Source organism: Bos grunniens, chromosome 3 (assembly GCF_055505025.1).
Source record: "Bos grunniens cultivar Pamir isolate PY7600 chromosome 3, Bosgru_T2T1.0, whole genome shotgun sequence".
In the NCBI taxonomy this organism is placed as follows: domain Eukaryota; kingdom Metazoa; phylum Chordata; class Mammalia; order Artiodactyla; family Bovidae; genus Bos; species Bos grunniens.
Genome location: NC_141167.1, coordinates 72,253,593 through 72,383,128, shown reverse-complemented (window position 1 = coordinate 72,383,128; position 129,536 = coordinate 72,253,593). Strand labels below are relative to the sequence as shown.

Genomic DNA, 129,536 nt, shown 5'->3' with positions numbered 1-129,536 from the left:
AATTAAGGGAATCAGACCCGTGGTTGGTTCATTGGGCTGGTTTGGTTGGGTTGTTTGCCATAGTCAATCTGTGTCAGTGCTGAAGTGGCATTCACACCAGAGAAGGAGGGTGTGCATTTGCAGCAGAGAGAGGTTGGCATGGGGGCATGTCCCGAAAGAAGTGTGTGCTGGCTGTTATCTTGAATTCCTGCTCCCATGGGGCTAACTGGGACAAAGAGCTTAGCGCACGAGGGTAGAACAAGCTCCCAGAGAGGGCATCTGGCTACTCTCTCCCTGCCAGGAATTAGCACCGCGTTATGCAATCCCGTGGCCTCATAATCTAAGGAATGTGAGTGGTCCCACTAAAGTAAGTACTGGTAGACTGAAAGCTGGTTTGGGTAGAAATGAGATGTCTGGCTGTTCACAGGGAAGGAATTCATTATAGACCCAAACAAGGCTACAGTGCAATGACTGGGAAGCTTCAACACTGCAGATTCTAACCACGACTCGGGTTTCCACACCCGTCCCTACTGCTGAGACTAAAGAGCTACTCCGAACATCATCAACATCATAGTTAGTGCTGGGGCAGAAAAATAAACTTTTGACTGTTCTCCAGGATCTGCTGCCCTCCAGTGGGCCAAATCATACTTCGTTATTTATTCTGGCCCCTTAAAGTGTCCTGAAAAGCTAACTGCTAGTAAACTAAACCTTTGTGCTTTGAAGACAGGTTTTTACGATCTTAAATCATTAACCAAGTTTGACTTACATATAAGAGACTAATATTTGTGAAATCCAAAGATATTTTACCTTAGTTACAGCTGACAGGCAGTAACCTAAGGACTTGTCTCAAATAAACAAAGGAAAAACTTCAACCACATAGTAAATAAACTCATTTCCAAATGCAGTTTTCACCTGTTCTGATGTGGTAGCATGTGTGATTTTTCTCCAGTAGTTACCTGAGAAGCATTGTGACAGTTACAGTGTTCATACCACACGCATTCAAGGGACTCTAGTTCTTTCCCATACCCCTGCTTTTCAGCTGCAGACAGAGGTGATTCTGGCTTTGCTATTCAGCACATACCTTCCTCGTGGCTGCAGAAATTGGCACATGTGCTAACCTGGTCTAGGAAGGGTGGCTCTCGGGGCTCTTTCTGAGAATGTCAGGATGCTCTCTCTCTTGCTGAACATAATGAAAAAATGTGTTAGCCACAATTTAATCCAATGGTCCTCAAAGTGTGGTCCCATATTGCAGGTGATGGAATAAGAATGAGCATCATTTGAGAACTTATTAGCAAAGTAAATTCATAACCCTGACCTCAGACTTACTTAGAAATTTATATTTTAATAAGAAGTCTTTCAAGTGATCTAATGCTCAGTAAAGTTTCAGAACCATTGGCTTAATCTCTAATATACTGCCATGAGAGACTAGGAATAGTTTTATTTTCAAACGGGACATTTCTGAGCCCTGAGAGATGTCAGAACTCAGTCTGCTGTGAAGCCTAAATCAAAAGAAGAATACATAGAGCCTAGATAAGATCCTCCGGAGAAGGCAATGGCACCCCACTCCAGTACTCTTGCCTGGAAAATTCCATGGACGGAGGAGCCTGGTAGGCTGCAGTCCATGGGATGACTGAGAGTCGGACACGACTGAGCGACTTCACTTTCACTTTTCACTTTCATACATTGGAGAAGGAAATGGCAACCCACTCCAGGGTTCTTGCCTGGAGAATCCCAGGGACGGGAAGCCTGGTGGGCTGCCGTCTCTGGGGTCGCACAGAGTCGGACACAACTAGAGTGACTTAGCAGCAGCAGCAGCAAAGATCCTCAGTCTGCGAGGTCTATCACACATGGTCTGTTAGGACTTTTCCTGTTGTAAGGTGCCGAAACTCAGGAGAACTTAAGCAAAATTGGGAGGACTATTCTCTCTTTTTGTCAAGTGCGCTAGTTGTTCGAAAGTTCTTCAATAGTTTTTAGCTTAAATTCTGTGATTATGTGTTATTAGATACAGCACAAATAATTACCAACTGAAAGATAACAGTACCTCTGGCAGAAATGGAAATACTTTATAACAATCCAGGAGTTTTGTAACAGAAATTGCAATTCACCTTGAACGCACAAAATCCAACAAACATTTAGAACGGGGTTCTAAAAAAGCTTTAAGAAAGGTTTTTGACATAATGTAGCCTGAATTTCAAAAATCACTGGAAATCTATGCTCCATCTGCGAAGCAACACGTCTTCTTTAAGTTTATAAGGTCAGAGAACAAGAAACTTTCAGAGGGGCTGGAAGATGCTTTTCCTTTGCATAACAGCATCTGGGTGGGAAGTACCCTTTAAGACCAAGATTGTGGCGCCATCTTCGGTTCCTGAGAAAGATTGCAACTTGACTAGAATTCATGAACTGGGCTTCCCTGGTGACTAAGCTGGTAAAGTGTCTGCCTGCAGTGTGGGAGACGTGGGTTCAATCCCTAGGATGGGAAGATCCCCTGGAGAAGGGAACAGCTACCCACTCCAGTATTCCGGCCTGGAGAATTCCATGGACTGTATAGTCCATGGGGTTGCAAAGAATCGGATACAACTGAGTGACTTTCACACATACATAGTAAATAAAGCACCTATAAATGATTAAGAATGAAGGAGCATGGGGGTTGGAGTGGTCAGAATCACTGGACCAGAGAACCTTCTCCAAGGTGCTACAAGTCTACCTGTGACGGTCTCTTTAGTCTAAAGCTAGACAGCTCCACTCCAGAATCTGCTTTCAATACTTAAAAGTGTGGCCTTGGGACATCATTTGAGAGGCACAGATAGAAATTTTCGGATCCTACCCCCGTCCTACCAGAATCTGCATTTTCCAGGCACTTTGTATGCACACTGATGTCTGGGAAGCTCTGTGCTTTCCCCAATCATTTAGCTCACTCTTCTGATTTCACAAAGGCAGGGTAGGGGAAGTAAGGTGGAGAAGGGAGACAGACACTTAAGCAATGGACAGAAGTGCACAGCCCTGACAAGAAGATGCCATTTAGTAACCTTAAATATCAGCAAGTTATTAATCCATGCCAAAACTAAAAGCAGAGACATGATAATACTCAAATACTACACATTTCACTAGGATAGTATTTTGAGGACCTCTGCTTTAATTCACAAGTTTCTTAAGACCAAAAGCTTTCCTGCCTCGATTTCACAGATTCATGCGCCCTGCTTCTATCTACCCAGCCTCCAAGACTGTGGATAATAATTCCTGATCTCACTCAGGTGCCTTCCTCTCCCAGATGCCCCTGTACTCTTCCTATCTCCTTCCTGCACTCTCACAGGTCTTTCTTCCCACCCTTAATGTTGTACAGAATAGATATTTACTTGCCATGGACCCTTTCCAGATGGTAATTTTTTCTGGCAAGAACCATGCTTATGCATTTGAATTCATTAATTTATTCTAATATTGTGTGTACTCAGTCGTGTCTGACTCTTTTGCAGCCCCATGGACTGTAGCCCACCAGGCTCCTCTGTCCATAGGATTTTCCAGGCAAGAATACTGGAGTGGGTTGCCATTTACTTTTCCAGGGGATCTTCCTGACCCAGGATCAAACCCATATCTCTTACATCTCCTGTGTTCTAATATTAAGACCTACTATTTGATAAAATATAAACAGTATAATCTCAGCTCTTGTGGAGCTTGTGTATTTGTGGGGTAAAATGACAAACAGGTAATGACAACAGAACATAAACATGATAAGGGAAGTCTAGGGCACTTTGGGGAACTCAGGTGGTGCCCTCTAACCTGGACTTGGAAGGGCTATCTAAAAATATCAGCTGAAGGACAGAGTTAACCAAGTGGATGGAGGAAAGGGAGAGGAGGAAGCATGAGAAGGGTTCCAGAAGAGGGAAGGCTTGATCACAAACAGTAACTTGAACATAGGAAAATGCCAAAAATAAATGCGTGTTTGACAAAATCTGGAGTTTTATATTGCCTTCAGCATCCCAAAGTCAAAGCCATTTGGCTAAATATCTTTGGCTAAATTAAGAGTTGGGCCAATTAATTTATGTTTAACATTTATCTTTCTAGGGGATATATGTATAACAGATTCACTTTGCTGCATAGCAAAAACTAACACAATATTGTAAAGCAACTATACTCCAATAAAAAAAAAGAATACACAGCCTCTGTCCTCTAGAACTTCATAGTCTGACATGGGAGACAGATATGATGGTAAATAATTGTCATGCAGTACACAGAAGTGATTTCTTCAACGGGGCAGGTGCAGAAGTAGCACTGATTAGGAGTTTCCTCCCCTTTAGAAGAGCATCATTACACGGTGTGGTCAATTCTTAGTTACTTAGCTGCAACAGAGCTTCCCCATTTCCCCACACAACCTCCAATTAGAAGACTATTATCTAGGTTTAAAACAACAAAGAGACCTTTATCAATTAAAAAATAAAAATATATCTTTCTTTAAAAAAGTTTTAGAAAGTACTAGCTCTATTTTTTTTAATTTAGGATGATCATTAATATTTTAAGAAGCATTTTCAAAGAACCAGAATGACCAGGTCACAGAGCTTGCTCTTTCATTCGAAGAACTAGCAAAAAGAGCTTTACCTGAGTCAGCAGAACATTCTAAAAAAGTTATATCATGGGTCTCTCTACATAATCACTGGAAATATGATACTCTAAAGAACACCTCAGAATCACGGCCCGATTTTTCATTTTGAGTTTTCTTAAATGTATTATCCTCTTTACTGCTAAAATAAGCAAACTTTTGTGGAAAAAAAATGAATATAATGACTTTTAAAAGTCTTTATGGACTTCCAAAGATGAAACATGCTTCTCTTCTCCTTCCTAAGACCCCACTACCATGATACTAAGTAATCTTAAAAGGTTATAATCTATAGGGACAAAGAAAAAAAGAGAGAGGAAATTAATGCACTCAGTTAATAATGCACTGAGGCACAGAAAAAGCTTATACGCAGAAAGGGGAGTCATACCCTATTGTGTGCAGAGGAGGAAAGGAGGAGAGGAAAATTAATTTGTCTTCACAGAGCTCTCAAGAGGCTCAGACACTCCGACTTGCCAGATATGGCAGAGGATATTCTTGAGACTATATTCAGTGACTATAAATGGAAGGACAGTGGCTATAAAAAATATTTAGGGGAAAATGATCTTAAGCTTAAGTTCAGTTATTATAGCTGAACTTCCCACCAAGTGTAACAGAACAGGATATTTTCACACATAAGGGACTTTACAGAATTTTCCTTCCATGCTTTCTTTCCCAGGATGCTGCTGTAGGACACATTCCACTAAGTAAGTGAGTAAATCCCAAACAGAGGAAGATGTGGGATGCAATGCAAGAGAGCTCAGTGTCAGGCTGACAGCTCGGTGGGCCTACAGAACCACAGTGAAGAGGGACAGAGGAGCCCAGGAAGACTATCTCTGGCAAGTAATAGAAACATTGACATGGTGCACAGCTGGGAATAATTGAAGATTGTTATCTGACAATTAAAGCAAATGGGGCAAAATTTTTTTTTTAAAGGAAGGCAATCAGAACCTAGAGGGGAAAGACAGGAAGAAAGGGACACAGTTTTCTGCAGTAAACAGTATTACAGATTCATTACAGAAAAACACTGGAAAAAAAGAAACAAATGCTGATCATTAATTTAAAATGATTTAACTGGAACTTCTGCTGTATTCTATCAATTGCAGAAGTATTCTATAAATGAGCCAGAGACAGCTCTTCAGTAATCATCTATAATGGCTCCTGTGTTGCTTATTTCTTCACAGGAAGTTAGGATGATAAGCTAAAAGCCCACCTGTGACAAAGTCAAACCCTCACACATCGACTGCTTTAAATATAGTCCCAAACCATGGTTTTAGCTGATCAGAGCCTACCTACTTTACATATCCCATGAAATTGTACTGAACATCTGCTAACCATAGGTAAGATAACCCTGTTGTCAAACCACTGTTGTCACAGAGCAATTGCTGCTGAGGGACATCACCTAGACATGTGAACCCTTCTCTGATTTCCACGACCCCCCTGGGAGTCCCCTTATCCTACTGCCTTATAGGCGGTGGTCTCACACCACCACCACTGGAACTAATTTTTTCTTAGTTCTGTCAGTTTTCACATGTTGAAGGGCTTCCTCTCATGCAATCCTGTCCAAGTGCTGCCAAATAAAGTTTATGTGTTACTGCCTCCCATGATCTTGTCTCCTTGATCAACTCCCAAGCCCCCGAGCTTACCACCAGAAGTTACAAAGGTTTACAGGCACAAGGGGAGGGAATAGAGACCTCACTTCCCGATGCAGTATGTTGATCCCACACTGCAAAGAACATGTGGGGTGGGACCATCCTTGGAAGACACTATCTGTCACAAAGGCACATTTATAAAAAGTAACAACTAGGAAATAAGACAGATACAAGAATCAGAAAATAAAATAGGATCAACAAATATCAAATGCCTAGCAATAAATCTAATGAAAATATGTAATACCTCTACACTGAAAACAACAAAACATTCAGTTCAGTTGCTCAGTCGTGTCCAACTCTTTGAGACCCCATGGACTGCAGCCTGCCAGGGTTCTCTGTCCATTACCAACTCCCAGAACTTGCCCAAACACATGTCCATCGAGTCAGTGATGCCATCCACCATTTCATCCTCTGTCGTCCCCTTCTCCTCCTGCCCTCGATCTTTCCCAGCATCAGGGTCTTTTCCAATGAGTCAGTTCTTCACATGAGGTGGCCAAAGTATTGGAGCTCAAGGTTCAGCATCAGTCCTTCCAATGAATTTTCAGGACTGATTTCCTTTAGGTTTGACTGGTTGGATCTCCTTGCAGTCCAAGGGACTCTCAAGAGTCTTCTCCAACACCACAATTCAAAAGCATCAATTCTTCGGTGCTCAGCTTTCTTTATAGTCCAACTCTCACATCCATACACAACATAGAAAAAACTATTTGACTAAATGAAACTTTGTTGGCAAAGTAGTATTTCTGTTTTTTAATATGCTGTCTAGGTTAATCATAGCTTTCCTTCCAAGGAGCATCTTTTTAATTTCATGGCTTCAGTCACCATCTGCAGTGATTTGGAGCCCAAGAAAATAAGTCTGTCATTGTTTCCATTGTTTCCCCATCTATTTGCCATGAAGTGATGGGACCAGATGCCATGATCTTAGTTTTCTGAATGTTGAGTTTTAAGCCAGCTTTTTCACTCTCTTCTCTCACTTTCATCAAGAGGCTCTTTAGTTCCTCTTCACTTTCTGCCATAAGGGTGGTGTCATCTGCATATCTGAGGTTATTGATATTTCTCCCAGGAATCTTGATTCCAGCTTGTGCTTATCCAGCTCGGCATTTTGCATGATGTACTCTGCATATAAGTAAAAGAAGCAGGGTGACAATATACAGCCTTGACGTACTCCTTTCCCAATTTGGAACCAGTTTGTTGTTATATGCCCAGTTCTAACTGTTGCTTTTTGACCTGCATACAGATTTCTCAGGAGGCAGGTCTGGTATTCTCATCTCTTGAAGAATTTTCCACAGTTTGTTGTGATCCACACAGTCAAAGGTTTTGGAGTACTCAATAAAGCAGAAGTAGATATTTTTCTGGAATTCTCTTGCGTTTTCTATGATCCAACGGATGTTGGCAATTTGATCTCTGGTTCCTCTGCCTTTTCTAAATCCAGCTTGAACATCTGGAAATTCTCAATTCACATACTGTTGAAGCCTAGCTTGGAGAATTTTGAGCCTTCCTTTGATAGTATGTGAGATGAATTGAAAAAGTCTTAAATAAACGAGGAATCTATCATGTTCAGGAATTTTGCAGTTGTTGGGTGCACACATTAATTAGGTCAAGGTGGTTAGCTGTGTTCAATATTTATGTGAGGTTTTGTTTTGTTATTGGTTGATGAAGCCTTTATCATTACACAACATCCTTTTTAATGTTTAGAAATGCTTGCTGCCTTAAAAGTATACTTTGGGTTCTGAGACAAGATGATGGAGTAGAAGGATTTGAGCTTACCTCCTCTCACAAAAACACCAAAATCACAATTATCTGCTGAAGAACCATTGACAAAAAAGATTGGAACCTACCAAAAAAAAGATATTTTACATCTAAAGACAAAGAAGCAGCCACAATGAGATAGTAGGAGAGATTTGTGATATAATCAAATCCCATATCTTCCAGGTGGGTGACCCACAAACTGGAAAATAATTTTATCACAGAGGTTCTCTCACAGGAGTTAGAGTTCTGAGCCCCCATCAGGCTTCCCAGGCTGGGGGTCTGACATCAGGTAGAGGAGCCCTCAGAGCATCTGGTTTTGAAGGCCAGTGGGGCTTGATCAAAGGAAGTTTACAGGACAAGGGGAAACAGAAACTCTACTCTTGGAGGGTACACACAAATCTCATGTGCACAGGACCCAGGGGGAAAGCAGTGATTTCCTAGGAGCCTGGGCCAGAAGCACCTCGTGGTCCTGGAGGGACTCTGGGAGATGTAGGGGCAGGGTGTGGCTATGGCTCATTGTGGGGACAGGGACATCAGTGGCAGAGGCACCCCCAACAGCCCTTAGGTGCCAGTGCTGGGATGCCTCAGGCAGACGACAAATAGGGTGACACAGGGCACAGGCTGCCTAGTCTTCCTGAGCCCACAGCCACCTGCAAACACACCTGTTGACACAGCTCTGCCCACTAGACAGACAGACAAGACTGAGCTCCACCCACCGGTGGGCAGGCACCAGGCCTTCCTACTAAGAAGCCTACACAAGTTTCTAGATCAGCCTCACCCACCAAGAGGCAGACACCAGAAGCAAAAGGACCTACAACCCTGCATTCCAAGCATCGGAGGTCACACACACAGAAAGTTAGACAAAATGAGACAGCAGAGGAATATGTTCCAGATGAAGGAACAAGAGAAAACCCCAGAAGAATAACTAAGTGAAGCAGAGATAAGTAATTACCTGAAAGAGAACTCAGAGTAATGAGTGTAAAGATGATCCAAGATTTTGGAGAAAGAAGATAGAAGAAATGCTTAACAAAGAGCTAGAAGATATAAAGAACAGTTGAACAATACAATAGTTGAAATGAAAAATACACAAAAAGGAATCAATAGCAGAATAAATGAGGCAGAAGCATGGATAAGTGAGCTGGAAGACAGAATGATGGAAATTACTGCTGTGGAACAGAATACAGAAAACAGAATGAAAACCAATGAGGACAGTTTAAGAGACCTGTGGGACACAATTAAATGCACCAACATTCACATAATAGAGGTTCCAAAGGAGAAGAGAGAAAGAGCCTGAAAAAAATACCCAAAGACACAGTAGCTGAAAACTTCCCTAGCGTGGGAAAGGAAACAGCCACCCAAGTCCAAGAAGCACCGAGAGCCCCACACACAATAAATCCAAAAAAGAACAAGCCAAGACACATAATAATCAACTTGACAAAAATCAAAGACAACATTAAAGAAATTAAACAACAAAAATTAAAGAAAAAACATCAAAAGCAACAGGCAAAAGCAACAAATAATATATAAGGGAATCCCCATAAGGTCATCAGCTGATTTTGCAGCAGAAACTCTGCAGGCTACCAGGAAGCAGCACAATATTTATTATAGTGACAAAAGGAGAAAACCTACAACCAAGAATACTCTACCCAGCAAGGTTCTCATTCAGATTCAACAGAGAAATTGAAAGCTTTACAAACAGGAAAAATCTAAGAGAATTCAGCACCACCAAACCAGCTTCCCAACAAATGCTACAAGAACTGTTCTAAGTAGAAAAGAAAAGACCACAGCTACAAACAAGAAAATTATGAGCGGGAAAGCTCACTAGTAAAGGCAAACATACAGTAAAAGTAGGAATCATCCACACACAAGTATGGTATCAAAACTAATAATTGCGTTCAGTTCAGTTGCTCAGTTGTGTCCGACTCTTTGTGACCCCATGAATCGCAGCACACCAAGCCTCCCTGTCCATCACCAACTCCCAGAGTTCACTCAGACTCACGTCCATCGAGTCAGTGATGCCATCCAGCCATCTCATCCTCTGTCGTCCCCTTCTCCTCCTGCCCCCAATCCCTCCCAGCATCAGGGTCTTTTCCAATGAGTCAACTCTTCGCATGAGGTGGCCAAAGTATTGGAGTTTCAGCTTTAGCATCAGTCTTTCCAATGAACACCGAGGACTGATCTCCTTTAGAATGGACTGGTTAGATCTTCTTGCAGTCCAAGGGACTCTCAAGAGTCTTCTCCAACACCACAGTTCAAAAGCATCAATTCTTTGGCACTGTGAGGAGAGTACAAATGCAGGATACTGGAAATGCCTTTGAAATTAAGACACTAGCAACTTAAAACAATCATAAACCTAAGCACCTATGGTCAATTAATCTAAAACAAAGGAGGCAGGAATGTACAGTGGAGAAAAGGTATTCTCTTCAATAAGTGGTACTGGAAAAACTGGACAACTATATGTAAAAGAATGAAATCAGAACATTCTCTAAAACCATATACAAAAATAAACTCAGAATGGATTAAAGACCAAAATGTAAGACTGGATACTATAAAATACTTAGAGGAAACATAGGCAGGACACTCTGACATAAAGTGCAGAAATATCTTTTTGGATCCACTTCTAAGAGTAAAGAAAATAAAAACAAACATAAACAAATGGGTCCTAATTCAACTTAAAAGTTTTTACAAAGCAAAGGAAACCACACACAAAATGAAAAGATAAACTATAGAATGGGAGAAAATATGTGCAAGCCATGTGACCAAAAAGGGATTAATCTCCAAAATATACAAACAGTTCATGCAGCTCAGTATTAAAACAAACAATCCAAAAAATGGGCAGAAGATCCAAACAGACTTTTTTCCAAAGAATATATACCATAATTTGAAAATATACATGCACCTCAATGTTCACTGCAGCATTATTTACAATAGCCAAGACAGGGAAGCAACCTAAATGCCCATGGACAGATGAAAGGATAAATAAAATGTGGTACATCTATACCACGGAATATTACTCAGACATAAAGAATTGAAATAACACTATTTGTTACAACACAGAGATTATCAAACTAAGTGAAGTAAGTCAGAGAAAGACAAATATATATCATTAATATGTGAAATCTAAAAAAATGATACAAATGAAATTATTTACAAAACCTAGACAGACTCACAGACATAGAAAACAAACTTATGGTTACCCAAAAGGGCAGGTTGGGGGGAGAAGAATAAATCAGGAATTTGGGATTAACATATACACACTACTATATGTAAAATAGATGATTAAGAAGGACCAGCTGGTCTAGGTTTTGTAATCAGACAATTTAGAACTCAAATTGTTGGTCTACCATTTATTTTTTCTATAAGCCCAATAATTTACTTTGTGCTATGAGTCTTAACTTACCTTTCTGGGGATCATTTTAACCATCTTATAGTATACTTGTCAAATAAACAATAAACATGAGGATCTGGCAAGTTTTAAGAGTCTACTTTGATATTTAAACATTCATCTAACAAAGGACTCATATTCAGAATATATATAAATCTCTAACATCAATAGGACAATTCATAAAAGGAGGCCCAAAGATTTAAATGGCCCCTTCAAAAAGGAGGCTATCCAAATGGAAACATGAAATGAGCTCAGTTGTTACTGGTCAGGGAAATGCAAAATGAAACCACGATGATTTACTGTTGATGGCTAAAAATACATAAATAAAAGAGAAAAAACATTCATAATACCAAGGACTGGGAAAACAGATTCTCATACACTTACAGTGGGAGTGTCAAAATGGCACTTCAGTGAACAGTCTGGTGGCGGTGTATGTATCAAAGTTGAATACATTACATTCCAAAAATGAACACGTATGTGCACCAAAAGACATGCATAAGGTTTATAGGAACTATCTGTAATAGCGCCAAAGAGAAAGCACAATGCCCATTGGTGGTAAGATTAATGAAGTGTCATCTATTCATATAATTAAATATTATACAGCAAATAAAAGTGAAGGCACTTTTGCCACATCTAAAATGTATCAGTCATTTTCATAAGGTTGACGGAAAGCAAACACACACAAAGGGTATTTAATTACATATGAAGCTCGAAAACAGGTAACCAAATTTCTAAGTCTAAATAAAATGGTTTTTACAGTCATGATTGAACGAAGACATGAAGGTGGCCTTGAAGTGGGACAATGTCCTATTTCTTGATCTGGGCGGGGATGGTAATGAGCACGAACACTTTCTAAAAATTCAATGAGCCTAAGATTTATGGGCTTTTCTGTTTACATATTATATTGCAATAAAGTGTTTACAAATTTTTTAAAATGATTTAACTATATGCGGTGGGTGTGACAGGAATACAGGCAGTAGGGAATGCCTAAAACTGATAAATTAAGAAACAGTTATGTAACCCACTATCTAAAAAATAAAAACCACCACAAAACAATTAGAAGTTAAAAATGGTTGCCCTCAGGGCATGGGGAGGGGCTGTTATTCATTAATTTCTGGTACTAGAATTTATTAAGTGACATGCTTGTTTACAGGTTAGAGCATTTCAATTCTTCACAAAGGAAAAATAACTGACGTAGGGAAAAATGTAAACCATTTCCTACAGTTAACAATGCTGAAGTCCATCTACTAGAAGAAAATTCATTCTGCTTTTAGGCAAATTATGGTTTTAAACATCAAATTTAAAAGTTAAAAAATTATATAAGGAAATGACAGATGTTATAACATCACCACAGTTTTAAGTCAAATGCTAATCATTAAGTAGGGTGGAGGTGAAGGGTGGCAGGATTTGTCATCCCAAAATACCCACTTTGCAATAAGGACTAGTTGAGTTAAAGGCACTTAAAACAGCAGGTGCAGGAACGTCACTCTGACTCTTCCCCCTTTCTTCCTAAAAACAGGAAGTAAAACCTCCGTAGACAAGATGTCCTTCCTACACCAGAAGGAAAATAACACTCTTACCAAGGACAGGATGTTGAGGCTGACAGAATTCTATACAAACCTTATTAAATAATGCTTACCTTCCCCTAGGCTCTCCACAGTTACTTTTCCACAGTCACCTCTCTTTGCAGCACCATCGGCTTTAGTTTTGCCACTTCTTTGGGGCTTCCCTTCCTTATAAGGGCTCCTGTAAAACTTAAATAAATGTGTCTGTTTTTCATCTGTTAATCTGTTTTATGCCAACTTAATTCTTAGGCTGGGCCTAAGAGGGTAGAGATAAAATTTTACCTCCCCTATAGAGGCAAACCCCAGGTACCTGCTATTCTGTTAGTGCACAGCATACAATGCTAGTTGTTTACATCCCTGTTTTCTCATATAAAAGTAGAAGCTCGCTACGAGAACCAAGTGATAAACTTGATATGCAGTGTTGCTCACGGATGAAAGCCCTTATCCTTAGCTTCAGTTAGTTCAGTTCAGTCACTCAGTTATGTCCAACTCCTTGCAACCCCATGGACTTCAGCACGCCAGGCCTCCCTGTCCATCACCAACTCCCGGAGTTTACCAAACTCATGTCCACTGAGTTGGTGATGCCATCCATCCTGCCTTCAATCTTTCCCAGCATCAAGGTCTTTTCAAATGAGTCAGCTCTTTGCATCAGGTGGCCAAAGTATTGGAGTTTCAGCTTCAGCATCAGTCCTTCCAATGAATATTCAGGACCAATTTCCTTTAGGATGGACTGGATGGATCTCCTTGCAGTCCAAGGGACTCTCAAGAGTCTTCTCCAACACCACAGTTCAAAAGCATCAATTCTTTGGCATTCAGCTTTCTTTATAGTCCCAATATGACTACTGGAAAAACCATAGCTTTGACTAGACGGACCTTTGTTGGCAAAGTAATGGCTCTGCTTTTTAATATGCTGTCTAGGTTGGTTGTAACTTTTCTTCCAGGGAGTAAGTGTCTTTTAATTTCATGGCTGCAGTCACCATCTGCAGTGATTTTGGAGCCTCAAAAAATAAAGTCTTTCACTGTTTCCCCATCTATTTGCAGATTAAACAGCCATTTATTTCCCACTGCAGTCTATGGATGATGCTAACAGGAATTATGTGGAAAAGGATGTCCCATGGTCAATCACATCTTGGAAACACTGGATTCCTTTATTGTAAGCCTTCCTAGAACTATCAAGTTAATGTACACGGTGATTCTCCAGGGAAGGGATCTTCTTTCACACCTCAAATGGTGAGGCAATTTTTAATTTACAGGGAAGGAAAAATCAAGGAGAAACATTTTTTTTTTGATCACAAGAGGCATAACGGGGCAGTTAGGAAAATACTTCTATTAGTAGGCTTAGGGTATCTTAGCAATCTGATAATTTGAAACTTCCCCCATGTCATAAAATCTTCCCTAGGACTGATACGATCTTTCAAGGTCCCCTGACTATTTGGTAGCATTTGTGAAGTACACCTAAGGTTTTTTCATGATTTTTCTAAAAAAGAAATTTATTTCAATAAAACCACATTTGACAAAACTTTTTAAAATTGAGACACTGGGTGCCAAAAAGGCCTTCTGAATTTTTATTTTTGTATTTTTCAAGTCAAGACTGTATGAACTCTGTATGAACTATCTAGGATTTATATACCAGAATAAAAAGAACGAGCAAAGATTGTATAGGATATCTGATTCTTTTTTAATCTGAACAGAAAATAAGTAAGTATACAAGTTTGCTAAACAGAAGTTGTAAAAACTGAATGTTATGTATTATGGAATCAGTACAAGTTTTACTTCGGTAGTTGGTGATTCTTAGAGTTAATTTTGCAAAAAAAACAAAACCAGTTATGCAAAAACAAGAATATAAAAAGCCCCTTTCTGAATCCCAGTTTGATAAAACTGATTTCATATCTAGCTTATTGATAATACTCAATTGCAGTTTTCCCTGTGCAAATAATACACATAGTCATTAATGGTGGTTTGGTGAGATAAAATTGATTTCTCTTAGGATATAGTTCAATATAATAACCCAAATGTAAAAAAGTTATTCAAGATTCACAGAGATAAACCAGTGCCTCAGGAAACATAATTCACTCACGTGCATAATTTTATAACACACTTCTTAAACATACAATCACGGTCAAAGACAGTGATAACATTGCATACTCAGTGCTTCACATGATGTAGTGCACTCTTAAGGCTCATCTGGAGTTTAACACCGTGTAACCACCATGCATTTAATGAATGGGCTTCTAACATACACAAATCCACTCAATTCATTAGAAATTCTAAAAATATTAGAAGACTTTGAGCTTGACATGTAAGGACTTTGTGTTCTAATATCCCAATCACTGAAAAGATTAGGTGGAAACACAGTAACCCTCCCCTGTAAGCAAGACTGCACATGTACTTTCGTTGCATCATCACAAAGAACCCCAAAACAACTCAATACTGAAGACTGTGAGGGGCATATTTATTACTTAGGCAAAGAAAATTCAAATGGCTTTCTTGGAGTCCAGTGTGCCCCAAGACATATGCAAGGAATGAGGATAACTGTGGCAGCCCAAGAACTCTGCCACGGTGTCATAAATGCCATTATGCCAAGATACACATTTTGATAAAACACTGTGATTTGTTTCCCGCTATCATGGGACACAAGAAAATGAAACTCAAGACTCTTGTTAGAACAGGACAAGTGATGACCCCAGTTTTAAATAGGGTTCTTCATTGAAGGAAAAGATAGAGCCATAAAAGTCAAAGTAGCTGACTTCAAATGGTTTACATCCCAGGATGAATCAGGTTACACTGATTTAAGCCCAATTTAATTTAGGCAGGTTTTTAACCACAAGAATAAGGACATTCTTAGTACATATTAATAATTAAACCAACATATACACAATTAGCAATATCCTATATAATATTAAATGTTTCAATAACTTGTTCTCGATTATTTGGTACCTAATTTGTTGCTTTGTTTTAAAAAACAAGCTCAACTTTATTTTACAATGTACTTTGTATTTCTAATTGTATTGTGTAATTATTTCATTGAAGCTGGTACAATACAGTTCTCCGGATTCTAGGAGCCAAATTCAACTGTATCTTCTGTTATCTGTTTGAATTCATAATTGCCTCTGCCATCCATATGCAGGTAGTACTAGGGGAAAGAAGGGAGAAAGAAATCAATAACTGAGAATCTTCTTTCAGTCAGGAATTTATGTAGAGGTCATCAGACAAGAAAATGACTGGAAACAATCATTGTAAGCCACTAAAATTTTCAAAAGTTTATACTCAGAAATGCATACCATTTTCCAAGGAAAGACTAAATGACGAAGTTTGCTCTTTTTAAAAATAGTCACAAAATACCTCTGCTTGTAGCGGATATAGCACTTTCCATTATGAGAACTAAAACACCAGACCTCCTCATTCATTTTAAAGGAACCAAATCTGTAAGCATCCCACAGAGTAGAATGCTTCTGTCACTCCACAACTGATCTGGTCAGCAGAGGTGCAGCTGTACTGTGTGCAAGCCTATCAGGCAGGACAGCCTCTGAAACATTCACTTTAGCTGGTTTCCCAGATTGGTTCCGAACCTCTAACTTAAGGCTTTTTGTTCAATTGTTGACTTGGCAAAGGAGGAAAAGAGCCCATATAATTCCATCCTACAAAGATGCTTAGGATAGCAGCTACAAAGCCTTCTGTTTTATTTAGTGGTTTTTTTGTTTACTGAAAAGATCTTCTTTTTTCCAGTTTTCTATATTGTTATTTTAAGCTATTTTGGACTCAACACTGCAGTTCTTTGTGTCTCCCCCTCCATCACATGGTCACTGATCCGATGGTTACTTTGCTACTTGTCTACACCTCCAGGAGAAGAGGAAAGGGGAAAGCCAAGTCCTTGCACTGTCCTATGGTTGTAATGTTTATGAACTTCTGTGAAAACACAAAGGCTTGGGTATATTTTAAACTGCCTTGATATCCAGTTAGTCTTCCATTCAATTAACAAAAGTGGGAAAATCATAATGTGCCATTATAAAACTATCTTTAAAAGTCAACAGCTATACACAATTTCATTAAAGTTTATTAAGAGCTTTCATACAGACTACATCTGATCCTCATGGTAACCTAGGAGACAGCTGGGCAAGATCAGTAACTCTATTATACAAAGGAAACAATGTCAGAAACAGTGTTGCCTAAACCCAGGTATTCTGACTTCAAATTCCATGATCTTCATTTAACCATCTGTACACTACCATTTGGACCATAATATTCCTGAGAGCAAAGACAGTACTCTGTATCCCGCATAACACTTAACCCAGTATTTGGCTTTTTTTTAAAAAAGGAGCTCAGTCAGGTGTATTTTATGGGACAAGATAGCCTTACCATATTACAATTTTTCTCAAACCCTTTCTTTCACCTGAAATTTCTGTATCATTTAGGAAGGAAAGGAGGAAGGAAAGAAAGAGAGAAAAAAAGAGGGAGGTAGGAAGAAAGAAAAAGAGAGAGCAAGAGAAAGCAAGCAGGGAGAAAGAAAGAAAAAAGAAAGGAAAGAAAGAAGAAATGAACTAAGCTGGGTTTATTCTTCGGGGTTGATCATTTTACACTAGGAGAGGAAAAGAACTGCTATGGTGAGAAGGGCTCTGTGATACTGCCGGAGAACCTGAACTGCTGCAAAGCTCACTGTAGTATCTTTGTAAATTAGAGGGACCACTTAATGAATTCTATTTTATTATAGTGTGTGATGATAAACAGCTTACATTATAGTTTCCTCCTTGTAGTCCTGATTTCTACTAAAGCTGTCCCTAAACTTTTTGCCATCTGATCCTTCTTAAGACTCTCTTTCCTTTTGGTCAGTAGAGAATGGTTAGAAAAGGCTGTGATCAGATTATGTACATTTTAGTCAGTTCATTATGTAATAGTGATTTATAAAACTGGAGAATCATTAACTGGTTCTCTAATACCTTTCCTATACAACTAGAGACTATCCATATTAATATATATTATATGGCCCTCAAAATTGACAACTACAATAATATTTATAAAAATGCTATTTTATAACAATGAATTAGAATCACCTTTTCCCCTGAAATTATATATCTATGATGGAACACACACCAAGAAATCTAAAGTCATAATCACCTAAATTCATATTATGAAAATAAAACAAACTTTCACTATACCATTCAATATAAGAAATACAAACCTCATGGTGTTTCCAAAGAGACTTTCTATGTGACACAGTGAAGAGGGTAATGCCAACCTAATACAAGGAAAACGATTTAGGTTTACATCAATAACACAGTTACAAAGTAAATTAGTTTATATAATTTAAGCTGTTAAGATGACTGGCTTCAGTAGCTATAGTTAAAAATCAACTGATACCAAATGTTTAAAGTAACAGAAAGTATAGGCCATCAACTACATAATAAAAACTAACAAGTATCAATAGAGTCTAAGAAAGAAAAAAAACTAAACTAACAGTTACTAGCTTAATTAACTGTATTGTTTTGTTTTGGGCACAAAATATATATCCTAGCATATTTTCTATTTTATTGTGAAAAATATATGAAAAGAGCATAAGGATGGTAAAAATGACAAAAGGTCAAAATCAGGAAAATTAAATCAATATAGTATTGCCTACAATAAATCTGTTTTTCAAATACAGTACAATCTTTACTAGAACCCCTTAATTTGGAACATGTCTTAGAATTCAGATTTTGGAAAAGCAGCATTTACCACTCCCAGAGGGTTCTGAGGTAGAATTCTGAAATTAACACATCAATGTTTCTGCAGCAACACATATGGACATGGACATTCAGGAAGATAAATATCAATAAAAGGGCTTAAAAATCTATTAGTTCAGGCCAGCTCTGGCTACCCAGTAAACTTGCCACAAAACAATGAAAAATCTTTTTCAGTTTTAAAAGCTCACTGGATTTTAGACTGTGAATTAGGGTTTATGGACCATTCTTCAGATTTTCAAAACAACATCAAGAGATGTAGCTAGCTGCTCTGGATCAGTGATTCTCAACCGGGAAGAAGAGGCAGGACATTTTGCCCCGTAGGGGACACATTTCAAGGTCTTCTGATTGTCAAAACTAACAGTGCTAGAGACATCTAATGAGTTGAGATCAAAAATGTTCCAAACATCCCACAAAGCAGAGGACAGCCTCCCACAACTAAGAATAATCCACCCAAAACGTCAACAGTGCTGAGCCTGAGCAACCCTGCTCTAGGATCACGGTTTCTCAACATGGGTCTCTCGAGGCTGAGAAACAGGCTAGGGTAACCAGGAAAAAATCTCCACCATGAGTTCCAAATCTTACTTTCATTTTGAGAATTAAAAAGAATTTGGGTAAGTATATTCTTCTTATCACTTCCATCATGAGATTTAAGTGCCTAGGTTCGTGCATACACTTCTGCTGGTACCATGTGATGACTTAAGCTGGTATTGTTTAAAATTTTTAATGTGTAATAAGTTCAGGTGCCAAAGGAAAGGTTATCAGACAGGTCAGAAACTGCATGACAAATATACTATCAGTTATTAACAAAATATATATTTCAATGGTGCAACACATGTGATTTTTGAAAGCTTACTTCAGATATTATTTCTCTTATAATTCTAAAATAATTAGATCAGATCTCAACTGAATGAAGGCATTCTTTATTACAGAATTATTTAAGTCAAAATACATAGGCAAAATTCAAAACATAAGATCTGGACTTCATATTATATTTGGACCTCACATTTCAAACTAGTAGTTTAGTTTCAGCAAAACAGTATCAAATGTCTTTCTAATGCTGCAATTTTGAAACTGTGTTTTAAAATTTCTTCTGTACTTAATTTGTAAGTTTATACCGGTTTTGTAGCTGTAAAGGAGTTTCAAGTTTAAGTTCATACCTCATATCATGTTTATCCATTTTTAAGTGCCATTAAAGTAATACAATTTATCAACCGGGGGCCCCACAGGAATTTTTTTCTTTTAAATGGAATCTATACACAGGAGAATTGCATATTTTATGCGGACTTGCAGCCTACAGCTAGATATAAGAGGAAATTGCATGGAGCGTCTAAGTCACTAATCAAATACAGACTACATTGTTTTATGTATAAGAGAATTCCACAAACACCTCTTAATACCTTCAAATCTGAAAATCTATATAGATAAATGGATTTAAAAAAAAAAAAAAAGGCTACTATACTAAAAGAAGCCTTGGTAAAATATTGACCAGGCCAGACAAAAAAAACAGATATATTAAAAGTTGCCAAATAATTTGCCAATTTTTTTAATTAAAATTTTTTTAAAATTTTCTTTATAAAAAAACAAATGATATTTAGGTAAAGCTAATGGAACAAATTAAGAAAATATCAGTTTATTAACAATGAGGATAGGGAATGAGATAAAAGGGGAAATTTTTAAATATTTATTTTATATCTAACACATGGCTAGAAAGAATTATACACAGAACTCACTGACAATTTTCTCTTTTAGTCGTATCTATTTTATCAGTTTAAAATCTTTATTAAAGCAAGATACCTTCCTTTGATAGTAATTTTGTCACTTCATAACTTGGAATCTTCTCTTGGATAGATATTTGGTTGGACACAGTAAAGTGGGAGCAGGGACAGAATATCACACTCACCTCTCGACAATGACTGTAAATGTAGTCTTCCACATCCACACTAACTGCACTTGTACATTCATCCAAAATAGCAAACTGGGGCTTGTGATAAAATAGTCTTGCCATCTGAAGCACGAAAGGAAATACTCTGTATAATCATATGTCACACTACTGAATAACATTAGTAAGCTAAAACAGATTTTCTTTCAATTAAATATATATTTATATTCTTGTAAACAAAGAAGGAAATGTATTCTAACTCAAAAAATTTACTTCTCAGAAACAAAAACAACATAAAGAAACTTGATTGCTTTCATTGCCTTCCCAAGCAAAGAGAAAAATGTAACACATGAGAAACACTGTTATGAGTAAAGCAAAAGCTCTTGACTGATATGAGATGAAGTTGAGCTTTAAATTAATATTAAAAAATTCTCTAAACAAGATTAGAGGATACACATTTTCATGAAATCTTAGAATTCAGACTATAGATAACTCAATGCAAAAACTATTTTTAAACAGTCTGTTGCTTAAGTAATGCCAACTAATATTAAGTTGCGAATTTATATTCCTACCAATAATGTCTGAGTGCACATGTTGTATATATCACTGTGGTCAATATTGGGCATGCTCATTTTTAAAAGTCTATGTGAATTTCGTAAGTGAAAATTAACATCAAGACTGTTATAGCTTAACATTTCTTTGATTAGCAGGAATGCTGAAGATGTTGCTATTTATTTTCCATATGTATTTTATTTTCCAGGAATTATTTATCCTGACCCTTTGTCTAACAGATATTCCAAATGTCATCTGCCTCCTAACACCAATCTCGATGATATAAAGTGGGCACTTTCTATCCTTGCCCAATTTATCTTCTCTGCAACACTGAACTCAGGTGACCATTTCCCTTCTTGAGAAAGTGAGAGTGAGACCATGGGGTTTCAAGTATCTTAAGCTGTTTTCTCAAGTTTCTTTTCCAGCATTTTCTCTTTTGCTGAACCATTAAATGTTGGGGTCCCTGAGGGTTAATTTCTAGGCCCTCTTCTGTTTTTCCTATTTTGTTTCTCTGAGTGATCTTTTCAAGTCTCATGATTTCAAATATTATTTACATTTACTCCCCCAAATCTCTCTCCCACCCATACTTCTGTTCTAATTTCCAGGCTGATACATAAAAATTCCTATTTAATCTTTCTATTTGGATATCTTACAGGACTCACAGACTTTAAACATAAATCCATTCATCCATTTCCTCCACCCCATATTGAACACTTCAAAGCAGCTGCTCAAGCTAGAAAGCTGTCAGTCCTCCCTGGTCTTCTCTTCCTCCCCTACCCCCATCTTTAGTCCAAGTCAGCCCTGTGACGTCTACTCACTTTCCCCCAGCTTCCAATCATGCCCTCAGCCCAGAGCACAACCTTCTCCTGCCTGGATAACCACAAACAGCCTCCTGCTTCCTCCTCTGTGCCTCTTTAATTCTCCATGTAATCAGAGAGGATCTTCCAGAAATGTGAGAATTTCATTCTTCTACTTAAAACCCTTCAATGACTTCCCATTTCACTCAGAATAAAATCCAAACTCCTTACCATGACCTACAAGACACTGCACAACCTTATTCCTACTCACTCTCTAACCTCAACATTCCACGCCATCACCTCCTCTCAACGATCAGGAGACAAGGTGTCATAGGCCTTAGAGGCTTAGTACATGTCACGTTCCTCACGTCTCAAACGCCTCACTCTGCTCCTTGCATCATTCAAATTTCTGCTTAACGTCACCTTCTCAGACAAACCTACCTGATCCCTCCCAACCCAAGCGGGTCCCTTTTGTAACATCTCTGTAGCTCTTCACACAGCATAAACTACGTTGTCTGTTTCTTTGTCTATCCCTTAGGCTGTAATACTCACAAAAGCCAAGACACCATTTTAATCACTACTGCGTACCTAACGCCTGTATAGAATAGCAGACATTCAAATATTTGATCAATGGATAACCGAATCAGCTTTCTTGGAGTTTACACTTTATTTATAAGGGTGAGGAAGGGGAAACAGCAGGGACAGACTATCGAGAAGCTCGTTCAGCTGTGCAGAGAATGAAAGGCGTGGACAACCTGGGACCTTCGGTTATGGGAGAGTTTGGTCTCTAGATCACAGCGACCTGAAAATATCTTTCTGAAAGAGGGCTGCTGCTGCTGCTGCTAAGTCGCTTCAGTCGTGTCCGACTCTGTGCGACCCCACAGACGGCAGCCCACCAGGCTCCCCCGTCCCTGGGATTCTCCAGGCAAGAACACTGGAGTGGGTTGCCATTTCCTTCTCCAATGATGGAAGTGAAAAGTGAAAGTGAAGTCACTCAGTCGTGTCCGACTCTTAGCGACCCCATGGACTGCTGTCCACCAGGCTCCTCCGTCCATGGGATCTTCCAGGCAAGAGTACTGGAGTGTGGTGCCACTGCCTTCTCTGGAAAGTGGACTATAAGAAATTAAATATAGGTGTGTGTGTGTCAGGGTGGTGCAGAACTGAAGGAAAGGGATGTGATACAGTTAGAGGAGGGAGGGTCCAAAAACACAGATGGAAACAGTTAGCCTAATTAGGCTTTCTCAAGAGGAAGGATGATATATCATCCACAAACAGAGGAAACAGGAGTTCAGGACAGGCCAGTGCAAGGTTATTAAGAGGGGTGGTTATTTGAAAGCATTCAAATGCCCGTCCTCTGCGTTCCCAGGGAATGCTTTGCATTCCTTGTCTCCACACTTACCACGCTGTAAGGAAGTTTTCTCATCACATGTCTTTCTCTCTCCTACTATGTGGTTAGCCACTTGGTATTGCAATACAAAGAGATTTTGAAGAATATGAACACTGCAGTCATACTGCTGCCTGAGCTTGAAAAGCCACCCACAGCCTTCTACCAGCTTTAACATTTACTAGATATCTTCGCCTGGCAAGCCACTTAACTGTTCTACAGTTCTATTCCCTCTGCGGAATGGGATTCTCGTAGCTCTCATCTCACAGGACTGCTGAGAGAATGAAGTGAGATAACTGTGTAAAGTGCTTGGCATATTGCCTATATCACCTATTAAGCACTCAATAAAAATTAGCTGTCATTTAACTGAAATAACAGCTTCTCTTTTTTCTTTAAGGGATAGGAGGTGAGTTATTCTGCTGAGAGTGGTGGAGTAATAATGGGGTAGAAGGCCTGAAACTGGTAGTTTTCATATGATTATCATGAAAAATGAGACAGAGGGACAAAAATCAGTAAAATGACTGCCAAGACATGCTGTGAGGGCCTGAAAGACTGGAAACCATGGAAGTGTGGTGGCAGCAATCCATCTCTTTCTCTGACTTTTTTCCAGCGGTGCTCAGAAGCCCATGTACAGAAATGCTAAGGCAAACAAATGCTCTTGGGTCGGTATTTAAATAATATGAGAAAACAAAAAGTGAAAAAGGAAGTTAAGGGGAAGAGATCATTTGTTCATGTAAGAAATACCTCCTCTGTACCTCCTATGTGCCAGGGCCCAGATTAGTAAGTCTGTGCTGCATAGGAAAGAAGGCAGAGTCAAAAGGGAACTGATCAGCTGTAGAAAAGGAAAGGGTCAATATTAGAGAGATCTCAGTGACTTTGAGGAACGGGAACAACTGCCAATAAGGTAAAAGAAATAATTACAAAACGGACTTAAAAAAACACTAAAAATCTTATGACACTGGAATCTCTGGTAAGAGGCTTTGTGCCTTTCTTCATACTTTTGTAAGTATTTCAACTTTTCCATCATATATATTTTTTCATTAAAAAAAAAAAAAATCACTAAAGACGAATAGGAAGTGGAGCAGAGGCACTTCCCTGGTGTTCAGTGGCTAAGACTTCACGTTCCCAAATGCAGGGGGCTCGAGTTCTATCCCTGAGCAGGAAACTAGACCCCAGACACCACAACCAAGAGTTGGCATGCTGCAACTTAAAAAAAAGATCCTTCATGCTGTGACTAAAGATTCTGTTTGCTGCAACTCAGACCTCATGTAGCCAAATAAATATTAAAGAAAGAACAGTGGAGCAGAAAAGATGACTATGAGTCAAAGAAATAAAGCAGACCAATCTATAATATTATCTGGAGCAACCCTGGCTGATGGTGCTGGACCCAAATGAGTGTAACGAAGGAAAGAGACATGTCACCCAATCACTCAATGCCCAGTCACTTCAAATTCTCACTCCTCCAGCCCAATATCCACTTTGAGAATGGCTGATCTCTCTCTTCTGTTTATGATGTATTCATCAGTCTAGATTAATTTCACCTTATAGCACTAGCCAAATGAATCACAATATTAGGTTGATATTAAGTTCATAAAGAATGGGTATGAACTGGGGGAAAACAACAGGCAAAACATGTTCCTCACAGAGTGGGAGGCAACCATGAGGCTGGATACAACCTGAAGACACAGAGTGAGCAGTTCAGGATACGTCAACTCGTGCTATGCTTCCTTGGCTACGTTTTCTCTCATTTACACAAAGTTTACACTCCCTCCCTCCAAAATCCTCTGGATCTGCTCAAATGATGGTACTAGTTAGAAAATGACTCTTTAAAAAGTTATCCCTCTTTACAGAGTACTCCACGAATCACTCTTAATATGCTGTGTTTTATAGCCATGTTGGATTGGGATAAGTTTAGCCAATTATAGAAACATTAAAACAATTCCTTTCAAATGTTTCTTTATATTATGAAATTTTGAAATTCTAACTTTAAGTAGTAAATATTGAGCTCTGAAACAAGAATACATATAATGATAGAGGGAAAGGGCAAGAACAGAACAAAGAATAAAAATAAAATAAAATTAACATCTCTAACACCTTCAGCTACTTTAGAGAGAATAGCCTGAGTAAGACAGAGAGATGTTTACAGGGAAAAAAGTACTAAAAGGGATCTCAAACCCAATCAGGACCAATGTGCTACAAAGTTCCCCTAACTTTTAGAAAAACAGATTAATGGTATATAATTGGATCTGCATCTTTTCCTTTCAAGGGAATATTTATGAATTTTTCAGAATTCTAAATTTACATGCAAATTATTCTTTTATTATCATATAAACAACTATACTATAATCATTGATAAATAAAAAGATTAATAAAACTGTATGCCTTGATTATCAAAATGCTGGAGTCTAAGAGTGGACTTCATGCAACCAGCTGCATTGCTGTGCAGTGTCTTCAGAGCACACTTACCGCCATTCTTTGCTTCTCTCCACCACTTAGCACATCCATCCAGTCCTGAACACTGTCCCAGCCACCTTCACGTTCAAGGATATGACTCAACTGGACATTATCTAAGTACTCCTTCAGCACCTTTCAGCAAAATGATTAAAGATGAAATCGTGTTTAACATAAACCAACATTATCTGTCTTGCTTTATTTTTGAAACTAGAATTGCTAAAATTCTATTGCCAATATCACTAAAAAAAGCTACATTCACCAAAGAATGTGAAAGGTAAACCAAAAACTCTTTTACTTCCTATTTATAGTAATTTTGACAAAATAAATCTAGCAGCTTAAAAAGAATAACATTATTCTGCACAATTAAGGGATGAGGACAATGAGGAAACAAATAATAGTGTAAAGATGACACTAAACATTCAACAGTCATATTTAAGCAAAATGGTTAACATCTTACCACAGCCTGAAAAGTTATAATTAATGATAAGGTTTTAGAATTCTTTACAAAAGGTTAGGATTAACCACTTGGCATCTAAAATACTTAATTGATTAAGATACAGACTCTGAAATGGAGTGTTTTCAGTAAGGCTAGTATATAAACATTTCCTTACGAGGTCAGAAATCCCCTTCTTTTTCTGATCTTCCTTTCCATCTGGATATATCACTTGGTCTCGAAGTGTTCCAAGGGTCATATAAGGTCTCTGATAGTAAAAGGGAAAAAAGCATTAGCAGTAAATTTATTAAAAACAAAAGATCTTTAAACCAAAGATTATAAAATAGCTCAAGCGAGGCCTTACCTGCGGAACATAAAATAACTTTCCTCTCTCAGGTTTAGTTAGACGTCCTCCAAAAAGAGGCCATAACTATAAAAGCAAAGGAGGAAGGGGAACAGTTGTAAATTTCATAGCGTGGTATAGATGACAGGCCAAAGTAGGACTGCAACATCCTAAGGCCAGGCTTTACTTACTTCACCAAGAACACGGAAAAGTGAACTCTTTCCACAGCCATTTGGACCACAGATTAGAACATTGGCCCCAGATCGAACCTGAAAAGAAATCAGTCTATGAATTAATTAAATAGAACATACACACAATCAACATTTCCTTGGAGTCAAATAAGCTAATGATAAGCTTTCCATTTTGTCTACAGATGTGATTAGATAGAGGCTGCGGACGGTATAATGAAGAGGCCTTTTATTTTTGTTTACTTTCCATTTTTACTCAGTCACTTTTTTCCTTACTTAAAAACCACTATTGATATCAACTTAAATCTCCATCATAATACAAAGAGCTAAAGCTTGAATTCTTGAAAAACAGCAATTATGTATATACACAATCTTTTTTTTTTTTAATGCAGTTGTTCTATATATATTACTCTGTAACTTGTTATTATTTAACAATATATCACAGATGTTCTTTTACATCAGTATATTCAGATTCTCCCCATTCTTTTCTTAATGCCTGTACTGTATTCCATAGTAAGGATGTATCAAAATTTATCTAAATACTCTCCTTTTGTTAAGTATTTAGGTCATCTGTATTTTGTTTGCTTTTTAATAATACTGCAATGAAACTCCAAGTCAGCTAGCAAATTGACACATGAGTGAGAAGTATTTCTATAGATCAGATTCTTAGAAATTATAAGTTGCATTGAAGTATATGTATATTATAAATATTTATAAGTTCACCAAATTGTTCTGCAAGAATGTAAGGATGGAAGTTAAATGCAAAAATGTCAAAAGGGATTGAGTTCTAAGTTTATATAATGTGAGTTAATCAAACCTGTGATGAATCAAAAACCCTGGGTCATAATTCTAGCCTTCCCAGCAATGCAGCACAGCAGGAAACACATCAGAGAGAGATGAGTTACCCTAGCTGCAGAACCTGCCTTTTTAAAAACTGTTGAGTCTTAGGTTCCTGTTACTTAACTCAATGAATATGTATTGAATACTAAGTGTCAGGCTCTGTTCTAAGGCAATACAGATAAATTAGTGAGTAAAAGAGACCAAAAAACCCCCCAAACAACAACACACCAAAATCCTAACCCTTACCAGTATACATTCTAGTGGGAGACAAATACGATGAGGAACATGCATAATAAATAAGTAAATTAAACAGTACGTTAGAAAATAAGTACAATGGGGAAAAAAATCAGAGATCAGATCAGATTAGTCGCTCAGTCGTGTCCGACTCTTTGCGACCCCATGAATCGCAGCACGCCAGGCCTTCCTGTCCATCACCAACTCCCGGAGTTCACTCAGACTCACGTCCATCGAGTCAGTGATGCCATCCAGCCATCTCATCCTCTGTCGTCCCCTTCTCCTCTTGCCCCCAATCCCTCCCAGCATCAGGGTCTTTTCCAATGAGTCAACTCTTCGCATGAGGTGGCCAAAGTACTGGAGTTTCAGCTTTAGCATCATTCCTTCCAAAGAAATCCCAGGGCTGATCTCCTTCAGAATGGACTGGTTGGATCTCCTTGCAGTCCAAGGGACTCTCAAGAGTCTTCTCCAACACCACAGTTCAAAAGCATCAATTCTTCGGCACTCACCCTTCTTTACAGTCCAACTCTCACATCCATACATGACCACAGGAAAAACCACAGCCTTGACTAGACGAACCTTTGTTGGCAAAGTAATGTCTCTGCTTTTGAATATGCTATCTAGATTGGTCATAACTTTCCTTCCAAGGAGTAAGCGTCTTTTAATTTCATGGCTGCAGTCACCATCTGTAGTGATTTTGGAGCCCAGAAAAATAAAGTCTGACACTGTTTCCACTGTTTCCCCATCTATTTCCCATGAAGTGGTGGGACCAGATGCCATGATCTTCGTTTTCTGAATGTTGAGCTTTAAGCCAACTTTTTCACTCTCCACTTTCACTTTCATCAAGAGGATTTTTAGTTCCTCTTCACTTTCTGCCATAAGGGTGGTATCATCTGCATATTTGAGGTTATTGATATTTCTCCCGGCAATCTTGATTCCAGTTTGTGTTTCTTCCAGTCCAGCGTTTCTCATGATGTACTCTGCATATAAGTTAAATAAACACGGTGACAATATACAGCCTTGACGAACTCCTTTTCCTATTTGGAACCAGTCTGTTGTTCCATGTCCAGTTCTAACTGTTGCTTCCTGACCTGCATACAAATTTATCAAGAGGCAGATCAGGTGGTCTGGTATTCCCATCTCTTAAAGAATTTTCCACAGCTGATTGTGATCCACACAGTCAAAGGCTTTGGCATAGTCAATAAAGCAGAAATAGATGTTTTTCTGGAGCTCTCTTGCTTTTTCCATGATCCAGTGGATGTTGGCAATTTGATCTCTGGTTCCTCTGCCTTTTCTAAAACCAGCTTGAACATCTGGAAGTTCACGGTTCACATATTGCCGAAGCCTGGCTTGGAGAATTTTGAGCATTACTTTACTAGCGTGTGAGATGAGTGCAATTGTGGGGTAGTTTGAGCATTCTTTGGCATTGCCTTTCTTTTGGATTGGAATGAAAACTGACCTTTTCCAGTCCTGTGGCCACTGCTGAGTTTTCCAAATTTGCTGGCATACTGAGTGCAGCACTTTCACAGCATCATCTTTCAGGATTTGGAATAGCTCAACTGGAATTCCATCACCTCCACTAGCTTTGTTTGTAGTGATGCTTTCTAAGGCCCACTTGACTTCACATTCCAGGATGTCTGGCTCTAGGTCAGTGATCACACCATCGTGATTATCTGGGTCGTGAAGATCTTTTTTGTACGGTTCTTCTGTGTATTCTTGCCATCTCTTCTTAATATCTTCTGCTTCTGTTAGGTCCATACCATTTCTGTCCTTTATCGAGCCCATCTTTGCATGAAATGTTCCTTTGGTATCTCTGATTTTCTTGAAGAGATCTCTAGTTTTTCCCATTCTGTTGTTTTCCTCTATTTCTTTGCATTGATCGCTGAAGAAGGCTTTCTTATCTCTTCTTGCTATTCTTTGGAACTCTGAATTCAGATGCTTCTGTCTTTCTTTTTCTCCTTTGCTTTTCGCTTCTCTTCTTTTCACAGCTATTTGTAAGGCCTCCCCAGACAGCCATTTTATAGATCAAGGTAAAAAAAAAAAAAAAAAAAAAAGTAGGGGTAGGGGGGTGGGTGCTGCATTTTTAAGCTGGTCAGGCCAGGCCTCACTGAAAATGACAACTGGGCAAAACTTTTGAAAGAAGTAAACTAGTTTACCTGGAGGAAGATCATTATAGTTTCCACCCACAAAGAGGAGCTACAAAAGCTGAGCAGGAATGCACCTGTCCTGTTAAAAAATCAGAGAGGATTCTACTAGAGAAGTAAGAGCAGGAGAGAAGAACGGGAGAACTGAGCTCAGAGGAGTAGACGGGGTGGCAGGCAGTAGCGGGCAAATGCTACAGGGCACTGTAAGCCACTGAAGGCGCTTCTCCTGATGTAACACACCCAGCCACTTGCATTATTCACACCAGTCAAAAGGTGGAAGCAACAAAATGTGGCATATATATACAATGGAATATTACCATTCAGCCTTAAAAGGAATGAGATTCTGTGTGTGCCACAACATGAATGAACCTGAAGACATGATGTTATGCAAAAAATGCAAGACACAAAAGGACAAACATGATGACTCCACTCACGAGGTCCTCAGAATAGGCAAATTCATTGAGACGCAAAGTAGAACAGAGGTTACACGGGACTGAGGGTGGGGAGAAAAAGGAGCTACTGTGTAATGGGTGGTTTGTTTGCTGCGAAGACAGTGGTGACGGCTGGACCATACACTACATGTACTTAATGTCACTAAACTGTACACTTAAAAATAGTTAAAATGGTAAATTTTATGTTGTGTGCATTTTACCACAGTTGATCTCTAACAAAATGCCACAACTTATGCATGTCAATATTAGAGAAGGAGCTATTGTGAATGAGTTTTCCAAATGATGAGCAGTCTCTTTTTCCGAGAAATTAGAGAGTCATTTTGATGGACTTCTAAATACATACTTCTTGCTTCTATATAATTGAAAATAGTGACTATTCCTAAGAATACATTATATATAATAACTGTACTCTATTATAATAGTGATGCCTTGAGAAGTGCCTGAAGTTCAGAGAACTATTAATTAAATGGATCCCTATCACCCTGATTTATCTAGATAATGTTAGCCATAAGTATTTTTTTCCTGCACCTAACTACTTATTGTGGTTTTCACTGCCATCCTATAGCTCTCCACATTATTTGGTGCAACATGCCAGGAAACCTAGAAACCAAGTTTGTAATGACGTGTATAAATAATAACTAGAGTTACTGAAATCCTTAGATACTCTTATGCACAAATGTCTTGAGACTCAGCATTAACTTTTCTTTACTCCACGGTAATAATAATGTTGGACAAAACTTCCAATTATGCCATCAGCCATGGTAAGCCAGTGATAATTTTTCCAAATTAAAGAGTTATAGGACCGTATTTCCCCGCCCCCGCCCCAGAATGAATTACGACTAAAAGCCAAGGATAACTTTCACTGAAAACCAAGTTCTTAAGAACACTCTATTACTGAGGATCCTGGATTGCTTTACTAGGGCAACAAATGCTTTGAACCACATTATGTTTCTTTATTTTCAAGCAAGCCAGATGGGGAGAAAACAATCAGATGCTTAAAAAAAAAAAAAAAAAAAAGGATGTTTGAATTAAAAAAAAAAAAATTACGTTAAACAAATGTTGGAAAAGACAAAATAAATGAGAAAAAGGCAAATCTAACTTAAAATATCTTAAGTCAGAAACAGACAGAAGAAAAGCTTTTAACAGTGGACCAAAAGGACAGATGTCAAAGAAAGGTCTCAGTGGAGAAGAATGCAATACAAGAATCATAGAACAGGTCAGAGTGGTATAGAATATGATCACAGAGTTAAAAAACTTAAACAAGCAGGATTGTAAAATAAGACTTTCCAAAGTGAAACCAAAATAAAAGCAAAAAAGTAAGGGCCTCTCTCAGGCTAAAAAAGTGAAGTTACCAGGACTGGCCAGAAGTATACTAAAATTCAAATATAAAGGTTTTAAAGGGAAGGGCTTTGGACTAGAATGAAAAGGACAGCAGTAGTGTGGTCACCTTATGACAAAGTGAGCAGACCAAAATCATGATCTACTTTCTCCTTGTATCTGTACACACAGATCGCAAATCTCTCCCCACTAGGCACAAGACATGTGTGCATCTGTGCTGCTGGTGTATTCTCTGCTGCATAAAGACAGAAGTAAGGGAAATAGGAGAAAGGGCCCAGAGGATTCTTCAATGGAGAAAATCTCATGGCTCTTTCTATGCTTGGGTGATAACAATAAAGGGGCTACTGGAAATCTATCAAAGATGGGGTTTTGAGCTCTGTTTATTCCTGATACCAAGCCCTGTAGGTGGCCACATACTCTGCCAACGGAGCCTATTTGACTACAGCACCCAGGGCTAAATGAAAAACACACTTCTGTAATACTTGCGCCATTAAACATTTATCAACCATATTCACATTTTCGGTACTTCCCTTTGTGTTTCCTGGCTTTAAAACAAACATGACAGTATATAATATTCAATACTGAGTAAGTCCCCATACTTTACAAAACTAACACTTTACAGTTTTACAGTTTTTTTTTAAAAAAGTGGAGATGTATGTAATAAATATACATGCTAAAAGTAGAAAAACTGAAGACTTACCTAATAACACTTTGAAAACAAATCTAATAACTCTACTTCTATTTTATAAACTATCAGACAACATTCTTCAACGCAAGCAGTTGGAAATAATCTCCATATACAACACAAATTACAGAGGGCCATGAACATAGAGCATGTGGAGAATTCTGGAGTTGTGCTTTCCAATACAATAGCCACTAGTCACATGTGGCTATTTAAGGGCAAATTTATTAAGTAAAATTTAAAATTCAGTTCCTCAACTGTACTAACCACATTTCAAAAGTGCAATAGCCACATGTGGCTACAATACTGGACAATGCAGATACAGACCATTTCCATATCACAGAAAGTTCTATTGGATAGTGTTATTCTAGAGTAATGGTATCTGGAACTAGAGAGACAGCACGTGTAATAGACATTGATTACTATCTTCAAGATTTTCAGATGTGAACTAGTTATAAAGTCACAATAGATACAAACAAAATAATAACCCCTAGGTCTGTGAGAATCGTATAAAATCATACAATAATTCTCATGTTTTGCTTTGCTTTTTAATTTGGCCTGCTCTTTTGGTTAACAGACTCTTCTGCATCAGCATCACAGTCCACCTGGCTCGAGCTGTCTCGTGTCTTGGGTGAGGGGCAATCTGCAGTGGTATTGCGCTGGTCTCATATGGTTTTCATCAGTAATATAAAAAACTGTATTTTGTTTTTATAGGTACAGATCTTCCTGTACCATCAAAACAATACCAACTCATAAATTATTTTAATTTAAAGAGACTAATGTTATATATGCAAGTTTAAATATTCATCTTACAGTGAAGATTCCAATTATCTATATCTTCTATGGCTTTCTTGAAAGGGACTTTATTTGCAAAAAGGTTTTTTGATAGCAGTATTTGAAACTTTAAAGTTCTGTCAAATAAAAATAGATTTCTGTTTCAAAGACTTATTTTTTACTTTTTATTCCAATTATACTGAGATCTCACTGACATGCAGTACAGTTTAAGGTATACAGCACAGTGATTTGACTCCCATTCACCATGAAATGATTATCATAGTAAGTTCAGTGAACATCTCATACGGATGTCAGATTAAAGAAACAGAAAAAAAAAGTGTGTGTGTGATGAGAACTCTTAGGGTTTCCGCTCTTAACAACTTTCACATATAACATCCAGTATTATTTTTATATTTATCATGTTGTATATTACATCCCTAGTACTGATTTATTCTGTAACTGGAGATTTACAATACCTTACTCCAAGGCAGTCCTCCTTTACAAAGGCTTACTTTTTAAAGCAATTTTGTGGATTCAGAGACTAAGTGAAGCCTTAAAATTCTTTTAAACATTCAGATGACAGTTTCTCAGTTCACGTTTTGAAGATGATTTAAGCTTTTATATAACCGTGTAAAAACTTACTTCAAAATTAAGGTCTCGAATCAAGATATCTCCATTTGGCGTTGCTAAAGGAACATGATCAAATCTATAGAGGAAATTAATAAAAAGAGAATAGTTTGACGTTAAACACTAAGTAGATGTAGCTGAAAGAGAAAGGCTACTGTGTAGTTTAGCAAATGTTTATGGAGCTAAAGAACCCTTTTCTGTACATACTTTATAATGTTATCTGCATTGATGATTTCTCCAATTCCAGGTATCAAGGGAATGTCTTGTGCTCCTTCAACACATTAAATGGAAAACTAAGTATTAAAGCATCAAGCCATGTCAGCAAAAACTTATATGACTGAGTGCATTCATATTTACCCTTTTCCTGTTGTGAGACCATAGTGCGTTCATATTTGCCCTGATTTAAATCCTTTAGTACTTGCATTAATTCTGTAATCCGAGCAGTAAAGCTGGAATTAAAAAAAGAAAAAGAAACAAAGAAAGCCATAAGCAAAACTCCAAAGGCTATCGTATCTTTTATTTTTATTAATTTGAATATAATTGACATGTAACATCAAGTTCTTTTCTTTTATTTTATACAAACCTGACTTAAGTTTCTAAACTTATTATGTAGTTTCAATGAAATCACGTAAAAGAATTCTCACCAACATTAGTGACATTATACAAGTATTAGTGATACTATACACATTTTACTATTATGGTTTAGTGGGAGAGCAGGAAGATGGGGCTAAAAAAGAGGTCTCATAGGATCCCACCTCAACAGATACTGACTTTATTAATAGGCAAGTCAAGAAGGTTGTCTGCCACTAGGACTTTAAGGAATTTTCCAGTAAATACTAAAAAAGGACACATGCTAGTGGCATTTCAGGGTTCGTGAAGCACGAACCCTGAGTTCCTGCTGGGGTGAGCTACGCAGCCTTGGATAAAGCTGGCCTTTCTCTCTGAGGACATCATTTATTTTAAGTATGCCATATGCACACTACTTTCCTGCAAACAGGGAAGAACTGGGGAGATCCTTCTCCTTCTTCCTCTGAAGAGGGGAAAAGATGAAGTGTTCTTAACATTAGAGAGAAATCACTGTGGTGATAAGAGAGAAAGCACAACTACTGACAACAAGTTGAAAAGTATGAATGGCATGACGGCCAAGGAGAAAGCATTCTAACCAGAGAAGCAAACAGAGTTGTCCTGTGAATAACAAGCAGAAACCTCCTAAAGGAATGGAAGCATCCTCTACGCCAGGAAATGTAAAGGCATGAGGAAGTTATTAACAAGTTGGAAGAAATTCAGCATTCTCAAGAACGATTCCGCACAATAGTCACAGCTTCTTCTATCCTGTCATGAAGACCTTAACTGCTAAAGGAGTAGAGAAGAAGGAATAGAGGAAATAACGCAAATTAATCACAGGCCTGGAAAAGATCCAAAGTCATTCAACTTCTTCAGATAACCTGAAACTTAAGGCTTTTTTACATTATGTGCTGTCTTAAATATCATACCAAGCCCTTTATACTAAACTTTGAAATTCTGAAATATTTAATTCCATTTGATGGTCTAAGAATAATTTTACCAGACACCTTGACCGGTTTACAACTGGACTTAGAGCTACCACAAGGTAACTTTTCTTTTTTTTTTCCATTAAAATAAATTTCATCCTTGCTTATGCATTACCAGTACCAAAGACCTAAGGGGAAGAAATCTCTGGTAGGGGACAAAAAAGTCCAAATGAAAAAATTTTATTCACTAACAATTTTCTGTAAACTACGGAAAGACTGCCATGATTCAACATTTCCCATCTTACTGAATACCAGTATTCACAGAGCAGACAGCTTGAGAACAACTAACCTAGTTTAAGGCTCAAAACAGCTATCTTAAGGAAACATGAAAAGCACACTATCAGAAAAAAATCTTCCTAATTTTCTATCAAAACCAGCTTCCAAGAGTAGGAAATATGGGGATTCAGGTGCTCCTTATCTCAACCTCAACTGGTCACAATCATTAAGGATAACATCTTAAAAAAAAAAAAAAAAAGATTCTCTGAGTTGCTCAGTATTACAAATCTTAACTCACCCAGCCAATCGAGTCATTTCACGGCCAGCCAAAACTATTCGACCCAGAGCCTGAGACATTCGCAAAAGCATTCTTCCACTTTGGTAGTAATCCTGAAATAGAAAGAAATATTAGTTTTCACTTGTATTTCGAAGATTACAACTAGCTGTTTAAAATTTTTGTTTTTAAGATTTCAGTTGAGTCTGACTACCATTACCACTTTACCTCCAGAAGCTCCGAGTGTGAGCTCTTAAGGTGTCGAGGGTGAGCCAAGTCTAAGAAAGGACGACTGACCACTAGGTACCCGACCACAGTGGCGAGGTCTGAAACCAAACAGTTAAGACTGAAAAACATCAACACCACCTCACTTGCCCCACAAATTCCATTCTACTATCTCTTTTAAAGCATACTTACATTTGGCAATTATGCTGTCAATGAAGCCCATAGAAAACCGAAACAAAATGAAATTATGTAGGTGCTCCACCTGACAGAAAGCAAAAACAAAATATATATATATACTTCCAATGTATTAGGAAAAATTAACCCACCATGAGGACACAAGAAACTGTATAATTTATGCATTCAACAAATATTTACTGAGTACCTATAATTTCTGATTACATTATACATCACATTTCATTGAGCACAATGCTGATCACAGAACAGGTGCCAAACAAAGCCTTCATGAAACCATTTTTATGCAAACAGAGTGGAAAACATAAAGAATATGTGTGTGGCGTCCCTTGCATGAACTAGTACAATGATACTGTATTCATAATACTGTCGGATACATATAGGCAAAAATTGATAATCAAGACAAACAAAAAACAGAAACAGATAATTTAGGTGAAACCAGCTGTCTGGAAATAGCATTCAATGCTTTACTTTAGTTGGAAACACCTGGTCTTTCGCTAAGACTTGTACTACATTCAATTTGAGCCAAGTGCTAATGTAACACCTCATAACTTGAATCTGTAGTTTTAATCTCAGCATGCATTACCCCAAAATTGCAAATCTAAAAATGTATTTTATTCTGCATTTTAAATGTTCTTGACTTTTTCATCTATCAGATTACTCAGGCCCTGCATGATCTGCCACTGGGCTCTATCTTCAACCTCATCTGCTTCTACTTTGCTCTTTCTCACTGAGCTCCAGAAATACTGGTTCCTCAAACATGCTTCTGCCTCAGGCCTTTGCTCGCCTTGTTTCCTCTGTCAGGATTACTGATTTCCAGATATAAATGCCACCTTCAAGAGAGACTTTCTTGTCATCCTAAATTGCTTGGCAACAGCCCCCATCACACTCTACCACTTTATCCCATTTTATTTCTGGTCACAGAATTCACTATGACCTGAAAGCATATAAAATATGTTTACTTGTTTATATCCCCCCCACTAAAATGTGGGTTTCCTGAGTACAAGGTAGCTTGCACTTAATATCTTCTGCAAAAGAGCAATGGCTGGAACATTTATTCAGTGAATGCCAGATGTTACATATTGAGCTCAGCGATGAAGACGCAACAGTGAATAAAAAGACAAGGTTCCTGAGCTCATGGAATTTACATTCTAATGAAGAAGACAACCAGTAAAAAACCAAAATAATTAGAAATTGTAATGAATGCTTTTAAGAAAAACAGATCATTAAAATGGGAAGTAACTGGTGAAGGTCACTTTAGATGGATTAATCAAAGAAGACATGGCCTCAAAAGGTGTTAACTTTGGGGCTGAACTCTAATGCAAAAGCATGGGCAAGCCACGTGAAGAGTGAACTAGTTAACAGCAGTCCCTTAGACAATTACCGTAAATGCATTTTATCAGTGAACGCTATCAAATTTCAGTCATGTTAAACATAAAACAGACAAAAATTCTATTTCTTTAACCTTAATTTAAATAATTTAAAATAACAACTTCTTTAACCTTTAAAAATCACCTCAAATATGTATTTGATTTCAAAACTTTCCACTAAAATGTAAGCTCCTTAAAGGCAGGATTTGGTCCATTACACACCACTGTCACCTGGACACGCAAGACCCCTTTAGATGGTGCTCCGTATCTTCTGAATGAATAATCAACAAAATTAACTAAATTCAAATCTTCCCCGTGGCAAGTAGATAAAAACCCAAGCATAGTTTGCATACTGTTTACATAAGAAACAATGTTTATATTCTAAGTAAAAGGCCAGCAAACTATGATCCACAGTTCATATCCAGCCTGCCACTTACTTCAGTAAATAAAGTTTTATTAGAACATACCACATCCATTCATTTACATATGGCTACTTTGAAGGAGAGAGTTGAATAGTTGCAAGAGAGACCATAGGGCCTGAAAAGCCTAAACCATACATGGTACTTATCGTGCCCACTACAGAAAATGTTTGCTGAACTGTGCTCACAGTATTCCCAGAAATACTACAGAACAAATCCTTTCTGTAATTATCACTAAGTTTACCATTAAATAAGACTCCTAAGTAACCACTTCAAAAATACATGATAATTATTTTAATAAATCTACCCATTTTTATAACTGGGCAACTTAACGTATTGGTTTGATAGTTTTTAGGAAAACACAGCATAAAAATTCTTTATAGCTATTTAAAAATAAATCTTTTAAAGATTAAAGGTATATATGTATCCTGGCACAGGTCAAGATTTTTTTTTTCCATACATACATGAGCCTCCAACATGTTTATCTTACCAGTTTTTGGAAGACTGAGTGGATTGTCTGCTTTTCTCTTTTATTTCCATTGTAAAAGGCAACTTCTTCACTATTAAGGAAAATAATTTAGCAATTAGTTTTAATGCTACTTAAGCCTAGAAAATAACTTAAAATACCATATTTATTGACTAAATATTTGTATATAAACGAACACTCTGTGACTAACAGTTTATTGGGTACTTCTCAAGCCATGATCTATACATAGCTCAACTGATCAGAGCACAGTTACACCTGTACTGATACACCTGACTGCATCACAGGCTGCACTTTGGACACGAGTTGCATATCCCACATGTAGCCTGGCTGGAAAAGATGTGCTGAGCTAGTTCTCAGAAAAGTGAATAAAGAAACAAGAAGGAAGATACCATGACATATAGGAAGGCAGGACTGGGACAGCCATCTCAGATTACAAACTGAGCCAGAAGGGAAAGGAGACAACAAGAGTTAGGAAAAAAACAGGTAGTGATGCATGACATATAGCCTTTAAAGGACAGAAAAACAAATTAATTCCTCCCCGCCTGACAGTTGCCAGCTCCCAGGAGGCCTAGCTGCACAGTTGTCCTTATTCTTGGAACCCCACCATATCCTCACAACAATTCCTCTTTCCCTGAGCTGATCTGAACGGGTACACAGGGGCCACAACAATCTTAACTAGGAAAAAAGGGCATTTTATGAGTGAAGAAAGGTTTAGTGTAGTTAATGTGCAGAAGTCATGCAGCTGACAAGTTAAACAGCTGAGATTATAACTTGTATCTGACCCTAACATCTAGTTTTCTACTCTACCCAGATTGATGCAAACTGTCTCAGCAAAGTACCTCTTACAGCAGAGGAAAGGAAAGATTTACATGCGAGTCTAGAAGGCAAAGTTAAAACACAATATTTCTTAAAAGTCTCTTCCCCTGCCTCAAAAATTTATGTGAACATTATATTCTAGTCTAAAATGTACCTGTATTTTTTTTGCATCATAAAAACAAGGTAGCCCTTACCTCAATACCTTTAAGTAAATTAACTTTCCATATAGTTGCATCATGTTTGACTAGCCTTTCCCAGTTTCCTTTACACAATAATAGCCCCAAGGAGAAGGCAATGGCATCCCACTGCAGTTCTCTTGCCTGGAAAATCCCATGGATGGAGGAGTCTGGTAGGCTGCAGTCCATGGGGTCGCTAAGAGTCAGACATGACTGAGCGACTTCACTTTCACTTTTCACTTTCATGCATTGGAGAAGGAAATGGCAACCCACTCCAGTGTTCTTGCCTGGAGAATCCCAGGGACGGGGAAGCCTGGTGGGCTGCCGTCTATGGGGTTGCACAGAGTCGGACACGACTGACACGACTTAGCAGCAGCAGCAGAGAGCCCCAGGGTATCAGAATCCTAGTTTAACACAATTCTGTACCTAAAATTTCTTAATTCCTTCTACCTCCTCCACACATTTAAGTCCATTGAGAAAGACAAGGTGAGAACCCTACTTCTCCTGAACATTTTATCCTAAACTTAAAACCTGAAAGCTCAGAACTTCCACAATACTAACAACTGCCTATTCAGCATCTTTTCTCTTCCATATCCTTCCTCCTAAGAGAACCCCAATTTTCTTAAAGTTTTGTATCCTTTTCTAGGCACCCAAGTGGTTGAGGAACAGCCTCAAGCCCCAATCCAAAGGGGAAAGAGTTCCACCTGATCTAAGCCAGTGACTTCGCTGTAACTGCTTTAGTGATAATTCTGGCCAATGAGATGTGAAAAGAAAGTTGTTGTGGGGGCTTCCCACTCTCTTAAAGAGACGGCAAAAGTGGCTGCTTTTGTTTCTGGGCTTTTTGCAGGAGACGAGGGCTGGTGGATCTAGATCTAGAACTGCTTTTGCCATCCTATGATCAGAAAAATAATTAGCCAGAGGAAAGGGGGAACATATAGAGGAGGACAGAGTCAGGAGAAGAGTCAGACACCCTGAGCATGCTGTGCCTGGAGCTGGTCCATCTTAAGAGTTTTTATGTGAAGTAGTAAATGTCCTTATTGTTGGAGCCACCCGAGTCAGGGTTTTCCGTTTCTTGCATTGGAAAACATCCTAGCTAATAGCTCTTTCATTCACTTGGCAAATCACCTCTGTACAAAACCTTTTATTCTTCTGCCTCCCTACAACACAAAAAGCCTATTTAAAACCAGTAAGTACTGTTTTATCAATCCAAGGAAATAAAGGAAGAAGGAACTTTTAAAAGACCATTTCCTAAATAATTCTGTAATGCCAACAGGGTAGTAAATAAATATGACTCAAAATGACTTAAGGTTGACAGATCATCAATACATGAGAAAATTTATTGAGTACCTGCTACACATTAAAAACAGTGCTGGAAGTTTTATATATATCATATTAGTCCTCATGACAACCCTGAATTAGCTACCTAGTATAAATAAGAAAAATGAAACTATAAATAACTTTCCAGAAGTCATATATTATATAATTGATAGGTGGAGAAGGTAGATTTGGAAACTAGGCAGGCTGGCTCTAAAGCCCAATACTTCTCCCTACTTTGGATTTTCAAACTATCTGGAAAATAGACAGAGACACATGCAACGAGACTGCATTAACTTTGAGTGCTCCAAATATAGACTCAAACAAAAAATACTTGTGGATAAACTGAGATAAAATTTTCTCTGAAGAAGTAAGTAAATTTGAATTAAAATTTCTGACTTTGCTTTATGTGAAATTAACAGAAAATTAGCCAACAGAAGACACGAAGAGGTCAATCAGGGATACTAAATAGTTATTAAGAAAAAGGGTTAGAAATGTAGTTATTAAGATTACTTAATAAAACCAATATCCTTCATAATGTATATTTTCAAAAGAAGTAAATACACAGAGACATAATTTCAGTAACAGCGTTACTAGATTTTTTGGAGTTGGCTTACATGACTTCAATATCCACACAAAGGAATTTTTAGTACAGTTAAATACATTTAATACATTTGTCCTTACCTGTTTGTGATGAGCCGAGAATTAACGTATCTATACTCTCCTTCAAGTTTTTGCTCAGTTATTGTCATCTTACCAATGGGTCGTCTAATTCGAGTTAGGAATAGCCCAGAAACAAGCAAGTAGGCCATCATGCTTGCTGGGCCCTGATATTATTAGGAGAGAAAGATATACAAAGATCAAGGATATCATAAATTCACTGAATGCAACATGCACAATTTATAATTAACTCCAGTTACCTTGAAAGAAATCACTCTTTTGACTTTTTCCCTTGTTTCTTTTCTAAGAAGATACCCACTGGGCCTCTTTGTTTTCACTACTCATTTACTTCTCCTCCCACCATACATCTCTCCCCCAGCTCTCCCAAATTTGCTCACTTAAAAACTCCTAATTGCAGTCCTCACTCTTTCTACAGCATCTAAAAACTCTTCTGACGGAGCTCTTCTTGATATTCTTGATTCCACAATAATGTGCAGAACTCTCTTTCACCTTCTCACTAGTTAGTATTGCCTGAGGTTTCCTTTTCTTGCTCCCTTTGCCTCCCAAATTTATATCTCTAATCCCATCAGTCCTAGATACTGTTTCCAAATATTTACTGTACATCTTTTGTTTACTTCTCTGTAACCTCAAGCTCAGTTCCCGCAAATGAGCTCAATTTGCCTTTCCCTTCTCCGGCGTCTTGCTTCTAGCTGCCATAATGTGGTAAAGTATCTCCATATGCATTGACCCTTCCAAGAGAGAAGCTTCAAGCTTGCCTTTTCAAACTCTTCATTCCCATATATATCCTTATGTTCTGCCATACTGAAATAATTGTTTCCTGAACATGCTACTCAGTGAAGTTGTTCTTCTGTCTAGCAAGCCTGACATATCTAAAAAAGTCTGACTTATCCTCAAAGCAGCTCCAGTATCACCTCCAATTCTTCTGGACACTAAAGACATTATTCACTTCCACTACTGGGCTTATCACTCTCCATTACAACTGTTTGACTATCTATTCTTTCACCAGATCATAACTCCTCTTCAGTAGGAACTGTGTCTTACTCATCTTTTTATTCAGACAGTGTATATGGAATATAGCATATATTAAATTGGAATATGGTGTGTATTATTTTTAAATTCAATGTGACTGATTCAATGCTTTTCAATAATTACTAGAGGTACGGATAAAAGAGATAACTAAAGCATAGTCTCTACCTCTAAGAAATACAAAATCAGAAAATAAGAATATATGGAGACATTTTTAAATATAAATATAATACTTAAGTGTTATAAACATGTAATAAGTACCATAAAAAGTTATACCAATAAGAGGCATTAAGACTATTTACTTATTTATAGTAAAAACAAGTTATAAAAATGATTTAACCCAACTTATGAGGTATCAAAAGGTTAGGAAGACAGACAAGAACATTAAAATAAAAAACTATTTTCCCCAATGTTTTGAAATGGAACAAAAGTCACTATATAAATTATTTATTAATAACCACAAAAATATATACATAAATATGTGTATATATATACATAAAACAACCAAATTATTATATGATTGTGTTATAAATATATAACAATAATCTTACATATTAAATGACTAAAGTTAGACTTCAATAAGAATACTCAGAACATTCAAAGATCTTATCAACACAAATGTCAAAGAGACCTAATAAGATGACCTCATGGGACAGTCAACAATTTATATTATTATAAAATACTATTAAAACTGTTATAGTCATTCTAAATGTAATTAAACATTCATATTTCATATTAAAATAGCTGTCTCCAAATCTCTTTTTAGGCACTGAAATAAAAAAGAAAGTGAAAGTCGCTCAGTCGTGTCTGACTCTTTGCGACCCCATTGACTATACATACAGTCCATGCAATTCTTCAGGCCAGAATACTGGAGAGGGTAGCCTTTCCCTTCTCCAGGGGAGCTTCCCAACCCAGCAGTCGAACCCAGGTCTCCCACATTGCAGGCGGATTCTTTATCAGCTGAGCCACCAGGTAAGCCCAGGAATACTGGTGTGGGTAGCCTATCCTTTCTCCAGGGGATCTTCCCAACCCAGGAATCAAACCGGGGTCTACTGCATTACAGATGGATTCTTTACCAGCTGAGCTACCAGTGAAGCCCCTTTTAGGCATTACCTTGCAACAATAAATACAGGTGTGTTCAATGTTTAAGCATTTCTGGTTATTAAAACCACAAAAATTTTCCAAGTGTCTGGCTTAAGAAAAACTGAAAAGCTGAATCAGAAAACTTTAAAAATCTCTAGTAGAGTATTATTTTATAACCAGACTTTATTAGCTACACTTGTAAAATCACACTCTTTGAGATACATAAAAATTCCAACAAACCATCCAGCTATTCACAGCACAGTATTAAAGCAATTTAAAAGACAGAAAAAGTAAACTCACCTGAGCTCCTATTGCACTGGTTAACCTGAAGATATACAAAACTATGTCTAAAAATGGCTGTAAAATAAACATCAGAAGGCACAGAATTAAAAAGAACAAAACTGCCTACACTGATAGCTAATAAGCATGTTAAATACACAATGCTAGTCAACATTTAACACATAATTGTCAACACGTAGAGTTCTCACTATGTACAAGGTACTGTACAGTACGTAGCTCGATGAATACATAAAAGACACAATTCTTATTCTCAAGAAGCTCAAAATGGAGACAGCCTGACCAATGTCTACTGACCATCAATTAGGGAAAATATTTACCACTTTCCATCAACTAAGATAGCTCTACTGTGACAACTAACCATTACTTACTTAGCAATTTCTTAATGTACTATAAAGATGCAAGAAAATGATCTGAGTTATAACCCCAAATCTACTATCTGTTTTTCTGGTTTCTATATATCTTCATCTGAAAAATGAGAGACTCTTTCTGCTCTTGATGTTAGACTTTACCACAACATCTATATGTTGAAATACATTGAGTAAGTTTATAAATCTTAATTTTATGATCTAAAACTCAAGCTCCTAAAACTAAAATAACATTAATTTACTGCTCTTCACATAGAGACAATTTAATTGACATACCAAAAGTTGTACATGTTTTGAAGTGTTTTTCAAGAAACCCAAATCGTGTTCATTTAAGTCCATAGCCACCTTTTCTAATATCTATATCATTACTAGGATAGGTGGGTTGGCTCATAATTGGCTTGTACTAAGATGAACCTTTTCTTTCCTGTCTTATGAACTATCAAGAAGTTAGGCATACTTACGTATACATATAAAGTTCAAGTGCACTTAAATTACTGACAAAAATAATGATTCAGTTTAAGTCAGAGTTCAAACAATTACATATTTTATAAAGTAAATATACTATAGTATATAGCACCACTACAATTAGTTAATATGCTAACATTTTTCTTTATTGCAGATGTGATAAGTCCTGAGCTATGGACTAACTCAAGTGCCAAGATGTAATAAAGAATACACAACAAGGTCTACAAAATTACCAGAATAATATATACAGCATCTCTCCTTCCCGACCCCAACCACCACACACACATGGAGAACAAACTTTAAAATGTGGTAAAAGGCAGAGGAAAAAGGCAGCTGGATTACCGAGCAATTTGTTGCTACCTCAGTTTCTAGAGTTTGGATCAGTAAAGACTTAAAGAAAGAGCTAAATAAAGGACAAAGTTTGGCATGAAGTGAAAAAGGCATCTTAGTAGTAGGCCTATCAAGAGGGGTAAAGTTCTTGTGAATACACATTACTTTTCTAACACCTGCCTGTACTTCTTCGTCCACATGGCTGAAGAGGAAGTATTCCTAGTCTTCCATTGTGACCCAGCGCCTTGTATACAGTTTTCTGTCTCAAGACTGGATACGTGGATTAACTGTGGCCCAAGGCAAGATACTATAAGTGGTCCTCTTGGAGACAAGTTCCGACCACAGATCAAGAGCAGTCGTGTGGATCAGATGGGAAATGGGGCATCTGAGAGGAAGAGGGGGAGGCGGTAATGCTAAGCAGAAATCTTCAAGATGACCACTGCATTTCCCAGCTAATGCAGGAAGTAAAGGCAAAGAAAATGGCTTCACGAGAAAATCACAGCAAAAACTGTAAGGATGGTGAGATAAGAAGAATAAGTAAGAGCTGATATAACCATCATGAAGAACACTGGTTAAGGTCAGAGTCAAAAGCTCTGGCAATATTCTGGAAAGGGGGAAAAACAGTAATTAGAAAAATTGAAATATACTAATATCTTGTGAAAATTTTTTGACTATTAATTAAATGAGCTATTAGAATTAGAAATACTGAAGTGGAGAAATGGGTAGGAAGACATCCACTGTGTATATGTACCACTGCTTTCTTATCCATTCATCTGCTGATGGGCATCTAGGTTGCTTCCATGTCCTGGCTATTATAAACAGTGCTGTGATGAACATTGGGGTACACGTGTCTCTTTCCCTTCTGGTTTCCTCAGTGTGTATGCCCAGCAGTGGGATTGCTGGATCATAAGGCAGTTCTATTTCCAGTTTTTTAAGGAATCTCCACACTGTTCTCCATAGTGGCTGTACTAGTTTGCATTCCCACCAACAGTGCAAGAGAGTTCCCTTCTCTCCACACCCTCTCCAGCATTTATTGCTTGTAGACATGGATTGCAGCCATTCTGACTGGCGTGAAATGGTACCTCATAGTGGTTTTGATTTGCATTTCTCTGATAATGAGTGATGTTGAGCATCTTTTCATGTGTTTGTTAGCCATCTGTATGTCTTCTTTGGAGAAATGTCTATTTAGTTCTTTGGCCCATTTTTTGATTGGGTCGTTTATTTTTCTGGAGTTGAGCTGTAGGAGTTGCTTGTATATTTTTGAGATTAGTTGTTTGTCCGTTGCTTCATTTGCTATTATTTTCTCCCATTCTGAAGGCTGCCTTTTCACCTTGCTAATAGTTTCCTTTGTTGTGCAGAAGCTTTTAAGTTTAATTTTTTTAATAAAAGCATTAAATACTTATAGGCTGCTGTCATGTTCATCATATACATTTGCTTAGATTCAAAATTTAGCAAATTAACAACAAAAACAGACACACTTACCTTACTAAGATTTGAATACAGATCAACTACACTGTTACAAAACTTTTCCACATCTTGTGTAAGTAGCTGGTCTGGATTAGCTATTCTGTTGTCCAGATTTCCCATTTTATAATATGTGAAAGCTCTAAAATAACAAGAAGATGATTTTAAAACAAATGATTCTAAAAAACAACAACAAAAATATCATGTTATACTATGTAGTACAAATTTGTAGAAACAGAAAACTTTGGAGCTAGAAGAGGACCTAAAGATTGCCCTAATTTATTTTAGAGATGAAGATCCCAGTCTAGAGAAGGATGATTTGCCAGTTAATGGAAGTCAGGATTAGATTCCAAATAGTTGAGATCTTTCCATATATGCTTCTGGTTCAAGAGCAATTCACTTGAAAAACATATCTAATAAAAAAGAAAGACTTCTATATCTCATTATCATAAGTATTATTTTTATTTTTAGTATAAAATTAGGTTATCACTTACTGGAGATATTCCTCATAGAGGTACTTGGTTAATCTTACTCGGAAGCACAGTTTGAGCTCATTTAACCCAAACTTCAAGAAGTTATTAACCAGAGAAATCTAAAACAAACAAACACACATTATTAGTTTTGCTTCATTTCTGCTTACGAAATCATAATTTATTTTCCTATCATTGGCTTTGTCCCCAAATCCTATAATTTTTTAATAACTGATAGTTTGAATTGATATAATTCAGTTTTTACTTAACAGTCCCAAACACACAAAGAGAATATGCTACATCAAATGCAATTAGCTATTACCCTTTACTTGAAAATTAATTTTAAAATATATTAGTATTAATTATGAAAAGAATCTTGCAACTATTTGCGGTGGGGAAGGTGTGTATAAACAAACAAAAGGCCAAATTTGTCACCTGTTTATTCAATGTAAAGAACTTGCTTCAGGAGTACTGACATTTATGCTTAGTATATCTTTTCTTTGCTACTACCAGCACTACAACCCTAGCTAATGGGATTCTATACACACCACATTTGCATCTGTTAAAAAAAATACCACAAGTTTTACACCAATTAACGCCATTTTCTAGATTATTTCTGGAGTCACCTTTACTCTTTTCCACCACTATATTAAAATTAATTTTTCCATAGTTCTAAAGTCACATTTACATAAAAATTTTGTGAAGAAAACACTGGTCTGCTGAATCTTAATCTTTGATTGACACCAATGCTGCTTAATTTTCTCTTTTAGAAGGATTTCCATGTATGACTATCCTCAAGCTTTATTAAATCTGACATATTTTCTAATAATTAGATTTTACAATCAAGTAAATTTTACAATCAAGTTCCTCCCTATTACTCTCACATAAAAAATACTAAAATTCTTATTGTGCCAATAAAATACTCAAGCTAAGAAAATTACTTATGATTTGGACCACTTATCTTTATTTTTAGTAAATCCACGCAATAAATTCCAATTCAACTTAAATCACGTTAGTGGTTCAAGTAACAGTGTATAGCCCACATCAATGACTCTCAACCAGGATTTCTGCCCTCAGCTCACTGCCTCCACAACCTCACCTTAGCCCTCACAGGACATCTGGCAATGTTTGGAGACACTGAAGACATTTTTTGTTGTCACAGCTTGGGGAGGGATACTATTTCCATCCTGTTTACTATGTTACTATGAGAAACTCTGGCCTAACGGTCAGAAAACATCATCTCCAGTTGTACATACCCACATATGATGCAAAGAAATTGATCCAAGCATAATTCCTTTAAGTTTTTCCATCTAGTATAAAGGTTTGCATTGATACATTTCCTATAAGTTACAAAACTAAACTTGAAAAAATTTAGCATATAAATCTTTAAAGAACTTAATAAGTAAAAATCCTTAAAAGATTTTAGTCAGATGCAATTTTTTTCTATGTAAAAATTTTTAAAGATATAACACTTACGAGAGGCATAGCAGCGATGAAGTTGAATAAGTATTTCTTGAAATCTTTTCTGCTACGACCAATGATACCACTGCAAACCACCACATGCAATGCATTAGTTGCAAAAGAAGCAATATTTGTCACACACAAAAAAACTCTGTAAATCTCTAAAATTATTTTTGGAAAAGTTTATTGAATCAAATGAATCAATAAAAAAAAAAGATGCTAAAGTCATTTTCTAACAAAAGCTTGAACTTTTGAAATTTTACCATTTTAAACAGCTTGCCTGGAAATCACTCTATAAATGGCAAAATTAAGTAAGAATGACAGCTAGTTCTTTCCCTCATAAAAATGATAATTAAACAGCAGGCTTAATTAAGCAGTCACAAAAGGGGTTTTATATGGTGAAACAATTAACTTTACAGACCCAGGAATGGATTACTGTGGATAAAACAAACTAGTATTTGTTTGTTTTAAATATTTTAACATACTGATTGTCATTTGTATGAACTAATGGCAGAGAGACAGACTAATGAGAGATCAGTAAACCCTTCTTAGCTTTGCAGGCCGTAAGGTCTCTGCTGCAACTACTCAATTCTGCTATTGGAGAGCAAAAACAACTAAGAAAGTAATAGTTGTAAGAAAATTTTATCAAAACAGATGATAGTGGGATTTCAATGAAACAAGATCTTCTATCTGTTTTTAATTTATTTAAAATATTTACTGTTTTTAAAATATCCACTAAGAATTTATTTAAAGGATTCTGCTACTTTTAACCTAGAAAGCCATGATGTCATTATAAGTAAAGGATCTTTGACTACCAAATGCGCTAGTGCAAAAATAGAATTTGATCATGTACTCTTCTTCCAAATAATACTAATATTCCCCAAAGCAAATTAAATATATTTTTAAAAACAATTGTGCTAAATGATTCAAACCTAGCTACACACACACACACACACACACACACACACACAAATGACTGGGATACACACTGACAGAGAAATAATTTGCTTTTTATGAGGGAGTAGGTGAATAATGCCAAGTAACATCAACTGATCTTTTAGGGCAAAAAAAATCCACGGTCAAAGAAATTTGGGAAAACCTGAGTTAAAGCTAACAAATTTCTTTACCAAAGAGCCTCTCAAAGCTCTCAAGTATACTATACACTATAAAACTCTCTGAGATAGTTTTGTAGCACTGTAGCATTTCCTTCGCCATAGCTAAGATTCCCAAGAACATATTTTGGGAAATGTTACTCTAGACCAATAGAAAAATTAATGATCCAATCTTGACATAGCTGCTAAAAATTTAAAAAGAAAAAAAATTTAAGCTGAACTAGAAAGAAGTTACAATAGAACCACACAAAAATGTTGTCTACAGCAATAAGAATATTAGAGATGAGAAGCAATTAAGACAGTACAAAAGTTTAGAGGTTTAAATTAAAACTGAACCAAATTTCACATAAAATCAAAGTGCTTTAGTGCTGCCCAAGCTGTGAAACACACAAGATTATCAAACACTGGTAAAGCACATGCCATCATTCAGCAATGGTTTACCATTGGAGTAGCAGCTATAAATTTAAAAAATGGTTTCTTGAATAAAGCTTTATTTCTGCTTATTATTCCGCTGCAAAAGAAAAATAATCATCAATAAAGAGTAATTTTACAGTAGTCCCAATCATAACTACTTCTAAAACATATAGGAATTAAGATAGTTTGGTAATTTTAAAATGTTACTTACAGCCAAGTGGGTGTAAATAAAATATACATTTATGATTGCATATGGCAGTATAGAGGAACACAATTTGCCAAAATGCACCTCTTTGGCCTCAGGCTAGTTTTAGGCTGATTATTTTTAAGAAACAGAAGTGTCAGGAAGCCTTTCTTGTTTGCCTTCCCCTTAGCTACCTAAAGAATTTACAAAAAAGGGCCTGCTCCCAGGACAGAGCTCTGACCACATATATCTGCAAAGCACATGGGCCAAATGTGCTGAGCGAATCAGATATCAGAGTCCACTCTGAGTCCACTCTAAGTCTGGGCCACAAGGCCCAACAAACATTTGTTTACCAAACATTTACTTTTCCGTCTTCATGTAAATTGCTTGTCTCCCCTGTAAAGCCCCAAACCACTACCCCTAACACCCTCTTCTGTTTTTAGCTGAAGATGGTCTTTAAGATGAGGGCTTTGGCCATTTTGGAGAGTTACTAAGTTCTCCAGGGTCTCTCCCATGTATATATGTTATTAAAATTTTGTTTCATTTTCTCCTGTTAATCTGTCTCATGTCAATTTAATTCTTAGATCAGCCAGAAAAACCCAGGAGAGTACAGGAAAATTTCTTCCTCTCTAGCAACAGCAACAAGATATGAAGGATTACCTTCCATATCATAGAACTGTCAATCTCTACCTATGCTATTAAAATTTGCCCCGTTCCAAAGACATCAGTTATAAAGGATACTAAAATTAAGCACATCAAGGATCATAACAAGTCTCTTTGAGACTCTATTTTAGCAGAAGTGTACATGAATCTAAACACACTTTGGAAGAGTCAAAATGGAAAAGACAAACTTACAATGTAGCTTTAGTAGCAGGTTAAAGAAACGTGTTACTTTTTCAAATCAAATTGTTTTATATTACGAATTCACAGTATCTTAGAACTTTAAGTTTGACCAAATATCAAATATCTCATGCACAGCAGAAGCTCAAAAACATTCAGGAGAAAGTTAACAATTAACTTTTTTTAATTTTTAGAGCAGAGAAAGGTTTATTGCAAGGTCAAGCAAGGAGAATGGGTGGCTCGTGCTCAAAACCCCTGACCTCAACAATTAACTTTAAAACAACTGCTTTAGAACCCATGAGTGTTACGTTAAGAATATAACGAGAAATGGAATATTTCCTGTCATATCAGTAAACAAAGGATGTCACAGTCATCAGCAACTGAAGCCACCACAGATGGTTAAGCTGCTGAGCCCTGAGGGTACTCAGGAAGGAAAGAATACCTGCCATCTAGCAGCCATCAGACTGCAGCTGCTCCCTCAATGAGCTCTGAGGAAAGGAGGCTCAGGATGTGAAAGCAGAACACTGGCCCCAGATAGATGAGGTGCATGTTAAAGGAATGATGAATTTCTGTGAGCCCAGACTCTTGCATTTTCCCATACATAGAAAAGAGCTAAATTCCTTAACTTGGGAATATTTGGTTTTCTTTAAGTAACAATAACCTCTTGATGTTCAGACTACCTGCCCTTTGCTGTAAAACTTCTCTAGAACCTGGCTCCTCCCCTCGCCTCCTTGGAGCAGTTCTCTCTGGGCCACTGGAGATGCTGTCTCCCAGGTTTGAAGTCCTAAAAATTCCCACTGAATAAAACATTACTCTCAGCTTTTAGGTTAGGAGTAATTTTTTAAGTCCACAATAAGGAGATCCTTGTACTATTCTTGCAACACCTCTGCAAGTTTAAATTACAGGAAAATAATATGCTTCTTAAAACTCTTAAAATTTTTTGTTTCTTACTTTTTCTACATCTCGTAACTAAATTTTAAAACTGAATACCTAACAAGTTGATTACTCTGGCAGAATTATAAGCTGGCTCATGCTACACAATAATTTCCTCTTATCTATCATCACCAATTAATGCACCACCTACTCTTAGTCTAGTCAAGGCTATGATTTTTCCAGTAGTCATGTATGGATGTCAGAGTTGGACTATAAAGAAAGCTGAGTGCTGAAGAATTGATGCTTCTGAACTGTGGTGTTGGAGAAGACTCTTCAGAGTCCCTTGGACTGCAAGGAGATCCAACCAGTCCATCCTAAAGGAGATCAGTCCTGGTGTTCATTGGAAGGACTGATGTTAAGGCTGAAACTCCAATACTTTGGCCATCGCATGCGAAGAGCTGACTCATTGGAAAAGACCCTGATGCTGGGAAAGATTGAGGGCAGGAGGAGAAGGGGATGACAGAGGATGAGATGGTTGGATGGCATCACCGATTCAATGGACATGAGTTTGAGTAAACTCTGGGAGTTGGTGATGGACAGGGAGGCCTGGTGTGTTGCAGTTCATGGGGTCGCAAAGAGTCGGACACGACTGAGTGACTGAACTGAACTACTCTTAGTAATGCATTTTCTCTAGAGCATTCAGTCTTTGAGAAAATTAAAATAAGCATCTATTTAATTAAAGTTGGAAATCCCTAGTTTAGAAAATTAAAAATTATTCTTTTAGGTTACAAAAACATGAAATCACAAAATCTGAATAAAAGGGAAAAACCTTTTAAAAATAATCTTCTATACTATACCATGATTGTGCAGGGTTCTTTATATGTATCATGTGACATATTCTACATACATATCTAATATAATGTTCACAGTGGATGTAACCTGTTATTTTTGCCACAGGTAATTAATAACACTATAGTTAGGAAGCCTATTTTTATTAATAGATATGGCAGTTAAATAATAAGTAAAGCCAAAGGAAAAATATATAAAATTCTATAGTTTGTAAAAGGACATATAAGTCTTCTCTATATTAATTATACAAAGGACTCAAATTACTTGTGCACAAAGCTCACAGAAAGAGAAATTAGCAATGAAACTGATCTAGCTAAAGTTGATGTGCTAGCAGCAATAAACAAATACTTCAATTATATTAATGCTTTACTTCTCAGGATTCTTTAGATTTCTTAGGATTCTTTAGAAGATTTCTCACTGGGACACACACACACAAACTGGCCAGACTCTCCCTACAAATCCCCTTCAGGGACACCAGACAATCAACAATCCCACAACTTGGCTTCTGACAAGTTAAATATGAACACATAGCCAAGAGTGACTGCTTGAGGAAAGCTCTAACATGAATGACAAAGATCAGAATAACAAAGGACAGTGAAAGTCAAAGACTTGAAAGAATGACTACCACCAAAAATGAACATTCATACAAAAAGACAATACTTGGAAATAAAACAAAAATTCACTGGATGATAAAAGAAATCTCCTCGAATATACAATAAAATGTCAGAGATGTATATAGAAGAGAAATTACAGTCAGATGATCAGTCCAGGAAGTCCAACACTCAACTAGTAAGAATTCCAGAAAAAGTAAAGAAAAAAAAAATGGAGAGGAAGAACTTTTTTAAAAACACAAGAAATTACTTTGGAATGAAGAATGAGACTGAAAGGGTCACAAAGACAAGGAATGCAAAAAAAAATTCACACTAACATTCAGTGAAATGCCTAAACCCTAGCAATACAGAATCAATAATAAAGAAATAATAAAGCTTCCAAAGGGGGTAAAAGCAGATCTGCTACTAAGGGTGGGCAACCAGCACAGGAATGGGCCTAACATCCAATGTGGAAACTGGATCAGTAGTTTCTAACCTTGGCTACACAGTAGGATCACCTGGGATGCTTCAAAAAAGGAATAACTAATTGAATCAGAATCCCGAGGGGTAGGCCCAGGCATTAGTAGTTCTCAAAATTCCCCAGATGAGTCTAATTATTCTGCAGCCAGGGTTGAGAACCACAGAGCCCTATAGAAGACAATAGGGTGATGCTTTCCACATTCTGACAAAAAGTGATTTCTAATTTAGAATGCATAAATAAAGCTAAATTACCAATCAAGTGTGAGAACAGAAGACTTTATCAGACCTACAAGGTCCCAAAATTTTACTTCCCTTGTAACCTATTCTCAGAAGAAGATTGCATCTGCCAAAAAGACAAAGTAAACTGAGGAAGAGGAAAACCAAAGATCCAGAAGACACGAGTTATTCAATGCAGGAGAGGAAGATGAAAAAAATTCCTAAGATCATGATAAAAGTAAATTCAAACATGACTGCTATTCAGTGGAGCTAAAGCACAATCAATCCTGATGAGAGCAGGAAGACAGAAAACTAACAAGAGGTATGGGGAGGGATGGTAATAGAAATAAAAATCAGTAAGTTATCTGATGTGTTTGGCATATTACAAAATTGAGATTTTAAAGTGTTGACAATATGCTTGAGCTGAATTAGTAAGTAGGCAAAAAATTAATGTACACAAAAACCTGCAGTTTATAAATGGCAGGAAAAACAAAACGTTGTATGTAAAAGAAACTACCAAAGAAGAGCATGTGGCTCAGCTGTAAATAATAATCAAAATTATGTAAACAATAAATTTTGATTGAACAAAAAACTGTGGTACAACATTGAGAGAATGAGCATGGACACACGTAGGACTGTAAGAGAGCTAACTCTCCTCTTCTAAGAGATAAAGAAATACACACATAGTGTCTAAAACTGAAAATCTAGAGACAGCAATGTAAGTATGTTACAAAGAAATGCAGACAAAGTAAGAGATGAAACAGTAAAAACAGAAGGCAGGTGGCTCCAGGAATCACAGAGGATCGATGGCTTTGTGATTAAGTTCTGTAAGGTTATTTGATATTAAACTATATTCATGTTTTACTTCTTAAGCTATCCATACATTATCTTGATTAAAATAAAAAGCCATGGGGCTAACCAAAGGATTCAGGGAATCCTGAATTGAATACTGGCATCTATACCCCATTGACTACCCTGCCAGGCTCCTCTGTTCACGGAATTCTCCAGGCAAAAATACTGGAATAGGTAGCCCATTCCCTTTTCCAGGAGATCTTCGCAACCCAGGGATTGAACCCAAGTCTCCTTCACTGCAGGTGGATTCTTTACCATCTGAGCCACTAGGAAAGCCCCGGGACACCCATACACGTATTCTAAGGCATGTGGAATTTACACATTCAGAGATCTGTGGTTGGGGCCTTACTCCCATGCAGACAACCTTCTTAGTTTTCCTAGAGACAGGAGTCAGAAAATATCTGCATAAAACATTCTTCCTCTCCTACAAATCCTCTTAAATCAGGAATCAAGGATGTCAAAGAAAAAAAAAACCTTCAAAATTTGGGAGCATTTAAAAATTTTAAGTACTGTCATTTAAAAAGTTATCTTAAATGTTTTAAGAAATTTTCTGATAAAATACTACATGCCAAGAAACAAAATTTCAAGAAAAAATTTTTTACTGACATTCAAATTGGTATTATCACAAGGAATAAACCCTTCATTTACAGATAAAAGTTAATATCACAACTGTTATTTTTGTTTTTAAATTCAAAGTCATCTATTACAGCAATTAATAATATAATATGTACGAAGACTATAAAAAATATACACAAAGCACTAACTTCAGAAACTGAAGGAAATGCCTTATAATTTTTGTTTAATAAACATTCACAACATTATTCCCTGAAATGCTTTGATATTTTCCTCACATTATCTCATTAATATCAGACATCCAATTTGGTGACTTAAGTTTCCATTACAGAATTTAATATACAGCACATCCCTTTTTTTTTTTTTTCTTTTTGGCCATGTCACACAGCACGTAGGATCTTAGTTCCCAACCAGGAACCAGATCACTGGCCCTGCAGTGGAATCACAGAGTCTTAACCACTGGACCACCAGGGTGTCCCATAATTTTCCATTTACTTGTCTCTGACCCTCTATAAACTGCCAGCTCTGCTAGGGTCTCTCCTGTTCACTAACAGGTACATCCTTATCTCTGCCTATGGCACAAGGGAGACAATCAATCAATATCTACTAAATAAATGAACAAAGACATAATCTGACTTATGTTATTTATACCTAATTAGAATCTATTTCTTGCTTAAGATAATGCTTAAATATGACACAAGTTAGTATTTCATACAAAAAAGGAGGAAGATGAAAAGTACCTTTCAATGAGCGTCCCATTTTGAATCATCCAAACGTCACAGAATGTTCGAGACACCAGCATAACAGCAATAAGTATCAAGTAACCTGTCTAAAATAAACCAGGTAGAGTAAATTAATTAAGTGCATTTTAGAAAGTTAAAAGAAACATTACTTTGATAAAGATTTTTGGTTTCTAAATTCAAAGCTTTACTCTACCTTTACTGTAGTTGGCTGACATTTTACTGATAGGTAATTTTTTTTAATATAAATTTATTTAATTGGAGGTTAATTACAGTATTGTATTGGTTCTGCCATACATCAATATAATTTTGAAAGAAGTTTAAATATATATTACAAATGGAAAAGGCCTTGTAGATCAGTTAATCTTTTTCATCCAGAATTAAAAAGTGCTTCCAGCTCAAGATGGTGGAGTAGAAGGATGTGCCCTCATCTCCTCCTGCGAGAACACCAAAATCACAAGTAGCTGTTGAACAACCATCGGCAGGAGGATGATAGAACCTACCAAAAAAAGGCACCCCACGTCCAAAGACAAAGGAGAAACTGTAGCAAGATGGTAGGAGGGGCACCACAATCGTGATAAAATCAAAGCCCATACCCGCCAAGTGGGTGATCCATAAACTGGAGAAAAATACCAAAAGAAGTTCTCCCACTGTTGTGAAGGTTCTGAACCCCACGTCAGGCTTCCCAGCCTGGGGATCTAACAAAGGGATTAGGAATCCCCAGGGTATCTGACCTTGATGGCCAGTGGTATTTGATCACAAGACTTCCACAGGACTGCGGGAAACAGAGATTCCAGTCTTGGGAACGTGAACGTGAAGTCGCTCAGTCATGTCCGACTCTCTGCGACCACATGGACTGTAGCCTACCCGGCTCCTCTGTCCATGGGATTTTCCAGGCAATAGTACTGGAGTGGATTGCCATTTCCTTCTCCAAGGGATCTTCCCAACCCAGGGATCGAACCCGGGTCTCCCGCATCGTAGACAGGCGCTTTACCGTCTGAGCCACCAGGGAAGTCTAGGGAGGGCACAAACAAAACTTTGCACACACCAAGACTTATATGCAGAGTACATCATGAGAAACGCTGGACTGGATGCAGCACAAGCTGGAACCAAGATTGCCAGGAGAAATATCAATAACCTCAGATATGCAGATGACACCACCCTTATGGCAGAAAGCAAAGAACTAAAGAGCCTTTTGATGAAAGTGAAAGGGGAGAGTGAAAAAGTTGGCTTAAAGTTCCAAATTCAGAAAACAAAGATCATGGTATCCAGTCCCATCACTTCATGGGAAATACATGGGGAAACAGTGTAAATAGTGGCAGACTTTATTTTCTTGGGCTCCAAAATCACTGCAGATGGTGACTGCAGCCATGAAATTAAAAGACGCTTACTCCTTGGAAGGAAAGTTATGACCAACCTAGACAGCATATTAAAAAGCAGAGACATTACTTTGCCAGCAAAGGTCCGTCTAGTCAAGGCTGTGGTTTTTCCTGTGGTCATGTATGGATGTGAGAGTTGAACTATAAAGAAAGCTGAGCACTGAAGAATTGATGCTTTTGAACTGTGGTGTTGGAGAAGACTCTCGAGAGTTCCTTGGACAGCAAGGAGATCAAATCAGTCCATCCTAAAGGAAAATCAGTCCTGAATGTTCATTGGAAGGACTGATGCTGAAGCTGAAACTCCAGTACTTTGGACACCTGATGCGAAGAGCTGGCTCATTTGAAAAGACCCTGATGCTGGGAAAGACTGAAGGCGAGAGGAGAAGGGGACAACAGAGGATGAGATGGCTGGATGGCATCACCAACTCAATGGACAGGACTTTGAGTAAATTCCGGGAGTTGGTGATGGACAGGGAGGCCTGGTGTGCTGCAGTCCATGGGGTCGCAAAGAGTCAGACGCGACTGAACTGAACTGAACTGAAGACTCAGAGGAAAGGAGTAGCGATCCCACAGGAGACTGAAACACAAGTCCCTGCTAGTGTTGGGAGGGCTTCCTGCAGAGGCGTGGGTCAGAGGGGTCCCTACAGGGATGGGGGCACTAGGAGGGGACGGTCCCTTTGGTGTAAACCCTCTTGAAGGTCACCGTTAACCAGAATTACATTAAAAAGTGAATCCTAGGCAGGTCAATGATTTGCCTTCACATAATCAATGACAGAAACCAGCAGTATAACCTAGACTACCTAGATTACATTGTACTGTGATTGTCCTATGTTTTGAATATGCGACTCTAATAAAGAAAAATGACAACTACCAACATACAGTTATCAACAAATACTGAAGACTAAAATTTTGCTTAAGTAGAATAAATTTGGTTCAATTTGTTAGGAAAACCTTTAATAGGCAGTGCCCCTGCCCCAGCAGGGCTTTCAATTTAGTTATTAAGGCAAGATTTACACACAACAAGAAAACAGACCAATGTAAGTAAGTATATTTGCATCGCTTCTTGCAGTAAGTGGCAAATTGGAAGGTGTGAAGTAACAAAAGAGGGTTATGACATTAGAAATACATCAAATAAACCAAGTAAACCAAAAAGAGAATGAGGATTATGAGTTAAAAAAAAAACGATTTAATGGAGAATAAAAAATAGATTAAAACCACATGAATTATCATATCCAGCAGAGCTTAAAAAACTACTGCAAGCTTTCAGCTTGAACAAAATATTAAAAACTGTTGTTTAAAGAACATTACTTAAGCAATGCTGGGAGAGATAGATTACTGAGGAGAGATGAGAGACTGAGGTGCTGGTGAGGAGTAACTGTCTTGTGTGCGGGGCAAGAATCTACACTCCAGTCTCTAATTCCCACACACACCCACTCAAAGCCGACCTTAATCTTTCTAAATTGGAAGAATATATACAGCAACAAAGATGCTAACGTCAGAGAGGAGGGGTATGGCAGGGGAAATGTTTGCTGGATAAAGTGTTTGATTTTGAATTTACAGAATTGAGGGGCAAATGCTTCTACGACTTCTGCAATTTTTGCAAACAAATCTTGTTTTCAAAAAAGGTGAAGGTACTAAAAATGTCAAAGACAAGGCAGGGAGTCAAAAACACAGAAGTAACAAATGAATCCATAAGAAAGAAAACAACGTCAAAAAAGAGTCTATGGGACTGAGTTGTGACAGCTGCTCCCCCAACGTTTCCCAGAGTTGGCTGGCAGGAAGGGTACCATCTTCCTACCTGGTCCCACCACCTCAAAGTTAGGTATTAAACTGACAACAGAAGAACCCATTGATTTTTAATAAATGCTCTCGGTAGATGACACTCTAACTATAATGCTAACTTTTAGTTCAGACCTTAAATACAGTCTCACTCCTAAATTAATCATTTGAGGAATAAAGGTAACATTAGACAAAGACAGTTTATATATTCCTTTATTTTATGTACTTTTGCTTAATTTATTCTCAAAATAACTACCAAGTTTATTTGGCTCACTTTAGCAAAATCTAGTAAACTTTTGACTACTGACCATCCAGAAATGTATTTTTGTGCAAAAGATGTCCTTAGAATCACCATAATTCCATTCCTGGGTTTGTAGAATATGTCAGAAACTAAAGATCAACCTGATCTAGGCAGTCCCTCACCTCATGATATAGATGAACTTCCATATATTCATATGCAGTATTTTTATTTATTCCATAATCTCGATCTCTACGTCTAATTATCTGTGATTTCTACTGGAGTTTACTTCACTTTCTTGAACTGGGGTTAAGCTTGGATTTTTCTGTCTCTCAAAGATGATTCATAAAATGGCTCTGTGGCATGGATACACCTTGACAGAACTGGAAGGTTGGCCAAGTTAGGCTGATCTATCCAAAGTCTCACATTCATTTTATATTCAGCAAACCCCTGCTAAAAGGTTAAATGAACGTTAAGCTATAAAGTGATGGAGGGGGAGGGGGACATGTAACACAAATCCTTCCAGTGAAGCTTATATTTTAAATAAAGATTCTTCAAAGTCAGGTAGGTTGTGGAATGAGGAAACAATTAACTATCCCTGAAGATACATGGGGCGCCTTCACAAAGAAGATAGTGAGCATTAAGCTATTTTCAAAACATATTTTTTGTTGTGGGTGTTGTCATAAACATGGTGTCATTAAAAACTGAGAACACAGGGCCTGGCTATAAAACAGCGAAGAATCTTATAAGTAGATAATATTGAAAAGCAAAGCAAAGTCAGGTGGTGATTTACAAGATAAAAGAACCCAAATGTCCTTGTAAGTGTTTCAGAAGGAAAGACTAGTTAGAAAAGAAGACCGATTAAGAGATTACAACAATCTAAGTAATGGAGAACAGTATAAAAGGAAAGTAAGGGACTAATCAAAGAGAAACTCAAGGATACTTGGGGAAAAAAAAAATTTAAAATATAAGGGATGAAGCAGATTTAAAAAGTGCATATCCAACTTTCCTCCACAAAACACATACTGTCGTTCAGTCACTAAGGCGTGTCTATCTCTTTGTGATCCCTGGACTGCAGCACACCAACTTCCCTGCCCTTCACCATCTTCTGGAATTTGCTCAAATGCATGTCCGCTGAATTGGTGATACTATCTAAACACACATTATCTCTATCTAATCAGGAAAAAAACAAATGTTATTACATTACTTTTTAGAGTTTCTTATGGGTAGAGTCAACAAGACACGATGCTAAGTGAGGGGAAGGAGAGCAAGCCCAGTGTACGGAGGAATGTGTCTTTTCTCTGAGAATTACAGTGCTTTAATGTCTTACCCCTTTCTTGATGTCACTAGATTATAAGGCTAATGATTTTTAAAATGTGAAGAGTAGGAAACAATTATGTTTGAAGAAGACAAATTTGGCAGAAAAGATTTTAAAAGGAGAGATTCTTTGAAATGAGGCTAATTGAAAAATACTGTAGTATCTAGGTAAGAATATTCAGAAAGAAAAATTAGCAGACACCAGTGACTAAAAGGATGACAGGTATGTATGGAGAGGAGAAAGAGTCAAAGGTGATAATATTTCCAGTTGTACAAAAGGAGAATAGTAAGGTAATTAAAGATGGAGAACACAGTATTATTTTATTTTTTAATAATTAAAAATAATAAATAGTGACAAAGATAATCTTGATAGAAGGGCAAAGGAAAGAATAATAAAACTTTATTCTGACAACCAGTTCACTTCCTAAAAATAAAGAATTCAGGTATCTTAAAAACATTAAATCAAATATGAAAAAGCAACCTTCAAACATATTTCATATCAATGTTACTTGTTAACATCTTAATGTAATAAAAATATCTTTCTAAATTTAATCTTGTCTTCAATATAATAAAGCAACACCATTTAGGATAGCTGTACTGAAGTACTCCAGTATTTCACATAAAATATAATAAAATAATATTTCACAAGCAATAGAAAATCATTTAAAAACTGGCACTGAACAATAGTGATATTTGACCTGTAGCAGAACAAAGGCTTTATAACTCTGTTGTTCTGACCTCATGTAACCATTAAAGGTGAACAGTGAACAGTTTCATAAAGCAATAATTTCATAAGACTTACCTCTTTACAAAATGTTTTAGGTACCATGATTTTCAGAATTCGCATGAGCCTTGAAAAAAACACCCTGTCCACCACAGCTCGCTCTTTTTTCCCCTCTTTCTACGTTAAAAAAGAAAGAAAGAAAGAAAGCTTTTTAAATAGCTATAACAAATAAGATTTTAAAACCATGTTTCATCTAAGTCAATATAAACAACTATCAAGATGGATACAGTATTTGAAGAATATAGTCCTATACTGTTCTTCATATTCAAACATGCTTTCAAGAAAATAAGATATTACCAAAAACTGAAAAAGGAGGTGATAAGTTCTGAAACTTCAGAAAATATATGGAAAAAGAACACTGCAAACAGAAGAAACAGTACGGGCCATATACCAAGGTGAAAGCCCGTTTAACAACAAAATGGCCAATCTGGCTGGACCTGTGAGCAAGAGACAGCAGTAGAAGATGAGGTCAGAGGACAACTAAGAAATGGTCAGGTACTTACTGTTTGTTCATTATCCACTTCCTGATTAACAACAGAATTTTTAAAAAATCTTGAGCAGGAATTTTCCTTCTATCAAGTACAGGAAACGTTTGGATTCCTAGATTTATCATTTAGCATTTCTAATGTGCACTCTCTTCCTTAAGAATTCAAAGACAGACAAGGTTCCCTTACTCATTCAGTTCACATTCTAGCAGGGGAAACACAGATAAAAATAAACCAATAACCAAGTTATTACAGATAGTCCAGGCAGGGTCAAGACAAAAAGAATGACTTCAGAAAAGTATGAGAAGAAAGATCCCTTTGGGTAAGGGCAGTAAAGCATGGGCAACACCAGGCACAAAACCCAGTTCAGGAATAAAGCTGGTGTGCATGCTGAAGCACGAGATGACAGAGCACAGGAAACAAGGGGAGAGAAGAAGGGGTGGGCAGGGCCCCGAAGAACAGAGCTCTGAAGCCACAGGCAGGATTCAGAGTTCACTGTCAGTGCGGAGGGGAACCACTGAAGACAGTTAAGAGCAGTAAGCCATCCTACTAGTAGTGTTAGTCACGCGGTCGTGTCCAACTCTCTGCGACTCCACGGACTGTAGTCTGCCAGGCTCCTCTCTCCATGGGATTCTCCAGGCAATACTGGAGTGGATTGCCATTCCCTTCTCCAGAGGATCCCCCCAAACTAGGGACTGAACCCAGGTCTCCCGCATTGCAAGCAGATTCTTAACCATCTGAGCTACAGAGACTACTCTCAGACATTTCTTCATTGCCACTGGTCCATGAAAACCTAGATACAAACCACTTGCAAGGATAAGAAAAAAGTGATGTGCACTGGGTATAGTGGACATTATTTACCTTATTAGTTTTGGGCTGTCTGGAAGAACGGGCAGAAGAAACTTATCAGAACTGGCAAGACTCTCCAGAATGACCTCATCCTCAATTTAGCTCTTTTCCCCAACTCCCATAATCTCTGCTCACTTATTTACTAACTACTATGCTCTTGATACTATGCCCATGATAAACAAATAGCCATGGTATAGTAAATTCTATTAAACAAACTTTGCTGTAAATGTGCTTTAATTAAATTAATATCTTATTAAACCTTGTGAGTAGTCTGTAAACTGAATTAAAATAATAAGCTACCATCCACATGTTAGACACTGTACTAAGTGCTTTATATATATAATCCTAATAAACAGTCACTGCATAGCTTACAGAATTGTAGACTAAAACATGAAGGCACTGAATGTGCGGAGTTAGGTCAGAAAGACTAAGACAGAAATAACTGGATAAGAATCAACTTATCATGTACCTTTGATTCCTGCTGGAACAAAGTTCAGGTCTTTCAAAACTTCTAACGGTTATAAACCTCATCCTACTGAGTCACAGGCAAAAGTACACTCCATTCACATGTATATGCATTCATTCATTCAATATTTACCTGGTCCCAGGCGTTGTTCTAAATCATAGGGATACACTAGTGAGCAAAACTTAAAATGCCCTATTCACAGTTGATTCACTCTAGCTAGTCTATTCTCCTCAAGCCAAACTTTACAACTTCAACCTAAATCTCTCCTTTCACACCCCCCTCACAAACTAAGTATAGGAAGAATAAAGAGAAAGCAATATAACATCAACTGCCTTAAAAAGAAAAAGTTAAACTGCCTCCCAACCTCACTTCATCCCACCTGTAGTCAATACCGTCTCCATTTCTAGCTTGAGCCTTAGAATAATTTCAAGATAAAAGGACCACCTCTGATTTAAACAAAGGACTACTATTTCTAGCTGCTCTAAAGAAAGGATCTAGGGCAAACCATGAGGAAGGTTTAAAAAAAAAAGTTATAAGAAAGTAACAATGAAGCACCTGGTATATAATTAGCACTTTACCTGGTGTATAACTTCCCCTCCTCTTTTTCTCCTGTTCCTATTGTCACTGCTCCTATTTCTTATGCTGTCTGAAAGCTGACTTTATTATTCTTGTTAAATTTGAATCCATGAAGGCAACTATATACTTCCTAAAATGAGGAAACACCAGACACCTGGACTGGAGGGCTGACTCAGAAAGGCTGAAGAAATATCAAGGTGCTCTACCATTCCTGACACATAATAAAATTCATGCCTGAAACCCATCTAAATACAAATAACTACAGAGACAGTACAGCTCATAAACACTACAAGTCTCTTCTAAGAATTCATTTTAAATTCACAATTGACTTCCCCCACCTATAAACTTCCCAGTAATTTTTTAAAATATTAAAAAACACTTTGATGATATAAATCTTACATGCAAATCATAGGGGGAAAAAAACATTAAAGACCATTTAAGAAGCTAAAGTAATAAGGTGTTCAGAAAAAAAAAAAAAAAAAATATATATATATATATATGTCCCTGACATTCAGGAGGCAACAATGCCAAAGGGCAATGAGATTCTATTGATGTGTCAACCAACTTAGAAAGGTGACATGAACTAGAGTTGACAAAAAAGACAGATGCTTGAAATAGCAAATAAAAGGTCATAGGGTACTGACAAAGTGTAAGCACCTCTGTATATTGTTAGAGAAACTGTAAATCAACTATTATGTTGTATCCATCAAAATGTACAATGTATACTCACTGTCATAGGTAAAACAATCCAGCAAATTTAGTTTCAGAAACTTATCCTAGAGGTATTCCTGCACATGTGCTTAAATACATAAAAAATGAAAAAACTCATATACTGTTTTATAATATTATAAAATTAAAAACCTAAATGTGCATCAATTATGAGATACTATATAAATCATGGCAAATTTATGCAGTGAAGATTCTATACAATTGCAGAAAAGGAAGCAGCTCATATTTATACAAGACAATACTACAGAGTGGTTAAATTAACTAGGTCTATATGGATCTTAAAAAAACAATATGCTGAAAAAAAGTAGAACAATAAATACAATGATTTGATTTATAAAAGTTTCCAATAAGCAAAATAATTCTACCCATAGTGTTTATGGAGCTATACACATACCTCAAAAGGATAAAAATATGCATGGGAATGCTAAATGCCAAACCCAGCACAGAGTTACCTTTACATATTTTGAATTTTATATCCTGTGTATTACATCAAAATTAAAAGAATTAATATTTTAAAGTCAACACTTTTTATACTCTTCTCTAAAATTTTTTCTCCTTAAATCTCATGTCTTATGAAAATTATCTCATCTCAACCCATCCTACCAAAGACTAAAATTTTCAATGAAAAAAATTCTAATTGCTTCCCCTCATAAGAGACACATTCACTGTAGAAAAGCTAGAAAACTCTGACATGCAAAAACAGAGCCTATACCTACCATTTAGAGAAGTCAACTATTAACATTTGGCACGTATCTTACCATTATGTCCGTGTGTGCACTTCTTATAAATTTTACAAATGTGGTACCAATATGTACACTGTCTTAAACCTTTTTTTGCCAACCATTTGTTCTAAAACTAAATTTATCTTGCTTATACTATACAAGTAGCAAACAAGTAGATGTTTTTTAGAATATACAAAAAATAGGAAGAATTCTAAAATGTGTGAACAAATACTGATGTACTGAATAGTTTCAGTCATGTCCTAAAACTTGCAGATATGGTGGTATACAGAGAGTGATATAACTAAGATAACTAAGCTTTGAAGACTCAGGTATAACTTACATATGAGAGACTATGAAGATGGAAATAACAAGATAAGCATAAAATGTCCCATTTTTTAGACTATGGAAACTAAAGAGCAGCAATTTGATATCAATATCCAGGATATGCAGAGAACAGATATTAATATGAGGGCTCAGGAAGACCCAAGAGACTCTAATCACAAGAAGCCAGCAGAAGTTTACTAGGAATGAGTCACATCAAACCCTTCTAATTTTGTTGTTTGACAAGAATATCGTACTAGTATATTAGCTGACATAAGCTCCATGATGGTAGGAACTTTTCTAACTGCTATACACACAAAACCAGACCAATGCCAATCAATACATGGTGACAGAATGACTCAATAAAAGGAATTTGATATTTCTTATAAAACTATCGTGGCCTTAATGGAGAAATACAGACCAGATTTTGTGACAGTTGGATATAGTCACAGCTAAATAAACTGTAACCAAAAAAACAAAAGATTAAGAGATGCCACAGAGGAATTTTCTTGTCCTAACCTAGACAATACTATCAGCAACTGTGAGAAAGAGAAGACAAATTAAATTTGTACATAATACCTTCCACCTAACACATTAGGTGTTAGAATTATATTCAAAATTACACTAGGAGTTCCCTGGTGGCCTCGTGGTTAGGATTCCGGGCTTTCATTACCATGGCCCTGGTTTATATCCTGATCAGGCAACTGAGATCCTGAAGGCCGTGTAGTGTGGCCAAAAAGAAAAAAAAATTACAGCAACAGAATACATATATTATAGAATAGACTAGTAGTATAGACCCTACCCACTCCAGTACTCTTGCCTGGAAAATCCCATGGACGGAGGAGCCTGGTAGGCTGCAGTCCATGGGGTCGCTAAGAGTCGGGCACGACTGAGTGACTTCACTTTCACTTTTCACTGTCATGCATTGGAGAAGGAAATGGCAACCCGCTCCAGTGTTCTTGCCTGGAGAATCCCAGGGACGGGGGAGCCTGGTGGGCTGCCGTCTATGGGGTCGCACAGAGTCAGACACGACTGAAGCGACTTAGCAGCAGCAGCAGCATAGACCCTGCAGGTTGACTTAATGTTTATCTAAAAGCAACAACCTGAGTTCCCAAATGACCTAGAAATTTTACTCCTAGGTATATACCCAAGAGAAATGAAAACATATGTCCACATGTCCATATGAAAACCTGTTCATGAATGCATGAAAGTTCATAGCAGCATAATTCATAATGATCAAAAAGGAGGAAACCACTTAAATTTCCCACAACTAATGGTTAAACAAATGCGGTATATCTAAACAATGAAATGAAGTGAAGTAAAGTGAAGTCGTTCAGTTGTATCCAACTCTTTATGACCCCATGGACTATAGCCTGCCATGCTCCTCCGTCCACGGGATTTTCCAGGCAAGAATACTGGAATGGGTTGCCATTTCCTTCACCAGGGGATTACAATTCAGCAATTTAAAAAAAAAAAAATGAAGTACTGATGCATTCAACAACACATATGAACCCTAAAAACATGTTAAATAAAAGAAACCAGTCACAAAATGCCAAATATTACCACATGATTCTATTTATATGAAATGTCCAAAATAGGGAAATCAACAGAGACCAGTGGCTCAGTGGTTACCAAGGGACAGGAGGAGAGGGTAATGAGGAATGATTACTAATGGGTGTGGAATTTCTTCATAAGGAATTGAAATTTTTTTAAAATTAGATAGTGGTGATGGCTGTATACCTCTGTAAACATACTAAAACCACTAAATTGTACACTTAAATGGATGGATTTTATGGTATATGAATTACATCTCAATAAAACTGTTACCCAAAAAAAGAAATAACTGATGAATACAGGTGTCTGTTAAAAGAGCTGTTCATCAGAAAGATACCTCAAGCTTACAATTTACCATAAACTCTACTTAATGTAAACAGAAGTAATGGCTAAAAAAGTAAAAGCAACTTCAGGCTGAATTTTAGCAATATGGTATTCATATCAAGAGATGTAATAGTGCAGATGCATTCCATGCTAGTCAGACCATTTCTGGACAACTACATTTTATCCTAAACATAGTGTCTGGAGGAAGTAACTAGTACAGATCCAGAGGAATGTATACATAATTAAGAACAATCAGAAACCATGTTACCTGAGAAACACTTGAAAGAATGAGAACTGCTTAGCATGGGGGGGAAAAAAAGATTCAGAAAATACAACTATCTTCACACAACGTCAGAGTCTGTTAGAGAAAGCAGAGTAAACTTGTTTTGTGTCTCTACAGAAGACAAAATAGAATCTTAGAGAAAGAAGATTACTTGCACCTTGGATTTGAACTAACAAAGTTACAGCTGTCTCCTAGGTAGTACTTTCCACCAAATGAACAGATTCAAGTAAATACTGGAAGTTACCTATCAAGGCTTTCTATCTTAGGATATGTAGTGGGTTTGGGATGATACTTAAGTTCCCTTCTAATCCTAAAATTCCATGACTTTATCCTAGTTCAAAAATATATAATGAAACAAATGAAGTAAATGCATGAAATCCCAAAGAGTAAATGATATAAATTTTACCTCATTGTTCTGTAATGGTGGTTTTCCATTTTTCTTACTGCAGAGAAAAAGAAAAAAGAGCAAGAGAGCTTTATTTGCAAATTGTTTCCATCATAAAAAAATTATTTTAAGAAATAAAAAGAATATACCAAATTCTCCAAATGAGTCTCTTCTTTTACATGTCATACTGAGACAGAATATATTAAATACAATAGTCCAACTGCCTCTTACTAACTATAATTCACAGAAAATGCTCAATAAATGTTAACTACCACTATCATGTGTCAGGCATTACATTGTAATTTTTTCATACACACACAAATATGATTTCTATGAATTCTATGATTTCTCCCATGAAGATACGGAATCTATCTTTCCATCCTTGAATCAAGGCTTGGCCATGACATTAGCAAACTGATACAAACAAGGGCTAGGCTAGTGTGTACTAGGCTTGTGTACTAGGCTCACTCTCTTGCTGCTGGGAATCCTTTCCCAGCCCTGTGAGCGATCCCAGTTAGTAGCCTAAAAGATGGGAGACTATGTGTATGAATGAAAAAACCGGCTTGGAAGAGTCAGTAGCACCACCAAGGTTCATGCAACTCAAAGTAGTTAATCTACCACTTGTACCCAGATCTGACTACTAACCCAGGCTTCCTCCCCTAAACAATCTAATAACCAAACTTGGCTTCTGTTTATATACACTACCACCTCACCCTATGCTTCTATATAATATTGATCACAGTTAAAATCTCTTGTTTAATGTACGTTTCCTCCCAGTAAATTAGTTCCATGAAATCAGGAGCTACTGCAGGTTGGTCTCTCCAAAGTAGAGTACAAAAGGTCTATTAGATATCAGCATCTGTGAAAGAAAGGCAAAGAAGGAAGCTAGGCAGAACTCAAAACTGAGATACACACCAACAAAATTTCAGCCAACCAGGTGGGAAGCCCTGAAGCAAGAAATGTTCATCCTAGTGCTCTGAGCCGGGATGAAATGGTAGGGTTTTTTAAACCTCTTCCTAACTCAATAAGCAAATCTACCCCGCTCGAGCAAGACCATGACCTTGGAGAAGGTAGCCCTGCAGCTGAGGCAGACCCTAAGATGTGTGCAGAAGGGGTTACCTGGTGATTCGCACTGCTCATAGCTGGACAATAAGCCCTTCTTTGAAGGGGAATCTGGATAGCACATCTCCTTTTCTATTACAAGGGTCATATATTACCCAATCCTCTATGTTCAATACCTAGTTGAGCCCCAGCGTTTTGCAGATTGAACATTTTCATTACAGGACACCATGTCACTGAGTAAGGCAAGAAGACACACAACTACAACGCAGTAAATGCTATCATTTTTAAAGTGCTTAGGCATATTATTACTGTTTCTAATTTCAACTATACTGCAGGATTGCTCATTTGTTTTTAAATTTTCATGAGACTACAAAACCATTTCAGAAGATGCCTTTTATATATATATATATATATATATACACACACACACACACACACACACATGTTCAAGCATGCACAGTTAATTATAAGCCCCTTTTATAAGGCTTTCTAAATTCCTATTTTTAAAGAATTTTTTAAAGTTTCCTCAGTTTTGAAGATACCAGCTATATGTGATTTAGTCACTAAGTCATCTCCAACTCTTGCAACCCCATGGACTATAGCCTGCCAGGCTCCTCTGTCCATGGGATTCTCCAGGCAAGAATACTAGAGTGGGTTGCCATTTCCTTCTCCAGAGGATCTTCCTGACGCAGGAATCGAACCTGGGTCTCCTGCATTGCAGGCAGATTCTTTAGACTGAGCTACCAGGGAAGCCCTTACCAGCTATATAAACACATAAAAATTGCTTAGGATATATGAGAGCAGTATATTAGAATTCTGTTTAATAGATTACATTTTTTTTTTACTTCATATGTCATAAAGATTATTTTTCTTTTTTTACTTCATATGTCTGAAGTGTAGAGAGAAGTTAATGTACTTCCAAAAATAAGATCTACTAGTAGGCAGATTCAAGTCTAACAAAAATTCAGTATTTTCCTTTTTTTTATTTTTATCCTATGAAACTAGAAAGGCTCTACAACAGACATGTCTTCTACTCGTCTATGTTTCTTTTGACTACCAAAAAAAATCAACTTAGCAGCTAAATTAAATTCATTAAATAAAAGCATTCAACGTGTTCAAAATATATTACCAGTATGAACACAAATGGTGAAAGTGAAAGTCACTCAGTCATGTCCGACTCTTTGCGACCCCATGGATAATACAGTCCACGGAATTCTCCAGGGCAGAATACTGGAGTGGGTAGCCATTCCCTTCTTCAGGGGATCTTCCAAGCCCAGGGATCAAACTCAGGTCTCCTGCATTGCGGCTGAATTCTTTACCAGCTGAGCCACCAGGTGAGGTATCTATAATCTGATTTGGAGCAGTCACTAAACATCAGCTGTTTTGTTACATCTCAGGGTATAACCGAATTAAATTATTTTTAATCTAATTTTGTGACTATGTGAATGATGACCTTAAACCAGTCTATTATATCAAAATCGATGTTATGTTCAGACAGGAGCTGCTCATCTATTTTCTTCTTGCTCAATAAATCAGCACACTGGATGGCAGTCCTACATCAATTCTTTTCATTGCCTTCCCAATAGCTCAGCCTGGGCAGAGGGAAGGAAAAGAGAATCACAGTACCAGGATAAGATGTATAAAAACAGTTTGGTTGCTAGAGTAAGAAACAGAGGCACACAGAATAGATACATTATCAAATGCACATGTTACTGAAAAGACAGGTAAATTATAAAGTAATGAGAGGGTAACAGGCAGGAAGGCCAGGGGTCTCCAAATGGAGGAAATAGCCTGCAAGTGTCAGACATTTTTATCTCTCTCAAGCGGCAGGAGGAAACAAACTAGTAATATTTTTTTCCTTCTCTATACAAATTTAAAGGGAGGTTTCTCTTAAAATACTGTGTTGCCATAATGACACCTGGTTTCACCTGAAGTTAGCTATTCTCGAGCCTAGAGATAATCAATGCCTTTTTCTTATGGAAATGTTCATCTTAAGCTATGCTAATGTACTATGCCTTTACCCCAAACTCTGTCTCCAAGTTGGTTCCCCTCTTGGCCCAGAACCTACTTGACAAACCAGTATGGATATTGTTCCCCTAATCTATGTAAATGAAACTATTTGTATGGTGATCTGCCCTTCTTCAAGATTCAAGTTAATCATTTTATGGCCCAGGATAAACCGTTTGGCACCAAGACTATCCCAAAATGCATCTTATGGGTGAGGGGCCTAGTGCCATTCTGAATTTTAAGACATTCCTTTCTTTCATTAACAGACTGCTAGTGACTATATAACACCCAGCTGAAGACTAGCAGGCGGGTACTCTTTCTACCCCCTTCTGATGCCTATGTCAGAAGCTTTCTCTATCTCCTTTATACTTTAATAAAACTTTATTACACAAAAGCTCTGAGCGATCAAGCCTCATCTCTGGCCCCGGATTGAATTCTTCTCCTCCGGGGGCCAAGAATCCCAGTGTATTCGCGTGATTCAACAACAACCTTTCAGTAACATGGTCAAGAATCATTCAGACATCTACTAATTGCTTACTGCATGCTAAGGACTGTTCTAGATCAGCACTTCTCGAACCTTCTGGTCTCAGGATTCTCAAGAACTTTTATTTATTTGTGTTACATGAATACTTATCACACAGAATTTCAATCTCAGAAATTTTTTAAAAATACTTATTTACTCATTTAAAGATAATAAACACATTACACATTAAATAAAATTTTATTTAAAAAAAGCTGTATTTTCCTAGAAAAAACAATTTAGTAAGAAAAGTGGCATTGTTTCATATTTTGACAAATCTCCTTAACGACTGGCTTAACAGAGAACAAGTGGATTCTCATATCTGAGTCTGTATTTATTCTATCTACGGCAATACAGATCTGTTGCTGTTTAGTCGATAAAGTCGCGTCTACTCCTTGCGACTCCATGGACTGTAGCCCACCATGTTCCTCTGTCCATGGGATTTCCCAGGCACGAATACTAGGTAGCTGTAAAACAGGAGTATTCTAGTAAGTGTGGATATTCTTCTGTGATACTATAATGTGGCGATGCAGTCTGAAAATTGTATCAATAAACTTATACTCTGATATAATAAAATTCACTAATCTACATTATATTCCACTTTCAATGGCTCTGTTTACCCATTCTAGATTTTTTAAGATCATGTATTAGTCATTTGGACAACAATGCTTCACTGAGTTCAACTGCAGGCCTTCCAATTGCAACACACTATACAATATTTTTCAAAATTACACTTGTTAATATTGCCACCCATCTTACCAGAAAGGCCTTAAGCACTGGGAAGCTAGCAAGCTCATGGTAGCAAACAACTTTTTCAAATTCCGATTTTTCACTTGAAAGCCTAAATTATAACATTAGCAACAAATACTGCCAGGTGTTTTTCCTTGAAGGCAATACAAGAAAACATCTGCAATATTCAAGGCTGAATAAACACAGTTATTCAGTCTTTCTTCCAAGTAAAAATGATGTCACACACACACACACAAAGTAGCTACTTCAGTTCACAACTCAAATAATTGAACAGTGCTTTCTCTGAAGACAACCTCTATACTTAGTACACTGCATGAAGCACTTTTGCAGATTTCTCATTTTTCTCTGCCAAAAACATTACAAAAAAGAAAGACAATAGTAACTAACTATTTATAAAAACGTTTATGAGGGTTTTATCCAAGAAATGCAAGATCGGGTTCAGTTCAGTTGCTCAGTCATGTCCGTCTCTTTGTGACCCCATCAACAGCAGCATGCCAGGCCTCCCTGTCCATCACCAACTCCCGGAGTTCCCCCAAACCCATGTCCATCGAGTCACTGATGCCATCCAACCATCTCATCCTCTGTCATCCCCTTCTCCTCCTGCCCTTCAATCTTTCCCAGCATCAGGGTCTTTTCAAAAGAGTCAGCTCTTCACTTTAAGTGGCCAAAGTATTGGAGTTTCAGCCTCAACATCAGTCCTTCCAATGAATATTCAGAACTGATTTCCTTTAGGATGGACTGGTTGGATCTCCTTGCTGTCTAAGGGACTCTCAAGAGTCTTCTCCAACACCACAGTTCAAAAGCATCAATTCTTCGGCGCTCACCTTTCTTCACAGTCCAACTCTCACATCCATACATGACCACTGGAAAAACCATAGCCTTGACTAGACGGACCTTTGTTGACAAAGTAATGTCTCTGCTTTTCAATATGCTGTCTAGGTTGGTCATAACTTTCCAAGATCATGTTAACATTTGAAATATCAATGCAATTCATCCTATTAACAGCTTTTAAAGAATAAACATATGATCATATCAATAGATACAGAAAGACCTTATGACAAAACCCAACACCTGCTCATCCTAAAAAACTCTCAGACTATAAATAAAAGAAACTTCCTCAATATAACAAAGGACATCAAGACATCAACAAACACCTACAACTATCACCGTACCAAAAAACAAAAGACTTAATCTCTCTGTAAGATCTGGAACGTGCCAAAGATGCCAACTCTCAGCACTTTTATTCAATATCATTACTGAAGTACACACTACAATAAGGCAAGGAGAAGAAACAAAAGGCACATAGAATGAAAATGGATAAGTATAACTACCTTTATCACAGACTCTATTAATATCTATATAGAAAACCCTAAAGAATCTACAAAAAAGCTAAGGGAGTTCAACTAGTTTCTAGGATATAACATCTATACATAAACATCAACTGCATTTTAAATATGAGTGTAGAACAACTGGAAATTGAAATTTTAAACATACCATTTTCAAAAGCATCAAAATATTAAATATTTAGTATTAAAATGAAAACAAAAGATGCACAAGACTTGCGTGCTGAAAAATACAACACCCTGCAAAGAAATGTTCAAAGAAGACTAGAGAGATCTATCATGCTCAAGGATAAGAAGAGTCAATATTATTAAAATGTCAATTCTTCCCTAATTGATTTAGAAATTCAATGAAATCCCAATCAAAATCCTACCAGACTTTTCTGTAAAGATAACAAATTGAATCTAAACTCCATTTGTAAACGTGGAGGACTTAGAATAACCAATAAATTCTGACAAAGAACAAAGTTAGAGGAACTGCACCTGACGTCAAGGCTTATCATAAAGCTATGCTAATTAAGAGAGTTTGATATTGGAGTATAAATAGAAGTCAAGAAATAAAAAAGTCCAAAGTAGACCTATACATATGTGGTGCAAAGGCAACTCATTAAGGAAAGAATAATCTTTTAACCAATGGTCTTGGATCAACTATTCCAAATCCTGAAAGATGATGCTGTGAAAGTGCTGCACTCAATATGCCAGCGAGTTTGGAAAACTCAGCAGTGACCACAAGACTGGAAAAGGTCAGTTTTCATTCCAATCCCAAAGAAAGGCAATGCCAAAGAATGCTCAAACTACCGCACAATTGCACTCATCTCACATGCTAGTAAAGTAATGCTTAAAATGCTCCAAGCCAGGCTTCAGCAATATGTGAACCGTGAACTTCCTGATGTTCAAGCTGGTTTTAGAAAAGGCAGAGGAACCAGAGATCAAATTGCCAACATCCGCTGGATCATGGAAAAAGCAAGAGAGCTCCAGAAAAACATCTATTTCTGCTTTATTGACTACATCAAAGCCTTTGACTGTGTGGATCACAATAAACTGTGGAAAATTCTGAAAGAGATGGGAATACCAGACCGCCTGATCTGCCTCTTGAGAAATCTGTATGCAGGTCAGGAAGCAACACTTAGAACTGGCCATGGAACAACAGACTGGTTCCAAATAGGAAAAGGAGTACGTCAAGGCTGTATATTGTCACCCTGTTTATTTGACTTCCATGCAGAGTACATCATGAGAAACGCTGGACTGGAAAAAACACAAGCTGGAATCAAGATTGTGGGGAGAAATATCAATAACCTCAGATATGCAGATGACACCACCCTTATGGCAGAAAGTGAAGAGGAACTCAAAAGCCTCTTGATGAAGGTGAAAGTGGAGAGTGAAAAAGTTGGCTTAAAGCTCAACATTCAGAAAACGAAGATCATGGCATGTGGTCCCACCACTTCATGGGAAATAGATGGGGCAACAGTGGAAACAGTTTATTTTTCAGACTTTATTTTTTTGGGCTCCAAAATCACTGCAGATGGTGACTGCAGCCATGAAATTAAAAGATGCTTACTCCTTGGAAGGAAAGTTATGACCAACCTAGATTGCATATTCAAAAGCAGAGACATTACTTTGCCAACAAAGGTTCATCTAGTCAAGGCTATGGTTTTTCCTGTGGTCATGTATGGATGTGAGAGTTGGACTGTGAAGAAGGCTGAGTGCCGAAGAATTGATGCTTTTGAACTGTGGTGTTGGAGAAGACTCTTGAGAGTCCCTTGGACTGCCAGGAGATCCAAGCAGTCTGTTCTAAAGGAGATCAGCCCTGGGATTTCTTTGGAAGGAATGATGCTAAAGCTGAAACTCCAGTACTTTGGCCACCTCATGCGAAGAGTTGACTCATTGGAAAAGAGTCTGATGCTGGGAGGGATTGGGGGCAAGAGGAGAAGGGGATGACAGAGGATGAGATGGCTGGATGGCATCACCGACTCGATGGACATGACTCTGAGTGAACTCTGGGAGTTGGTGATAGACAGGGAGGCCTGGCGTGCTGCGATTCATGGGGTCGCAAAGAGTCGGACACGACTGAGCGACTGATCTGATCTGATTGGATCAACTGGGCTTCACAGGTGGCCCTAGTGGTAAAGAACCTTACTGCCAATGCAGGAGACATAAGAGACTCAGGTTTGATCCCTGGGTTGGGAAGATGCCCTGGAAAAGAGAATGGCAACCCAATCTAGCATTCTTGCCTAGAGGATCCCATGGACAGAGGAGCCTGGCGAGCTACAGTTCATGGGGTTGCAAAGAGTCAGACACGACTTAAGTGACTTAGCACGCATGCATGCACTAGATCAACTGGACAGACATATGCGAGGGAAAAAAAAGGAATCTCAAACATTATTGCATACCATATACAAAAATTAACCTGAAGTGAAACAGAGACCTAAATGTAAGAGCTAAAACTACAAAATTTCTAGAAGAGAACAGAAGATCTCAGTAATCTTGAGCTAAATAAGTAAAGTGAAGTGAAGTCGCTCAGTCGTGTCCAACTCTTCACGACCCTATGGACTGTAGCCTGCCAGGCTCCTCCATCCATGGGATTTTCCAGACAAGAATACTGGATGGGGTTGCCATTTCCTTCTCCAAAGAGTTAAATAAAGATTCATTAAATAGGATAAACTGCACAGTAAAAAAAAAATCAATAAATTAGAATTCATCAAAATCCTAAATGTTTGTTTCTCAAAAGATACTGCTAAGAAAAGTAAAAGACAAGCCACCAAGTGGGAGAAAACATATGTAAAATACACACCCAAGAAAAAAACTGTATTCAGAATAAATGACAGACTCTCACAATCAAGTAAGAAGCAATTCATTTAAAGATTTAAACAGATATATTGCCACATAAAATGTACGGATGAAAAATAAACAGGAAACATGCCCCATATCATTGGTTCTAAGGGAAATTCAAATTAAAACCACAGTGAGAAACCACTACATACATCCACTAGAATGGCTAAGATTAAAAAGACCGATCCTAGCAAGTGTTATCAATATGTGGAGCAACTGGAATTTTTTTATACTGCTGATGGGAGTATGACATGGAACACTCACTTTGGAAAAGTTTCTTAAAAAGTTAAACATAACACCTACCATATAACCCAGCCATTCCACTACTAAGCATTTGCTCAAGGAAAATAAAAGTGTGTTTCCAGACATAGACCTTACACAAATGTTCACAGTAGCTTTATTTTTAATAGCCAAAACCTTGAAACATCCAAATGTTCAACAAGCAAGTGGATTTTAAAAATCAAAGTATTTCCATAAAATGTATTCAACAATTTAAAAAAATGATGCATGCAATATGAATATATCTCGAAATCATGATGCTGACTGAAAGTAGCTAGACAAAAAATGTGCATAGTTAGATTCCACTTATATGAAATTCCAGAGCAGCCAAATATCATCTACAGTTTTATGCAGTAGGTCAGTGGTGCCTTTAGGCTGGTGGAGGGGAGAAGACTGACCACAGAGGGGCAAGGGGGACCTTTGGAGTGATGGAGATGTTTGTTATCTTAATTGGAGTGATGGTTTCACTGATGCTTACATGTGAAAACTTACTAAGTTGTGTTTTAAATATAAGCAGTTCATTATGCATCAATAAAGCTTTAATAAAACTCTAAAAGAAAAGATGACCCACTCCAGTACTCTTGCCTGGAAAATCCCATGGACGGAGGAGCCTGGTGGGCTGCAGTCCATGGGGCCGCTAAGAGTCGGACACGACTGAGCGACTTCACTTTCACTTTTCACTTTCATCATTGGAGAAGGAAATGGCAACCTACTCCAGTGTTCTTGCCTGGAGAATCCCAGGGACAGGGGAGCCTGGTGGGCTGCCACCTATGGGTTCACGAAGAGTCGGACACGACTGAAGCGACTCAGCAGCAGCAGCAGCAGCAGCAAAGGAAGATGACCAAAATTTAGGAGAGACATTTTCCTAAGAATACAATATAAAAGTAAATTTTGTTTGTTCTTTATTGGAAAGGCGAGGGAGAAGGAGTTAACTGTTCTTTAATAAAGTCAACAAAATATGTAAAATTAATAAGCAGAAACTTCCCCCAACAAACTATGAGACTACGAAAAAGAAACTGACAAAAACTGAAGAGAAGCTTTCAGACAATTTCTAGACTAAGCAAAAAAAGAACACAATTCTGAAAACTTTAATCAGAGTTTAGTTATCCAGAACAATAATTCTGATCCTAGAATTTCTCACTTAGTTCATTTTCCTAGACCAGTGTTTTCTAGACTTGGGGTAATGGATTAACCTCTCCTGAAGGAAAAAAAATTCTTACAGACTCCAGCATTGCCTTAAATTGGTTCTTTCTTAAATATGTATAAGAATACAGTTAAGTACAACTGACCCTTGACATGAGGTTTAGGGGCACTGATCCTCCACGAAGCTGAAAATTCACTTAAAACTCTACAGCAGGCCCTCCATATCTGAGGTTCCAGATCCTTGGATTCAACCAAGGATTGTGTAGTACTGAAGTGAGTATTTAGTGAAAAAAAATCCACACGTATGCACACTCTCACAGTTCAAAGCCATGCTGTTCAAGAGTCAGCTGAATATATTCTTTTCCTTTACAGCTCCTCTACATTCACAAAATACAGTGTATCACTTAAAAACAAGCAAAAACGTTAAAGCCAATAAAAATGGAATCAATGTTCATTTAAAGTGATAGGTGAAACAGCACTGCTACAACTAATCACCAGTGCCAGGGTGAAAAAGTAGAAGCAACTATTTATGTGTTACATATGCCAGTTAATAGCTGAGAGTTTTTAATAATACTATTTTTCCTTTGTAAACAATGAACTGGTTTTAAATCACTGCTTTATTAATGCTGATGAGATAATGAATTTATTACTATATCCCCAAAGAAAATTCTAAAAAATCAAAATACTCAGAGAAAATATCATAAGCCTTATTGCAAATAAATATTACAAATTGGTATTTATAGAGATAAACAGGGATTCATGTAATATAACTGCTCACAAAAAGAGAACTCTGCATAAATAAAACATACATACACACATATATACACACATATATCCACCCACACAAGCATATACATACACACACCCACAACAGGCCACACGATCAGTCAGTCAACTCTGCCATCACTTTCTCCCTCCAAGCTTTCATAAAATATCTTATTCAGTGTGTACCATGACATTTATGTCATGTACTTATGTACTTCACTTGCCCTCAACACATCATCCACATGAAAGCCCTACGTTCTTTTATCAGTTTGTGACAATTACAGTAATACACTGCTCAGTTGCTCTATGTCTTTTTCATTATTTAAACCCAAAGCTTCGTTATAATAAGAGTTCAGTTACTTAGAAATTCTATGAAGACAAGTTTCACCTGTAATTATCACTACAAAAGAAACTTTTAACAGCAAAAAAATTCAGTACAAATATAAAGACTTGATGGTTTCGAAATGTGGTGCTAGAGAGGATTTGTGAGTCCCTTGGACTGCAAGGAGATCAAACCAGTCAATCCTAAAGGAAATCAACCCTGAATAGTCAATGGAAGGGCTGACACTGAAGTTCCAACACTTGGGCCACCTGCTGCAAAGAGCCAACTCATTGGAAAAACCCTGATGCTGAGAAAGATTGAGGGCAGGAGGAGAAGGAGGCAACAGAGGATGAAATGGTTAGATAGCATCACTGACTCAATGGACATGAATTTGAGCAAAGTCCAGGCGAGAGTGGAGGACAAGGGAGTCTAATGTGCTACAGGCCATGGGTTGGCAAAGTCGGACACAACTTAGCAACTGAACAACATGAATGTAAAAGCTTAAAATGATTTTCTTAGTTTTACATTACTACATGTCAACCTAATACAGGTTCTAATGCAGCAGGTCTGTTTACTGTTTACATGTAGTCTCTTTGGAGACAATTAAACAACCATTCAAACACAAACAGAAACACAAATCTGCAATAGTCATTCAGATGACCCAGAAGGCGCATATATTCTTTTATTTATAACATCACTAAGATGAAAAATTTAACAAAGGTAAAAAATTATCAGAATCATTAGATCCATTAGAGTCTAGAGATACCGCTCTAGAACACCTCAGTCAAAACCATGATAACAGCTATCACCTGTACTCAAAAGACTCCCCAAACCTCTAGTACCCTCATCTGTCCTGAACTCCTGACTTGAATATCCATTTTTTAAAATAAGATATTTGTACTTGTATCTACTGAAACCACTTTAAACTTTCCATGTACTTTTAGGTCTGAACTTACTGTTCCACCCCAAACCTACTCTTCCATTTTCTCATACTGAAATGGATCCTCACTCAGTGAATGTACCTTTTTCTACCCAACCCCAGCCACAAACTTGAATAATCTCCCTTTCGCATACTCTTTTTATCCAATCTCTCTCCATGCTCTCCTCTTCCTCTATTGCCCCGATTTCAATTCAGGCTATCAAAATTTCTCATGTACTAACGATTTTCCCACCTACTTTCTAAGAAGGATTTTCCTGTCATTTCTATTCTCTGCCACTTCACTTCCATAGCCACATCAAACAGTGAGTGTATTTAAGGCAGGGGAAGGGTGGTGGGGGGTGGGGGTGGGGGAAGCACACAGGCACACACACAGCCAAGGTCAATCAGGGACCAGAAATAATGAAGAGCTGAGCAAAGGTGGTAGCTAAGAAAATGGAAAGAAAGATGCAAAAAAATATTTGCTAGAAGTAACAGGATGACGGAACAGATAAGAGCTACTGCTGCTACTGCTGCTAAGTCGCTTCAGTCGTGTCCGACTCTGTGCAACCCCATAGATGGCAGCCCACCAGGCTCCGCCATCCCTGGGATTCTCCAGGCAAGAGTACTGGAGTGGGGTGCCATAAAGGCCTAACTAAATATGGAAATGAAAGAAGAACAAAGATTTAAAGAACCACGTAAAGATACTGGAAGTATTAGCTCCAAATTTATGCCCTGAAAGGTAAAGATCATTTTAACTCTTGCCTCACAAATAGTTTACACCTTGAGTGACCTGAGGACAGTGATTCTATTTACCATAATAATCACAGAAGCATTCAGGGAAATAATAATGTGAATGTGCTAATTTTCAGGTTCCAATAAGATAACTATATGGGATTGTCCAGAATATAATTTTTTTTAAGCTGAGATTTGAAGTTCAAAAGTAGAGATGTTAATTTCAAAGGAATTAACCTGACAATGGACTCGACTTAGCCACTAAACAACAACATGACAATAATGTGAATATATAATGATATAACTCCTTTGGGAAACAAAACTATGAAACCTGAAATGTGAGTCTTGCGTCTGCTTATTAAGATACTGTATTAAAAATTTTAGTATGTTCTCTTAAGAAATTTGGTTTAAGTTGTTCCCTAACTAACACTGCTCCTAGGCACTTTAAGAAGTAAACGTTCCTCTTAAAATGAAAGTATTGTTTACTATAAACCTCAAAATTATTCCTACAAATGATTTTAAATAACATGTCCAGATCATAATCAAAAATAACCAAGCACATGGGAAACTAAACTCCATAAGCAAGAACTAGCAGAAATCAGAGAAAACAGAAGCAGACCTAAAAAGATTTCAGATACTTGAATTTCCAAACATATCCTATAAGACAACACAGACTGTACTTAAGGAAATAAAATAAAATAAAGATATCTACCAAGACAAGGAAATAATAAAAAGCTACAGAGACTTAAAACCAAATGGAATTCTTAAAAATAAAAATAAAAAATACAACAATTAAAATTAAATATCTAATCAATTGGTTCAACAGATCTCAGATAAAGGCTGAGAATATTCCAAAATGGAAGAAAGACATCAATCCACAAAAGTTAAAAGGCCTGTGAATCCTAAGCAAGATAAAAAATAAATCCACACTTAACCAAATTATAGTGAGCTTCAGAAAACCAAAGACAAATATAAATTCTTAAAAACTGCTACGGGAGAAAAAAAGAATAATTACCTTCAAAGGAGCAACAGTTACAAACTGACTTCTCAACATTAATAAAGGAAACCAGAAGATAATGGAATCAAATCTTCAATGTACAAAAAGAAAATTACTGCCAATCTACACTTAAACATTTATGGAAAAAAGACACTTACACGAATGAAGGCAAATAAAGAAATTACCTGACAACATGGAGAGGGTTCATCAGGAGCAGACTTGTACTAAAGAAATTTCTAAAGGACATATTATGGGGAAGAGGATGGTTGATTCCAGCTGGAAGGCACAGGTTGCAAGATGGAATGGAAAGCAAATATGGCAAATATATAATTACCTCTAAGTGAATATTATATAAAACAACAACATAATGACTTACAGTACTAAAAAAACCAACAACAGCAACAAATGGCATCTAAATCAGGGGTAAAGTTAATGGGGTCACTGCTCTGAAGTCCTTTTACTGCCTGGGAGGATGATGAAGCATTCTTATTGATTAATGGTTTAGACTTGAAAAGGCAAGCAGATGTCAAAATTTCTAGGGTAATCAGTAAAAAAATTTTTTTAATTTAAATAGAGAATAACTTCCAAACAACTAAAAGAGATTAAAAACAAAATGATGAAAAAACAAATCAATACTCTAACCACAAAGCAATTTTGCTGGTAATTAACAGCAAAAAGAAAAATACAAGAAAAACCCCTAAATGTTTGGAAATTGTGGTAGATTAAATACTGAGACAAATTCCTAAAATGGAGGAAATCTTCTCCCATCCTTGAATCTGGGCCAGGCTTGTGACTTGCTCCAGTCAACAGAATGTGTGGAAGTCTTTCTGCTTTCACCTTGACTTCTTGGAATGCTCACCCGAGACTACCATTTGAGCAACTGTTGAGCCTACTGAAAGATACAAAGTCACTAAAATGAAAACCAGGGCATCCCAGCCACCAGCCAGCACCAACTACCAGATACGAACCACAAAGCACAGCCAGTCCTCTACTGAATACAGCTCATAAGGGAAGCTAGACAAACCTGGCAAAGGAACTACTCAGAAATAACTGCTGGGATGGTGTGTTACAATTGACAGAAAGAGATTCACTTTTTCTTGTGAAAAGCCATGGGTCTAAGAAATTTTTCTAAATATTTGAAATGAATGACATATACATCAAATTATATGTTTACAAAATAAGAGTTTACATATCAAAAAAACCTGTGGGATGCAACAAAACAGTGCTTAGAGAACTTTATAACCTAAAATGCATACATTAGAAAAGAAGACTGAAAATTCATTATCTATCTGAACATTTGAAAAAGAACAAAATTAATTGAAGAAAATATAAATAAATGAAACAAAAGACAATAGAGGTAAAGCAAAACTAAGAGTCAATTTTTTTTAAAAAACTGACACATTTTACAATCATAGCAAGATTGATCAAAAAAAAGGGCAAGGGCAATATAACCAGTATTAAAAATTAATCTATAAATGAGACGAAATTCTCATCAATATCCCAACATGCTGATTCTAAAATTTAAATAGAAATGGTGCCAATGCAAGAGTTGATAACTGAGGCACATTTCATATATGTATAAGATTCACTGCATTCATAAAGGTTCCTCCAAAGCATCTAAAAGAGTAGTAAATTCTTTTCAAGGAGTAAATCAATAAGTTCATAATGACACTTAAGAAAAACTCATTGATCACCTTTGGAGAATAATAAGAAACTAATACATTATTGTTTTTTTTAATTGGAGGAAAATTGCTTTATCATGTTGTGTTGGTTTCTGCCATATAAACTGTATTATTTTAAAAACTAATATAGAAAAAAATATCTATCCTGCCTTTCCTAACTGAACTGTGTCACTGGATAACCAAACAGATGAAGAAAAGTTTCTTTTTATGGAAGCATTCCACCTTACAAAGGAAATAAGAACAGAATTCAAATATCACCATTTTGTAAGCCCTAATAAATTCATTGTTCTAGGTATCAAATATCAATGGCTGCTCAAATTACAAAAAGAGAAACAACCAGACATTATATACCTTGCAACAGAGTATACCACATCAACACCTAGGAAGCATTCTTGTCCAAAAACCAAAATCTAAACTTGATCAATTGAAACTTCGATTCAACTACCAATTTAGAGGAAATACAGAGAATGAGAAAAAATGACACAAGAGGCATAAGCCAGATTAGCAAACCTGTATAGGTGGAAATACCTGGTTGCTTCACCAAATAAACTATAATAAAGAAAAGGGAAAGAGAAAGGGCATGGGGACACAGAAATTAAGACACACTTGAACAAAAAAAAAACCCCACAAACACAATTAAATTACAGTGCTCAGGAGTGTAGCTTTGGATGATAAAAATTATAAAGAAATACAAAGATGCCATTACCAGAGAAGTCAGGACTATAGAGGGAAGGGGCTGTGATTAGGAAGGGCCAAGTGGAAGGCTTCTGGGTGGATGGCAAAGATATTTCTTGACTTGGGTGCTAGTTATACAAAAAAAAAGACATTAATTCATATATGTATTTCACGCACTTTTCTACATTTTGTTGCATGCTGCTGCTGCTGCTGCTAAGTAGCTTCAGTCGTGTCCGACTCTGTGCGACCCCATAGACGGCAGCCCACCAGGCTCCCCCATTCCTGGGATTCTCCAGGCAAGAACACTGGACTGGGTTGCCATTTCCTTCTCCAATGCATCAAAGTGAAAAGTGAAAGTGAAGTCGCTCAGTCGTGTCGGACTCTTAGCGACCCCATGGACTGCAGCCTACCAGGCTCCTCCGTCCATGGGACTTTCCAGGCAAGAGTACTGGAGTTGGGTGCCATCGCCTTCTCTGACTTGATGTCATAAGTAACATTTAAAGTGAGTTTTCAATTGCTGTTTTTTATAGTGTCACTCAAGAAACCTTAACTTAAGGCCTAACAGCAAAGTGAAGTCCTCAAAACCTCAGTTCTCTAAGAGAACAAAGTGATGTAGTTCAAATATGCTGCTGCTAAGTTGCAGTCAGTCGCGTCCGACTCTGTGCGACCCCATAGACGGCAGCCCACCAGGCTCCCCCATCCCTGGGATTCTCCAGGCAAGAGTACTGGAGTGGGTTGCCATTGCCTTCTCCGACATTTTGTTGTATAATGTACAATAAAAAAGCTTTCAAGATCTTAAACAGTATTTCACCATGACTATAATGTGCTCAGTGCCCAGTTGCTCAGTTGTGTCCACTCTTTTGCGACCCCATGGACTATAGCTCACCAGGCTCCTCTGTCCATGGGATTTTCCTGGAAAAATACTGGAGTGGGTTACCAATACCTCCTCCAATGATTATAATACTTCAATACTAATGTACTATGACAAAACTGTTAATGTAACAATTAACTTCACTTTGAATTCAACATAAGACTTCTTTCTAACCTCTGAATAATTCTTTCCTCTCCCTACCCCACCCCCAGTGATTCTTGGCTGTTCTTTTGAATCTAAGCTCCCTTACTGAGTTTATGATTAATCTCTCTATCCAATTCTTTACTCCTTTTTTGTCCCCTCTGACCTCAATCCTGTGCTAACTGAACACTAATCAACCAGTCAGATGACTAAAATTGCTGGTGTCGATAACATCGTTAATGTACTAAAATCGCTAGTCTGTGTATCATCATTAACATACTAACCCAGGTTGTTTCTCCAGGGCAAGATCAGATAACAGACCCCCAAGCCACGGACCACCTGGTCTGAGACTCCTAAGCTAGAACATCCTGACTCCCAAAACTATGATTAAGAAACGTCACAGATGATGATTAGGCCCATCCTCTTTGTTCTTCCCCTTTAAGACAATCTCCAACTCAAAAAACAAGATGGATCTGAGGACAGGCTCTCACTCCCCGGCCTGGCCACTTGCAACAAACCCTTACTTGGCTGAAAACACCTGCTGTCAAGAGTCTGGCTTTCTGTGTCAATGGACGCATGAGGCCTTGCTTGGTTACAAATCTAAGTCAATCTGAAGGACTGATATAAATGTTTTACTCCGTCCTTTACCCTCTACATGGCTAATTCAACCATAAGAACTCTTATCATCAGGGGTCATTTTTACCTTTCTGATTACTCCCCAATAAAATAAAGATAATAAAACAACTATCTCAAAAGACTGTTGTAAGGAATAAATGCAAAATATTTAAACCTATAATACACGTGCTCAATAAACAGTTAATAGTAATGTTACCAGCTTCATGTCTTGAAAGTCCTTCTTCTCGAATCATAATTCCACCCACACCATGCCTTTGCTCATGCTACCTTCCCTACCTGGAATGCCTTTTACTCCTTATCTCTTAAGATCAGGCACAAGACTGAAACCTCCCCAGGTAACAACCAAAACAATCAAACATTCTCAGCTCAGAGCTCTCTCCCACAGAATTATTATTAGACCAAACGTCTAATGATATTGATTTGTACAATACAACTTTTCTATGTATTTGCATTTCCATAAGACTGAGGTTAGAAATAACGTTCATCAATTTTGTATCTCAGTACTTACCTAGCCTAGTGACACATAACAAGCATTCAGTAGAATGTACTGGATCAATGTTTTATTTCCTCCAACACTGAAACTTTCTTCAGTGATGGGGAAGTAGCTATTTTGTTGAGCCAGTGATAAAATACACAGAGAAATGTATTCACCCATCAATAGTTAAACTGTTAATTATCCGATCTATTAAAAATGGGGATCATTTCATTGATTCTCTGACACCTGCTTCCTAAACACCACATCTTGGGCATTACTGCAGGGGAAAGCAAATGTTTAAAATGTTGAATTAAATCTCATTTCCTGATACAACAAAACTGTATTCACAGGTAAATGGAGAAATAATATTTTAAATAAAATATACCAGATGTTTTAAACTAGAAATTCAGTGTGAAATGTTAAGACACAGGATTCTTTCAATAGTTGTGAGTTTCTTAAGAGCAAGAATTCTAACTCAATGTTTAATCTTCCCAAGTGCCCAATACAAAAGTAAAATGAAATAGGTCTTCTCCCACTATGGGATCCATCTGGGAAACAGGCCTATCTCACTCACTACTGTGTGTCCTCAGGAGCCACCACTGGGTGTTGAATGAAGGTACAGACTTGGATCATACCCCAGCTCTTGACAACAGGAGCTTTTGTTCATCTCTATGGACCCAGGACGACAGAGGATGAGGTGGTTGGATGGCATCACCGACTCGACGGACATGAGTTTGAGTAAGCTGTAGGAGCTGGTGATGGACAGGGAGGCCTGGCGTGCTGCACTCCATGCGGTCACAGAGAGTCGAACACAACTGAGCGACTGAACTGATAAACCCAGCATCTAACATGTAGCAGGCATGCAACATCTTATGAGTTAGTGCATGATCTTTGGGTTTCTTTCTTTGAGTGGTTCACTGATTCCCACGCCAACCTACGCCTCCAGTCCTTGTTCTGAAATGAGGAAAACATCTGACCGTACCTCAGTTCCTTCTTCTGCTATAACCTAAGTTCACTTCTAAGATACAATGAAGAGAGAATGATAGTGACACTGAATTTAGAGCCAGAAGACTGAGTTTGATGCAAATTATTATGAAGCATTTTTTACAAGCAAGTTGAAGATATGCAAAACACATGCATTTCACATAATTCATTTATTTTTAATGCCAATAGATAACTTCTTAAGCAGAGAATAAATCATATAACCCACGTTTATTTCTATTATTACAGTATCATTATAGCAGTGATTCACAGATATCAATATAGCTGAATGCTTTGATGAGCTTTATTTTCAATTTTATACTTTATTAATCTAACTGCATTCATTTAGGACTGCTAATTATCCAAAGGACAACAAATGAATTAAAAAAAACAAACACCTTTAAGCACACTCACTAGTTTCACCTAGCAGGGCTTCAAACTATCTTAAATATGTGTAATAGTCCCCACAACTATTGGGAACAACCGATCAATTATCCAGAGCATTTTATCCTAATGCTATGGAAGGTTACATTCCTGACAAGATGCCTAAAACAAAAGTTATTTCCTCATAAAAAAAAGTTATGATAAAAGCCATATTCTTAACCAAGGGCCTTATGCCTAATTTTTTCTAGAAATGACTACACATGTCATTTTTAAACATCTCTAACATTCTGTAAAGAATCATTCCAAAAAAATAACAATAGAGAAATACACTACCCATTTTGAATAAAACTTAATTTGGTATATGTAACTCTATAAAGAAAATTACAAAGAGTGCCTATCTCTTCTTCACAATTCCAATTCAGTGAATTCCCTGGTGGTCCAGCGGTTAGGATTCTGCCTTTCCACTTCGGGGGGCACAGGTCTGATCCCTAGTCAGGAGACTAAGATCCTGCAGGCCATGTGATGTGGCCAAAAATTGTAATTTCAGTTTCTATTCATTGCAGCAGAGTGGAAGGTGGTGATATTCATCATCCATGATGAAAAAAGAAAAGACCCCTCACCACTGACTCCAGCAGAAACATCACAGAGCAGGAAGGACTCTGGCCCTGATGCCTAGCCCTGTTGTCAGAAGGCCAAATCATCACTAGAAGAAAACATGTGAAAAGGAACCAGGTTAAAGATGAGAACCAATATAACACCCAAAGGGCATCATTTAAAAGAAAGGTTATAGTGCTACAAATATATTGTTCTATACTTAGTCCTATCCAATAACTTAATTTACTGACTAAATATACAGAAAGAATACTAATGTGCAGGATAAAAAAAATTTAGCAGGAAGTAACATGCCCAAAGATAACTTGTAAATACCCATACCTAGGTTTTAAAAAAAAAAAAAAATCAAACCAGCAAGTTGAGAAGGGGAAAGGAGGGAAACAATTGTGAAGGCTAAAATATGAGTAAAGAATACTTACTGCCACAATAATGAATGCAACTTCCCCTATTTTAACAAAAGCTTTGGATCTACAAAGCAGGTAACAACCTATTCCACCCGATCAGACCACACTTAGAATAATGAATTCAGTTTCAGACCTCCTCTTTAAGGGGCTGGGAAAAAGAGTATCGTATTCAGGAAGCAACAACTGAAAAACACTAAGGCCTGAAACCATGTCACATAAAAAGTAACTTAAATACTTTCCAACTCTGATTCAAAAGGTTTCTTTAGGGAAATTTTTGTGGGCATATTTTTTTTGTGAGGAAAATTTTTAGGAAGGCTCAATAATTACTGAGAACCTCACAATGGGACTTTTGCTGTCTGTTAGCAAGCAAAGGGAAAGTTAAAGTTATCTTTTATCCCTGGTGGCTCAGATAGTAAGAGCGTCTGCCTACAATGCGGGAGACCTGGGTTCAATCCCTGGGTTGGGAAGATCCCCTGGAGAAGGAAATGGCAACCCACTCCAGTACTCTTGCCTTGAAAATCCCATGGACGGAGGAGCTACGGACGGATGCTACAGTCCACAGGGTTGCAAAGAGTCAGACACCACTGAGCCACTTCACTTTATCTTCTGAGCTTTGTTCCAGCTACTGAGTTAGGACATTTCCTCATTTAATCCTCACAACTACTCAGTTAAGTAAATACTATTATTCACGTTCTACAGATAAGAAAACTGAGGCTCAAAGAAGTTGAGTAATTGACCAAGATCACAGGTCTAGCAGACAGTTGAATAAAACCCTGAACCTGTATCTAACATCAATGACTATGTTTTATACTATACCAAGTGTCTCCATAACAAAGGTAAGTTTCACATGTAAAAATATGCATTCGTGCCAATTAAAATAAGTCTGCAACATTACTTTACCCCTCTAAAATAATCCCCCTATCAAAAAAATTCTAATATCCCTTAATGATGATTCAGTTCAGTTCAGTCGCTCAGTCGTGTCCAACTCTTTGCGACCCCATGAATCACCACACACCAGGCCTCCCTGTCCATCACCAACTCCCAGAGTTCACTCAGACTCACGTCCATCGAGTCAGTGATGCCATCCAGCCATCTCATCCTCTGTCATCCCCTTCTCCTGCCCCCAATCCTTCCCAGCATCAGAGTCTTTTCCAATGAGTCAACTCTTCGCATGAGGTGGCCAAAGTACTGCAGTTTCAACTTTAGCATCATTCCTTCCAAAGAAATCCCAGGGCTGATCTCCTTTAGAATGGACTGGTTGGATCTCCTTGCAGTCCAAGGGACTCTCAAGAGTCTTCTCCAACACCACAGTTCAAAAGCATCAATTCTTCGGCGCTCAGCCTTCTTCACAGTCCAACTCTCGCATCCATACATGACCACAGGAAAAACCATAGCCTTGACTAGAAGGACCTTTGTTGGCAAAGTAATGTCTCTGCTTTTCAATATGCTATCTAGGTTGGTCATAACTTTTCTTCCAAGGAGTAAGAGTTTTTTAATTTCATGGCTGCAATCACCATCTGCAGTGATTTTGGAGCCCCCAAAAATAAAGTCTGACACTGTTTCCACTATTTCCCCATCTATTTCCCATGAAGTGATGGGACCAGATACCATGATCTTCTAACGATGATTAGAGAATTAAATTAGCACTCATTCATAGTATTCTATGGCACAATTCTTAAAAAGTAATATGTAGAACTTGTGTAGCTCCAGGATGTTTACACCTTTTCTGGAAAAGGAAAGGTATAAACTAAGGTATAAACTACACTAAGGAAAGCTTGTAACTTTCCTTCATTAATCCTATTTCTGGCAATTATTCCAAGGAAATAATTCAGCAGAGAGAGAAATGTTCACTCACAAATATATACAGTATTGTCCATAAAAATTACAGAAGCAATCTAGATATCCAATATTTAAGGGTAAAATAAATTATGATATAGTCACACAAAGGAGTGTTTATAGATTTCTTTTAAAATATAGTAGAGGTTCATGTAAAAACACAAGAATGATGTCTATGCTTTAAAATGAAAATAGCAAAGCATGCATACAGCTATGTAAAAATCTATGCATATAAATAATAAAGGTAATAAAAATAAAACAATATGTATATTATGGTGATGACATTATACATGATTTTCAATTTTTTATAACTGTTTTTAATGTTTTCACTCTACTGCTAACTATCAAAAGCAGGTTATAAAATATAATAATAATGATATTATTTTTATAAATTTCTAAGATATGCTTTACGCATGCATACAGAAGCAGCCCAGCTCCTAAAGAGTTCATAATATACTTAAGGAGACAACATTTACATTTGTAGCAAGAAAAAAACTGTTATTTAAAACAATAGTAACTAAAGCTCTAAGAAATAAGCATTTCAGAGGTAGTCATTTAACAAACTTTTTTGAGTGCCTACTATATGCCAGCCACAGCTCTAGCCACTGGACTTATAACAATGAACAAAACAAACAAAAATTTCTTGCCCTCATGGAACTTACATTCCAGCAGCAGAGATACAATAAGTAAGTTAATATGTGAATTAAATAAGCAATTGATAGTGCTAAGTGCTACGGAGAAAAATAGAGCCAAGAAAGCAGGCAGTGAGTGTGTATGTGAAGGATGCAATTTTACACTAAGTGCCAGTGGAGGGTCTCACTGAGAAGACACCTGCTAAAAGACTGAAAAATGGGAGAGAAAACAGTAGTGATAAATGAGGAAAGAGAATTACAGGCAGGGGAATGGCAATAGCAAAAGCCCTAAAATAGACTGCCTGGCCAATGATGCTAATGTGCCAAAAACTGAGACATGTATTTATTAAGCAGTCTGTACCCAGTTACCTGAAGCATACCACAGACAGCTACACAGTTCTGAGAAAACGAACTGCATCAGTTGGTTTCTGTACGTAGCTGCTTTTCCTGGCAAATCCTTTGAGATCTTCTTCACCTATAATTACTTAAGCATCTCCTTTTTATTCTGAGGATCCATATGGGGCCAACCCCTATAGAATCCAACAAAGCTAACAAATTTCTAACAGGGGGAATGAGACCCTCAGGGTGAACCATGAGAGTGGATGTTATAGGGGTGGCCCCCATATGGAAATGTCCAAGAAACTTGTAAATAAAAGAACTTCATTTTAAGCTGTTCTCTGTGTCGTGATATGGTGCTTCCCCAATGGCTCAGAAGTAAAGAATCCTCCTGCAATGCAGGTGACCTGGGTTCGATCCCTGGGTTGGGAAGATCCCCTGGAGAAGAGCACTCCAGTATTCTTTCCTGGGAAATTCCATGGACAGAGGAGCCTAGTGGGCTAGAGTGCATGGGGTTGCAAAAGAGTCGGACACAACTGAGTGATTAAACAACAACAACATGTTGTGATATAATCCCTGCCACTACTTCCAAAATTTCAAAAACCTCTACAACAAAACCTGATTTGTGAATTTAGAGGAATCAAGGCAGATACCAAAATGACAGGCTCAAGAGACAAGATATAAGTGGAAGCTAAAATAGAGCAGAAACATAGAAGTGAAGCAAGGCATGACTAAGAAAAACACAACTTTCTGAAACTCTTCAGAAACATTTGGCTATTCCTACCATCTACAGACTGGGGCTTTGAAAAAGACAAAGGACCACCCCATAAGCTGGTGGACATGGCTACACTTTGATGGCCAACAACTAGATCACACTCAAACAATTAATAGATGAAACAAAAAAAGTACCTAAACACACGGTTCATAAGACTAAAGGGGAATGCTTATCATTCAGATTAAAAGTTGTTTAAAAACACTTCATGGAAAAGGTGACCTTGGCCTAACCTTTAAAGGATAAGAGTTGAAGAACAGAGAATATAGGAAGAGATATTCCAGGTACGGCTAAACCATGAATAAGGCTCCAAAGCCAAGAAGCAGTGTGGCCTGTTCAGAAAACAGTGCAGAAACTGGTCTATTTGGAACAGGTAACGGAATAAAAGATTAGCCAGGTAAGGTGAGAACAGATAAAGGCAGATTCTGAAACCCAGGATGAGAAATCTGAACTCTGACAAGCATTCATGAGAAGAGAAAGAAAACTGCTTTGTTCTGCTTCTGCTCTTTGTTTTTTTTTAAGATCATAAAATAGTTTGGCAATGTTGACTGGTCCCTGCCTTGCCTTCTAAAACTGGCCCACTGATTTCCTACCCTCCCCTACCCCCAGTTCCTGTTATATAATCTCAGGCACACAACTATCACCTCTCTGAAGATAATGCCTTTAACTCATGTTTGTGCTAGTACCCCATCTCCAACTGCCTGTCAATTATCCTTAAAAAGTCTTCAACTATCCTGTATCATTTGTCCACCCTATAAATGCTTCTGAATGTCTATCCTGTGACATATGCAAACTAGGAATGTAAAGATAACTCAGTCCATAGCCTCCAGAAACTCACAGTCTGATGCAGACAGAAGCCAAGAAAATAAACTGGTACAATACAGAGCAGAGGAATGCTTAGCGCAGCATGAGAGCAGAGGACAACAACATCAGTTTGGAGATCAGGAAAAGACAGACAACATTTAAAAGAAAGTGCTAACTGAACTGAGTCATGAAGGAAAATACACATCAAAGGGTGGGAAGAAGTGGAGGGGATGAGAATGATTACAATTAGACGGCAACGGCTGGGCAGAGCTCATCCTGCTCAGAGACTATTAATTTCATATGGCTGGCTAAGTAGTAAAGGACCAGATCACGAACACCGTTCTCTCATGCTAAGAATTTTGTATTTTAGAATAGCTGAAGGAGTTGAATGATGAAATAACATGACCATATTTGTGTTTCTTAAAAAGAGCTCTTGTGGCAGTGGACACTGGACTGAAAGAGCACGACCATGCCTCATAAAATGCAACAAAAATCTGTTAAAGGCTTCTGTTAACATTCAATTTATCTCCAGTCATTCATTCCTACCCTCATTCTAGGCTTAGCTCATATCCTTCATAAAACCTTCGTTAACTCTTCCCAACCACATTAATCTCTTCTTTCAGAAATTTCTAAGGCCTGGCTGTCTGTACACTGCACTGTCATCATCTTACATTTTTAACTAATTCACACTTAAAGATGTCATATATTTTCTGAATGTACGTGTGACACATGCATACAAACACCTCCATCTCACAGCACCTAGTGTGGTAATACATTATGAAACAGATAATTCCTTTGAACTGAATACATGAGTCTCCTTTATCCATGAATAAAATGATTCCACTATTCTCCATATAAATAATAAACACATAAGATGTATGACTAATCAAAACTAGGGTGAAAAAGTTAGTACAGTGGTCATATAGAACAAATACAAGGGAACTTTCTGGGGAGATGAAAACGTTCTAATTTTGCAAAAGGAATGTGTCAAACTGTTGCATCTATTTATTTTAAAAATACACAGGATGTGTACAGCTCAATATATACAAATTTTACCTAAAAATCTTTAAAAAACAAGGGGTAGGGAGCAAGGAGCTATAGATGAAACAAGAATGGTAGAATGTTGACGGTACTTTTTGTGTAGAGTGTATGGGGGTCCACAAAATTATTCTGCTTACTTTGAATGCGTGTGAGATTTTCTGTAATAAAAAGTACATTTCTCCCAGTCAAATCATATATAACTAAAAAACTACTCAGAAGATTAAATTACTCATTCTCCCAATGTCTGGAATAATGTAACATTGTATCTTTTAAAGTGATTTCACTATCTTTATTACCTATCTGGTTCTAAGGAATATCTTCTAAGACAAATTTGTCAATAGCACAGACAAGCTATAAAGGTCAAGCAGTCACAATTTCCTTAATTAGGTGCTAGATAGTAAAGTTAATTAGCCCTGTTACCAAAGACACCCAAAAAGCCAGTAAAATATAAAGTTAGAATTTTCTAATCTTCAAACTATTGAAGGAGGAAACAGACAGAACAAGCTCCATCTTGAAAGCAGCACCCCATCTTGGGCCGGACTGTGGACTTTGAGCTATATGCCCAGTATCTATGGAAACGACATACCAACTGGAAAACCAGACGCCCAGAATGTAAGAGCCCCAGGGCTCGTACCTAGACTCTCAGTAGCCTAAAAGAATATCCTAATCATCTGTGTAACCAAATAGAATCATAAATTTTATTATGCTTATTGGGGTATAGCCACAGGCCTATTGATAACTGTCCACTGTTAATTACCTAGGCTTAAGGCATATGAATCACGGATTAACTTTGACTGTATCTTTCTTTTCCTTTGTTCAGACTAGTTTCAGGGAATTTGGGGAGGTGGGTTTGGGCACGTACACTTAAGAGTATATAAGGTTTTCACAAAAACTTGTCAGGGTTCTTGGCTAAGAGGAGACTCTGCCTTGGGCCTGCCAGTGTAATAACTGCACTCCACCATCTGCATTGTCCTTCTGAGTGAGTTTGTTTGCCGGAATGAGTGGCTACAACACTATGATGCCAAAGACGGCAACTGAAAGATATCCAAATGATTCTGGAAGTATATTATCCACAAAGATAGATTTGACACCATTCTTCATGACTTTAAAATAATTCAACCACTTTATCTCTGTAATTTAAAATTCAAGCTTATCTGCTCATAATTTGCATTCGCCTCCCACAAACTATTTAATGTGTAAAATAAAGATTTTCCTTAGTACTGTACTGCCAGCGCAAAAGATTAACAAGAATCTTTTATTTAGTAAATTAACTGCTGCATAGTTTAATCCCCTCCAAAGTTCACAAAATTTCTCAAAAAGAGATCTATAGAGCCTTTTACATTAATAATGAATAAACACCCAAAATTACTTACTAAGCCAGATTATATTGTTTTGCTATTATTGCTACTATTTCCCATCAGATTATGCTTAAACTTTCCCTTACTCAATTATCTATGGCCTTATTAATCAGGAACTACTTTAGCTGTGACTGGAAGGGACCTGAAGGACTTGGAGAGTGTTTTCTGGGATGCTGACAATGTTCTTAATTGGGTGCAGATCTGAGTGATGATTACATGAGTGAGTTTCATTTGTGAAAATTCTTCAAGCCCTACACTTACATGTATTTTTCTACAAGTATGTAATTCTACAATAAAACGAAGTTTTTATTTTAAAGAAATCATAAAAGCAAGCCAGAGCTGTTAGGGCAGTCCTCAAATCCCCCTCTCCCATAATAAAACACCTGTTCCATGCCCTGAAGTACTTCTCCGCAAAAGTGTAATTCAAAGTTATTTTACAACATTCAACATTTTCTACTGGCATATTCCCAGATAATGCATAACTTCCATTTGCAACTGGGAGCTCAGAAAACATACAATCTCATCTAAAATTTTGTTTATATTTTCCAGAATAAGTAATTTTAAAAGCAAACTGGATAGAAGAAAAAGCTCTGTATTGTTCCGACGAAGATGCCAATCATTTTCAACTTTGTTAAGCAGATTTACGAAGGAAAAGAAAGGCCACTACTTCAAACTTTAATAAGATAAAGAAATCAGGGACAGGGGAAGGTTTAGGAAGAACTTCATGGGAAGGAAGCCCACTTGTCAATGTTTTAAATCAACGTTTACTACTAATCAGATACAATAGGCAAACCAAAAGAGAAGGCAACAATACCTGCCCAAAGAAATGAATGAGATAAAATGTATGAAAACACTATGCCAAGATTCCATATGAAATACCTAATACTTTCCAGGCAAGCATGCTTGACATAGCCTTTTCTCATTCATTTGCTGAAGCAAATAAATTATATCTATAACCCCACAACAAGTAACTCAATTCTCTATTCCTTCTCTAATCTTATAATCTCCCAAAGTTAAATTTAAACATTAAAATTCTCGAGGGAGAAGCAACGGAGTATAATCAAAAGATCTCCTAACCCTTATCTAAAGCACACTTGCACCTTCCACCTGCGAATCAGGAAAGGGAACCTTGCCCTCCAAATACCTCAGAACCCATTCAGCCTTTTCGGCTGAAATGCCAGGGCGTCCACTGACCAACTCCAACGGACACCACTTTAGAAAGCAACTTTGCAAGTGGATCCGGGATAGTTCACGTGAACCATCCTAGCGACTTTCAATGGCAACTACTAAGGATTCATGCCAAACCTCACCCACTGCCTTAAACAACAGCCTCCAGCCTGTGCGTCCAATCCCCATCCTCAAATCACACATAAACGTCCACAAAGCAAATCCACTGACAGTCAGATGAGATGGCAAAACTACAACACACCCAGAAAGTTGATGCAAAAAAGGAGGTGGTGGAGTTGATGTAAAAAGGGGAGGATATGGGGGACGACTCCTCGGGTCAGAGGCACAGGTTTGCTACCGGGTGCAAGAAAAAGATTCACACCCCCGGAGGCAGAGTGAGCAGCTGGACAGGCAGGCGGAGCGCAGGGAACACGGAGAACTCCCGCGTCGCGGGACACCCGGACACCCTGACATTGGAGCCCGGCAGCGCCCGCGGCCAGCCCCGGCTCCACTCGACCCCGCGGGGCAAAGGGGATCGTCCGCCGGGCGAAGAAGAGCGCCCGGGGAGCTCCAGCTCGGGCCCGGGAAGGCGGCGCGGCCACGGGCCTTCTTACCTGTGCAGGCCGAGGGCGCGGCGCCGCTTGTGGAGCAGGCAAAGCAGCAGGAACGTGGCCCCCGCCAGCGAGGAGTTTCGCACGGTCAGGTACTTGCTGAAGGCCGCCATGGCACAGCCAGCACGAGCGAGACAGGGAAGGGATCGGGGACGCGGACGCGGCGGCGACTGCCGTAGTGCAGGAAGCGCGAGGGAGACTGGGAGGAGAGGAGCGCGCGGAGGGAGGGCGGTGCCGACCTGTCAGGGCCGCCCCCTGGCGCGCGCCGCCGCGCCGGCCGCGCGCCGGAGCCCACCTTGGACTTTGGCTCGGCGGGAGCGCGCGCGGGCGCCTCTGGGCCGGAACAGACTAGCTCTGCGCACGCGCCTACCCTCCTGGGTTCGCCGAGCACGCGAGCGGAGAGACGCCCCTGAGGCTCTGTTTGCCGCTGCTCGCTCTTATCCCGCGGTCTCAGCCTTACCCCACCTCCGCGCGCGCACACGCACATGCACATGCACAAGGCTTTCACAAGTACTGGAAAAGCGGCCCTGGGCTGTGTCAGCGGCTTGGTGAGACTTGCCACTCCGCCTCCACTGTTGGGCAGTTACCAGCCTCTTAAAGGAGCCAGGAAGAAGGGGACCGGCCCCATCACAGATCCTTTACACAAAACTGAGGGCGCAGGAATCCTTTAGAGGAAAACAACTGTAGGAAACTCTCAGAGGTGTACGGAAACGTGGAAAGACTGACTACAAATCAAAAGTCTTTTTCCAAGCCAGTGTTTTCTAAACCATAAATTATCACCTCTAGGGGATTATATATCGGTTTGGTAGATGGAGACCATCACTTTTTTTTTTTTTTTTAATGAAATATAGAAGAATAGAACAATCTCAGCGTGCTTTACGTGTAATGGAGTTGTTCTGAGAAATTTTTATACCAATCTTTTGGATCTATGTGCCCCGAGAAGTGAAACAAAATGTATTTCTTAATGTGGCTCTGATCAAACACATTTGAGAAACACTATTCTCTGCAGAGGGACATTCAGCCATAACAAGAGTGCATTGTGATCATGCTGGCCTTACTCCCGAAATCAGAAGGGCATTAGAGATTACAGCATTCTTCAGCTAGGGCCTGTGATACTGAAATCCTTAGCATTTAGACGGCTTTGTACAGTGACTAGTGAGCCCCTGTCTTTAGTTGAGGAAAGGAGAAAAAAGCAGGTGTGTCAATCAGAAAACAAGTTTGTATATTAAAGTAGCCCATTTGAAGTAGCCCATAAAACACTGGTTTCCTAAGGTGTTTTCTCAATTTAAATTGACAATTTCTTGATACAGATGACAAGAATCACTCAAGAAGGCGAAAGGGAAAATTACTAGTTCATTTAAAAATTGCATAGCACTGTGAAAGTGTTAGGAACAAGTGGAGAAAGTTTATCATCTTGGAGTTTCTAGCAGTGAAGAAAGGGCATGCAAGGTTAGTCCAAAATATGTCTATTTAGTAAATAGATTTTATTTCAAAAAAAAGATACATTTAGGAAGTAGACTATAGATCAGAGAAAAGACAAGAATGATTCATTGGGCAAGATACTCTAAAAATATCCTTGTTCAAGACGCATCAGTGGACTTCCCTGGTGGCCCAGTGGATGAGAGTCTGCCTGCCAATGCAGGAAAAATGGGTTAGATCTCTGGTCTGGGAAGATTCCATATACCTCAGAGCAACTAAGTCCATGAGCCACAACTTCTGAGCCCAGATGCTCCAACTACTGAAGCCCACGTGCCTAGAACCCGGGCTCCTCAACAAGAGAAGCCAGGGCAATGAGAAGCCCATGCACTGCAATCAAGAGTAGCCCCCGCTGGCGGAAGGGATTGTTAGGGACTTTGGGAAGGTCATGTACACACTGCTATATTTAAAATGGACAACCAACAAAGACTTACTGTATAGCCATGAAATTAAAAGACGCTTACTCCTTCGAAGGAAAGCTATGACCAACCTAGACAGCATATTAAAAAGCAGAGACATTACTTTGTCAACAAAGGTCCATCTAGTCAAGGCTACGCTTTTTCCAGTAGTCATGTACGGATGTGAGAGTTGGACTGTGAAGAAAGCTGAGCACCGAAGAATTGATGCTTTTGAACTGTGGTGTTGGAGAAGACTCTTGAGAGTCCCTTAGACTGCAGGGAGATCCAACCAGTCCATCCTAAAGGAGATCAGTCCTGGGTGTTCATTGGAAGGACTGAAGCTGAAGCTGAAACTCCAATACTTTGGCCACCTGATGTGAAGAGCTGACTCATTTGAAAAGCCCCTGATGCTGGGAAAGATTGAGGGCAGGAGGAGAAGGGGATGACAGAGGATGAGATGGTTGGATGGCATCACCGACTCAATGGACATGAGTTTGGATGAACTCTGGGAGCTGGTGATGGACAGGGAGGCCTGGCCTGCTGCGGTTCACGAGCTTGCAAAGAGTCAGACACGACTGAGTGACTGGACTGAACTGAACTGATAGCACATGGAACTCTGCTCAAAGTTGTGTGCCAGCCTGGATGGGAGAGGGTTTGGGGGAGAATGGATACATGTATATGTATGGCTGAGTACCTTCCCTACATACTTAAAACTACAGCAACATTGTTAATCAGTTATACCCCAGCAGAAAATGTTTTTGGTGTTAAAAAAATAATTTTTGTTTAAAACTCAAAAAAAAAGAGTAGCCCCCACACTGCAACTAGAGAAAGCAAAGATGATCCAATGCAGCCAAAAATAAAATAAATAAGTAATTTTAAAAAGAAGCATAACTGATTCTTAATAATGAAATTAGTTAAATATGAGCTCAAATAATTTTATTCCATCATATAAATACCACCAGGGACAAATCTGTAACCCAACAAAGTTACATTTACTAATTTGCTGCAGCGGAGGAAACCACAGAGCAGAGGAAACCGAGGAATTATGGGTATGTCTCCAAAAAAGGGAGGAAAAGTGGATGATTATCATATTAGGGGAAAGAAAGAATTTAGGTAGACTAAATGAAACAGTACTTAATAGATTCAGAGCAAATCAGATCTATATGTAAAGGAATTAATATCAGACCTGCATCGAGAAGCAGACTAGGGGATCTGATTCTTGAAAGATAAGATTAATGTAGAATATGCGTGTGTGTGCTAAGTTCACTTCAGTCGTGTTTAACTCTTTGCACTCTATGGATTGTAGCGCACCAGGCTCCTCTGTCTATGGGATTTCCCAGGCAAGAATACTGGAGTGGGTTGCCTTTTCTTCCTCCAAGGAATCTTCCTGACCCAGGGATCAAACCCAAGTCTCTTTTGTCTCCTGCATTGGCAGGCAGGTTCTTTACCAGTAGTGCCACCTGGGAAGCCCCTCACTAATAGGAGTTCCAAACAATTAATTTTCTGTCAACCTAGGATTTTAGAGAAGGTTCCTTAGTACTGTATCCTTCAATAATTAACCAAAGCAATTTTTTAGATTCATACTTTTAATTTTTTTTAATGTGATTTTATTGGGCAATCTCCAGGAGCTCTGATTTTTAAAGAATTTGAACTATTGAGAATAGGGAAGAGAGGGGTATATGGAGCTAAGGAATCTAGAAAACCTCTTGAATAGCCTCCAGCACTGTCCCAGGTGATTCTTGCTTCCTGGTATTCATACCTTTGGGTAATCTCCCACATACAAGGGCTGATGTGTGTGAACAAAAGATGGCAAAGGTGATACACGACTTCTGAGATTAGATCATGAACGGTGTTGTAGTTCCTGCCTTGGTCTCTCAGATTGCTGCTGCTGGAGAAGCCAACTGCTGCAAGGAACAAACAGCCCTGGGGAAGAATTGAGGACTTATGGCACCCCACTCCAGCACTCTTGCCTGGAAAATCCCATGGACGGAGGAGCCTGGTGGACTGCAGTCCATGGGGTCGCTAAGAGTCGAACACGACTGAGCGACTTCACTTTCACTTTTCACTTTCATGCATTGGAGAAGGAAATGGCAACCCACTCCAGTGTTCTTGCCTGGAGAATCCCAGGGACGGGGGAGCCTCATGGGCTGCCGTCTATGGGGTCACACAGAGTCAGACACGACTGAAGCGACTTAACAGCAGCAGCAGCCAAGAGCCAGCACCAGGTCACTGAGCCCTGGAAGCAGATCTTTCATTTCCAGTCAAGTCTCAGATGACTGCAGCCTCATGAGCCATCACCAGCTGGAACACTAAACCCAGATACCCCTGAATTCCTAGCTGACACAAGCTATGAGAATACATACTGATCGCTGTTTTAAACTACTGAATTTTGAAGTAATGTATTATGCAGCTGATGTGATTAGGGCTAACCCTTGTAAAATGGGTAGAGGAAAAGGACTTTAGGAGAAGATATAATAGGAGGAAAAAGACACAAAGACAAAAAGATACAGAACAGGAAGATGATTAAGTCTGGTGTGGATGGAGGTTCAAGAAGGGGTGTGAAATGACAGACGAGGATGCAATGTTTAATGGAAGGTCTAAAACACCAAGATAACCAGTTGGGACTTTATTCTATGTATAAAAGGGAGTATTGCAGGTTTAGGGGCCTCAGCTATCATTTAAGAAATGTAGTGTGTAGGATGGATTGAAGGAGAGTAGAGAGACCAGTTTGAACACTTTTGAAATAATCTAGATAAAAGGTCGTGGGCATCCGAGTGAGAGCAGCACAGAGCAAACAGGAAGGAAAGCACTTTGTGGATTCAGATTGGATGGAGATGGGTGAGATTGTTGTTTAGTAGGATCATTATTTAGTTATTTTTTAATTAACTCTGAAATTTCCAGGTTGAGTGCCTGAGAGGACCATAATATTTACCAAAAGGCAGAGGCGCAGAAATGGCACCTGCTTGTCAGGAAAGATAATGAGATGCAGATAAATGAATTCCTCACTAGTTCCTCATCACCAAGATAAACCCCAAGATTCTTAGCATCCTATTCAAAGGCAATTATATAAGCTCTGTCTACCTCTCTGAAGGGAATTCCCTGGTAGCTCAGTTGGTAAAGAATCTGCCTGCACTGTAGGAGACTGGAGTTCAGTCCCTGGATTGGGAAGATCCCCTGGAGAAGAAAATGGCAACCCACTACAGTAATCTTGCCTGGGAAATCCCATGGACAGAGGAGCCTGGCAGGCTACAGTCCATGAGGTTGCAAGAGTTGGACACAACTTAGCAATTAAACCACCACCTCTCTGAATTCCTAACTTTGCACTCTTCCCCAGCCCCGGCAGCTATATTCTACCCCTGACCCAGGAGACAAATGCACATTCCTATTCCCCTCTGTGGTTTTCCCTTGAGTATGTTATTCCTTCTACTTGAAATACCAATCCCGTTTTGTCCTAACATACTTTAAAATGAAGCTTTGATGGTCTCCTACCCCAAACTATCTTTTCTGAAACCACTTCCCCAACACCATCCACCCCCACTCCCAGCAAAGTTAACCACTCCCTCCTTTGTACTACTTCTGTTTCATATGTAATTCTATTAATGTATAGCAGGTTAATGTATAGTAGTCATGAAATCAAAAGACACTTGCTCCTTGGCAAAAAAGTTATGACCAACCTAGACAGCACATTCAAAACCAGAGACATTACTTTGCCAACAAAGGCCAGTCTAGTCAAAGCTATGGTTTTTCCAGTAGTCATGTATGGATGTGAGAGTTGGACTATAAAGAAAGCTGAGCACCAAAGAATTGATGCTTTTGAACTGTGGTGTTGGAGAAGACTCTTGAGAGTCCCTTGGACTGCAAGGAGATCCAACCAGTCCATCCTAAAGGAAATCAGTCCTAAATATCCATTGGAAGGACTGATGCTGAAGCTGAAACTCCAATACTTTGGCCACCTGATGTGAAGAGCTGACTCATTTGAAAAGCCCCTGATGCTGGGAAAGATTGAGGGCAGGAGGAGAAGAGGATGACAGAGGATGAGATGGTTAGATGGCATCACCAACTCAATGGACATGAGTTTGAGTAAATTCCGGGAGTTGGCAATGGACAGGGAGGCCTGGCGTGCTGCTGCAGTCCATGCGGTTGGAAAGAGATGGACACAACTGAGCGACTAAACTGAACTGAACTGATAGTAGGTTATCAAGGAGGCAGATCTTAAAACTTTCTTTTAAGACAAACTGCTAGTCATTTCTCTGACAAAGTAAACTTCAAGTCACCAGGAACAGTTCATCTTTGCTTAGAAAAGAAACACTTGAAAGGCCCTTCTTACTGACACATTTATAGGAGTGTTTTATACCCATTGGATTGGGGAAAGTATGTAACAGGACATCTGGACAAGACCATTCCTCCAAATAATCCTAGTTAGCCCAAGTTGGTAATGGGAAAGTTTGCCTGGGATTGCCTCTTGGGAAGAAACATTGAGATGTCAACCTCTTTGCTTTCCAGGTTCAACATTATTACAATCTTTTGATAGATTTAGATAGACTGAGATAGTCCTATCTCACAGCTCAGGATCCTAAAGAGAAACTCCCAGGTGAAAAAGGAAGCCTGGGCTGGTGAACCAGTTCAACAACAGAGTCTCATGGGCGCAAGAGCTGTTTCCAGCACAGTCCTTGGCAAAGCCACGCATGGCCCATGTGCTCCATTGTGTCTGACTCTTTGCAGTCCCATGGACTGCAGCCTGCCAGGCTCTTCTGTCCATGGAGTTTTTCCAAGCAAGAATTTTCCATTTCCTACTCCAGGGGATCTTCCTGACTCAGGGATTGAACCTGCATCTCCTGCATTGGAGGCAGATTCTCTACCGCTGAGCCACCTGGGAAGCCCAGCTAAGCCATGAAAGCCATCTGAATTTAAATATATATATATATATAATATAAATAAATCCAGTCATCTAGGAATACCCACATTCTTTGGGAACAGTATCCAAACATAGAAACACCTTGGGGATCCATGCTTCAGCTGCTCTACAAGCTGTGCACCCAGGATGTCATGACAGAGGAGCAAGGATGGTGAGGAAAGCCAACTCGCAATGGCAACACCAGCTAGTAGCCACAGATTTTTGGCAACAGTTTCCTGTCTTGTGTGGAGACAGAGAACTAACTTCTGTGAGCTGAATTAGCACGTGAAGTGAATTGGCTGAGAAAGGCAGTCTCAAAGATCAGGTACTGGGTTTCCTAATAAGGACCTAAACTGGTCAATTAACTGAAAAAATAAATGATGTGAAGTGATATGTGAGTATTACCGCAAACTGATGAAGCAGGTCATACTGATTACAAGCATACACACGTGTGCATACTCAGTTGTGTCAGACTCCATGACCCCGTGGACCGTAACCTGCCAAATTCCTCTGTCCACGGGATTCTCCAGGCAAGAATACTGCAGTGGGTCGCCATGTCCTGTTCCTGGGAATCTTCCCGACCCGGGGATCGAACCTACATCTCTTATGTCTCCTGAATTGGCAGATGGGTTCTTTACCACTAGTGCCACCTGGGAAGCACCCCCTACATACACAGTTGTGCTTTTTGTTTTCTGTAGAGTAGGTACATTCCTAAGCCCTGTATACTGTTGACACATAGCATACACATAGCAAATGTTTGTTAAATTGAGCAAATATTTTCTAGTGTTAACAGGAATACCCTGTGGAAAATGCCCAGCCAGTGATTACAAAATTAAGATCTAGTTCATAGGAGAAAAGATTAGTACTAAACATTTTCTCATTTGAAAATTTTTATTAATGACTGACCATGGGTCAAGAACTGAGGCCAATGGTGAGAAAAACAGAATAGTCCTCACCCTGAACAGATATTAAGCAAAAAATAAAATAATTATAAAATCCAAATACAGTAAGAGTTTCAAGTATACATTTAGAAAACATATACGGTAGAGCTAGTGGTAAAGAACCTGCATGCAAATGCAGGAGATGTAAGGAGACATGGGTTCGATTCCTGGGTCAGGAAGATCCCCTGGAGGAGGGCATGGCAACCCACTCCAGTATTCTTGCCTGGAGAACCCCTGGTGGAATATGGTCCACAAGGTCGCAAAGAACTGGACACAACTGAGCGACTAAGCACACACACAGACATGGATTTAGAAGTCTTCTGTTTACAAACAGACGAATTCTTGGAATGGAATAAGAATTAAAAAGAAAAAGGGGCAGTTGAGAAGTGAAGCATAATCTTATGAAACACCTACATTCAGGGATAAAGGAAGGAAAAAGAGCTGGGGCAGTGAGAATAATTTATATGGTAGTATAGGAACACAGAGGCATGATACTCACAGAAGTCAAGATAAAAGAGAGTTCCAGAAGGGTATAGGATTAATTAATTCAGATTATTGGTAAGTATTGGAGATATATTCTTTTGTGAAGCCTTTCCTGAACTCTCTTGTCCTCTCTCCGGTGTCCCTAATGCACACTGTTCTGACTTTTGTGACAGCTTCTTTATAATGCTTATTCATGTTAATGGAAATAGCAAGGGAAGGAACCAAGTCTTATTTTTCTTTTTTTTTCTTTTTTGATGTGGACCAATTTTAAAGTCTTTATTGAATTTGTTATAATATTGCTCTGTTTTATGTTTTGGTATTTTGGCCCCAAGGCATATGGGATCTTAGCTCCCCCACCAAGGATCAAACCCGTACCCCCTGCTTTGAAAGTGAAGTTTTAAAACCCAGGTCTCCCAAATTGCAGGGGGATTCTTTACTGTCTGAGCCACTAGGGAAGCCCTTGGACCACCAGGAAAAAGTGAAAGTGTTAGTAGCTCAGTCGTGTCTAACGCTTTGTGACCCCACAGACTGTAGCCTGCCAGGCTCCTCTGTCCATGGGATTCTCCAGGCAAGAATACCAGGGTGGGTGTTATTCCCTTCTCCAGGAGATCTTCCCAACCCAGGGATTGAACCCTGGTCTTTTACATTGCAGGCAGATTCTTTACCACTGAGCCACCAGGGAAGCCCCTTATTTTTCTGTAACCCCATATCACCTCAATAAAAAAATTGGAACCATACCTCATACTGCAAACAAAAGAAACAGAATAATTTCTAAACTGCTCAAAGAATGAATAAAAAGAAAAAAGAAATTAAAAGAAACTATTAAAATCATTGAAAGAAAACAAAGAATTCCTCATGAAATAATTATAATCTTGACATGAGGAAGACCTCCACAAGTATTAAAATCCAGAAACTGTAGATGAAAATAATTGATACTGGCTACTAAAAATAATGTCGTCTTGATAAAAAAACAAAACAAAACCATAAACTAAGCAAAAAGAAAACTGTAGGAAAAACCTGCACTTTATTTCTTACACTAGAGGTTCATTTTCCTAAAAGTACATCAAATCAGTAGAAAAAAGCCACAGCTAAATAGAAAACTGGGTAAATAATGTGAATAGTTCACAGAATAAAAAATTCAAATTTGAAAACTTTTATCACACATGATATGTGACACAAAACAAAGCAACACTAAAATACAATTTTCACCCACCAAATAGGCAAAGATCCCAAATTTTTAAAACATACTATGTCATTTTTTAATGAATATTTCTGAGGGCCAGGCAAATTAGAGCAAACTGTAAGATAATTGGTCAAAAAGATCTCAGAGAGACAGCAATGAGTGGTCCTGAAGAGAGATCTTAGCTGCCTGTCCAGGGATTGAACCTGGGTACCCTGTATGAAAATCAGAAATCCTAGCCACCAGACCACAAGAGGCTATAGGCCAGAAGGAAAGTGTCCTTGGCTCTTTCTCCTGTTTGAAAGCAAGGCTGTTTCAAGGAGATAAAAACTGTAAAAACAGGTTCAACGTTTATTATTAGAGACACAGTTTGACACCTGGGAGAGCACGTAGAAAATCAGTTTAAGTCAGAAGCAAGGCAGAAATGCACAGCCAGAGAGGAGTGTGGGCATCCTGAATGAGGAGCGCGGTACAAAGGAAATCTAAATCACTTACATAGGACAGTTCTTCTGAGATTTTGCTTACCTTTGGCAAATTATCTTGTTTCTTTTTTCACACCTGGTCCTAGGACCACCTCTCCCCCCAAATATGTGTGCACAAGTCTTTGCTAAGATGGATCCCACTGCAGAGGCCTATGGGTGCACATCCATACTTATTACAGGGGTGGCACCCTCTTCCCTTTTTGACCTCCAAGAAGCCTTCCTGGGCAGGTGCAGACAGGGAAGTTTACCTTGACATCAGAAGTGGGCACCTTATCTCTTTACTTTAGCAGAGCTTAGCTTTTGCCGCTGGCTTTGTCCTTGGAGTGTCTGGTTGAGACCAAAGCTTCAATTTTACTGCACTTGACAAGCACCAGCTGTCCAGTCCAAGGGCCCATCTATCTCCTACCTCAAAAAGCTTTAAAATAGTCCCAAATATACATACTTTCTGACCTAGCAATTCATTTCAGAGAACTGATTCCATAGATTTACTCTCACATAGATATGATGCATCTTTCTGTAAGAGCAAGGAATGGGAATATTCTTTAATTCTATAATGTAATTATTCCTGTAATGTCATTCTTATTAATAATGGAATATTATACATGCACTAAAAGAATGAAGCAATTCTGTATGTACTATGATGGAATGATACTAAAATATAATGTTAACCAGGGGGGAAAAAGTTAGGAGTAGAATAATTTGTAAAATATGTTACCATTCATAAAAGTGTTTATAGATAAATATAATACCTTTAAAAGGATACTCATAAAGTTGATCATATTGGTCAGTTGCAGGAAGGGTAGAATGGAATTGAGAAGTAGGAAGAAAGATTTGCACTGAATAAATTTGTACCTTTTATGTTTTAACCATGTGAATATATCATCTAATACATTTCAGAAAAAAATTCAATGAGATGAAATTCATATAAGATAATATTACCTATTTTTAAATCAACAATTCAGTGGCCTTTAGTATGTTTACAATGTTATACAACTACAACCTCTGTCTAGATCATCATCATTTTCATTACCTGAAAAGAAAACCCCATACCCATTAAGCATTTCCACTGTTTCCCTCCCTCAGCTCCTGGCAACCACCAATCTTCTGTCTCTATGGATTTATCTATCCTGGATATTTCATATAAGCAAAATCATACAATATGTGACATTTTGTGTCTGGCTTCTTCTGCAGAGCATACTGTTTTCCAGGTTAATCCACATTGTAGCATTCCTTTTTAGGACTGAATAATGTTACATTGTATAGACAGACCACATTTTATTTATCAACTAATGGAAGTTTGGATTGTTTCTACCTTTGGGCTACTGTGAATAATGCTGTTATGAACATGCATGCACAGTGTTAGCTAAAGTACCTGTTTTCAATTCCTTGGATGTATACCTCAGAGTAAATTGCTGGATGTATGGTAATTCTGCTGACATTTTTTGAGGAGTCACCAAACTGGTTTTCACGGCAACTGAACCATTTTGTGTTTCCACCAGCAGTAAATGAAGTTTCCAATTTCTCGACATTTTCACCAACACCTGTAATTTTTTGGGTTTTTTTTGTTTTTTTTTAACCTGCTGCACCTGCTACTGCTAAGTCGCTTCAGTCGTGTCCAACTCTGTGCGACCCCATATACGGCAGCCCACCAGGCTCCCCCGTCCCTGGGATTCTCCAGGCAAGAACACTGGAGTGGGTTGCCATTTCCTTCTCCAATGCATGAAAGTGAAAAAATAAAGTCAAGTCGCTCAGTCGTGTCTGACTCTAGAGACCCCATGGACTGCAGCCCACCAGGCCCCTCCGTCCATTGGATTTTCCAGGCAAGAGTACTGGAGTGGGTTGCCATTGCCTTTTCCTAGTGAGTGCAAATACTCATTGTGGTAATAATGTGCATGTTCCTAGGAACTAATGATGGTGAGTATCTTTTCATGTGTTTGTTAGCCATTTGTGTATCTTCTTTGAAGAAATGTCTGTTCAAGTCCTCTGTCCTTTAAAAATTGTCTTTTTGTTAAGTTGTAAGAGTTCTTTACGTATTATGGATACTAGATCTTTATCAGATATTTGATTTGCAAATATTTTCTCTCATTGTTAAAGTTGTCTTTTCACTTTCTTGGTAATGTCCCTTAAGACACATTCTTTTTTTTTTTTTTTTTAAGACACATTCATTTTTAATCAAGTCCAGTTTATCTATTTTTTCTTTTGTTGCTTGTGATTTTGGTGACATATCTAAGAATCCATTGCCAAATCCAAGATCATGAAGATTTATCTGTTTTATCTTACAGAGTAAGTTTTACCTTTGACATTTAGACCTTTCGTTAATCTTTAGTTAATTTTTGCACATTAGTATGAAACTGTCTAATTTTTTTCTTTATTCTTTTGCATGTGAACATTCAATTGTCCTAGAACTATTTTTGAACCTATTATATTTTTGAAATGGAATTTAAGTATGAAACAAATAGATAAACTTAGTCTTTTCAAGCTTTCCTCCTATGGGGCGTGTCAATGTTTTGCAGTCTCTTACATGACTTAGGAGTTTTAGAGGCACCTTCCTGTATCAGTCCTCTGTGCTAGCTGTGATTGAAGCATTGTCTCAGCATGCACAGTTCCTTCCATGCCAGGAAACCTCGGATGAGGCTGGGATCTTCTGATCCAGTATTTAACTGACCTGGTACACTATGCAGCTAAGAACCCCCTTCCTCCTCCAGTCTTGGGCATGATCTTTTTATTTTTCTTCAAACTCCAATCTCAGTGTAAGCTTGGACAATCAAAAGTCACGAAGCCATCCTACCAAGCCCAAATGAAGCAATGAAGCAGAAGATTTCTTCTGTGAATGGGGAAGGGAAAGGGGAAATGATAGGGAGAAACATAAACTGATGCCTCAAGAAATTATCCTGCTACACATGTATTGGGAACGTACTTACAAGAAATTCAAAAGTAAGTAAGATAGCCCCTACCCTCTTGAAACAAACAACGTAAGGACAAATACAGGCTAGGGAATTATAAGGAGCCAAGTTTCTGATAACACTTATTTCTACACTTAAATTTTGCATTTATCCTCACTTCAGTTCTCCGTCTGGTACACTGTGCCCACATTTGTATGCTCAGTTCCGATCATTTTTAAGCAAACCTTGATTCAAATAGCAGTTACAGTCGTTTTAAAAAATTTGTTTATTTTTGGTCGCGCTGGGTCTTTGTTGCTGCATGAGGGCTTTCTCTAGTTGCAAGGAGGAGGGGCTACTCTCTGTTGTGGTACGTGGGCTTCTGATTGCAGCGGCTTCTCTTGTCGTGGAGCACGGGCTCTAGCACTCGAGCTTCAGTAGTTGTGGAGCACAGACTTCGTTGCCCTGCAGCATGTGAAATATTCCTGAACCAGGGATCGAACTCATGTCCCCTGCATTGGCGGGTGGTTTCTTCTCCACTGTACCACCCGGGAAGTCCATAGTTAAAGTTTTGATGCCCTATCTGACTGGCTAAATTCTCAGTCATCCATTTGTATAGGGGATCCAGTCAAAGAGACACAGTTATGGCCTCCATAATGATGTTTGACTCATTACTCATCTGGATACCACTTTATCCCTCTTTCAGAACTAACGTGCTGCCCTGACCCCAACTGGGATTAGACACTGTGCTGAGTCTTCTCAGGCCTCCTGTGTAGAAATAGAACTTAGCACAGTTGCTTGCCCAGCCTAGGGTCCTGCTCCACAGCCTCTTTGTTTGATGATCAGCCATTGTCTGATTCCTGGATTCTCTAGCACTGTGTGCTACCCACCAGAATGGAAACTTAAGAAGTTACTAAAATTTGGTGTGTAATAATAAAGCCAGAAAGTTTTGAAATTAAAAAACTATAAAAAGGCCAAAGAACTCTTTATTATTTTTATTTATATAGATTTTTAACAACTGAAAATGTACACTGTTTTACCAATACAATTGACCCTTGAACAACACGAGATTGAACTGAATGGGTTCATTTTCATGCAAATTTTTAAAGTAAATATAGTACCTATATCTTCATTTTATAGGTCTTTAAATTAGCAAGTATGGGGGAAAGTTAGTGTTTGATAAGGGATCACAATATGTGTAATCAATATAACTAAAATGTGAGTCCTGATTCTATCCAAACCGACTGACTTACTTTGTTTACTTTAATGCTTGATATTTATTTTATATTTATTTGGGCCCTACTTTGTGAAACAATTACAAGAAGATGATTATTTAAATCATAATGATAGCTATGAGGGGGGAAAGCTATAAAAAGGCAAGCACGAACAGATTCTAAAGCTGATGCTGATGCTTTGTTCTAATTGAAGTATAGTTGACATACAATGTGATGTTAGTTTCAAGTCATAGCAAGACATATATATCTATGTCTACTCTGTTTTAGATTATTTTCCCTTATAGGCTATTACAGAATATTGGGTAGAGTTCCCTGTGCTATATAGTAGGTCTTTGTTGATTATGTATTTTCTACATGGAAGTATCTGTATGTTAAGCTCACACTTCTAAGTTATCCTTCCTTCTCTTTCCCCTTTGGTAACCTTAAGTTTGTTTTCTATGTCTATTGACCTATTTATTTTGTATATAAGTTCATTTGTACCATTTTTTTTAATATTCCACATGTAAGTGATATCATATGATGTTTGTCTTTCTCTGTCGGGCTTATTTCACCTAGTATGATCATCTATAGATCCAGCTATGTTGCTGCAAATGGTATAATTTTATTCTTTTTTATGGTGGAGTAGTATTCTATTGGATCTATATGATTCCCCAGTGGCTCAGCAGTAAAGAATCTGCCTGCGATGCAGAAGCTGCAGGAAACTCATGTTTGATCCCTGCATGGGGAAGATTCCCCGGAGAAGGGCATGACAACCTACTCCAGTATTCTTGCCTGGAGAATCCCATGGACAGAGGAGGCAGGCAGGCTACAGTCCATGGGGTCACAAAGAGTCAGACACGAATGAAGCAGCTTAACACATGCACACACGTATATGTGTGTATCTTCTTTATCCATTCATCTGTCAATAAACATTTAATTTTTTAAAAATATCTGTATATTTCATTAAGCTGTGAGGGTCTTAGCTGTGGCATGCAGCATCTTCAATCTTCGTTGCAGCCTGTGGACTCTTTAGCTGCAGCATGCAGAATCTAGTTCCCTGACCAAGGAGTGAACTTGGGTTCCCATGCATGGGGAGTATGGAGTCTTCACCATTAAACTACCAGCCAAGTCCCAACATTAAGTTTTTAAAAAATGAAAATAGAGCTACCATGCTGCTGCTGCTGCTGTTAAGTCATGTCAGTCGTGTCCGACTCTGTGAAACCTCACAGAAAGCGACCCACCAGGCTCCCCTCCCTGGGATTCTCCAGGCAAGCATGCTGGAGTGGGTTGCCATTTCCTTCTCCAGTGCATGAAAGTGAAAAGTAAAAGTGAGGTTGCTCAGTCGTGTCCGACTCTTTGAGACCCCATGCACTGTAGCCTACCAGGCTCCTCCGTCCATGGGATTTCCCAGGCAAGAATACTGGAGTGGGGTGCCATTGCCTTCTCCAAGAGCTACCATATGATCTTTCAATCCCACTCCTGGGCATATATCCGGAGAACACCATAATTCAAAAGTACCCCAATGTTCACTGCATTGCTATTTACAATAGCAAGACATTGAAGCAACCTAAATGTCCAGCAACAGATGAATGGACCTTTATATCTAGACCCATGGCCTGTTTACAGATGAAGAAACTAAATTAAGGAGAGGTGAAGTACCTTGGCCAATATTCTGTGATTAATTAGTGACAGAATCAGTATAATCTTCCCTGTTCCATTTTTTTTTTATTTCTATACCTTTCTCACTTCTTTCCTCTTTAATACGATTATATTAAGAAGACAGACCCTTTAAAAGTAACGTATTAATGTTACTACACACTTGAATTCAGATATTTCTATTTAAAGTTGTTAACTTGAGATTTTAATAATCAAAGCAGGATTATTAAAAAATAAATAATGAGATTCATTAAACAAATTAAGAAATTGCTAATTAAATAGTTATCGCTAATTAAACAGTTATAGCTAATTAACTATTAACTGTAACCATTTAATGATGCTGAAGCTGAAGCTCCAGTACTTTGGCCATGTGATACGAAGAGACGACTCACTGGAAAAGATTCTGATGCTGGGAAAGATTGAGCGAAAGAGGAGAAAGAGGCAATCGAGGATGAGATGGTTGGGTTGGATGGCATCACTGACTCAATGGACATAAATTTGAATAAACTCCAGGAGACAGCGGAGGACAGAGGAGCCTGGCAGGGGTAACGTCAGTCTTCCAACTTTGTTGTTCTCCTTCCATACTGTGTTGGCTGTTCTGAGCCTTTTTTTTTTTTTTTTCTTCATATAAACTTGAGAAGTAGTTTGTCAGTATCCATAAAATAACTTTAAGGGATTTTGACTGGGATTGTGTTGAATTTATGAATTAAATTTATGAATCTGTGACTCAAGTTGAATGTAATAATCAACTGACATCTTAAACACTGAGTCTCCCTATCCCTGAGCATGGAAGTGCATCTCCATTTACTTATTCCTTCTTTAATATCTTTCATCTGTTTTGTTGTTTTCCCTCAAGTCTTATACATATCTTAGGTCCATTTCATTTAGTGCTAATGTAAATGGTAGCATCTTTTAATCTCAAATTTCAGTTATTCACTGCTGCTTATATAGGAAGACAATAGACTTTTGTGTATTAACTTTGTATTCTGCAACTTTGCTGTATCTTTCATTAGTTCCAGTTGTTTGCTTATTTTTGTAAATTCTGGTGGACTTTCTATTAATACATAATCATGTTGTCTACAAATTAACACAAGTTTACTTCTTCCTTTTCAATCTGCATATATATTTTTTCTTTCCTTTTTGTATTAGCTAAGACTTCCAGTATGATGCTGAAAAGCAGAGGTGAGCCAGGAAAGACATTTTGCCTTGTTTGTGATCTTAATGGGAAAACTTCGAACTTTTCCTGTTAGGTGTGATATTAGCTGTAGGTATATTAGTTGTAGGTTTTTGTAGATGTTTTTAAAAAACCAAGTTGAGGAAATTCACTTGTATTCTTCATTTACTGAGGTTTTGGTCATGAATGGTGTTGGATTTTGTCAAATGCTTTTTCTGCTATATCCATTGATAAGGTTATGTGATTCTGATACAGTTCATACACTCGCAGATTTGGGCACGACTGAAACAGCTGAGCGTGCGTTCATATACACCTAGGTATTGTTGATATGTGGCATTCTTTATCTCTGGATGGTATTGCTAAAATTTATTTGTAAAGAGTTCTATTTAGTTGGCTTAAAAACAAGCAAGCACTATTGAAGTAAAGAAATGTTACAGAAACTAACCCCAAATGCTTTTCAAGTTCACATAATCTAGGGTGGTGGCTGTTGTTGTTGTTTAGTTGCTAAGTTGTGTCTGACTCTTTTTTGACCCCATGGACTGTAGCCCATCAGGCTCTTCTGTCCATGGGATTCTCCAGTCAAGAATACTGGAGTGGGTTGCCATTTTCTTCTCCAGGGGCTGTTAACTTTTATTTGTATAGGTACATATCAATATATGTGTTCCAAAGTTGTGTGAAATCTCTAAAATTCTAAGTTGTCCTGATACACTTTTACTGGCCATATTTTAAAATGTATGTCACAGAAATAAGCAGATCCCCTTGTCAATCTCATTATAATGAAATCTCAACAGATCTTTAATAATGGTCATCTTCAAGTCTTTTTGCCATTTATGGAAAGTTACTACTTCAGTCTGGTGTTTTTGCAAAATGCTTTTCATCTTCAAAAACCTTCGTGGAAAGGATTCTGATAGGTACTCTGTAATACAGGGTTTTTTGGATAAGTTTAAGATTATAACACTGAATTGGATAAGAATTTCTAAAACTCCAATGGAAAACTAATTGCCTTAGTGTTTTATGTTTCAGATGTAAAGGATCCCTTTTTGTCCTCTCCTCTAAGCTACCTATAACTTATAGCAATTTGATAAATGATGTCTTCACAATAAAGGTTGAAGCAGTTATTTTTTTCTGCCTACTTGATCTTTCAAAGTGTTCTGAAGCGCTTATTAAATGTTCTTTTTTTCTCATGACAATGTAAGTATTTGTGTAGGTTTGATGGCAGGCTGTTCTTGTAATGGGATGCCCAACGCACCTCGTTACTGCATCTTTTGATCCACAACTGATAAAGCGCTTATTAAATGTTCTTTTTTCTCATGACAACGTAAGTATTTGTGTAGGTTCAATGGCAGGCTGTTCTTGTAATGGGATGCCCAACGCACCTCGTTACTGCATCTTTTGATCCACAACTGATAAAGGGAGACAGACATCTACACTGTAAAGGCCTAAATTGCTTCTACTAAAAACAGCCTTGTTCTGGTAGAGCACTCTTTTTCATTATGCACCTAAAAGATAAAGACTTCAGACATCACATGCTACAACCTGGAGATTTTGTGTACTGGAAAAGGCACCTCCAAAAGGTGCCTCCCTCCAGCCTGAAGGGCAATTATCAGCTCCCATTAACTAACCCCTGTGCCGCCAAAGGCCCGGGAGTAGACTCCTAGCATTTGCACATGCTGTACCTAAGGAGGCAGCAAACCCCAGACTGGACCTACATATTGTATGGCAACCTGAAGATAAAGCTCACTAGGATCTGATGCAGAAGACATCTGAGGCTGGGAGCTTTCCCGAGATGTCTATGCCAGGCCTGTATACTTTTCTTTCAGTACTGTCTCTTCCCTTATTTTCTCATTCCTCCGTGGAAGGACAATGCCTTGGTCCATATTCCCTAATTCCTTGTGAAAGAAGGAAAGCTCTCCAATTGCTGGATCTGCCACTGAAAACCTCGGTCCATCCAAGATAGCAATGACCCTTGGGCTCAGTCTGTCCAAGAATGCAATGACCCTTTGGTTCTTCCTAGAAGTAATTTCACTGGGGTTCCAGAGGCTGTTGTCTACCCAGATTCTTCTGTGGGTCCATTTTATAGAGTCAGTGACTGCCTAAATTTATTCCTTGCTTCAACTGGACCCAGTCCTAGAATGGGTAAACAAGATCTTTTGAATATTTATATGGAAGTTTCTCCAGAGTTAGAAATGCAAGTTGGATTATTTATAAATTTGTTGAATATCTATACACACAGGTGACCCCTCAGGATGTAACAATATAATGTCTAAGGCTTTGTTAAGTAATGCTAATGCCTCTGTACCAACAAATAGATCCACAGATACAATCTCTTATGTGGGCACCTTAAGTACACCAGCTGCTTTTATTTTCATATATGGAAGTTTGAGAAATGGCCTCTATGCTTGAGCAATCCATCACCTTGGTAGCTAGAGAATACAAGGTCAGGGTGTCTTTGTTGTGTTCACTGGCCTATTCTCCCTACATAACTGAACAGAGCCTCTCATTGATCTGTCCAATTAAGCCTCTATAACTGCCTTAAGTGAGAACTTCTGGGAGGTGTACGTAATTCTGGTTTTGCCTCCCTAGGGAGACCTTTGGAGTGCAAATAAACAAATGGTCAGGAGCCTCTCCTGACATTAGAAAGTTAGTTGATTCTGTAGACAGAGTTTTAGCTCAGCAATGGTCACTTAAATTCCTGGCCAAAGTGGTTTTGGATAATCACATAGTCCTTGATTACCTATCTGCTGAGCAAGGAGGGATCTGTGCAATAACAAACACCTCTTGCTTCACTTGGATAAAAGCCTCTGAAATAGGTCAAACACACTGGTCACATCAACTTCTACCAGACTACCCACTGTCTCTTAGTTTATTCACCTGGCTACCTTTGGGTCTGGGTTCCTGGTATAGAACCATCTTACAAACTGGGTTTATTATGTGGTTTTAAATTCTGCTCTGTATACTTGTTAAGTTCTGTATTTATTGCTTGTCAGGCCTTTATAAAAATGACTTGCCTAATGTAAGAAGGTGCTACGCTAGCTCATCGCTTTGAGATTATTTCTACCACTTACAATCTTGACTTTAAACGGACTTTTCACTTTTTCATTTTTAATACAAACGCCTGACTGTGCTCAATTGTCAAGCTGCATGCATGAAAAACTGGCCAGCCCGAACAGTGTGATTAATCATGAGCAGACGGGCCTGCCAGGAGCCCACTAAGTGCTTCCTTATCGTTAAGGTAGGACAAGTATTTATATCGGAAAACTCATGTGTAGCTTGATCTTTAGGGGACAGGACCACCAACCAATACATGCAGATTTTGTGTGTGTGGACAGAAGGTACTTTTGACATTCAGTTTTGCTATATAGAAACAGAATGAGTAAATGAACTTTTTTTTTTTTTTTTTTGCAAGAGGTAAGTAAAAGATTCAATTTGATTCTTCTAGAGGGGGGAAAAAGGAGTTGAAAATAGGTCTTCATTTTGCAGTCATCATCTGTACGAATTCTTCGTAGTTGACCTGCCCGTCTCCGTCGATGTCTGCTTCTCTGATCATCTCATCTACTTCCTCATCTGTTAGCTTCTCTCCCAGGTTTGTCATGACGTGACGGAGCTCTGCGGCACTGATGTAACCGTTGCCATCCTTATCGAAGACTCGGAACGCCTCGCGGATTTCCTCTTCACTGTCGGTGTCTTTCATTTTTCTAGCCATCATAGTCAAAAATTCTGGGAAGTCAATGGTGCCATTTCCATCAGCGTCCACCTCGTTGATCATGTCCTGCAATTCGGCTTCTGTTGGGTTCTGGCCCAACGACCTCATGACGGTTCCAAGTTCCTTGGTTGTGATGTCTCTTTTTGAAAAGAGACAAAGAAGGTCACTACATAATGATCAAAGGATCAATCCAAGAAGAAGATATAACAATTATAAATATATATCCACCCAACATGGGAGCACCGCAGTATGTAAGACAAATCCTAACAAGTATGAAAGGAGAAATTAACAATAACACAATAATAGTGGGAGACTTTAATACCCCACTCACACTTATGGATAGATCAACTAAACAGAAAATTAACAAGGAAAAAAAAAAACAACATGTATCTATAAAGCTCACTAAAGCAAAGCACAGTAAAATGAGGTATGGCAATAAAAGGCGTTAAATTTATCAAATAAAAAAAAAATAAATAAAGTGCTGAAAAATTAAAAAAAAAAAAAAGATCATATCCCAACATGTATGCCACCATCTGCTGTTAAGAGAATCTACATTTGCTGTGCTTTCCACTTTTCATATACATTATATTATGTAGAATGCATTAATCCTTGAAATGAACCCAACCCACCTCTCTTTAATTTCTATTCATAGATACTAATTATGAAGACAGACCTGTAAAACTTTGCAATTAGTTTTAAAGAAAAAGTTATTTATGACACTTGTTAATGCATTAATGCAGACTTTATTCAGGAGGACTGCCACCATAGGTATAAGGTGTATTGAAATGAGATTTTGCAGTAGAGAAGAGAGATGGAGCTCAATTCCTAATAAGATGAGGACTTATTGGGGAATATGGCAAAAGATTAGTTTGGAGGATCAGTGGATGAAAAATTACTAAGAGGAAACATTAAAATAGGCCTGATGGGAAAAAAATAAAAATAAAAAATAAACGGACTTTTAACCAAAAAATGCATGAGAGTTTTCCCTACTACTTTCCAGCTTCGTGCGGTTTCTGATTTGTGTACTTTCTCTTTGATGTGGGACATGACAATCAGGCAAGGTCCCTTCTGGCACCAAGGGACGAATCAGTACATGCGGAGGTCCTGACTTGATCTGCAATCCTTAGAGGAAAGATCTTGACCAAAAGGAGGGAATGTAGAATTAATTAAAGAAATTTCAGTTAAAATTAGAGTTGGGACAGGCCTTCAGGGCTAACTCTCATGCTCAGCCATCATAAATCACTCCAATCAGGAAGAGATGTACATTTACATCTCTGACAGGAAAATGTTGCCTACTTTACTGCCCAGCAGGAAGAAGAAAACTTCTCTCTACCCACCAACAGCCCAGTCAGTCATAGACTATAGCGGCCAACGAATCAGAAGCATCTAACTTTTTACTCCCAGTTTCCTCTAGTGGACCCTGGTTAGACAGTCCTTCCCAGCTTCTCCCTTTTCCCTGTAAAAGCAAGTTTCTCTTCTTTGTTCTCTGGATTTTCTGTGATCTGCCAAAGTTCTCATATCCCAAATTGCAATTCCTCTTTCAATTCCCAAATAAACTTCCTTGTACTGATAAAATAACTGGACATTATATCATTAAAGTCTACAAAGTATAGCAGAACAAAGGACCAGAAAAGCAAGGAGACTTAGGTTATAATTCTAACCCTACAGCTAACCTATTTGTGATTTTGTTCAGTTCATTTAATCTCTCTGACCTTGTTCACTTGTGTGACAGGTGAAGATATTGATCAAGATGATCTTTTCATTCCTTCTGAGCTCCAAAATTCTTTAGACCATGGAAGGTACAAGAGTTCTAAATTTCTGTGCTATGGGACGTGAAGTGCCTCACAAAATGTTCCCTTGATTCTTTTTTTTTTTTTTCCAATTTTAAACTTTTTATTTTCTTTTGGGGTATGGCCGATTGACAATATTGTAATGGTTTCAGGTGAACAGCGAAGGGACTCAGTCATACATACACATGCATCCGCTCCCCCACAAACACCCCTCCCATCCAGCCTGGCATACAACATTGAGCAGAATTTCACGTGCTGTCCAATAGGTCCTTGTTAGTTACTAGGCTCTAAATGTTCTAAACCTTTCCCATAACCCATCTTTGTCCAAGGCACTGTCTTGGCTCCCCTCCTGGTTCCAAATTCAGTACCTTAAAGCTTATTTCACCCCATTCCTACTCCAAGTGAAAAATGGAATTACCTGGGTAAGCCCTACCCCAATGTCACACAGTGGGGAATTGATCCCCTTCTAGCGGGGAAAGCCTTAAGATAGTATCACAATACTGAATTTTCTTCTGTGGAGGGCATAAATGTTCCTTAAACAGTAAGTCCAAAAAGCTTTTCTTAAACTGCTTGCAATACAACTGAATATTGAGAAGAATGTTTTCCGGCAAATTCAGCAAATTCCTTGGGCCTGAATGCTTTCAGTTAAAATACAAATGGTGTATACAAATTCTTCTTTAAGCTAGATTTTTAAATGACTTAAAGCAAATTCCCATATATACAGATTTCTAAATTCACTACATTTTATTCATGGCTGCTCACCTGTTTACACAGACATCCACAACCACATTGCCTCCCCCACATGGTTGGGAGTTACTATAGATTAGAGGGCTTATGAAGAGGGATGGCGTCTAAAAGTGCTGTGTCAGAGACAAAGAAACTTTGAATATAATTTCAATGAAAAGCACTGAAGGTACACTTCCAAGAATCTGTCTTTAACCAAAATGTAAAAAATGCAGTCAAACTCTTCTGCTTCCTCAGGGTCTTGACCTTGACTCTGTGTCCTGACTTCAGGCTATACCATGTCTGAATATAGTGCGCCCAGCATCAACCGCACTGCAAGGTATATTTTTAGTCCTGCCAGTTTAGTGCCCTCTCTTTTGTGCAGAATTTAATAAGCTTGATTATATATATATTAACTTTGTTATGTTCGGATTTTCTTTTCTTTTTTTTAAACGGAGTCTTTTCTTAAATTTACTTTATTTTATTATGTATTTTGGCTGTGCAGGGTCTTAGTTGCTGTGTGTGGGCTTTCTGTGGTTGTGGCGATCGAGGGCTGCTCTCTAGTTGAGGTGTGCGGGCTTCTCTTGTTGCAGAGCTCTGGCTCTAGGATCCGTGAGCTCAGTGGTTGTGGCACATGGGCACTGTGGCGGGTGGAATCTCCCTGAACCAGGGATTGAACCCATGTCTCCCGCGTTGGCAGGACGATTCTTAACCACTGGACCACCAAGGAAGTCCTATATCCTTTTTTTTTAATTTCCCACATTGCACAAATCTTACCAGGATTATAAGATGTCCATGCCCCAATGTACTGTGGAGCAGAACCAACGTCTCACAGATCTATAGTAAATGGGATAGACTGCTTTTTTCCTTAGTGGCAACTGGTGCCAACCCTCTCTTCGCTAGTTCTTGAACTTGGTAAATGAAATCAACATTCCCTTGTCTGGAGACACTTGAAAAAAAAAATCTCAACTGAGGCAGATTCCTCTTAAGGTTATACTTTTTTCCCTCAAGATCTGACCTATTTCCCTCATTGCCTTCAGACTGGTAACTATGGTAAGAGCTCAGTATAGTCCCAGAGCAGAAATACAGTTCCTATTCTGGGAGGAAGTAGCCTACATGCCAAAGAAATTTCAGGACCTGGTGAATATGAATATTTCAGGAGGACACGTGTACAAGGATCTTGAGGATACTGGATCAGGGATGGTGGTGGTTGGTGGGGATATAAAGCTCGGTGGAATATAGTTTATTGACATGGGAGCACTCCTCCATGACTTAGAGCTCAGTGTTCTGGCAAGAACACAAGGAGCCCATCTCACATAGTGCTGCTAAGATGACTCTTTGAAGCTTGTGCATTAAGAGCCTACTATTAACATAAATGAGATGGGGATGCTGGAACTGCCTTGACATAGTATTGAGGAAAAATGCCAATGATTCAAGGAGGTAAAAATATTAGAATAAATTTATTATGTGTGATCAAGAAAAGCTAGCACTGGACAATCTTCCCTGGGAAAACGGAGAGGACACTTCTTTTGCTAAAGCAATGAGGAATACTTGCTAAGGGACATCAGCTAATTTAAGAAGCTCAGTGACAACTATCCCATTTAGGATGGGGTTGACAGAAGAAGGTATTGCAAAGGAATTGAGATCACTAATATCAAGGTGCTGATAGGATTCTGGAATGGCAGAGACCAATGGCAGCACTTAGAATAAAGAGGACACAAGCCATAATAAGGCAATGGCAACCCACTCTGGTACTCTTGCCTGGAAAATCCCATGAACAGAGGAGCCTGGTAGGCTGCAGTCCATGGGGTTGTGAAGTGTCAGACACAACTGAGTGACTTCACTTTCACTTCTCACTTTCCTGCATTGGAGAAGAAAATGGCAACCTACTCCGGTGTTCTTGCCTGGAGAATCCCAGGAACAGGGAAACCTGGTGGGCTGCCGTGTATGGGGTCGCACAGAGTTGGACACGACTGAAGTGACTTAGCAGCAGCAGCAGCAGGCTATCTGTTATAGGATTCAATCTGCCTTAGTGCTTTTTTCCTTAGTGGCAACTGGTGCCAACCCTCTCTTCGCTAGTTCTTGAACTTGGTAGATGAAATCTACCCCGCCCCCCCGCCCCCGCAGGAATCAGTAGCAATAACTCATAAATCATGGTATTCTCTGAGGGCAGGTCAGGTAGAGAACCACTCAGAACATTATTTAACTTGTAACAAAGAATAAAAACTGGTGAACAGAAAACCTTCACCAGCTTTCACTTGAGCAGAAAAGAGTCCATCACCCAGTTTCCAAATATGTCATTTCATAGACCCAAATCTCACTCATTGAAAGAGAGGTGGATCCCCTTGAGGAAAGACAATGCAATGCTACTTTAAGTATGTATGATAAACATTCTCGTGATCCTAGCCAAAGGGGATCTAAGATTGTTTATCAGGGTTAACATACACTGACAGAAAGGGAATCCCCAGACTTTTAAAGAACTGCTGAATATTGGGACTATGGTTCTGTGTTCACACTGACTCAAGGGTGCTGCAGCCCCTTCATTACCCTCTCGTTGAAAGGGGTTATAAGGAGGGCCAGGTTAGAAATGGAGTTCCGCCTGTCTCAGATGGGTTTAGTGGATCTGTTGGAGCTACCCTGTGGTTATTTCTCTAGTTTCTGAGTATGCAGTTAGGGTGCATAACTAACTATTAATACAGTTAGCATTAATAGCTGGAAGAAGCCGTACATTGGTTTCCCAACCTGTGAAGAGCCGTTATGGCAAGAAACTTGAAACTGTCTCTTCCCTCAGTCAAGTGAGCATGCCAAAATAATACACACTGGCAGGATTGCACACCATCTACCCAGCATGGTTGCTAAGTCAATAATATATCACAGAATTTGGAGGTAATTTTTTTCCTTCCATGTTTTACTCTTTCAGACCCTCAATCTTGCTCTTTGGGATTACTTTTTAAATAAACTACTTGCATACGAGACTGCTTTTGGGAAGACTTGGGATAAGATGATTCCTCAATGGCCTTGTCTGTGTTATTCCACTTATTTTGGGGAACCACATTTGGTCCCATCACTTCATGGGAAGTAGATGGGGAAACAGTGGAAACAGTGTCAGACTTTATTTTTTTGGGCTCCAAAATCACTGCAGATGGTGACTGAAGCCATGAAATTAAAAGACACTTACTCCTTGGAAGGAAAGTTATGACCAACCTAGATAGCATATTGAAAAGCAGAGACATTACTTTGCCAACAAAGGTCCATCTAGTCAAGGCTATGGTTTTTCCTGTGGTCATGTATGGATGTGAGAGTTGGACTGTGAAGAAAGCTGAGCACGGAAGAATTGATGCTTTTGAACTGTGGTGTTGGAGAAGACTCTTGAGAGTCCCTTGGACTGCCAGGAGATCCAACCAGTCCATTCTGAAGGAGATCAGCCCTGGGATTTCTTTGGAAGGAATGATGCTAAAGCTGAAACTCCAGTACTTTGGCCACCTCATGCGAAGAGTTGACTCATTGGAAAAGACTCTGATGCTGGGAGGGATTGGGGGCAGGAGGAGAAGGGGATGACAGAGGATGAGATGGCTGGATGGCATCACTGACTCGATGGACATGAGTCTGAGTGAACTCCGGGAGTTGGTGATGGACAGGGAGGTCTGGCATGCTGCAATTCATGGGGTCGCAAAGAGTCGGACACGACTGAGCGACTGAACTGAACTGAACTGATACCTCTATCTTCTGTGGCTACATTATCTGAATGGAAGCTGCCATATTCTTAGAGGACTTTTCCTGGCAGTAGTAATTTGTCAAGGGATGGATATGGGACATAAATGGGCCAAGAGGAGTGCTTCTCCAAATTTCCTCCATATGGAGCTTTTGGGGAAAATAGCCTCAAGTCTGAGCACTATTGGCAGAACAGAGAGTCTGCCCAGACCTGCAAAAACTCATATTTGCTAAAGCCACCGTATCTGCTATACCTCATCTGGAAGAATGCGTTCTATCTGCCGTCCCTTCCCCAAATAGTTTGAGAGTATCTTATTGAGGCATTTAAATTACATTCAGAATTATAGTTCCTGAGCTTCCGGTCCCTTGAATACAAGCGAAAGCAGAGAAGAAGGTGGAAACAACTGCTGATTGCTAATAAACAGCATCAAATAGGGGAGATGTTGTATACTTCACAGGATTGGAGATGGCTAAATGAGATTATGTGCAATGGCTGGTTTAGATTAGGAATTAAATATATCAGAGGAAATTCAGCTAAAAAAACAGCAGGTAAAGCAGTATTGCCAGGTGAAAGATTTTATCTGTTACAACCTATTTCTCTTTAACACTTCTAAAGGGATAAAACAATCAGCCATTTCTATAAACATATGACATAAAAATGTACCAACTTTTGTACCATTATATTATTGCTATCAGTCAGTCAGTTCAGTCAGTCGTGTCTGACTCTTTGCGACCCCATGAATCACAGCACGCCAGGCCTCCCTGTCCATCACCATCTCCTGGAGTTCACTCAAACTCACGTCCATCGAGTTGGTGATGCCATCCAACCATCTTATCTTCTGTCGTCCCCTTCTCCTCCTGCCCCCAATCCCTCCCAGCATCAGAGTCTTTTCCAGTGAGTCAACTCTTCGCATGAGGTGGCCAAAGTACTGGAGTTTCAGCTTTAGCATCATTCCTTCCAAAGAAATCCCAGGGCTGATCTCCTTCAGAATGGACTGGTTGGAGCTCCTTGCAGTCCAAGGGACTCTTAAGAGTCTTCTCCAACACCACAGTTCAAAAGCATCAATTCTTCAGTGCTCAGCTTTCTTCACAGTCCAACTCTCACATCCATACATGACCACTGGAAAGACCATAGCCTTGACTAGATGGACCTTTGTTGGCAAAGTAATGTCTCTGCTTTTCAATATGCTATCTAGGTTGGTCATAACTTTTCTTCCAAGTGTCTTTTAATTTCATGGCTGCAGTCACCATCTGCAGTGATTTTGGAGGCCAAAAAATAAAGTCTGACACTGTTTCCCCTGTTTCCCCATCTATCTGCCATGAAGTGATGGGACCAGATGCCGTGATCTTCGTTTTCTGAATGTTGAGCTTTAAGCCAACTTCTTCACTCTCCACTTTCACTTTCATCAAGAGGCTTTTTAGTTCCTCTTCACTTTCTGCCATAAGTGTGGTGTCATCTGCATATCTGAGGCTATTGATATTTCTCCCGGCAATCTTGATTCTAGCTTGTGCTTCTTCCAGCCCAGCATTTCTCATGATGGACCTAACAGAAGCAGAAGATATTAAGAAGAGGTGGCAAGAATACACAGAAGAACTGTACAAAACAGATCTTCATGACCAAGATAATCACGATGGTATGATCACTCACCTAGAGCCAGACATCCTGGAATGTGAAGTCAAGTGGGCCTTAGAAAGCATCACTATGAACAAAGCTAGTGGAGGTGATGGAATTCCAGTTGAGCTATTCCAAATCCTGAAAGATGATGCTGTGAAAGTGCTGCAGTCAATATGCCAGCAAATTTGGAAAACTCAGCAGTGGCCACAGGACTGGAAAAGGTCAGTTTTCATTCCAATCCCAAAGAAAGGCAATGCCAAAGAATGCTCGAACTACTGCACAATTGCACTCATCCCACATGATAGTAAAGTAATGCTCAAAATTATTGCTATAGGTATTATTTAATCTCTGAGCTAGGTATTATTATCTTCATTTTACAGATGGAAAAATGGGCTTTGAAGAACTATGTATTTTCCTCTAGTCTATGTCATTAGTAAGTGACAGAAATAGGTCTTGAACTTAGTGTTTTTTAGCTTCGAAGTTTATGGTCTTTTCTCTGTACCATGTGGACTTCTAATAGAAGTACGAATGGTCTTTGGAGTACAAATGAATTAATCCCAGTTGGGGGAATCTGAGAACCATTTTGAAGGAAGTAAGACTTATGGCTGGCCTTTGGAATAACTCAACAGGTGACCATGGGGAAGGAAAGCACATTCCAGGTAAGGACAAACCTGGAGAGAGAAAAGCAGACAGCCTGTCTGGAGAGTGATGAGTGGCTTGGGGTTCAGAATTCAGTGGCTGCCAGAAAGCATTTCCCAGATGAAGCTCAGCAAGGCCAGTGACTGGGTCTGCACCACTGTGTCCTCAAGAGCCCAACACAGCACCCGGCACAATACTGTAACAAGTTCAGTAAAGATCTTTAAAAAGGTTGAAGCCAAGAAAAAGAAAAGATAATGATCATAGCCTGGTGCTATATAGGGTAAGGGGGGGCTCGAAGAACTTGTAGGGTCAGAAACTGCTGACTTTGTGCCTTTTGTTGTTGCTGTAGTTCCCGCAGTGAAGCCACCACCCCACTGCTAGTCTCCACCCAACCAATACTAAGTAAGTGATGTGGACAATATCACACCACTCAAGGCCTCTTGTTAAATAGAAGCTGGGAGAAGTGCAGGAACCACCCAAGAAGACAGAGTGACCTGGGCAGTGTCAAGCCCAGGCTGTCTTACCCCAGGATTTGACAGAAACATTGGGGAGGGCATCAGCTTTTCCTTAAATTATGAAATGGAGGTTCAAGCATGTCTTAGTAGGATAAGTTTCACATAGAAAAAAGTGCACAGGTAAAGAACCAAAGCCAAATAGTATATCTGAGCATATTTACTGAAAACAAAGTGTTAGCAAATCAAAGAACAGTTAAAATTCTTATAGCAGCTCAAAATGATCACCATAAACTCTGAGACACTGAACTCTGAAAATTAAATCGAATAAAAGAAATGTTGCTCAGAGAAACCCTTAATTGCGCCAATGAATTTTTTCAGTGCATTTCTTTAATGTAATGATAAATATTTGACTGCTTAGAAAATCCAAATATTTACATTTGTAATCCTCATAATGACCCTGAAGGATTCAGAAAGTATAAAAAGTTATTGTGAGTATTCTACAGCATTATAACTGCCTTTGCTAAATCTATTGTATTCTGACCTGTGATATTGTTATGCACTTGCATTTTCTCTCCCACTAGATTGCAGATCAATTTTGCAGTCCTTCAAATTGCCTTGTACATAGTAAGTGATGAATAGATGCTGAATTCAATTAACAGTTTTCCCAGTGTTTATCCTATGTATTAGAAGAGAATGAAACATTAGTTACCTTAGTAATTTAACATTTGCTTGAAAAGGATAAGAATGTGTTTATGAAACTCTTACAATTTTATTATTTCTAATATGAAATTAAAATATAATTTAGAACCACCTGAATTTTTTTGGTTTTATTTATTTTTTATTTTTTGGCTGTGCTTCTTGGCATGTGGGATCTTAGTTCTTCTACCAGGGGTTGAACTTGTGCCCCCTGCAGTGAAAGCACAGAATCTTAACCACTGGACCACCAGGAAGTCCCAGAATCACCTGAATTGTTATCACACTTTTTCTCTAAAGAGCTCATTGCTCACCATGGACTTTAAGGCCACAATTTCAGTAACAGATGGCCATTGCTGATCCCACACAGACATCTACCCATCTCCGGCTCAGAGAGAGATGCTTTGCTTAGAATGGAGAAGTGGTTCCTGCAGTGAAGGTGGAGGAATACAAATGTGTATCAAAAATGAAGATGAAAATGAATATAATCTTGTAACAATCTTGTAAACAATTTGGTGAATATCTTTCCATTCTTTTTTCCTGAACTTTTTTCATATTTACAGTTATGTACTATATGGTCTATTGGTATCTGTGTATATGTCTGTGTGTCTGTGTATTTCCTCACTGTTTATAAAAATTTCAGACAAGTCCTTAGTGACATAGATAAACATCTCCTGAAGTTGGATTAGGGTGACATTTCTCAACTTACAGGTAATGAATGACAGAAAATTCATAACTCAGACAGCAGTTCAGTTTAGTTCAGTTGCTCAGTTATGTCCGACTCTTTGCCACCCCATTAATCACAGCAAGCCAGGCCTCCCTGTTCATCACCAACTCCCGGAGTTCACTCAAACTCATGTCCATTGAGTCGGTGATACCATCCAGCCGTCTCATCCTCTGTCGTTCCCTTCTCCTCCTGCCCCCAATCCCTCCCAGCATCAGAGTCTTTTCCAATGAGTCAACTCTTCGCATGAGGTGGCCAAAGTATTGGAGTTTCAGCTTCAGCATCAGTCCTTCCAATGAACACCCAGGACTGATCTCTTTTAGGATGGACAGGTTGGATCTCCTTGCAGTCCAAGGGACTCTCAAGAGTCTTCTCCAACACCACAGTTCAAAAGCACCAATTCTTCGGCACTCAGCTTTCTTCACAGTCCAACTCTCACATCCATACATGACCACTGGAAAAATCATAGCCTTGATTAGACGGACCTTTGTTGGCAAAGTAATGTCTCTGCTTTTGAATATGCTATCTAGGTTGGTCATAACTTTCCTTCCAAGGAGTAAGTGTCTCTTAATTTCATGGCTGCAATCACCATCTGCAGTGATTTTGGAGGCCAAAAAAATAAAGTCTGACACTGTTTCCCCTGTTTCCCCATCTATCTGCCATGAAGTGATGGGACCAGATGCCATGATCTTCGTTTTCTGAATGTTGAGCTTTAAACCAACTTTTTCACTCTCCTCTTTCACTTTCATCAAGAGGCTTTTTAGTTCCTCTTCACTTTCTGCCATAAGGGTGGTGTCATCTGCATATCTGAGGTTATTGATATTTCTCCCGGCAATCTTGATTCCAGCTTGTGCTTCTTCCAGCCCAGCGTTTCTCATGATGTACTCTGCATATAAGTTAAATAAGCAGGGTGACAATATACAGCCTTGACGTACTCCTTTTCCTATTTGGAACAAGTCTGTTGTTCCAAGTCCAGTTCTAACTGTTGCTTCCTGACCTGCATACAGCTTTCTCAAGAGGCTGGTCAGGTGGTCTGGTATTCCCATTTCTTTCAGAATTTTCCACAGTTTATTGTGATCCACATAGTCAAAGGCTTTGGCATAGTCAATAAAGCAGAAATAGATGTTTTTCTGGAACTCTCTTGCCTTTTCGATGATCCATAGGATGTTGGCAATTTGATCTCTGGTTCCTCTGCCTTTTCTAAAACCAGCTTGAACATCTGGCAGTTCATGGTTCACGTACTGTTGAAGCCTCTGAAATGTGAAGTTACTTGGA

General features: G+C 38.4%; 1 protein-coding gene and 1 pseudogene across 2 annotated transcripts; both read right to left on the bottom strand.

Annotated features, from left to right (window-relative positions):
* Window positions 1-14,571: 14,571 nt before the first annotated feature.
* On the bottom strand, window positions 14,572-97,603 carry ABCD3 (ATP binding cassette subfamily D member 3). The gene is made up of 23 exons (XM_086391308.1): window positions 97,435-97,603; window positions 68,370-68,406; window positions 61,673-61,771; window positions 56,158-56,246; window positions 48,450-48,519; window positions 46,998-47,095; window positions 46,522-46,645; window positions 43,880-43,936; window positions 41,474-41,616; window positions 38,487-38,556; window positions 36,208-36,277; window positions 36,019-36,116; window positions 35,815-35,906; window positions 34,108-34,199; window positions 33,958-34,021; window positions 33,766-33,829; window positions 26,663-26,740; window positions 26,493-26,558; window positions 26,307-26,396; window positions 25,708-25,827; window positions 20,530-20,634; window positions 18,089-18,145; window positions 14,572-16,045 (listed from the first exon to the last, which is right to left on the bottom strand). The coding sequence occupies exons 1-23, from the start codon at window positions 97,542-97,544 to the stop codon at window positions 15,968-15,970; spliced, it is 1,971 nt and encodes a 656-aa protein (XP_086247434.1). The 5' UTR covers window positions 97,545-97,603; the 3' UTR covers window positions 14,572-15,967.
* Window positions 97,604-117,582: 19,979 nt separating this feature from the next.
* Window positions 117,583-121,381, bottom strand: LOC147375839 (calmodulin-1 pseudogene; annotated as a pseudogene). The gene has a single exon (XR_015160531.1). The product of XR_015160531.1 is annotated as a calmodulin-1 pseudogene (transcript).
* Between the last annotated feature and the right edge of the window lie 8,155 nt (window positions 121,382-129,536).

Excerpts from the sequence above, each read along its gene's own strand:
- ABCD3 (XM_086391308.1), bottom strand. The coding sequence starts at position 97,544 with ATGGCGGCCTTCAGCAAGTACCTGACCGTGCGAAACTCCTCGCTGGCG. Across the intron at positions 56,247-61,672 it reads CTAAAACATTTTGTAAAGAG|ACAGGTTACTTGATACTTAT; the intron begins GTAAGTCTTATG and ends GGTTTATTTTAG. Across the intron at positions 43,937-46,521 it reads TGTATTCAAATCTTAGTAAG|CCATTTTTAGACATAGTTTT; the intron begins GTAAGTGTGTCT and ends TTTATTTTACAG.